Source organism: Poecile atricapillus, chromosome 13 (genome assembly GCF_030490865.1).
Source record: "Poecile atricapillus isolate bPoeAtr1 chromosome 13, bPoeAtr1.hap1, whole genome shotgun sequence".
Lineage (NCBI taxonomy): Eukaryota > Metazoa > Chordata > Aves > Passeriformes > Paridae > Poecile > Poecile atricapillus.
Genome location: NC_081261.1, coordinates 15,403,540 through 15,544,931, shown reverse-complemented (window position 1 = coordinate 15,544,931; position 141,392 = coordinate 15,403,540). Strand labels below are relative to the sequence as shown.

General features: G+C 49.8%; 2 protein-coding genes across 6 annotated transcripts; both read left to right on the top strand.

Annotated features, from left to right (window-relative positions):
• The first annotated feature begins 36,663 nt into the window (after window positions 1-36,663).
• On the top strand, window positions 36,664-139,204 carry NRG2 (neuregulin 2). 5 transcript variants are annotated; one of them, XM_058848813.1, is made up of 11 exons: window positions 36,664-36,746; window positions 82,882-83,053; window positions 95,085-95,203; window positions 98,235-98,300; window positions 108,008-108,128; window positions 117,283-117,359; window positions 130,082-130,184; window positions 131,067-131,190; window positions 132,490-132,617; window positions 135,116-135,340; window positions 136,730-139,204. In XM_058848813.1, exons 1-11 carry the CDS (start codon window positions 36,695-36,697, stop codon window positions 137,385-137,387), a joined length of 1,845 nt encoding a protein of 614 aa, XP_058704796.1. In that variant the 5' UTR covers window positions 36,664-36,694; the 3' UTR covers window positions 137,388-139,204. The 5 variants fall into 5 exon arrangements, with proteins under 5 accessions (XP_058704796.1, XP_058704795.1, XP_058704798.1 ...); XM_058848812.1 differs by lacking the exons at window positions 36,664-36,746; window positions 117,283-117,359 and adding exons at window positions 55,527-55,635; window positions 117,610-117,668; XM_058848811.1 differs by lacking the exon at window positions 36,664-36,746 and adding an exon at window positions 55,528-55,635.
• LOC131584060 (uncharacterized) lies at window positions 137,996-139,204 on the top strand. The gene has a single exon (XM_058848816.1). It carries the CDS (start codon window positions 137,996-137,998, stop codon window positions 138,743-138,745), a length of 750 nt encoding a protein of 249 aa, XP_058704799.1. The 3' UTR covers window positions 138,746-139,204.
• Window positions 139,205-141,392: the final 2,188 nt, after the last annotated feature.

Genomic DNA, 141,392 nt, shown 5'->3' with positions numbered 1-141,392 from the left:
GATGCCCAGTCCCACCTGGCATGTGGAGGAAAGGGAGCAGAAGCCTCAGTTTGGGTCTGAGCACTGCAGAACGCCCTTGTCTCTGGCAGTCTCCCGACAGACACACTTAGCCTGAGGTCCTCTGCTCTGCTTCACTCTTGCTGACCCCCTGGCAGTCCTCCCAGGCTTCCCCACGTCCTGGTGCACCCCAGGGGAGCTTCAGCCCAGACATGGGTGTGTTATGCAGGGCTGCATCCCAAGGGCTGTGTTCTTCCAGAGTCATACATCCCTGTGAGGACCTGGCAGGGAAAACCACGGCCAGAGTGTGCAGAGGGTGGGACCTCGGAGCTCTGACCTTGGGCTTTGCTCCATGGCTTGGTGCTGTCACCTGAAGGAGGGTCCAGCCCAGCAGGCTGTCCCAGGGTTTTGTGGAATTGTGCTTGCCAGGGCTGTGCCACGGGGCTCTGCAAGTGTGGCAGGATGGAGGGTCTCAAACCTGAATTCACCGTGCCCATGATGGTTTTGAGGGTCGAGGTTGGAGCTGACTTGTTTGCAGCCCCCGCTCAGCAGCACCAGTGCTTGCTGCCTTGCTCACCCTCGTGCTGCCCACCACACCTACACAGGGGGCTGCTGATGGCTCTGCAGCCCAGAAGGGGAACAAACCCCTCCTCATATCCTTCACATGACCATGCTGGAACTGTTTTGTGCCTGTGTGCCAGACTGACAGGCCAAGGGGGATATGCTCTCTCCCGTCTCCAGCTGCCTCCTGAGCTCCTCCCCACTTTTATCTGACTGCTGTGAGGTGAAATCCAGAATACATTGGGTGCTTTTTGAGAAATGCCCTAGTGAAGAAGCAGCTTTCCAGGAACCTTTCCAGGGGGGTGCTGTGCTGATGGTCTGCCAGCCTGTCCCACTCCAGTCCTTCCCTGCCCTGTCTCTTCCCCTGGAGTTGGGGTACAGGGTGTATGCCGCTCCTAAGGGGAGGTGTCCGGGTGACTGGACCACAAACCCCATGGCTAAGGGGTGGCTTGCCAGCTCCTGACAGTCCTCATTGTGTTTTCATGAATTTCAACTCTTACCAGCACTGAAAAGGGAGGTTATCCAGGGTTCTGAAGAACACTTCATCCCAGCCTCTCCAGCCTCACCTTGTACATGAGGTTAGCCCCTACATGCTCAACACTTTAACCCCTTGCAAGGAAGCAAAGAGTTTAAAGGAATTTTCAAGCCTCGGATCTGGGGAGCTTCAGGTTTCAGTTGCAGCCAGGACTGATATTCCAGCACTGGCATCATAAAGTGGGGAGAGTCTGAGGGAATTCCTTTCCCCATGTTCCTTCCTGTGGATTTCCATCTCTCCCTGCTTCTTTCATCTGCAGTTTCCATCTGAAGGAGTGACAAAGGAAATCTCAGTTGTTTTGTTTCTCTGGACAAGGGTTTGCAGCCACATCACTTTCCCATATTTTTGGTGCAAGGGAGGTGGGACTAATTTCAAAGTCCGTGTGCTGCAGTTGGGAAAGCCCTGGCTGGTGGGACTGGTGGTTACCCCTGGTTCACAGCATGAGGGGGTGAAGTCCCAGCTACAGCCTCTGTGTAACAACCGGGGGGCTCTGGACAGAGCTGTAGGTGGATGCAGTTATCCCTCTCTCCCTCTCCCTCTCCCTCTCCCTCTCCCTCTCCCTCTCCCTCTCCCTCTCCCTCTCCCTCTCCCTCTCCCTCTCTCTCTCTCTCTCCCTGTCCCTCTCCCTCTCCTTTCCTCTTCCCCCACATCTGTGTTCCCATCTGGGACCTGCCTCGGGGACGCATCGCGCTGCAGTAGAAGCTGCAGCATGAGCTGATGCGGGGGCGGCCCTGGGATGCTCCTCTCTTGGAGCAGGGGCCTCAGGGAAGTGTGTGTGTGTGAGTGTGTGTCCCTGTGCTTGTGCCAGAGGCTCCCTTTGGAGCCAGAAATGATCAATGGGAGGAATCCCAGCATCTTCCTACCCAGTAGCCAGCAAACAGGCTCTTGGGATTGGCCGTTGCTAGGCAGAGGGATGGCCAATGAGTGCACAGTGGTCCAGGCACGGCCGGGACATCCTGCCTGCGACTGCCGCCTGTGTCCCGAGAGGACAAACCGTGGTGAGGGACAGCAGTGCACGGGAGGGAGCATTTGGCATGTGGAGTGAGTCCAGGCCGAGCAGAGCCGCGGGGTTTTGTGCCTTGGTTTCTTGCCCTTCAGCCACGCCCCTCCCTGCTGCCCTTCTGGCTCCTTTTAATCCCAATTCCTCCGTCACTACCCCGTGTATCCTGAGCCCTTGGGAAGCTGAGTGCCCTCCCTGCCCCTCTGTCCTGCCCCAGAGAGAGCTGACAGTGAGGCGGTTCTCAGCTGGAAAAGCCCAGCAACAACTTTCTCAATAAACCAGCCCTGAATAAGGCAGAATAAAGAAAGTATCTAGTGAGAAAATCAAACATCCCTCCAGATGCTGGGCACCCACCTTTGTGCAGCATCAGACAGACTCTGGGCAGATTTCTCCCACGTCTCAGAACCGATCCAAGCCAGGGAGGGAAGCTCTCCCTCCTGGTCATTCATTATGGAATTTCCTTCCAAGAAAACAACTCTCAAAGATGTTCTCACAAGGACTCCTTGCTGCACTGTTAGAAACAGGCAAAGCCACACAGATGGTTCATCTGCTGTGCTTGGGGGGGAGCTGCCACGGGCTGCAGTATCCTGCTGAAATTTTCCCATGGGCAAGGGATGTGTGTGGCACAGCCCAGCCTGGAATGTGCTCAGTACATCCAGCACAGCCCAGCACAGCCAGGCATGGCTGTACTCAGCTCGTAGGTTCATCATAACTCCTCAAGGCACAGTGGTCTCCTGCTCAGGATCAACACACTCTGAAGCACTCCTGAAATGTGGGATACCTTCTGACAAATGCTGGGGAGGAACCTTGGATAAGGGCATGGAGTGGCAGGACAAAGGGGGATGGCAACTGGGATGGGATAGAAGACAAGCAAAGGATGGGAAAACAGCTGATAACTTTGGGAGAGAGCAGCCTCTGTGGCAGCCCCAATCCCAGCTTGTGATGGGTTTGGATTAGCTGTGGAATCAGGGCAGGGGATGTGGGGAGACGCCTGTGCACAGGCAGGGCAGCCAGACCTGCTCTGCCTTCGCTCTGTCACTGTCCCTGCTCTGTGGGGCTGCACTAATCCCCACCAGGAAATGCAGGGAGGGAGCTGCGCTTTGATGGAGACAAGGAACGGTTTAGAGGGAATTAGAAGGGATTTATGTTGGTGGAAGAAAACACAGTAAGCGTGGCTGGCCTGGCCTGGGTCAGGGCACTGGGCTGTGCAGGGGGCTGGTCCTCCTGGGCAGGGCCCTGAGGAGCTGCTGTGATGCCAAGGAGGCTGCTCACCAGAGTTTTCCTTAAAGCCACTCTTCCCAGAGGTGCAGGACTGCACATGAATCTTAATTATCTTGTAGAAGTTTTATCGTGACTGGAAGAAGCCTGAGAGAATGAACAAACAAAGCTCATCCCATCTGGAGATGAATGAAAATGTCCCAGCATTTATTTAGTGTCTTTTCTGTGTGCTTGAAATTCATCTCCCAGCTTTAGGTTGTTCATCTCTCAGCTCTGCACTGTTTTGAGCTAGCTACAAGAAGAACCTAAAAATGTCTGTTTGCAGGTCTCACAGAAGGTTTCTCCCAGTTAAAGCTTGGTTCCAGTTAGAGCATGGAATGGTTGCTTTGGGTACCAGCATTGCCATTGGCAGCTCACAATCTGTTGTCCCAAGGCTCCCCCATGCAGCATTGTCCCTCCTGGCTGGCAGCTGGCTCTGCTGCATGTGACAAGGCAGGATGTGGGATGGACAGGCTGCAATCCACCATCCTGGGAGCCTCCAGGGGCTCCCAGACATCGTCTGTTCCTCTTGACTTGCCTGGACAGGCGGCAGAGGTGGTGCTGATCCCGACCGCTCCGGTTGCTAATGGTTATGGAAAACATCCTGCTGGCCCGGCAGGTCCTGGCTGTCATCCCCAGCTGTGTCTCTGCACCAGCAGCTGGGGAGAGTTGTTGGAGCAGTTTTGCTTCACAGCTCTGAGAATGCCAGGACGTGGCAGTGTCTGGAAAAACACAGGCAGGCTTCTCCAAAGGATCCAGGGACCTGGCGGGTGGGAGGGAGGCTGAGAGCATCTCAGCTGCCCTCAGCCTGCTGCAGAGACCACTGCCACCTTCCAGGGCAGAGATCTCCCAGCCTGTCAGGGAGATGTGTCTGAGCTCCCTGTGGTGCCTGGCAGGACTCCCTCACTCAGAAATCACAGGTTGGTCCTGGCAGGCAGGGATTTGGGATGCAGCCAGACTCTCCTTGGGGCTTGTACCTCCGTTTTGTGGTGCAGGGGCAGAGCCTGGGGGGGTTCCCCATGTTCCAGATGCTGGACAGTGCTGCACTGCATAGTTTTCCTTGTGCACTGCAAGGGATAGAGAGGGGAAGGGCAGGAACCTGCCATGGGGACAAAATCTGCTGTCCCCAGGGGCATCTGCAGTGAAAGCTCTGACAAGGTACTCAGAGGTGGCCCTGTGCTCTGCTCTGAGCACAGGGAATGTCCCTGCTCTGCTTTCTGCTGCTCTTCATCTCTTTGGGAAGAGATGGCAGGTCAGGAAGGAGGAGAATAAGGGGCAGCACATGTGAGGAAGGAGCAGAGAGAGGGGTGCAGGAAAGCTGGTGGAGATGTGGTGGGGGAAGGCATGGGAACCCAATGATCATTTTGGTCATGAAAATGATTTCCCCTGATTCCACAGAAGGCTCAGCCAGGCAGTCGGAATCCCAGTGTGGCTCTCCTCAAGGTCATGAAGCCAAGGCTCCTTTGGAGCAGTCCTGGGATGCTGCTGGACATAATATTTAGCTGAGCTGAATACTTCCCTGTGCAGCCTCCTCCAAACACTCATGTCCAGCAGAGCCTCTGACAGAGCTCCAAGGTGACAGAGCGATTTGTCAGTGGCCCTGTCAGATGCTGAGGCCTCGTTCCACTGAGAAAGGATTTTAGGCTGTGACATGCACTCACATACCCATTTAGCTGCCAGCTCCAGCTGGCTGTTGTTTTCCTGCTGTTGGAGAATAGGGTGAGGGATGGACTGACCTGTGTTTTATTGGATCTACCTAATTTTTTAATGATTTACTTGCTGGAGAGAAAACAAACTGGGGCAGGAATTAGGCTGCTCAGACAGACACTTCTCATTTTTATTGCAGACTGCGCCTGCTGGGGTTCCCCTTGCTTCAGGATGATGGAGAAAACTTGTCTCTCCTGTCCCACTGGGTGCTGGATATGTCTTGCTGCGGCTTTTCTCAAAATCCCTCATCTGCATTGCTGTGGGATTGCTCTCTGGCACTGACACCAACACACAGGTGTGGATCAGAACCACTAAAACAGTGCAGAGAAGGGTTCTTAGTCCTGTCAGCTCTTGAACTGTGACCAGGTATTTTTTCAGCCCAGATAAAACAGTGTCAAGGCATCTGCAACACTGTGAGAGTGCAGATGCTCTTATTCCATGCAGTTTAATTTACTGGTGTTGCTGTGTCTTAGTGTCTGGCTCTCAAGAGATCACAGCTAAGAGCAGCAGCACTGCCCTGGGAGATGATGGGCACTGGGAAGGAGCAACAGCCTCTCCCAACATGGTCTTCTGGGCTTCCCTTCTGTGGGAAGGCTGTGGAAACCCCAAACTGGGTCTTCTCTCTGCCCTCATGCCACAGGGCTGCAGGGGAGTGGGAAACTGTGGCAGATCAAGGTGCATGGAAGGTTTTTCAAGGAATGGTTTCTCTTTGGTGAGGACTTCAGGGTCCTTCTCTTCCACAGGGTCTGATGGAGGCAAAGCATCCCTGGGAGGGACCAAATTCTGCCAACAGGCTCCACAGGAGGGGTTTGCTGTGGCCAAGACAGAGCAGGAGCCTAAAGCTGACTTTGGGGGTGCTCCAAGCTGTGCCCAAGGAGAAGCTGGATCTCCACCACACTCGACACACTCTGAGGAGCTCACAGCTGGAACACACTGTCCTAGAAAACAGCTCACGTTAGTCCCACAGTCTCCAAGGCTTCACTCCTGTGGAGTGACATCCAGTCACAGTAAAGTGGGACAGGAGAGACCTGGTGACAGCTCTGACGTGGTGCCAGCTCGGCTGGGAGGAAATGACGGGTCTGCCAGCTCCTGTTTGCCTGCTGGGCTGAGCCTGATGTGGGTTTTCCCCACGGACTTGGAAATACATGGAGGGGAAACCAAGGTAGAGAGAATGAAGGCCAGGCTCTCAAGCTCGGCCAAATGGTTTATTTTTCTGTGCTTAACAATTTTTCAGATCCCAATTAAGGACCAATCGAATGATTAGTGTCACTGTGTCTTAATTAAAGTTAAATAGGCTGTGACTGTTGCTAATGGTGGGCCAAAATGGTTTTTCTAAAGTGACCTGTATCACCTCTAACCTGCTTGGGGTGGAGCTACAATGCTGTGGAGGAATAATCTGCCTGAGACAGGATGTTCAGCTGTCACACAACTGCCACTTGGTGTGGGAGGGGACTCTTGGATTAAAAACATACCTGGCAATAATGACAGGTTGCTTTGCACTTGGTTGGAGCAGCTCAGGGGTTGTGGTGGAGACAGGGGCACTTGTCCTTGTTCTTATCCCACCTTGTGGTGCTCCCTGCTCCCTTGGGAATAAATCTCCCAGGCTTGCTCTCCTCCTACATGTCCTGCTCTTGTTCTGCAAACCAAAACTGCCAGGATGCCTTTCAGCTGGGGTAAAACTATACATCCCTAACACTTTTTAGCATTAAAGGACTGTTTGAGTTTTATGAATATGTGGGAAATTGAAGCAGCCCTTCTGTGATTTCGACAGGAGCTCATGCACAGCACTGTTCATTCCATCACTTTTAGCCCAGCTCTGTTTTGGCAGTGTTGATACTGAGAATCCAAAGCTGGATTTTTGGTTTGCCACAAGGAAAGGGCTGGACACAGGACACACAGCTGCCTGCTCTGTGGTCATGCCAGTGCAGAACCCATAGATCTACATATTTTAATTATCACAAACAATGCCTTCAGGGAACGCTGCTGACACTTTTCCTTCTAAAACTACATATTCTGCTCTTTGTGAGGTTCCAAGGAATTTCCCATGAGATTGTTTTCCAGGGGAGAGAAAGCCAATGATGGGCAACTAAAGTGTTGTCAAGAGCTCACTGCAATGTCCAGCTGATTCCCCACTCCCCTGCTGTACAAAGTGGCCTTTGCTTGTCTTCATCTTCAGAGATATCCCATGCAGGGATGTTGATGAGTGTCTTGGTAAAAGACAGTGCTCAAATAAGTTGTAACAGAGTGTCTGGAGGCCTGAGAGGGCCCTGCTGCAGCAGAGCGGTGCTGCAGCCCTCCTGATCCCCACTTTCACCCGGATACAGGGAGGCTCCTTGGGCCTTAAGCTGATACAAGATGAGGAGCCCAGCACAAAGCCAGCTGTATCCTCTTACACAAACACCAGTGCTGGGAATTGCAAGGGATCATGGAGGATTGAGAGTGGCCAAGTGAGGGAAGCAATGAGCTGGGACAGGGACATGCAGGCACAAGGGGCTGGAGGGACCTGGAAAGGCAGCCTCTGTTGCAAGGGACCTCCCTGGATGCAGTCCTGGGAGAGTGCTGGGAGATTTTGGATGGAATTCAAGAACAGCATGCGTGGAAGTGTTGAAAAGGCATGTGGATGTGGCACATGGTTTAGTGGTGGTCAGCAGCTGGACTTGATGATCTTAGAGATCTTTTCCAACCTTAATGATTCTAGGATTCTATCCCCTAGCAGGCAAGACATCTCCTAAATTCAAGTTCAGTGGGGAAATAATCTGAAAAATAGGTGTCAAAAAGGATCTGAAGGGCTCCTATCCAGCCTCCCATCCATAGGTGCCTGGTGCAAGGTGAAGCATCAGCTGTATCTCAGGAGAAATTAATGTGAAAACATTCACATTGCCAGCCACAGCTTGTGCAAAGCCAATTTTACAGCCTGAGGATCTGGTCTGATAAATCAGGAGAGACTTTGGGCATGGAGTAACAGCAAGATCTGACCTGGGGGAAGCATTTTCCTGGGCTCTGGGATCAGGTGGAAGCTGCCAGGTAGGCTGGAAATGACTTGAGGTGTGGGGTGGTGATGGTGCTGTTGCCTCAGACACCCCTCTCTTCTGTGCTGGGGTGGAAGAAGGTTTGGAGATAGGGCTGTCTGGGGCCCAAATCCCCAGAAATCACAAATGTGATTTCTGCACATCACAGCAGCTTTAACACCCCAGCTGGGGCAAGGCTGCAGGACCCCATGCACAGTCCATGTGGGGAGGCAAAGTGCTTAGCACCCTGTCAGGAGGTAAATCCAGAGCCTTAGCAGAATGACACCCTTGGGAGGCACAATCCCCCACTAGTGCCGAGTCTTTCAGAGGTCTTGAAGAGGTTGGATGGGAAGATCTCAGCTCTCTGGAACTGCTCAGACTGATCCTGGTGCCGTGTTCCAGCTGTGTCCTGGTGGATGGGCTCCATCCCCGGGCCAGCGTTCCCCTGCTCAGGCTGGACGTGGCTGCCAGCCCTGCCCTTTGCCTGCCTGGAGTTGCCAGACACGGAGCAGATGGTTCCACCCGCACCCAGACGAGGCTCTGCGTCCGGGGCTGACATGGGAGGCAGGAGGGATGTGTGAGCATCTCCACTGTGCTGCCTGCCTTCCCACTGCTGTGCTTCTGAGGGATAAACCTGTGGGGTGGCTGAGCAAACAGAGCCCTTGGGCCCTGTGCAGGCCTGGCAGGAGCAGGGAGAGGAGGATTCAGGGGTTGTGTTTTGCAGGGACTCTGTTTGCAGGGGTTGCTGGTCACACACTGACCGCGCTGCTCGCCAGCTCCCGAGGGAGGGAGCAATCTGTGTCATCTCGCAGCGGGCTCCCTTAAATCTCGGCCTGATTAAGCAATGGCAATATGGGCCTGATATGAAAGAGCCTTCCCTGCAAAGGGCCGATTGTGTGGGCAGAAATAGCCTGCTTAATTGTTCGCAGGGCCCTGCAGCCGGAGGGACACGAAACCACCGGATCCTGCCTTCAATTGAGCAGGAATCTGGAGATGAATAGTGTCCATCAGTGGCTGGTGCTGTTTTGGGTACAGACCGACCCTGCTGGCCATTCACCTGAGAAAGCTGTGTTTGAACACTCAGGGTTTTGTTTTCAACCTCAAGATGTCTGAGGGATTTGGGGAATATCCGTTCAGCTTTTGACCTTTTGTTTGTCCTTGAAAAAGCAGTGTGTGGCTTTCCGGGGGGGGCTATCCACTAAAACATCTGTGGAGCACAGGGGGGTGCTGGGCCTGGCAGGGTGGCACTGCTGCAGGAAGAGGAGGTGGTGTTGATAGGTCTTGGGAACAGTTCCTCCTGGATTCCTGTGCTAGATTTTAGACCCACTTGTGAATGTGGCCAGTGGTTTTCCATCGACACATTTGCCGGGAGCTGTGTCAGAGCAGGTCTGGAAAGAGTTTGATACTGAGACATCTGATGAAAAACTGCTGTGTGTAGTTACGTCAGAGTTATTTATTCATTGCATAGAGATAAAAGCTTTTTTGATGGAGTGCAGTCATCTTAGCTTGTGGCTGTTGTTTTTCTTAGTTTCTTGTGTATTTTAGGAATCTAATTAATTATAGGGAGTGATTGATGCTTAGAAAAAATACACTTCAAGCTGAGCTGCAGTTTTCTTCATGATTTCTTTGACTTGATGCTCAGAAAGCAGTGAGCCAGGACCTACCTTGGCAGCAAGTCTTCAGCATTCAACAGGCAAGAATAAAACATTGCTAATTGCAACTAGAGCAAGAGAAGGACCAAAGCTGTTGGGCAGTGCAGGCATATCCAGAGGGAGCTCAGCAATGCCTCAGGACATGTCAGAGGGGGCTGTTTGAGCCCCTCTTAGCTTATACTCTTGTCTCCCTGAGGAGCATTGCCCTGGACTGCTTGGGCATGCAGGTCTGAGGTGCCCTCAGTGTCCATGCAGGGGTCTAGTTTGAGATCCCAAACTTATTTTGATGCAGGGAAAAGGATTCACTGTCCAGCAGGGGGGAAGCACCTTCCTCCTTTTGAGTTATGTAGGGCTCACCTGCTTCATTCCCCAAGAGCTTCAAAGCCTCTCAAGAGCCAGATGGACAATTTTGATAGCTTTTTAGGGATTTAGATGATGTGCCATGCTGAGGGACTCTGCATTCCATGCAGATGCCAGCTGTCATATTCAGGCATGGTGGCCCAGCCCTCTGGGCTTTTGCCAAGGGCTGCAGGCCTTGCTGAGCTTGCAGCACTGGAGGCCAGCTGGGCTACCTGGCCTGGAGGTCCTGCAAAGCTTCACTCTGGCCTCACATATTTCTCTTGATTCTCTCTGCCCTGGAGACAGGCTGTGCACCAGCAGGGCTTGATTGCTGTGACCATTTGGGCTGCTCAGAATCTGGTGGGTCTCACTATCCCTTTCTAGGACCTGATAATTGCACCCTAAACACACCTTTCTGACAGTGTAAACCCTGTTATGGTCACATCTTCCCAGTCTCCTCTGTTCTTCCCCTCATGTCCTGACCATCCCTGCCGGCACTGAGCCTACCTGCCCTCGCTGCCTGCCCAAATCTCTCTGCAGCTCATCACCACCAGCATCTCCTGACAGATTGCCAAGATCTGCAAAATGAACATATCTTCTACCATATTTTTCAATTTTGCCACCAAATTTTGACAGAGCCAAGTGCCTGGAGCTGTTTTTGCTGCCCTGTGTGTGCTTGGTGACCTGGAGGGGACCCAGCCAAGTGTCTCCTTGGCAGTTCCCAGCTGCTCATTCTCTCGTGTAAGTGTTCTTACAAAAATGACCTGGTCCTGAGCAGCTGGAGGAGTTCAGCTGTGAGACTGATGTCTGCCCCCATCTCTTTCCTTTCTTTCAAACTGTGCTGCTCTGGGAGGAGAGGGCAGCTCTTGGAGGACACTAGTGCTAGGGAAGCCTGTTGGATAACCACAGCTCATTGGACAGCCCCAATCCCAAATCCTCCTGTTTTTAAAATAGGCAGTAGGCTGGCAGCTGGGATGTGTGAGAGGGAGCAGGTGAGTTCATGGGAGGAGGACAGCTAACATCTCAAGGACCTGGGAACCAGCTGGTGTTTCCATGGGACCCTGTGGGGTTTTGCTGTAGGAGAGAAGGAGCTGCCCCAAGGAGCAGGGGCTCAGGAGACTGTGACCCCATAAATCTGTGGCATTGTCATTTGCCTTTCTGGACTATACCTGAGCTGCTCATCTGGTGTCTCAGCTCTGCACTGGGTTTATGTTTGGAGAGATCTACCCAACCTCTTCATTTTCCCAGCCCCTGGACTGTACCAATAGCCTTAATGGCAGGAGATTTTTGTTTGCCCCTTCCTCCCTGTTTCTCTAAACTCACTTTGTGCGTTTATTTCCTCTCCCCATTTCTTGACTTGTCTCATGTATGACAGCCTAGCTGAGATCACCACCATGATGAGCCTCTGCCTTGATTTCAGGGTGGATAATAGAGCATCCAGCATCTGATTTAATTTTTGCAGGGATTTGAGTTCCCTGGGAAAACTCCCTGGAGAGATGCTCAGCTTAATCATGATTAAGGCCAACAAAAATCTGGTGGCTGATCCTCTGAGAAAAGATTGATCAATAGGTGAACCTGGGGCATCTGCTGGAAACTGATAGGTTTTGGGGGCTTTACTTGATCTGCTTTCACCACCTGGGCTGTCCTACACTGGGAGACCTGCTGGAAACACTGGTGCTCATGAGGGTGCTTCGATCTGCAGAAGGCTCCATCTACTCCACAAGGTGTCATGGTTTTCTCTTTAATATCCTAGGGATTGTTTTCAGGCTGGGGATGTGTGTGGAAGGAAGAGCCCGAGGATGCAGATGGAATGGAAGAAAATCTAAGTGATTAAACGGCTGTAGATGAGTGGAGATATGGCTTAAGAGATTGATGGCCGCCCGCTGGGTGGAGAGATGGAAGGAAAGATTGGACTCATGTGCAGCAGGATTGCAAATCTGCCCCCCCTTCCCATGTTAAATTGCATTTGTTACTGGTTTTTAGCCTTCCCTTGGGTAAACTTCCGCGGGGCTCTGTACCACACCTTTATGGCCACATCTGCTATTTCCACCTCCCAGACTCTCTGCTCTGTTCTGGGGGAAAAGGCCTATAAAATAAACGTAGTGCAGCCACACAAGCTGTTTGCTGTGCCGCTGTTTTCTTTGGCTGATGTGAGTGCAATGCGCTCTGGAATGTGCATGGCTGCCTGTGTCAGTTAATGCACACAGAGGAGGGAAAGTTGCAGGTGAAAAAACGCATTGAGCATTGGAGTGCACCCCAGCAGATGCAACACTTTTGACTTTCTTACAAGAGTGGCCTCAGTGGTTTCTGGAGGCTGCAGCTCACGGCAGAGCTGCAGCTCTCTGACCAGCCCTCTGCTCACCCTGTGCAGGGTGAACACCCAGTGACTCGGCAGGACTGGACTTGATGTGATTAACGAGCTGTACCTGGAGTAAATTCCTCTGTCCCTGCCTTGGTGGTGCTTTACACAATCTCCAGGGATGAGCGAGCGTGGGAGGGGAGCTGGCAGGACGTGCCGGGCTGCTGGAGGGATCTGTGGGGATGGGGGCTGCCGGAGGCAGGGCGGTGGTGGGGAAGGTCTGTGCCCCCGCAGCACCCGGGGCCGGGGGACCAGTGACCCCCGAGCGCTTGTTGTCCCCCACTAGGTGGCACTGGGAGCCTGCGATGGTGTCCCTGTCCCCCAGCACAGCCTGGCCTGCCCCACTCCAGGGGCAGAGCACAGAGGGACCCGCGCACGGCTCTCCATCCCATCCCATCCCATCCCATCCCATCCCATCCCATCCCATCCCATCCCATCCCATCCCATCCCATCCCATCCCATCCCATCCCATCCCATCCCATCCCATCCCATCCCATCCCATCCCATCCCATCCCATCCCATCCCATCCCATTATCCCATCCCATCCCATCCCATCCCATCCCATCCCATCCCATCCCATCTCATCCCATCCCATCCCATCCCATCCCATCCCATCCCATCCGGAGCTGAGTGGTATCTGGGAGCTGCGGTGACACTGTTCCTGTCACCCCAGGAACGAGTGATTGCCACGTGTCCTGTGCTCCACATGCTGACCTGGCTGCTCCAGGAGTCATTGCAGGGTGAGTGTCTCCTGTGGAACTGGTGCTCTGAAAATCCTGGTGGGAGTCAGAGCCTGGCACGTGTGAGAGTCAGGGCATCACCGGTAGCTGGTGAGTGCCACACGGGGAGCCACAGCACTGCTCATCTCCTGCTGGGTGTCACTGCACCCCCAGGGTCCTGCTGGGGTTTGGGATGTCCTGTGTCCTGCACTGGGAGCCTCTGCACCCCCAGGGTCCTGCTGGGAGCTGGTCTGTTCTTCTGGGACACCACACACCCTCTGCTTTGCCTTGCTGGGCTCAGTGCCTTTTGCACATCTTCTGCTGGCATGTGGGACATCACACACCACTTCTGCTCCTGCTAGGAGTCCCACCTGTGTCCTGCTGGGAGCTGGAGTGTCAGTGAGGGTCTTGGCACTGCGTGTATCCTGCTGGGAATCAGTTGATCCCTTGTGTTTTACTGGGAGCAGGTGCATGTTATGGAGCTCAGCCCCTCTGGGACCTGGGCTCAGTTCATCACATCATCCCGAGGCATCAGCTGGGAGCTGGTCCATGCCACATCAGCCCTGTCTGGCTGGGAGTCAGCATGTCACATGCTGGCCATGTCACATTGTCCCTCCTCTCTCTGCCAGGCTGTCACACAGAGCCCATTCCCCCAGTCTGGCCTTCTCCCAGCAGCCCAGCAGAGCTCCTGCTCCCAGGATAAGGATCAGGGACACCCAGCTTGCTCTGCTGAAGATCCCTGTCTGCAGCTGGCACCAGGATATTGTGGCACTGTGATTATTTAAATTAATTTATTTTAAATATCTGTAGTGCTGAGAATGAAATGGCATTAAATGAACACATCCCACATCCCCACCATCCTCTGCCACAGCTCCCAGGAGCAGCAGCAGGATTACAGATCTCTCCATGCCTGTCCCAGTGTGTGCCACTCTCTCCACCCACCCAGCATGTCCCATCTCTGGATCCTGCCCTGACAGCTCTGCTGGCTCGGCACTGGGGCTGCATCCCGCAGTGCCTGAGGCTTCCCCAGCCCTGGGGATCCTCTTTGTGTCTCTCTGGGCCCAGCACTCCCCGCAGGGTGAGTGGGAAGGACGAGGGGTGTGTTACTGCTCCTCACACAGGGAGAGCTGAGTGCTTCAGGTTGGTGTTGGCAAGGATGTGACCTGGGGCCGATGAGAGCGGCTGGCAGGATGAGCAGGCAGCTCAGGGAGGAGCACGTGTGTGCTCCAGACACCTCTGGAAGGGGCTGCCAGGCCCTTCCACACATGGCTGAGCCCCTGGGCCAGCAGAGTCTGGTACCTTGGCAGGTTATTTGTTTGCAGTGGGAGGGACAGGTAAAGCTGAGTCCTCAGTACTGACAACTCCCCACAGTGGAATGGGGGGAGAATTGAAGGTAAAAGTGTGATAACTCAAGGGCTGAGATAAAGGTTGTAGTAATCAAAGCAAAAGCCACACATGCCAGCAAGGCAAAGTAAGGAATTAATTCCCTGCTTCCCATTGCTGGCAGGTGTTCAGCCATCCCCAGGAGAGCAGGGCTCCATCACACCTAACGGTGGCTTAGGAAAACAAATGCTGTAACTGTGAACATCACTCTATTCCTTCTTCTTCACCCTGCTTCATATGCTGAGTGTGCTGCTCTATGGTCTGGGATATCCCTTGTGCCAGCTGGGACTGCCTGTCTTGGCTGTGTCCTGTCCCAAACTCCTGTGCACCCTCAGCCTGCTCATCTCACTGGATGAGAAACGCCTCCACACTGTGCCAGCACAGCTCAGCAGTACCCAAAACAGCCCAGCACAGAGCTGTTTCCAGCACAAACCCAAAGCACAGCCCTATACAAGCTACTGTGAAGAAAATTAACGCTACCCCAGCCAAAAGTGGGGAATATCGAGAAATAAATGACCTCCCTCTTCCTCAGCTGTCTTCTTATGTTTCTTCCTCATTGGCAAACAGTCATGAAGCCCTGTGCAGAGCTGTGATGCACCAGGCTCTGTAAGATGTGAGGTGGTTGGAGTCTCTCTGTTCAGCTGGAGCCCTGGGTAACCTGTGCCACTTGACGGTTTAGACTGAAGAGAAAAGTGATGGTTATTCTAACTTCAACCTTCCTGTTGTTGTTTGCCCAGTTAATTTGCTTTTTTCCCCATGAAGCTGTACTATCCCTTTTTGTTTCTAGCTAATGCTGACTAGACCTGAGTATAACAATCTTCTGCCATCCCTGGAAAGAATGCAGGAGCTGGAACGCTGGTTTAAGCCCCGTTTTCTTTTGCATAGCTGTTTTCAATTCTCCAATGTGCTTTTATTTGCTAAAGGAGCACCAATTGCAGAGTGGCCACGTGATGACCTCGCTCAGGTGACCGCAGCTGCCCGGTGCTTTCACCTTGAGGTCACTCTCAGCTCAGACTAGATTTTCAGTGGTGACTGGAGAAGCTCTGCAGATCCTATTAGCAGCCTCCTGGGCTTGGAGAGACCTGTGTGCAGAGCAGCAGCCTCTGAGAGAGCAGCTCAGGTAGGTTCTGATGTTCCTCAGGCATGAGAGGAAGACTAAGGTGACAGAGAGTGGGCCCTCTGTAAAAATGCAGCCTGTTGTGCCAAAAACCAGCTCTTGGAGGGATGTTTCAGGTCAGGGCCAGGCTGCTTAAACGTGCTCAGGTTGTCACTAGAGGGAGCAGCATGTGATTTTATTTTATTTTCCCCCCTCTAAATCTTGAAAAAATGACAGGATGCAGAGAATCAGCTGGTAGAGAGGTTTGGAAGGAGGGATGTAGGAGAGATGCTGCAGTACCTTTGGCTTAACAAACATATGTTTCTGTCATGCAAGGGGATCTCCTGTGCCACTCAGCCAGCGGGGTCTGGGGGGAGAGGCACTTCAGAAAAGGCAGTTTGCTAAGTGGGAATGACTTCTTGACTCTCCTTTTGGCTCCTGGAAGTGCCAAGTTTTGAAGGTGGACAGGGGCCTGCCAAGTGCAGGCACTGTGTGCCCTGCAGGGGAGAGGGCTGGAGTGGCAGGGATGTGGGATTTAGTTGGCTTTGCTGCTCCTGTGAATTAACTGGCTTTGCTGTGTCTGCGAGGGGCCTGGTCTGACGCAAGCAGCTGCTGGAGATCTCCTTCCCGAGCTCTCAGTTCCCAGATCCTGGTACCACTGCACGGCTGAGCAGGGATAAGCTGTGTCTGTGCCCAGCAGAGGTACCCCCCAGGCCCAGGGTCTAAATACAAGATGAGGAGCAAGGGATTAAAAGACAAAGCAAGGAAACAAAGAGCCCATAGTGGTATCCTGCCTTGCCTTGAATTGGACAATTCCCCTATGGCTAGTTGGTGGGCAGTGGATTACTCAGTGGGTGGAAAGGGGTCTGGAGTCAGTCCTGTGGACTTCATTCCCTCATTTGTAAAATGATGTTGTGAACATCTGGCTCACACATGGAGCGTGACACTTGGCTCACAGAGGCATATAAATGTTTTCAGATCCTTGAATGGCTGTTGCTGAAATGCGAAGGATCATCGTTAATGAAGTCTGCAATAACACTGACGGAGCGTTTGTGTTTGCTGCAATTTGTAACCATGTTCTAACACTTGTTAACGAATGCTATTGTGGGCTGCAATGTGACCGAGGAACACTTGAGGATAAACAGGACCCAGTGGTTGTTCCTGGTTTGTGCTACTATTTATCACTGCAGGTGTTGAAACATGTCATGTTGTACAGCAGGGCTTTAAATGGGTGAGCAGGGTAAGAGGGGAGGCTCAGCTACCGTGAGTGACTTCCTTTGTGGGTTTTCCATCTGCTCCAGTCACACAGGCACATGCCCCCATTGCCTGGTGTAAGTAGAGTGGTGAGGAGCTGAATATCCACACGACATCAGGAAAATCCAGCTGGTGGACTGGAGGTTTGTTTTAGACAGCACGGCTTGGAGTAGTGACACTCTCAGACACGTGCTGTGATTGTTGGGGTTGTCCTGTGCAGGATCAGGAGCTGAACTTGATGAAAATCCCTCCCAATGCAGGATTTCCATGACTCTGTGAATGCAGATAATCTCCATCAAGAGAACTCACCTAGGTGAGGACATGAAGAAGCAGCAAATGTGTAAAGTCAAAGGCATAGAACTGAGATTAATCAAAAGCCTGCGTGGATGAGCAGTTTGTAGCTGAACTAGACATATAAAGGAAGCAGACAAGAGGAGGAAGCAGAGGCAGATGAGGAGCACAGAGCTGCTGTCTGATTTTGCAGGGGTAAGATGACCTGGAGTTGAATCTGCTGAGGAGTGTGAAGGGTGACAGAAATGATTCTGCCAGTACCTAAACAGCAAAGGGCAGAGTAGGCTCAGTGTGGGTCTGCTGCTGAACAATGCCAAGGACCTGGTAACAACAGATGTGGAAAAGCTGAGGTACTCACTGCCTTCTTTGCTTTTGTTAAGATCAGATTTCAGCAATCACAAACCCCTGAGTCCAGGGGAAATGTCTGGAGCTCAGTGTTTAGGTTGAAGCACCTCTCTTATGGGCAAAACCTGAGCAGCTGGGACTGTTCAGCTTGGAGGAGAGAAGGCTCAGGGGCACCTTATCCATGTTACAAATACCTGATGGGAGGTACTGAGAGGAAGGGGCTGGACTCTTCTCAGCAGTGTCAGTGACTGGACCAGAGGCAATGAGCACACAGGAGGTTCCATATGAACTGAATGAGAGCCTTTTCTGTTGTGAGAGTGGTCAAACTCTGGCACAGCTTCCCCAGAGAGGATGTGGATCTCCACCTCTGGAGTTATTTAAAACCCAGGGGGACTCCTGCCCCTCCTCCCCTGTGTCCATCAATGGACATGGATCCTGTGCAAGCTGTGACCCACAATTCCTTCTAGACCCTTCTTTGTCCCTCCTCTGCCCATGGGGATGACTGCCCTGACTCACTTGTTCCTTATTTCTTATTTTTTTTTCCTGGCTGCATCTCCCAAGTCCTTGAGATTGGTCTGAATCCAACACCTGTCCTGTGATATTCTGGCATCTTCTTCTGTGCTGGCATCATCCATGTGGTGAATCAACCTGCCTCCTTGTCTGTTATCTGGCTGTGAGACCAGTGTGGATTGACCCAAACTTCATCCTGGGATGTCTCACTTGATTCATCTTCCATCCAACACCAAGCCATTTTTATCTGCTCTTTGAACATATCTTTTCTGGATGTCTTCCCATCATACAGACACTGAAGCTCCCTTAGCTACCCTAGGAGACTATCACCAAACAAATGTCACAAGTCTTACTAACACTGAGAAGTGATAACCACTGTTTTTTCCTTGTCTACAAAGTTCTTTTGCCTGGCTATCCAGAAAGTTGGGTTGTCTGAAGGAGCTGTGTTTGTTCCTGCACCCTTCCTTGCTTGCATGCTTATGATAACAAAAGCTAATCTAATGGATCTGTATAGGCCCAAATTTTATTTCCTTTCATTTTCTTTCTATTTTCCACTTCATTTGCTCTCTCTGTGACATTCTAAGCCTACTGGGTGTGTCTGGAGCCCAAACTCCAAAATCCTGCATCAGTGCCTTGAGGGAGGCTTGTCATGCACATCTCATTGGAAAGCCTTCCCACAGAAGAGTACCCCTTACTCTTCTCTTGCTGTGTCTGAGGGTGAAATCTTGTCTTCTTGTAGACACTAATAAATAGCTGTGCTGCACCAGCTGCTGCTGTTGTCTCACAGTGGTCTTTGTGACCTTCTCCATGTATCCAAGACAGCTAATCTGAGCTTTCCAGCTCTGAGAGCTGTCATGTCATGTTTCTATCTCTCAACTCATGGACTAAGAACAGCTTTCCACCCTCACTGTTCCTCCAGAGCTCAGTGTCTCACCCTTTCAGTTTTGTCCTGTTGTGCTGGTGAGATTGTTTTTAGCTGTTGGTGGTTGTAATCCAGCCTGGTGTTGATTCCCCCTTCTGCACTCCACAAGGATCTCATAGTTCAGCTTATTGGTCCCTTCCTTTTCCTCCTGCCTTGTCCTGGCAGCCTGAGAGCTTGCCCAAGACTGTTCTTCACCAAACTAGCAGATCTGGTGCTGCTTTTTGTTCCTGTAGTTCAGCCTTCCAAGACATTCATAACAAAGCTCATGGCTTATGGTTGTTTGTCTTTCTGAAATCAGCATTTTAATCTTTCTGTTGCCCCTCTGAAAGCTCCCCAATCATTTTGGCTCAGTCACCCCCACCCATGTTGCTTTTCATGTTTGTGTTCTCCCCAGTCCTCCACACTGAGTCACTGCTGAGCGTGGGTCTGCAGTGTTCCTGTCCCAGCAGATCCTCCCCAGTGTGCTCCAGATTGTGCTTTTGTCCCCAGAGCTGCTTCTCTGCACTGCTGGGACTTCCTGCAGGTCTGAGCTTTCTGTTCTCCCTGCAGCCCATGCCTGTGTCCTCACAGCACACAAACAGCATCCCTCATTCTTCCAGAACAGGCTGATACTTTTCTGGGTTCACTGTGAGTTCTCCCAGACAATCTGTTGCCCCTAGTAAATCATAATTCTGATCACTTATAAGGCTCTCCTGTTTATTTTTAGCTGGCATCTCCAGGGCATTTGGCAAAGTGATGCAAGGTTCCTTCTGCTCCTTCTGTGGCATGTGGGACTCCTCCATCAGCCTTTTCCTGTTGTCTGGACCTGTTGTACTACTGCTACAGCTACCTGTGCAAAATTCCTTTTCTTGCTAAAAGGCTGATTTTTATCAAGAAAGCACTTCAAATCTTTTTTCTTTTCTTTTCTTTTCTTTTCTTTTCTTTTCTTTTCTTTTCTTTTCTTTTCTTTTCTTTTCTTTTCTTTTCTTTTCTTTTCTTTTCTTTTCTTTTCTTTTCTTTTCTTTTCTTTTCTTTTCTCTTCTCTTCTCTTCTCTTCTCTTCTCTTCTCTTCTCTTCTCTTCTCTTCTCTTCTCTTCTCTTCTCTTCTCTTCTCTTCTCTTCTCTTCTCTTCTCTTCTCTTCTCTTCTCTTCTCTTCTCTTCTCTTCTCTTCTCTTCTCTTCTCTTCTCTTCTCTTCTCTTCTCTTCTCTTCTCTTCTCTTCTCTTCTTCTCATTTTTTAATTTTTTAATTTTTTGTGGTTTTTTAAATTTGTTTTTTATTTATTATTTTTTTTAATCCTATTATCCTTTGTGTGAAGAATACTAGAAAGTTCTCCCCTCCCTGGTTTACCCTGTGGAATGCAGTGGCTGCTGTACAGCTGACACACATCACCCCACCAAACCATGCTCCTTCCACTGTGCTGAGCAGATGACCTGCAGGATATTTGGGCTCCTTGTATTCATCTTCTCAGTGCTCAAGAGGATGCTGACATCAGGCTTGTGGCACTGAGAACTGCTCAAGGTCCCTCTAAGAGAGCTGGGGGATTGCAGGACACTTGACATGAAGATGTCTGCATCATGTGGCACAGTTGTGGACTCTGGCTGGCATGGGAGGGCTGTGGTGAAACCCTTTATCCAAAAAATCCATACAGAGAAAACTGGTTTGTTTTTTTTTCTTGCATTGGTGCTCCTGTTTTTAATTCAGTGTGGTGGATATGAGGCTGGAATGAAGGGATGTTCAGCTCTGTGGGATTAGCAAAGACATGAGCTGCTGTGCTGGTGTTAGTGGATCAGAAAAGCTGTTTTATTGTGTGTGGAGGGAGCAGAGATAATAAAAATCCATCTCTTTTTCCTCTCTGTACTTTTTCTTTGACAACCTGCTGGGCCAGGCTGGGATACACTGTGAGAGGATATCCAGACCAGTATCCCAGAGAGTGGTGATTGCAGGATATCTCATCATGTGCATCTTGGATATGGTGGGGACTGCAATATTGGTGGGGATCCTTGTGCTACCAGGATCCTTCTATGTGCAATTCTTGTGTGCCACAGCTGGATTTAGAAATCAAATCTGTGTCACCATAGCAAAAGACTCACAGGAGATGGAGGTGTCTGTCCCAGGGATGTCCACCTTCTGCTTTTGCCAGAAGGATTTCCTTCCTTTGAAGTCATTCATCCCTTGAAGCAGAACTTGTCTATTTGCTTTGAGTTTCCTCTTATTTCATGAGCACTTAATACACTCTCCTTCCAGGATGCCAAGCAAATTTAAGGTATTCCCATTTAGCTTGCTAGGATGACTCAATGCAATAGATTTTCTCTTATTCCATTAGACCATTTCACCCCCCGCCCTTTTCCTTTTCCTTGATTGAAAGCTTCTGAACCCTTCTTGCAGTTTTCAGTCCATCACTTTCTTTGTCTCTGTGTGATCCTGTTCTCTGTGAAGGTGCTAGGCACCAGGAATTCCATCCCTCAGATCCACTGACTCCAGGCTGGTGAATCTGACCCCAACCTGACTCAGAAAGAGAATTTCTGCCCTTTTATTGGTTGCTCTCCCTCTAAGGGACCCAATTGCTTTCAGTGCCCCTTTGGCTGCATACATCACTGGGTATGAGATCATCTAATAATGACAATAAATGTGTAAAAGAGGACTGATATTTTAGTGTAGGTATTTTAGTGTTCCAGCACAAGCCATGGAAGTCTAGAGAAACCACTGCCCAGGGCCAGGGAGGAGGATGAAGATGCAGAGGAGATTCTATGATGAAAAAAAGACCACTGGGCTGTAACTCCCAGGCTGGGATAGTGATAGAACAGGCCCTTCCCAGCATCTCCACAGCTCCTCACCGCACACTGCAGGGCTGATGCTCTTTGCAGTGTGAGCTGGAGGGGTTAACACGATACCCTGAGCTGCTCCAAAGCAGGCTGAGTGATAATGCAGTTCTCCTGACATCCTTAACCATAGACCTGAGATCAGGGCACCTTCCCTTCAGTCAGACCTAGGGATTGCTGGTACCAGCCACAGGTTATAAACTAATTCTGGCAGTTGGCCATAAAACTGCTCCTTCCCGTGAGACACGGAGGCGTCTGGTGTCAGCCTGACACAAACCATTTGACCAGGGAAAGGCCTCTCTCCTGGTGGGATTGCAGAAGGGCTGGTGCTCTTAGTGAAGCTAGAAGTGTAGAGAGAGGGGCTCATAACACTGTGCTAATAAATATTAAATGCCTGTTATCAGGCCTGGCATTTGCTTTGTGGCTCCAGCTTTTTGCTGCTTTGGAGGTTATCCACTGAAGGCAACAGATTTATCAGCAAGTTCAAGCATGTTTGGACTGCAAGGTCTCTCCTGGTGTCTGGCACGTGAAATTATCCTAATCTGCCTTTAATATCCCAGCCTGGGTGCCATGACACACAATCTGTGTCCCACACCTCTGGTTTGGGTTAGTGCTGCTCACAGAGGGTTTTACTGCTCTCTCCATCTCTGTAAACACTTCAGTGAGCTCAGTGTCCCCACCAGTGCAGGGTGTCCGAGCTGGGGGGCTCATGAGGCAGCAGAGAGTGGGGGGCTGTCCTGGGGGCAGTGGGGGCTGTGCTTTCAGGGGGAATGGCAGCACAGAAATGAACAGGGTGAGGTTTCATCCCTGTGCTGCCCAAGCTGCCCCCGTGCTGGTGGCAGAGACCTGTGGAGTTGTGTCCTTGCAGCCTGAAGGCTCCTTCCCCAGGGGGGTGGGATGGAGGGCAGCAAGGGCATGCGGGGGATCTCCATCACAGGGGTGCAGGAGGTGCAGCAAGGCTGCTGCAACGTGAGGAATCTGAAATTCAATGAGCAGTTGTTGTAGAATCCTCTCTGGAACGCCTCTCCTGGGCCCTGAATCACCATGTGCTTGTGGATAACAACAGGAGTTTTGCCAGAATAGAAAATGAAGGATCAACCTCCTTCTGACCTCTTGGCTCTGAGATGTTGTGCAGCACCCTGCCCAGGCAGTTCATTTACCTGTCTGCTCCCAGGAAATGCAGCTTCACTCCTCATCTCCAAACCAGGGACTCACACCAGTGTGGTGGTGGCTGCTCGCCCCCTCATTTCAGCAGCTTTAAAAAAGGAAGCCAGGGGGGAAAGATCATATTTTTGATAAGGTTTTGTTATTTGGGTTTAGGGTTTTTTTTCCCCTGGCTTACTGGCACAAGAAGACAAAACAAACCAGTCTGGAGAGTGGCAAGGTGACTTTTTAAAACCCAAACAATGTCCCAGAACCCCACCAAGGCTAACAGGTCGCTAGTGCAGCTTCCTGTCTGAACGGGACTGTGCTTGTCTGTGGCAGGGCACCTGGAAAGGATTTTCATTGTTTTCCCTTCTATCTGCTGTCAAGGAAGATGGTATTCTCGTTTCTCTCCACCTCAGGGTGTGAAGCTCTAGGAATGCTTGGGAGAGCTCTCCCCTCACAGCCAAGGCAGCAGTGGTGGCTCCCATCTCAGCCCAGAGCTGCTGAATGTGCTCTGTCGAGGGCATCGGTGGCTCCTGGGACACCTCTCCAGGAGAAAATGCTCCCAAACAGGGCCAGTGGCCCACTGGGAACAGACAGAGCCACTTCAGAAATGACTCTGTGCTCTGCCAGGAGAGTTCAGTTGGGATAATTGCACCAGATCATTAGAGAACAATAGGAGTGGTAAGCACAGATTAAACCACCACTGTTTCTACTGTGTATGTTATGCACAGAAGGGAGATAACAGTGTCAGAGGGACTCTGACTTTTCAGACTGGCTGAGGGCAGCAGAATATTCGGGCAGAAGTGCTCAGAGATCCAGACAAGGGCCTGTTTGGAGCTGCTGGGTCGGGGCTTCACCCTTTTCTCCCAGGACTGACACTTTACTGTGAGGTGAACATCTGAAACTTGAGTTGTTAAAGCACTCAAGATGTGGTTTCTTGTTTCTTTGCTAGACATCCCCTCCCCACCTGGTAGAGCAGAGTGGGATGTCTCCAGCTGGTTGTCAAGGTGCTCTCAGTATTTGCTTTAGTCCCTTCCCATGAGCTCCTCCTCCCCAGCACGGCTGGGGACCTACACTGTGGGTGTGAGGATGTGAGGAAGGATTTTGTGTCTCTTCTTTAGGGAAGAACCTGAACTGTGTGGAACAAAGGAGGATCTGCTTGTCTCAACAGAAAATGGCAGGGCCTGCATTAAGCACTTTACTATCCTGCAAGGAAGCCTGGGTTTATCTCAAGCTAAAGCACAGCTCAGCCATTCAATTACATACCAGAAACAGAGTCAAAGGCCTGAAGAACATCTTTATATGTGCTTTGGTTGGAGGGGCATGGCACTGGTGCTCAGGCACGTAGGGTGACGTCTGTGTTTCACCCCTACCAGCTCACCCTGTGCAGGACACGTGCACCTGCAATGGGGAAAAATACCATACAAAATACTTTGATTTTCCTTAGTCCCCATTTCCAGACCTGTCCTCTGCTCCTGGCTTCTCCTCATATCCCAGGTGCAGCAGTTCAGGGGGGAACACTTATCTGCTTGCCTGGTGTGCTGCCTCCAGGAGAGCTTGGGTTCCTGCCTGCCTTGGGCCTCCTGCAACATTCACATGCCCAGCCACCACCTTCTTGCAATGCCTCTTTAGCCCTGTCTGCTGCCCAGGGCTTCCTGAGCCTGTGCTGGCATTTCCTGGGGCCACTGCTGGCAGACCACAGTGCTCAGGCTGCCCCTTCCCATCAGATTTCCTGGGCATTCTGCAGGCAGCTGTGCAGAGGACGAGCCTCAGTTCATTCTCAGAGATATAAAGAAAAGCCTGTGCGTGTCCTGCCGAGCTGGGAGATGTCTCGGGGCTCTGTCTGCTGCCTCGGATGCTGAGCTGTGTCTGCTCATTGGGTACCACATGAGGTGCAGTGCAAGGAAGACAGTGATAAATTTTACTGCAGGATGTGTCCCTTCAAGCCACTCCAAAGGGCACAAAGAGTTCCAGAAATTCCCAGGGCATCACAGTGGGGGAGAATCTGTACTCCTGAGGGCTGGATAAATGATTTCTGCTTAAGCTCAGCTCAGGAATCTTTTGCTCATACCATAAGAAGATGTGTCCCATACAAACAGGCCTTGATCAATCTCTTATTTCAAGGCAAAGCAGGAGTCAGCTGTGAAGAGGGAGCATCTGGTGATCTGGAATTCAGTATGGCATGGACCACTGAGGCCTGGCTAGCCAGGAAGGAGCAGCACAGGGAAAACTAACCCCAGCTTTTCAGGGCCAAATTCAATGGAATGACAGCGTGACAGCAGAGAGAACACAAACTCTTCCCTGTAGACTCCTTGGTCCATGTGGTCCTGAGACTTTTAGCTACGTTCAGTTGGCCTATGAGCACAAAAATTATGTCATGGTAAAGGAATTGCTAGACCAGAACTGCCGCCTCATGTGAAGTTATTTAAGCGTATCTTATGATATATTTTTATGCACTGGTAATTATCATCCATACCCAGATTGCCCTACTTATGCTTTCCTCTTGTGTCGTTACTTGTTCATGCAGGAGTGTTTTCCCCGGGGGGTGTCATCAAATACATTATAAAAGTAGAAAACACTGAACTGTGTTATAGAGAACATTTTGCATTTTTTTTATAACTCGCTTGTATGCAATTAACTTAAAGTACTTTATAATCAGAGGTTTCCTGGTGGAAGAGATCAAGTGGATTTGAGCAGTCCCACTGTCCCAGGCAGAAGTTCCACCAGGGAAGATCACACCAAACAGCCCCATTCTGCACAAACCTGGCATGACACAAGTGCCTGGCTCTGGAAAGTGCTCCCTGAACTGGCCAGAAGAGGCAGAAGAGATGCTCCCATTGAGAATGGAGCAGAGAGAAGCAGAAGACACCACGGGGGAGGAGATGGTCTGCTCTGGGGACTGCAGGTCCCTGAGGATTGAGGAGAGGCCATTACCTGTCTGCAGCCCCACAAAGGCTCTCAGCAGACTGATGTGGTTTGTACAGAAATGCTGTTATTCTGTAGGTGTCAGGATGCAGGAAAGCCATTCCCCAGGCTCCAGCTTGGCTGGAGAGGGTAATGGAGTGTGTGGGGGCTCTGCAGAGGCAAACAACACAACTGGGAGCTGTCCTGAGGAGTGGCAGAGCTGACAATCTCATTTTGTTGCACTTCTGGCCTGACAGGGTTGTCAGCACATTAATATCTCTGTCATCCAGCTGTGAGTCCAATCCAGCATCTCCATGGCATTGTCTCTGTTCCTGGCCTCAGCATCCCTCTCCCCATGTCTGCAGGTCTGTCTCATGGGAGAGAGACTTTCCACAAGTCTTGGAGTGACAGGACAAAGGGGAATGGTTTGACAATGACAGAGGGCTGGTTTGGATTAGGGATTAGGAAGAATTTTTTCCCTGTGAAGGTGGGGAGGACCTGGCACGGGTTTCCCAGAGCAGCTGTGGCTGCCCCATCCCTGGCAGTGTCCAAGGCCAGGTTGGACAGTGGGGCTTGGAGCAACCTGGGACAGTGGAAGATGTCCCTGCCATGGCAGGGTCATTTAAGGTCTCTTCCAGTCCAAACCGTTCTGGGATTGTGTGACCTCCCAGGTCATTGCACAGGCCTGCAGTGGGTACACCAGCAGCTGAGGGACTGAGACATTGTTCTGTAGGTTTGGGCACAAGTCCCTCTTTCAGTGGCTCTGTTGACTTTGGTGTGTTGTCTGGGAAGAAAGTCACCTAGAAATTTGTCCTAGAAGAAACTGCCAATGAGCACTGGGGCCAGTGGAGCCTGGCTTGCTTCAGGAAGGTTTCATGTGGGATGAGCACTGCAACTGGCCCTCAAGAAAGTTTCCCCATTGGGTAGAGAGTTGTTATTGTCTTTCCTAGACAGTGGTGTCATGGTGAACAGCTGCAGCACCTTCTATCTGCCCTCCCTTGGTCCTCTCCAGAATGCTCTCTATAAGCTCCTTCTGCATGAGGGAATTCCATGGACTGGGTGCAGGTTTTTTTGGCTGAACAGGTGTCAAGAACCCAGAGATGAGAATGGATGAGGGTGTGTCCCCTCATCACTGACAGCAGACTGTGCTGGTTTGGCACACGCAGCCTTTGCCTTCACAGCCTGCAGTAAACACCAGGCCACTGGATGAGTTGGAAAGTCTCCTCTGATTGTTTTTTCTTAGTCCAGTTCAGGTGCCAGCTATGAGCCTGTGCAAACCCCCAGAAATGGGAGGGGGATGTTCACCACTGGCTCTCCTGTAATGGTTTTTTTGCTCATAAAAGGTGTGTCTGATCCACTTTGGGAGTTCTCACCTGTGGGAGGTACAGAGGGAAGAGAACAGCACTCCTTGGCTTCCTGCACCAGCTTAGGAGGAAAAGGCTGGCAGGAAGGCACTTGCCCAGGTTTCTGACTGGGTGGGATCACACAAGTTGTCCTAACCCATGTGGGCTGGTGACATGCCAGATCCCCACCCCACGGCACTGGGACCATGTGGGAGAACATGTGAAGAACTGCAGTGGGTGGTGGGACCACAGGCTGCTCCTCTGAATGGGAATGGCTTGTTAGACACCCCCATGGTGACCTCTGAGGGCCCTTAGAAAGGGGAAGACACAAGTGGAAAAGACAGGAGAGGTGCCAGAAGAGATTCTGGAGTAAATTGTCTGGCACAGAGGGAAGATCATGATGTGTAGAAAGGGATGTGACTGCACTTTTCTCGGGTTTCTGGACAGTAAATGGAGTGAAGTGAAGGGGCAAGCTTAAAGCTTGACTGCACAGTGTGAAGAGAAATCAAAGTCCTGGGTGGAGAAGGGGCCTGGGAAGAGCCTTCTAGGAGGAGGGGAGAAACTTTCCATGGTAAGTTGTGTAGTGGATGAAAGCCAAGGTTTTGAGGAGATGTTTAACTTGTTTCCCATTTGATAATTCAGAATATTGTTTTCCAAATTTAGAATTTTAGATAGTTCACATTTAAGTGTCCAAGCCTTGGATAATCTCATTCTTTAGTTTCTGCAAGCACTGAGGCCTGTGTTGTTTTCATCAAATCTTCCTTTCAGGCCACCACCTAGAAACTTTGCTTCCCAAATCCCTTGCTGGAGATTCCCAGTCGAGTCTAGAACACCTCCAGAGATTCTAAATGTGTAACCTTGGCTCTCCTCAGAGCAGACCCACATCCTGGGGCACTGGGACCTCAGCCAAGGTGGGTTTTGGAGCCACATTTAAGGATGCTGTTGTACCAAGCAGAGCTGAGATCTGATGCAGAACTGGCTCATTCCCTGTCTGGGGCACCACATGAACCTCAGGGTCACAGTGGCACGAGGTGTCATCCTGCCATGCTTTCTGCAGGAGCAGGACCTCGTCCCTGCAGGTGCTGACCTGGAGGAAAAGGATTGGCTGGTGCCTCCAGTTAGCACTGACAAGGCTTTTTAAGGCACCTGTTAAAGAGGGTCTCCAATGCTTCATGAATTCCTTTAGTTCATAAATCTCCCCCAAAAGAACCCATTAAAAAGGGGGAAAAACTACAAACAAGTACTTACTGCTGAGGAGAGAGCTGTAAAACAGGGAAAAATCTAAGCTAAAGGGCATGTTCTCTCCTTACCCTAACAGAATTCTGTGCCACCAACCTCTACATGTCTAGAACAAGATTCCCAAACTTCTGCAGGAGCACCTTAATGGAATAGTACACAGGAATGCATTGAGGTATTTTTATTGTTTGAAGCCATTTGAGGGCTAGGAAAGGATCTTGCTTCTATGGTCTGTGTGCAGGTAACTGGGAAGGAAGCAGTGGGACAAAATCCAGAGGGAAGCTGGCAGAGGAAGGAGAGGTCTCAGCATGTCAGTGGCCAATGGGTGCATCACAGTGCTAATGGTTGTGTCTAATGTCTCTGCACACCTGGACCACGTTCAGCAGAGTATTTGGAGAGCAGAAAATGTATCCTGGCAACTTGCTTTATTTAGCTGCAGTGTGCAAACGTGAGGCTGTTCCTGCCTTTCACTCCTCATATGTCAGTGTGACTTTGAAGTGACAGATCTCTCCAAGATATGGAAGTGTCAGCATGCCACGAGCAGCAGCCCAGAGCTCAGATGAAGCTGTGGGCGGTGATTTTTCTCAGCATGGATTTTTCTCACTGCAGAGAAACATTTCTTACCGTGTTCAACACATGCTTTTGAAACAAGAGGCTGAGCACGATGTTTTGGGAAATCCCCTCGCAGACCTTTCCTATGCAGGTAATATTTTCCTCTCCTTTGTTTTTAAATCTCCTGTGCCAGAGGTTTTTTCTGTCTTCCAGTGTCTCCTAACAGTGCTGGCTGCAGTTATGATCACTCAGCTTTGCTACTCCAAGCTTACAAATTCTGTGCTTGGGGGTCCTTGCTAATGGAGACAAAGAGGTTTTCAGCCTCGCTGCTTTGGCCAGAGGTGGCAAAGAGCCAGACCTCCCCGAGGTGCAGCTTTTGGGAGGTTTCTCCTCCCAGGGCAGGAGCTGATGTTCACCCATCACTTGGGCTCTGCTGGTGTGTGTGGGAGCCCCAGGCGCGCTCCTCTCGCAAGGCAGGCTGGACGGGACATGCGCTTCCAGGCACAAGCTCCTGCTTGCTTCAAGGCACGGGAATGTTGCTCTGCGTGGAAATGGCCCTTCTTTGATTTCCTAGCCCTCCCCTGCCGCTGTCACGCTGGTTGCCAGCTCGTCCCGGCCGGGCTGCTCGGAGGAGGCAGCCTGGGCAGCCTGGCACCGCAGCAGCAGGGCTGGCACTCGCTGTGCCAAGGGCTTTTGTCTCCATGGCTTGGGGAGGTGGTGTGATTTGTGCTCTCGGTCACTGACAGGTCTCAGCTGACAGCTCCCTCCTCCTTTTGTAAAAATTACTTGCAGAGCAGCTAGTTGAGACATGACAAAGTTTTGAAAGAGGGAATTTCGTTTCCCATAGGGTTTCATGGGAAAGGTCACTGTTCCACCCCCGGTGCCACTCTGGGTGAGCTAAACACACACAGCTGTGCTGGCTGCACAGGGAGGGAGCCTGGCACAGGGCAGGGGACACAGGACAGGGGGCGCAGAGCAGGGATGGGATTGGGCTGGCACCAGGGGCTGTGGAGGGCAACAGGGCTGATGCTGCTGCACGTCAGTGTGGGCCTTGCATGGCAGCCCTGGGCAGGACTGCAGCTCCTCATCAGCCCTGCAGGGCACTGTGCACCTCTGGAAAGGCTCTGGACTGAATGGCACTAGATCCATGTGGTGCCTTGGCTGTGTGCAATGAAGACTTTACCTGTGCAGTGTCTGAGTATAAACAAAGAGCTTTGAAGCTTCTCTCAGCTGGCTCAGCATCTCTGTAAAAGTCCAGCTGTTTTGAATGGTTGTAACCAAAGAGGGGAAATGGTCTCTGATGGTGTTTGTCCCCTTTACCTGGCTTGTTTCCTGAGTCTTTTCCTAAGCAGAAGTCTGTCAGTGTAAATCACAAAATGATTCACACTTAGAAATGGCTCCACTTGTGGGGCAGCTGCTCCTGCTCTGCCCCACCGTGACCCACAGGGAGCAGATCCTTGCCTTTCCTGGCTGAACTGGCTCCCAGAGATGGATTGGACATGAACAGCTGTCAGTCACAACCACTCAGTGTGGCACAGAGTGAGAGATGGCTGCAGCCCTGGGCTCAGCTGGGAGGATTCCCCTTCTCCTACAGAGGTGGTTCCAGCAGGTATCCATGACACATCCCTGGATGCAGCAAGGGCATCCACCCAAGGCAGCAGAGAGGCTTTGAGGTGCTTTCTGCCCAGAAGGCCATTGCTTGAAACCCTGCTTGAGCAGGGAGGTTGCACCTGCTGGCCCACTGTGGCCCATTGCAACCTTCTCCATTCTGTGATGGCAGAATGTGTGATTGTGTCACCCTTGGGTCTGGGGAGGGCCTGCTTGCTTTGCTACCCTGTTTAGGGGAGGAGGGGTTTTTTTTGTAGTTGCTGCCTCTGTGGCAAACCTACAGTGGCCAGAGTGCTTTGTGCTGGTTCTGAACTTGCTGCTTTTTCTGGTGATGGCACCAAGAAAACCACATTATCTCCAAAATGTGTCTGTCTGCCAAGTCCCATCCTCTAATACTCTGCTGCAAGCCCATGGTCTCTGGGATGGTTTGGTTTGGGGCTCATGCTGCTTCCATGTTCATTGTCCTCAGAAGCCTTTAGATTCTGTTTGGCTGGAACATGGAGGGTAACATCACAGACTCTGCTTGCAATTTTGGTTCAAATGGTTCTCAGATGCTCGTGTGCTCACCACTGCTGGCTGCCTCTTGCTTCCTGTTGCTTTAGTGGCCTAAAAAGGCAGCAGAAAATCCTCTGTGCTTTCCCAAAGGCACATTTTCCAGGTAAGGTGTGACCAGAGAGCAATTAGCCTTCTGTCAATGAAAGCAAAGGGACCTGCTCCAATAGGAAGCAGATGTTCTGGGAAGTCACATCGATTCAAGGGAGGCTGATCTGAGACCCAGTCCCTGATGTGTTTGTGCATGTGTTTGCACTTTCCATGGCTCACTCTGCTGTCAAGGAGCAGGAGCTGAGATGAGCACCAAGGCTTCAACACAAGTGAGCGTTGGTTGTGTTCCACAGCTCAATGTGATGAGAAATCTCCTTGTCTCGTGTGCCTTGACGATGCAGAGGCAAATGAAAACACCTCTGTCTCGTTGGCTGATCCCAACCCAGGTTAGCCAAGGTGATTTCTGCCTTTTGGTGTGGAGCAGCTCAGCTTTCCTTCTGGGGGAGCTCTGGAAAGGAGGTGAAAAGTGACCAGAGTGTGGCTTGGCTCCTCCAGCAGGACTGGAGCAAAGGGATCGCAGCGCTTGGAGAGTCAGCGAGTGCAAAGGGGATGTGGGTGAATCAGAGGGCTCTGCCCCGGATGTCAGGATTAGAAGTGACTTTTACGCAAAGGAGGGGATGACTCAGGTATATTTGAATTATCAGTTAAAAATTGTTTTTTTCTTCCTTATCAAGTACTGGTGTTAAAACATAGCAGGGTTTTAATGCTGTCCCTCCTTTGTGGGCTGTATAAATATGCAACCCATACTTTGTCATCCTTCCCACTGGAAAAACCTCTCAGTTTAGGTGTTCTTAGGACCCAGGGTTGTTAGAACTCAAAAGAATCCAGATCTGAGACTGACATTGGCTTTCTCCAGGAGAAAAAGGCTGTGTTACGACTTCTGAGCCAGAGTGGTGCAACTGTGGTATCCCGGTTTGGAGAGACAACTCCCAGTGTGGAGAGGCTGCCCAGCAGCTCTTCTGGGCATCCTGGACTGTGAAACTTCTCTTGTCATTGTTAGGTCTGGACAAATGAGATCAAAAGCTGGGTATGTGACTCCATGCATCCTTCTTTCTCACTGAAACGTAGCACAGTTGAATAAAGCAAATACCCTCAGGAAGGGTGTCTGATTTGGACAGTGGAAGAGAGATAGAACCATAGAATCATAGAGTCATATAATCACAGCTTGGGTTGGGAGAGACCTTAAAGCTCATCTCATTCCAATCCTCCTGCCATGGCAGGGACACCTTCTACTAGTCCTGGCTGGCCCTGAATATTTCCAGGATGGGGCAGCCACAGCTTTTCTGGGCAACCTGTGCCAGAGCCTCTGCACCTTTACAGGGAAGAATTCTTCTCGATATTTAATCCAGATGCCCTTGGAATGACCCAGCTGAGCTCTGCAGTTCAGGGGGGATCTGGAGGAATGATGCCCATTGGAATGGAGCAGGGCTTGGTGCTCTGAGCTGCTTGGCCCCTGTCACACCTTCCCATACAAACCTGGGAGCAGAGGCAATGGTGCATTGTCCACTGCCAGCCAAGTGGGAGCAGGATGGGAGGTGGCTGAGCAGAGCTGTGGGCATTGTCACTCAGGTGAAACGTTGCAAGAATTGTGTGGGCATCCTCACATCCCGCTGGGCATGTTTAGGCAGATGGCAAATTCAACCAAAGACAAATGGAATTCCAAAAGAACATGTAAATTGCAGCACAATCCTCATAAAATGAGCTCAGCAGCACTCATCAGAAATGCCCCAAACCCAGCTGCACATGGCTGGTTATGTGTGGGTTTTGTGTTGGGAGCACTGCAGAAGATGTTGTCTTGAGGGAATCAGTGATTTTGAACGTGCCATGTATGCTCTACTGCGCCTCGTCCTTGGGGCTTGGGAAACCTGTATGTTATTAACATAATCTGTAACTTATCCTTCCTTTGGCCAGGAAAACTGCCTGTGGATCAGGGGGTGAATGCAGTGATCCTGATCGGGAGCCACTGTGCGTGGAGAGTCAGTGATCCACGACAGAGTGACCCGTGCTGGGCGGTGTGGGGTGGCCAGCATGGCCCTGGGCTGGGCTGTGCCACAGATCCCACGGCTGCAGGACAGGCACAGCCAGCTCCTGGTGACAGCTCCCACGGGGAACCTGTGATCACACTGCCTGTGTGGCAGTGAACATCCCTCCTGTTTGGTAATACATGTGGGGAATGGTTTTCTTGCAAGAAAATGTAGCTCAGATGACCGAAAAGGAGATTTCCTCCAGGGACAGGAGCTGTGCAGCCTTGTAGGAACATCCATCTGGGCTCTGTTGGGTGATGCAGAAATGCAGGGGTCCCAACATCTGAAGGGATGTCACATTTACTCACTATCAATATTTCTCTTTAATTCTATCTTATTAAAGCAGCTGTTTAATTAAAGGATTTACTGTTGGACTTTTCTTACTGAGCTTAGGACTCACACTTACGCTGTGTGAGCTCTCCATCTCTCACTGCACCTGGTGCAGAGGAGGTTTTATAAACCCCAAACATAGCTTTGCTGTCGAGCCTAGATGGTCAGCATGCACTGAGGGCTTGGGGGTGGCTCAGTTCTGACTCTGCAAAGTAAGTATTTCAGAGGATTTGGTCATGCAAAAAGTGGAGAGGAAAATGAGACAATTTTGGGTGAACTCAGGCCTGGCTTTGTACTTTGTATAAAGTGAAGGTCATCTGGCTGGAGAAGACATAGGACCAGGAGTGTTTGGCAGCCCAGGTGAGAGAGGACAGCCAAGTTATGATTCCCTGTAGAAGGGAGAAGAAATGCTCTCCTGCTTGTCTGCTGAACTGAGTGGGAGTTTCCAAACCTGATGGGAGGACAGATGGGACCCTTGCTAGCTTTAGGAAGTCCTCACTGGCACAAGGAAGGTCCTTGGAAAGGAGCTGTTCTCAGGATCTGCTCACTGCTTGTAACCCATGTCTGGGCCATGCAGCCTGCCCACCCTCGTGTCTGCAAATCCCTTGGGCCCCTTGTGGTGGTCAGCAATTCCTCTGACCCTTCAGCAGTGCCCTGCTTCTGCGAGCTGGGGCTCCACTCTCAGTTATTGAAACAGCTGAGAGCTTGGAACCAGCAGAGAGATGGAGTGAGAGCTCTGGTCACCAGACTGTCTGCAGCCACTCCCTCCCCTCTGTGTGCCTGGGGAAGTGCCACAGATGCAGAGAAGCAATTTAAAACAACCCCATGGCAACCAACCAAGTCCTGCGTGCCCCAGACTTGTGATGGTCACACCTGCAGCTCACAACATGAATGAGTGGTTGGTACAGGCACCCAGTTCCTTTCAGGCTCTAGAGAAATCAGCCTGCAGAACCACTGCAGAGCCAACTCAGCCCATACTTAGCTGGGGAAACATGAACTTCTGCTGGAGAAAGGCTTTGGTCATACCCCAGTTGTCTGGGTGACGTGCTTTGGGTGTTGAGCTGCGGCTGAAAACGTCCTGGGGCTCCTGGTGTGAGCCTCCATCCGCTGCTGCTGCTTGTTAATTAGGATTTGACCAGCTGGTTGCTCGCAGAGTGACTCTCCTGTTTGTTAGTAATTCCTTCTCTGTGCTGGTTGAGCTTCTTTTTGGTGTTTGTGGCCTGCCCTACAGAGAGAAGATGCTGGCAGCACCACAGGTCAAGCTTGAGGTGATTTACAAAAAGTTCCATGTTGGATCTGTATCTGATGAGGATTGAAAACAGATTGTTCTTCTGTCCTGTGCTGAACTTAGTCCCTCTCAGCCAGACTTTGTAACTCTTCCTTTGACTGCCCTTGGACTGTGTCTGCCTGCACCACTGGGTGCACTGTGTGCTCTCGGTGTGGGATGTGGACACGACTCCCAGCAGGTCCTCAGAGCCCCTGTGCTGTCAGGCCAGCACACCCTGCTTCCCTTCCTGCCCTCCAGAGCACAGGCTGAGCTCTTCATAGCATCCCAGAGAGGTCTGGATTGTGATGGACTTCGGAGCTCACCTCATTCCACCCCCCTGCCATGGCAGGGACACCTTCCACTGTCCCAGGCTGCTCCAGGCCCTGTCCAACCTTGCCTGGAGCACTTCCAGGGATGGGGCAGCCACAGCTTCCCTGGGCTCCCTGTACCAGGGCCTCACCACCCTCACAGGGAAGAATTTCCAATCTAAAAGTCCTTCTTTTATCTGCCTTATCTGTGTGTGCTATAAACACACTGGATCTGCACAGCCCCACTTGAAATCAGAGCTCCCTTGGAGCTCTTATCTATTCCCAGAATAAACCTGTACCCTGGGAACAGTACATTTCTCCCCAGAAATTATTGCTGTTTCTCCAAGCTCTTTCCAGCAGGTGCATCTCCAACCCCAGTAACTGACTGATTTAGAGCTTTTTCTTAAGTCCAGGTTCTGAAGTCATCTTGTGCTGTAGTCAGACAGAAGTCCAGGAGAGTCCATCACTTCTTCCTGCGATGCTCTGGGGTTTGTGCAGCTCTGAGACCCACAGAGGTGATGAATTAGTGTGTGAATAGACCTAGGGCAGATAAAAGGGATTTTCTCTGTTGTGCTCTGGGTGGATGCAGCTCTCAAAATCTTATCCTCTGCCATGTCCTCTACCTGAATACATTATTAGCATTAATCCTGGCAGTTGCTTTACCCAGTACCATAACACAGGTTTGATAAGGGGGAGCTTTGCAATGACTTGTAGGATCTGAGATTCACTAGAAAATCTCACTTTTTTGGGTAACGAAGTAACTTTGATAGTAAAGTGCTTCAGAGGAGACAAATTCCTTAAGATTTCTGAGCATCATAGATTCCTTCATTCCCAGGGTTTCCAGAGAGCTGCAAAACCCTGTAGGACAAAGTGAGGAACTGGCAAATTCCCAGTGCCACTCAAAAATCAGCTGTTCAAATATTCCTCCTGCCCTTTGCCTGCTGGTGCTGAGCAATCCAGGGGTTCTGCAGCCCTTGGCTTCGTAGAGGGTGGTGGGAGGGTGGCAGAAAGTCTCTCCCTTTTTAGTTAGCACTTATTTAATAAACTCAAGTGTGTTTCCCACCCTTTGCCCAAGTAAGCTCATTCTCAGAGAACAAATGTGTAAGTGCATAACCTCTAGGAAGATGCTTTGGAAGACTTCATCTCCTGTAGGGTTGGCCTGCACTGGGGAGCAATTAGATGTATTCTTTATTGGTCTTTATTTCATAACCTCCCCTGATGTCTGGCTCTTCAGTCTTGTTCTTTTTGCATCCCCCAGTTGCTGTTGCAGCAAAGACTTGTGGTGTGACTGGCAAGTAGCACTTTTTCTCATGTTTTTTCCCTGCTCCTGGGGTTGATGAGTTTGTGGAAAGATTGAGCTTAGATCCTCATCCCTAGTGAATTCCCAGAGTGCTGGTTGAAAGGTGAAACCAAGTTGCATGAATTTTCCTGGCAGAAACCTGGGTAGAGTTTGTTCCTAACCTTGGTCAGAGCTGATCTTTGGCTTTGTAGGCTCAAAGCAGGAACTTGGCTTTCCAAAAGTGCTTTTAAAGTACAAAATGAGTCCCCCTGGGCTTTGCCCTCCACCAGCCTTCCAGAATTACCTCTGCTTCCTCATAGGGATTAATGGAGATGATTCAGTGATACTGTCAGTAATGGTTCCAGCAGGACAATCTGGCTTAGCACCATCTGTGAAGAGGCAAAGAAGTAAGTTTCTGAATGCTTTTGCTAAAAGACAAATAAATCAGCCTCTTGAAGCCACCATATGCACTTGCTGTCTTGGTTTTGTAATGCTCTGTGCTTCTTTCTGTCCCCTGTTTGCTGTCACCAAGAGTCTAACTCAGCCTTTCAGCTTGGAAAACTGTCTTGTTCTCTTTCCCAGTGACTAAACACAGAATGTTTGTTGTCAATATTTTAAAATATTTATCTACGTAAATTGAAGTGGCCTGGCTGCTGAAGGCTGTGAATGCTGGTTGCAGCTACTGTAGCTCAACACCTTTGGGATCTGGGTTGTGTTGACATGTGTTGAAGTGACACTGGCTTTGGGTGCTCGGACTGATGGACACCAAAACCCAAGATGCTTGACCAGTGCAAAGTTTTTTTGGGAAGGTCTGGCAGAGCTGGGAGGTGAGTGCAAGCCCTGTGGCTCTCCTCTCCCTGAGACTCTGCTGTGCACTGCAGCACCGGGGACAGGAGGCAATGTTTACCCATGTTTATATCTGCAGAACCCGTACAATTTTACGTAAGAATAAAATAAATATTGTTTGTTTGAACAAGGCAGAATGCCTGTTATTCAGGGAATTCGGGGGGGTGGGCTGGGCAGTGAAGAGTGCTGTGGTCAGTTTAAGTGGCTGGAGCTGTGTCTGGTCTATTTATTGTTGGATTGAATCATCCTGTGCATATCTGGACACATCTTGGGATTATTTGTTTACCTGAGTGAATTCCTGTAATTTGATTGTACTTTCTGATAGGGGCAGATTTGTAGGTCTTCATCCTATCAGACCCTGTGGAGTGTTTTAGTGCTGGGCTGCTCATCTTCGCCTTATCTCAGCCTCTGGCCAGATGAAAGCCTTGAGAAAGCAGCTGATCAGTTCATCCTCTGAGATCCATTTGTCACTGTTTCCCTTTGTTTTGTGTGAGGGGGAATTTCCAATACATTTTCCTCATAAAAGAAGATGAGGGAGATATAAACCAGCAATGATCAAAATCTTCCCCATAAAATGAAACAACAAGGAAAGCCAAATTGGCTGGGAGAAAATATGAAGTAGCTGGGCTGTGCAAGAGTCAAGACACAACGAGCAATTTTCACTGTGCCACTCAATGTGGCATTTTCTCAAGTCCAGGTTTTCTTGCTGGGACTCTTTTGGGATTCATGCTGTTCATTGGAAATGGGTTTGGGTTTGTGACCATTACTGGTTTTGCAAAGGTTTCTAAGGTAATATACAATAACAAAGGAATCAAAAAGTGACTAGTGGGGCTTGGGTTGTCTTTCTCCTGCTTCAAGAGGAATCCAATTTCCATATGTTGGTGGGGCTGGAGCAGATCTCCCAGAGCAGAGTGGTAGGATGATGCATCTCTTTGGACACCCCAGCTCCAACACAGAGCATAGCCAAGGATGTCACTTGGACAAACACCTCCGCTTCTCATCTTGGAACTGGCAGAAGTGCTTGGGATGATGAGAAAACATCCCTCACCCGTCTGGTGGACGATCTCTGCCAACACATCGTCTGCAGTGGATCTCATCCCACAGAGAGAAGAGCTGCTCAGCAAGGGGCTGAGGGATGCACTGCGTGGAAAGGACAGAGGAGGAGATGCCTCTGTGCACCCAGGGCAGCACTCTGGGCTCAAAGGCAGGGATAAAGTGTGGGCAGAGAGGCACAGAAAGGTGATGGCTCTGGTTTTGGTCAGATCTCACTGCAGGGGAAGGGAACCAGCAGTGCTTAGACAGACAAGAGCGTCAGTTCTCCATGGAGCCACTGGGGAGACCAGCAGTGCTGGGAGGCCAGAGACAAGTGCTTTGCACAGCACATAGATCTGTAGAGCTCCTGTTGTGTGGGTAGCTCTGAGGAGCAATCAAGAGACAGTATCTGGTCATCAACATTTTGTTTTGTCTCCATGGGTTCTTCCTTTGCAGATCATGGTTTAGTGCCCCATAGGGTAAACACATCATTTCATGCTGCTAAAAGACTTTCTACCACCACAAATGGCTCCCCAGCCCAAACTCTTCTCCTTGCTCTTCTGCTGCTGCAGCACCATGAAATGACAGCTATTAGGGAAAAGTGTTTTACAGAAAGGGTGATAAAGTACTGGGATGGTCTGCCTGGGGAGGTGGTGGAGTCACCATCCCTGGATGTGTTTAAAAAAAGGCTGGATGTGGCACTCACTGCCATGGTCTGGTTGAGATGTCAGGGCATGGGCTGGACTCGATGATTCTGAAGGTCTCTTCCAAGCCTGTGACTGTGTGAATTCTGTGATTTCCTGGGTTACAGAGAGGAAGGCAGTGCCCAGGGTTACACACAGAGTACCTCCATCCTAGTGTTCATCTCTTCCCAAGGCAACGCTGTCATGCTCTGCCACAGCTGCAAGCAATGGCAGAAGAAAGAGAAAGGGCCAGGTGCATTTGTGGAGGAGTGGGGCAAGAAATAGAACTGCTTCAGTCGAGAGACCAGACCAGAAGGCAGAACTTTAACTGACAGGCCTACTGAAAAAAGATGTGAGCCCAGTCTTTCAATTCAGGCATGGCTGGATTGGGAATTCAGATATGTGGAGGAGCAAAAGAGCTCTAAACCCAAGAGATGAGAGCCATTGCAGAGATGCCAACAAAGATCCAAGCCTTGTCTTGGTGTAAACTTGAGTGAATGCTAATTGAGTTAGGGAGTAAATTTGATTTAGAGGCTGGGATAGTGGGATGGAAAGGGGCCCACTCATCTCAGGAAAGACAGTTTTTATGCAGACACCAGCTTTTTCCTTCAGTGTCCTCCCACACATTTAAGGACTGGGTGTCCTGCAGAGCTTGGTGCAGCAGCAGGGTGGGAGGGTGCTGGCCAGGAGGGCACTCGGGCATAGGAAATGCCCATTTTGCCTCAGGGACGGGGCTGTTTACAAGCTGTCGGTGCTGGTGGATTGTTTCTTTAGGTCATGGCGTGCCAAGTATTGTTTAGTTTAATAGCCCTGTTAATAGGATTATATTTGCCTGCACTATTACGTGAAGGAAAATGATTCCTACTTTGAAAGGAAAAGACACTTCAGTAGCGATGTTGCAAGACACACATCTGTCGTCAGATGCTGCTACTGAGCTCAGATGTCTCTGGGCTATAGCCGAGGCTCCTTCTCATGCTGCAGTGCCTGGGCTGGGGTGGGACACACACGCTGGCAGCTCTGCACACAGAGCTGGAGGTCTGGGCTCCCCGTGGAGATGTCCTGCAGCAGGGGATGCCAGCTGCCACAACAGGGCTGTGCTCAGCAGCTCCCACAGCTGGGGTGGCACTGGTTGCCCAGGTAAAGCTGAGCCACTCCATGCTGGTGGCTCTGTGGTTTGTGCACTCTGAGCTCCTCCAGGGCACGAATTTCCTGGTTGTTCTGGGACGGTCCATGGAGCAGAGCTGGGACCTCGGTGTAGCTCGCTTGCCTGAAGGCTGCCAGTCCTGTGTTCTCTGCCCGTGTCTGCCAAGAACATCTCTGCTCATTTAAACGCCTGGCTCCGTGTTTCTTCTCCTTTACTCCTGCCACCACCCAAGCAGGGTCAGGCAGCTGCTGGCAAGTGAGAACTGTGACAAGTTGACATATGGGGTAGAGAGTGCAGTGAGCAGAATAAGAGCCCGGGAGAAGTGGTTTTCATTTGTGGAGCTCTAGAAATGTTTTCCCAGTAGACTCTTGAGCAGCTCAGCTGCTCACTGATGAATTCTGGCTTTCTGGGCTATCTGCAACAGGAATCAAACATGGACAATTCCCCAGCAAGCAGCTGGAGGAACAGTGCATCCTGGGATTTAGTCACTGATTTATGTCTAACCTTTGGAGCCGGGGAATGTGCAGAAGTCATTACCAGGTCTTCAGCAGAGGTGAGCCACTGACAAATGTATCTTCTCAGCATGAGGTTGACCTGTTTTTGTCCAGGAAGGCAAGAATGCCAGCTAGGAGGTATAAAAACCCCCCAACCAACAAATCCCACTGTGTGTTGCACTATCCAGCCTTACTCCATACAAAGGAACTAAGAAGCGGCAGCCTGAGGGCTGGCAAGCAGCTGGTATTTCTAGATGGGTGAGGGTCTGCCAGCTCCCAGAGAAGGGTAGGGCATGCAATTGAAGAGTGAAAAAAAATATCCAAGTCCCTTTTTTCAAAGGGCTTTTCTTCCTGGGAGCTGGAGAAGGGCAACAGGCAGAGATGCTTTTAAACCCAAGCCCCTTTATCCTTCACAGTTACCCTGAACAGCCTCAGATGGGATCTCCACTGGGGCAAGTGGTCAAACACAGCAGTGGTGGAAGGGCAGCAGCTGCCTGGGTGTGGGCACTCAGAACTGGCTTCCACTTTTGAAAGTAGTGAAACTGGGCTGTGGGCAAATTCAGATCTGTGCAATGCATAAATCTTCCATCTAGGCTAATGTGTGTGATTTTAATCTCTTTCCCACTGTCTCCCACCCAATACCCGAGTTTTTCCAGCCCAAAAGTTGTTCCTTCTGTCCTTTCCAGTTATTCTGCTTGAGCCAGGAATCATAAGTGCTAGGTGGCTTGTGTTTCTTGTGCTTTTCAAGGAGTTCTCCTGTCCTTCCTGGCCCTTCACCTGCTGGAATTTGTGTAGGAGTACATCATCTTTGTCATTTTTCTCCTGCTGTTGCCTTATTTCCCTTTCCCTGGACTGTGAAATGGATTTGATAAAAAGCTTTTGATGAAAAGCTGGGCAAGCACTGCCTGCAATGTGTCACGAGCGGAGAACCCAGCCTGTCACCCTCCTTGTGTCACAGAGACCGTGGCTGGGCACTTTGTTTGGCTGTGTCCTGGAGAAAGGGACGAGTGTGTTAATCTGAAGAGGTTTCACTTGCCCTTAGGTGTGTCCAGCATGGACTTTGCATCACCTTGGCCATGTGGAATGACTTGGAGCTCATGTGTCCCGAGGACACCCATCATCCTTTGACTTCCCTACTGGTTCCAGCTGCCAGGCTGTGTCCAATGGCTTTACGTGGCACTGGCTGCCGTGACTCAAGGTGGAGAGTGACTGCTACACCAGACATCCCGTGAGGAGAATTCAGTCAGGAAGTCCTGGGTGTGGGAGATGTTGTGAGAGGGCTCTGAGGTCTCTGCTTGGTGGCCCAGCCACTCTGTCCCAGGTGCTGGGACAAGGACATGAGAGGCAGGAAGGGCTGGTGACAGGAGGGAGATGGACTGGAGGAACACCAAAGGGCTGGGAGGTGCAGGGAGCAGGGAATGGTCTGTCTGGCTCCATCTCTCTGCCCTGTTCCATTTGACTGAAAGAGCCAGGAGGGACAGAGACTGCTCTGAGCTGTGTCCTGTCACCCCGTGCCTCTGAGCTGTGGGAATCTCGCTCATGGACTGGGACACTGAGGGGACACATGGCAGTCTGTGTTCCTCTGTGCTACGTGTGATGTCTCAGAGCAGGATGAGCCCTTGGGTTATTTACTTTTCCAGCTTGGTCATCTGCACTGAATTTGCCTTTAAAACTGCCAGTGTGCCTTTGGGGAGCTCAGAGGACAGGGCTGGGTGGTGGGATCACTCCAAGTTTTATGCCTTAGCCAAGAAGAGAAGCAAAACATCTTGGCTATGCTCTAAACAGAGGCAGATGGGACAGGCATCTCCACTGCTCATGGACCAAATTGTTCAGGGTCAAATGATGGCCAGAGAAGGTCGTTGCCGTTTTGTTATGGCACAAGAGGCAGAAAAACCACTCCATTGTGTCAGACCAAAGAATTGCAGAGTCCTAAAACAGAGACTCTGACTGAGAATGGTGGAAAGGGGAAAGCAAAGAATTTTCTCCCCACAAATGGGGGAAGTATGGGATCAAATCTGTCATTTTTCCAGAAATTCTGCCATTTGTGCTTGTGTGCTTTGTAGAGGAAAGTACTAATTTCTGTGTACACTCACCTGAGTTAACAGAAATATCTGAGATGAAGCAGAGCCTCTTTCATCAGGATAGTGGGTATTTGACACCTTAGAAAGGTGCAAACACTGCCCTGAACCCTCTGAATCCCTAGTGTGCCAGTCTATTTCATCACTACTCCTTTTGCAACATTTTTCTGCTACATGAGCACTTGAATCATGTATTTGGTGCATCATAGGCTTTCACTTGAGACCCTGGTCCTCTCCCTAGGGTTCCCTCCTGCTTCCTCCAATTTTATTTATGCTCAAGGAGGTGTCCTGCAAAGGGCTGCATCATGAAACTTCCCTTGTGGCTGACTGAGGCCACTGGAGATGGGACAGACTTGTTAACCAGCCTATTTTTCGTCAGTGCTATCAAAGCCAGCTTGTCAGCAAGGGCTGAACAAGGTTGGCCAGGCTTTTTGGTGCCTCCTACAATTTCAAATTTTGCCTTTGCCAGATTTGTAGGCCATCATTAATGGGGCTGTTTGGTGGTTAGGGAACTGCTGGGACTTGTGACCTTGCCTTGCCCAGCACCCGGGCATCTGGAGCAGGAGGGATGCCAAAGCGCTCCATTATACAATGCGAGTTTATATCTATATAAAAATGATAGCTGCAGGGAGCCAGAGCGAGTCTCCTGGTGGGAATGCAAAAGCAGACACATCATCTGTGCTCAGGTTTGTCTCTCTTCAGCAGTGCCCTCACCTGTGCTGCTCAGAGCCAGGCCCACAGCCACGTGTGCGTGACCGTGGCCGTCACATCTGGGACTGCCGTGTGGACAGAATGAGGATCATAACGCATGACCTGCGTCAGAGCCTGACCTTTCCTCCTGTAAACTATTCAGCAGATGTTTATAAATGTATTTGCAATCTTTAGCTGGTAAGATCAGCTAAGGAAAATTTTACAAACAGGAAGGAATATCCAGTTCTTCAGTGGATTTATTTGCGCTGCTTGATTTGTCCAGGTGTATCTGTCAATGGGCTCCTGGCCTGAGAACCCCAAGATAGGTCTGCCTTCAGATGAGTCCTAAGAAGTTAATTGACACAGCATTCCAGAAGAAAGCTCCTTTCTTTTTGTGGTTTGCTATGAGAAGGATTTTTCTCAGCTTTAATATCTGCAGGGGGTAGTTACGAAAGCAGCTGTTCTGTCGTTAAAGGAGGATGAAGGAGTCCTGTCCGACTGAGCAGCACATTCATTCTCCTCCATTAACTCTCTGCTGAGATCTACAGCTGAGCTGACCAAATGGTGTCAAAGTGGGGTGTTCTTGGGTGTATTCTCCTCTTCTCATTTTGTAAAGTCTTATCAACTCTTGGCTTCCAATGAAGAAGACAGAATACTGAAAGAAGAGACTGCTTTATGAAATGTCTAGACTTAATGAAAGCAGAGAGCACCAGGCCTCTCGTGGGAGAACCCCCTTCAGAAATATCTAGAGAAAGATGGTTAGAATTAAATTTTATGGGGACATTTAAATTCTCATGTGGAATACCACGCCAGAGATAAACCCATGTGAAGCTAAATAACACATTTGGTCTATTACCGTGATCAGCAGTTGTAACAGCTCTTATTGCACTGTGGCCCAAGTCAAACCAGCCAAAAACTGTACTGGAAATTCAAAATGGAAATTAAGCCTGACATAAGCTTCCTCTGGATATCACCATTAGTCAGGCTGCCCATAGCATCCAGCTTTGCAGTAAACTCCAATGTATTCCTGCAGGCCTTTGGGGATCTCAGGGCTTCCTTTGAGGGATGAGGTATTTTAGGGATATGCTGGCACAAAGTGCTGCTGCTCAGCAGTGCTGTTTCTAGTCCCATCCAGAAAACAGCTGCTGGGTCTGGGGCTCTCCCCCCTTGCCGTGGTGGTACGGACACAAAGCAAGGCTCTGAATTCTTAAGCAGTCATATGGTGGCTGCCCTGGTGTCCCTCTAATTGCTCCTGTCTGCAGAGAGGGAAATTCCCTGAAATACCACTTCTCAGACCAGGGAGATCTCCTGACGTGTGCCTCGGGCAAAGCTCCTCCAGCCCTGTTGCTGACTCACACCAGACTGGTCTGGCCTTCCACAGCCATCTCCTTCCTCCCTCCAGCTCAGCCCTAGAGGAGCCACCATCCCAGGGACATTTGTGGTGGGTCCAGAACCTCCCCAGCCTGACCCAAATGCCATGTCCTCACTCTGCAGTGGCTCATCTCAACTGTGCCACCTTGAATCATCTGGTCAGAAAGATGTCCAGCCAAATTTGTGGCCCATTAGCCTTTCTCTGGCTCAGAAGGTCCTGGAGAGGACCTGGGGAGTCCTGGAGGTCCTGGAGACTGGGGAGGTCTGGTGTTGACCCTGGTCACTGTAAGGAAGATATTAAACTCTTGGAAAGTGTCCAAAGGAGGGCAGTGAAGATGGTGAAGGGTTTGGAGATGTTTGAGAGGCAGCTGAAGAGGACATTTGACCTGTTCAGCCTGGAAAGGAGGAGACTGAGGGGACACCTCGTTACAGTCTTCAACTTCCTTGTGACGGGAAGAGGAGAAACAGACACTGATCTCTCTGCTCTGGTGACCAGTGGCAGGACCTGAGGCTGGAGCTGTGCCAGGAGAGTTTCATGCTGGATATCAGGAAAGGTTCTTCCCCAGAGGCTGGTCGGGCACTGAACAGGCTCCCCAGGGCCATGGCCACAGCCCCAAGCCTGCCAGATAGCACTCCCAGGCACAGGGTGGGATTGTTGAGGAGTCCTGTGCAGGGCCAGGAGTTGGATTTATTGATCCTCGTGGGTCCCTTCCAACCCAGGATTTCCATGGCTCTGTGGTTCCCTGCGTGTCGCTGCCCACGCCAGGCAGGGGAGGGTGGGGGCACCCATGGCATGGGCTCCTTCTCTCCGGAGGGGGCTGCTCTGAGCCCAGACCCATGGCATGCCTGTGGCAGGAAGCTGAGCCCGAAGCACAGGCTTCAGCTGGTGTGTAATTGCTCAGACAGCTGAGGCTGGCACCCGGCAGAGATCCGGGATGAGCACAGAGCCCGCCTGTCTCCTTGCGGGGTGGGCTGAGCAGCGCAGAGCCAGCGGAGGGTGAGGTGTGTGACCCCAGCCTGGGACAGCTCCCTGCCCTCTGCTCCGCTCCTGGGGTCCCCACAGCCTGGGGATGGGCTCAGAGCAGGGACAGGCTCCACAGCAAAGGCACCTTCGCTGACCTGAGCCAGCCTGGAGACAGAGCTCGGTCTGCTCCTGGCCAGAAAGGAGGGAGCAGTTGAGAAAATGAATACAGTATTTGCAAGGACTTCAGGAATTGTTCCCTTGTTAATAGAACTGCAATTTGTGGAAATATGATGGAGGGTGAAGGTCTGCAAATACTTAGAGGAATAATGAGCATTGTAAGCAACAAGCACCACAGGGGAGTATGAGAAATAGATTGTACCAGACAGGCCATTTCTGCATAATTACACAATTAGTGGACTGGGGAAGACAGTGGATAACCCTTCGCAGTGTGCTGTGGTGCGGTGCAGACCGTGCTGAAGACTGGAGCATCAATTAGCCAGAATAGCTCAAAATGTGGGAAGGCTTGATGGAGGGAGGAGCACTGGTCTGGCGTGGGAGAGAGGGGACACCAGGCAGAGTGGTCACTCCCCTCAGTGTGTAACGTGCTGGTGATAACAGGGGGACAGGCGTGGAAAACCCCCACGCTGGGCTCTCAAAAAGCACAATGCAAATGAGGGGAGAGAGCAGGGAATAAATGTCTGCAAGGGAGGGTTTTGACAGTGAGCAGAAAAGGATGATTTTGGTAATAGTCTGCAAAAAACACAGCTCATACCTTTGGGCAACAACAATTATAGGCAGAATTATGTAATGAGAAGGCGCTGTTTGGGAAGCAGTAATTTGGAGAGAGCCCTGGCTGCGTGAGCAGACCTCAGGAGCTCAGTGAGGTCTCTGCTCCAGGCACCTGTGGGCAGAGGTGGCAGTCGGTGGCATCTCCCTGGGCCAGCTGTGGCCTGGGCTGTGCCACAGTGAACAAGGCAGAGATGAACTGGCAGCAGCCCAAAAAGACAATGGTGAAGGGTGAGAGGCCTTCCTTCAGCCTGAAGGAGCCAAATACATGGAGTGGCTGTGAGAAGAGAGAGGGAATGGAAGTTTGGAGACAGCTCCTCTTGTGCTCTGTGCCCTCACACCTGCACAAGAGGCAGCATGTTGGGGAGGACAAAAATAATAACGCAGATTTGCTGCTGCTTCTTCCCTGCTGCAAAATCAAAATAATTCCCCCAGGCTCTTCTGTCTCTGGATTAGAGGAGTTCTGCAAAGAAAGTGCTCTCTGCATTGCCCTGATCCTAAAGCAGCCCGGAGCAAGGCACAGATTTGCACTCCCCCACTCCTGGTGGGGCAGAGGGCAGCCTGCAATCCATGCGGGCTGATCTCACCTGCCTGAGTAGCTGCTGCTGTCAATTCAGGCTTTTTTTCATACTGAATTATTTCTGGGAATCACCAGGAACTCCCCTCTCCTTCCCCACACATCCTGGAGGAATCCCCTCTGCAGCTTGTTTTCTGTGCTGGTTCCTACCCAGAGAGAGAATGTCGCTGTTCTCCAGGCCACCCAAGCTCTTCCATCCCTTCTCCCATGGGCAGAGACAACAGCAGATGCTTTTCCCTGCCCATCTCTCTCCCTGGAGCATGAGGAGCAGGGCTGGCAGCTGTGGCCCTGCTCTCTTCTGTCCCCTGGCCACCCAAAGCACCTCAACAGGGCCTTGGATGTCTCACGGTCAGGGCCTGGAAAGGATTAAGTTAATTTTCTTCACGGTGGCTCACAGTTGCCATGTTCCAGCTTTTTTTGATCAAATCAACACAAATAAATCACTGAGATTCTAGCTTTGGTTAGAGTACATTTGGGGCCATGCAATAGTTTGGGAGGGACACAGGCAGGCAGATGATCTGACCACAGAGATACTCCACAGCACTCAACATCATGCTTGGCAGTCAATGGGTTAAACCATCTGCCTGGGAGCTGGCTGGGCATGGAGTACTCATGGAAGGGGATGAGTGATTGCCTTTGCATCACATTTTTGTTTTGTTTTCTTCTCTACTCATCCTCCACTTCTAAAATAGTTGTTATTATTGTTATTTTTACCCTGACCTCCAAATTTTCTTGCTTTTATTCTTCCTTTTCTCTTACCTCATCCCACTGGGGGTGGGAAGGAGTGAGCCAGCATCTCTGTGATGCTTAGCTGCCCACTGGGGTTAACCCACAGCATCCCCTCCATGGATTCAAATGTAGCACATCCAATTACTCTGCTGCTTCAGGCACATTTTCACCAGGCAAATACAACACAGAACAACACGTGCCCTGCATAATGTACTTGTCCATTTGATCGTGCTCTACCCCCACAACATTGCAGTGAGTGATGCTGTATCTGCTCTTCTTGGTCCTTTAAGGTCCTGGAAGAGGTTTCTGGGAAAGAACCTTCATTTGGGTGGAGACACAATCTCTAATTTTCTTTTTTTTAAGCATTTCTCTAAGTCAGAGCCCAGGTGTTCTGGTCCATATCCTTGCAGAGGCTTTCCAAGATGCTGGTGTGTCGCTGGTAGGACCTTGCAGCTGCACTCTCTGGGGCTTGCACAGAAGCAAGCTGGACCATGATGAGGTGAGTCCTTCCTTTATGGACCCTCATGAGCTCTTACACATCTGAGATCTCCTGCATGCAGCCTCTCACCCAATTCAGATCTCTGGAAACTCCAAGAGCAGCTTCTGATCATTTTTGCTCCACGTGGTCTCAGTTCCTCCTGCCCAACCTTTATCCTGTCCAAATTCTCTTCTGAATGGGGGAGCTAACACAAAAGATGTGCTTTTTCTGTCCTTGGCCGTGTGGCTGTGGTTTTGGATGCATTTTGTCTTGCAGACATCCCGTGGGTCTGGGCAGCAGCCTGTGGGTGTAGGTGTGAGGAACTGATGGATGTGTGGGACAGGGAGGGGTGCTGCTGCCTCAGAGTGGTTGCAGGGAAGCAGAACCTCCTACAGATCTCTGCAGGCTGTGCACGGGTCTGGCACAGTGCTCAGCCAAGGATCACTTTTGATCCACTCAGACAAGCAGCTGAGGTGTCAGAGTGCCCCTTGCACGGGCTCTGCCTCCACTCCCACTCCTCCAGCTCCAGACTGACCCTGCGAGCAGGCAAAGGCCTGAGCTGGAGAGGCTTCATGATATCCCTTAAATATAAACATTCCTAAAAGCAACTTTCCCATTTCTTTGTGGGAGGCTATAACCTGCTGGGGTCTTCAGCACTTTAGCAGAGATGCCTCCAGAGAAAAAGAGACCATAAGAATTCATGGAATTTTCCACAAAACTTCCTAGCCTTTTCTGGCCAGACCTAGTTGAGAGGCTTAGGATGGAGGTGTGAATGGAGGATGCCCTGTTCATTGATTTCATGTGGAAATTGCTGTTGTTTGCTGGGGCAGGAGGAGGAAATTAAGAGGAATTGCTGAAGGAAATGGCAGATGATAAATATCCAGGAGGATTTCAGAGGTGGAGGGGTCAGCAAGGATCTGAATTCTGCTTTTAAGGTGTCTGGGCTGGCTCATGGGCACAGACACAGTAACTTAACTGGAGCTGTCCCTGAGTGATGAGTGAGTTTGTGCCACTTCACAGCAGGGCTGCTCTGAGCAGCCTCAGAAGCCCAGTTTGAGAGATGGAAAGGGCATCTGTGATTTAAATCTTTCAATCTGTGATTTAAAGCCCATCATGAAGCCCATCAGCTGAGCCTGCTCACACACAAGCCCTCGGCGCTGCCCTTCCAAAGCAAGGATGGAGCCAAGCTCAGCATGGGCTGTGTGTCACTGCTGTGATGGGCCAGGAGTCACCAGAGTGCCTGACCTGGCAGCTCTGGGAGGACACCCAGACATCAAAGGGCACCCACAGAGACACCCCACAGTGCCCATCTTCTCCAGCAGTGGAGCCTGGTGTAGCCCCACTTCTCACTCACATGGAGCAGCTGCAAAGGAGGGCTGGGATTTCTCCAAGCTGGCTGACCCCACTGACATCAGGGTGAAAGGGATGGGCTTGCTGAATGTGTCAGCAGTGGGTTGAGGACACCTTCAGGAGGTGCTTCCCTGTCTTTCTGCCTGCTGTCAGAATTAAATTTGTAAGATTTGGTAAAACATGATCACTTTTGTGAGCAAAATCCTGTATGGTTGTAAGACATAACTGCTATGTGATAAATCCTATCAGGATGAGGGTTTGATTCCTTAAGGATGAAAAGGAAAGGGAGATGCCATGTGAAATATCCTACTTGGGCTGCCTGTGCCAGGTCTCTATCAAGCATCCACAAGACTCGTCCCCTTTCAGAGTTGTGTGTGCATGTGCAGTGGGTGTGAGGCTGGATTTGGGAAAATGCAGATGGGAAACTGAGAATGGTAAAAATGCCATTTGTGCAACACAGGGATACCAGGCAATGCTGGAGTGGAGCTTAGCTGTCCTTATTGGACAGAGAAATAGCTGTACTTGCTGAGTGGTTTTTCTCTTTTCCTTTATGGCAACAAAAGATATGGCAGAAAAAGCTGCAAAAAGGATGGTATTTTTAGATTAAAAATACCTTTCCCAGCTTGTCAGCACCAGCAGAAAAACCTCCTGCACAGCTTGTGCTGAGCTGGTGGTCCAGCAAGTGCCAGTGTCTTGTTTTCTGCCAGGAGATACTTGTGAGGGGATAACCCCGAGGGTCTCAAGCAGTGGCACGAGGGCTTTGCAGTGGGTTTTCTTCAGAAAACTGCAGGTGGGACTCTGCTTGTCAGGAGCCTCAGCTTTGCTGCTTCCACGATGCTGTAGCTCTTTTTGCCAAGTCTGCTGTGCCTTGTAGGAACAGAGTCATAGAGAAATGGTGTCCAGCAGATTGCATTGATAAACCAAAGGGATGCTGACAGGTACAGTCCTGCTGTGCCTTCCTTTATTCCACATCTCCAGAAATAATGTGCATTTCTGGCTGCCACCAATTTTGGGTTGACCCCACCGTTAAGCAGGAGCTGGCAGTTCCAGGACAGCCCGTGCAATGTGACACAGAGGTTCCCCAGAAGCTGATGGCCACCTCCTGGTGATGCCAGTGAAGGCAGAGTTAAGCCAACAGTGGAAGAGTGTGAGAAAGCCACGATTTAAAATGGGTCATTGTGCTCCCAAGACTGCTGCTGTAAATGCAGCCACAGACGCGTGTGGAGCGTGCGCGCCTGACTTCGCTCCTGAAATTCGGAGGCTGCAGGAGCTGGAACGGGCTTGCCGTCTGCGTTTCAGCTAATATCAGGGAGCAGTGATGGCTCAGAGCTTTTTATGAATCCCCATCAGGCCAGGAGGTGTTGTATTAATTTCTTTCCAGATGCAAAGCTGGCTGTTTTTCCCTGGAGAGCACACTGCTGCTCCACACGGGAGCAGTGCCTTCTGTCCTCCCAGAAAAGAAGCCAGAGTGCAGAGCAGCAGCGTCGCTCTTCTCCGCCAACTCCGTTCTCCACCGAGCTGATCTTTGTTTGAAGAAGCAATTCCACAGCATCTGATGGCAATGGATACTATGTAGGGGATGAGGTAGGGAGGTTCTCTTTTGCCTGATCTCTGTTCTGGTTTCCAGGGGATTATAAAGGATCCAAACTTGTTGGGTTTACATATAGGCAAATCCTAATGAGGGTAAAGATTCTGTGCCTGGCAAACTCGCCCTGCTGCTCAGAATGCTGGATTCCATGCAAGAATTATCTGTGCTTAAGGTACAGCTCAGCCTCTTATATAATTACATCCCTCCTCTCCTTCAAGCCTAAAGCTGTAGAGGAATTGTAAAGACTGAAAAACCCATGTGTTGATGGTGGTTTAGGTTATAACTCTCCACAAGGCTGTTTAAAGCCATAAACATTAAAAGCTGTTTTAGAATGAAATATTAAGTGACTTGTGAGAGCACAGCTGTTAAAATATGTGCTGACCACCAGATGAGGCACCTGGGACACCAAAGGATCAGCTTGCCATGGGAGGTTTAATTGTATCAGTGCAGCCACAGCAGGACTGAAGTCGCGTGCTGAATGCGTGCTGGGTGTCGGGATTGTTCAGGAGACAGCGTATTCCATATGATCCATGATAAAGCTGGATCTGGAGGGGCAGGTCCCTGCCTGGGATGGGGGCCAGCCCGTTGGATAAGGTATCCAGATGTACAAGATGTACACCTGCCAAGGTAAAAATTAATCTGCATGTAATATTCCTCACCTGTCACAGGTGAGACTGGGATTGAGCCAAGGTACAAAAATAGCCACATTGGGTGTTGCTGGTGCTGTTCCTTCCCATCACAAATCCCAGGCTGCTCAGGATGGTGGGGCAAAGCCACACACTGCCACTTCTCCTTTGACTTAGATTGTAATTTCCTGGTGCTAAAGCTGAGCTGTGCAAAGCTTCACCCTCTGAGCGCGGTTCAGCAGCAGGGAATCTTGGATTATTCTTTCATTTGGAAAAAGTGTGGGGGAAGAAAGGGTATGGCATCATCTTAGCTGCACTTGTTACCTTTAAAAACCTCTGCTAAATGCAAGGACTTTGGAAAGGTGATCCCAAGAACACACAGACTTCGTGTCTTTAACAGGAATGGAGGCAAGTTTGCTGGAGTGGAGGAAGAGCTATAGTTTATCTTCAGAGATGGTGGGGAGGAGCTTAAAAATACTGTCCTCATGGGAAGAAATTAGTGGGAATAACTATTTCAGGATGAAAATATAATTGCAAAAGAAAAGAAAGGAGGGAGGAAAATGTGTTTTTTATGAGACACATCCATTTGGGACACACTTGCCTTGCTGCTGGCAAGGCAGATAGCCCTAGGAGTAAAACATCCAAGTACCTCAAAACTCGGCAGATTTAACACCAAAAACCAAGAGTATTGGGTTTGGGCCTCATTATGCCTGGTAAATGCTGTTTTATGGATTTAGGGGCTGTGTTAATCCCTCGAGGTTGGACAGTGCCCATGGTGGGTTTCCATTCATACAAGATACGAGATGGGAGCTCTAATCATACATAGGAGTACATAAATATCATATTACATATGATACATATATATCATTTGTAATCAGGTATAAAACACTCCTGGGGATTCAAAGGAACTGTTTTCCCAAGGCTGAGGAAAACTGGGTGAAATTGGTTGGGTGTTAAAACGTTCTCAAGAAAATGAGTAGAACTGGGAGCTCTTTGAGCAGAGGCCAAGAAAACAGAGATTCCAGAGTCAGGAATGTGGGCAAGGTTTAGCCCATAGATGTCCTGTCTTGGTAGCTTTGAAAGGCACAGCTGGAAGCAATAAGAAGATTGACAAATCTAGTAAAGAGAAAAATAGGTAGCAGTCCAGGTACATCTGGAATTACGATGTGTAGACAACAAGCTTAAAGACATCTGGAGGAAAATTGCCTATCAAGTTGAGCTCAAGTACAAAATTACAGGACTTTACAAACATATTAGCTAAGAGAAATATGGTAATGAGCCAAAGAGTGGAATAACCATGTGGGAATCATCATTCATAATGACCCAGAAGACACTAACTGGTCAGTAACCACTATTACTTGCTTTTGGAAAAGAATCAGTAGGATGGACTACTGCTGTCCTGTGACAGGGAAACAGGGAGGGTCTGGAGAAGAGGAGGCTTTAGGGAGACCTTATAGCAGCCTTCAGGTACCGAGAGGAGCTTACAGGAGAGCTGGAAAGGGACTTTTCACAAGGGCATAGGGTGAGAGGATAAGGGAAATGGCCGTAAGCTGAAACAGGGTAGGTTTCAATTAGATATTAGGAAGAAATTCTTCCCTGTGAAGGTGGGCAGGCCCTGGCACAGGTTTCCCAGAGAAGCTGTGGCTGTCCCACCCCTGGAAGTGTTCAAGGCCAGGCTGGACAGGTTTTGAAGCAACCTAGTCTAGTGGAAGTTGTCCCTGCCCATGGCAGGTGTGGAATAACATGAGCTTTAAGGACCTTTCTAACCACAACCATTCTATGGTTCTAGGTTAAAACAACGTATGTTAGACTCCAAATCAGCCAACTTTGGAGCTTTTACGTCATAGTTCAGAGCAGGTTTGCTCAGGTGCTGTCTGGTGTTCACATCTGAGCTGATCCTCAGGCTGTGCCCCAGTGCTCAGTGTGATGATGTGCTCTGCTCTAACTGCGAGGGCAGTGTTGGGAGGTCTCCTTTGCCCCTCACATACGAGTGAAGGAGCTCTTGACTAACACCAGAAGGCCAGTGCTGGCAGGAGGTCACTGCTCCATGAGGTGTTTCTGTGAGATCATCGTCACCAGAAACCTGGAGGTGAAAATGCTCATAAAATCAGCAAGAGAGACAGAGACTGTGAGGAGAAAGAAGCTAGAGAGGGTACTCGGTGTGGCTTGGCACACTGGCCCCTTGGAAACAAAATGAAGCTTCACCACAGAGACCAGGGCTGTGAGAGAGCAAAATAATTCCTCTTGGTGACTCCGTTTGGCAGAGCAGGGACTTGCTGGGAGCTGCAGTAGAAACACAGAGGGACAGATTTTCCATGTGAAGCCCAGTGCCTGAATGTAGCACTTGGGAGTTAAAAGGCTGGGAATGGGTGGCAGTAGGGATTTCGCCTCTGTATTTTCCTCTGTCCACAAGAGACAATGGAATAGCGCCTGGTTTTTGTGTTCTTAGCTTAAGTAGGATATTGCAAAATGGGATAGCCACAGATATGATCCTGAGCTGGAGAAAATGCCATACAGCAAGGAATGGAAAAAAACCAAACTTGATCTGTTTAGCTTATCAAAAAAGAAAATTGAGGGATAACTTGATTACAGAGTGTAAGTACTTCCATGGGAGAAAATACCAGTTGCTGAAGGGCTTTTTAATCTAGACAAGAAAACAAGAGTAAGAAACAATGGCTGGACAGTGAAGCCAGATATTTCACTTCAGAGCAGGCAGACATTGTTAACAATGAGGGTGATTAACCACTGGGAGAGGATCCCAAGGGGGCTGATACCTCGTTCATTTCTTGATGTCCACACACCAGGCGGGAGCGCATCTCTGAGGACACGCTTTGCTCACCAGTGCGGAACTGGGTTTGATTCATGGATAACTGGATCAAATGTGCTACCCAGTGCCCTACAACTCCTGGCCCCTTTGGGCCTTTGAAGCCCTTAGCTGCTTCTAGGAGTGATTTGGCAAGGTCTCTGGGGCTTTCCAGCTGGGGATCCTGACGGACTTTTGAGGCGATGTCAGCATGGGCAGCCCTGCAGAAGGGGACCGAGCTGAGTCGCTCATCACGTGTTGGACTGTGGGAAGGGCCTGATTAACCCCCAAGCAGGTGAGATGTGGGCTTAACCAACCACCTAGAGCTCCCAGAGATGGAGGACAGAGAGAAGAAGTGAAGGTAAGGGCTCTCCAGCTATTCCTAACTTCTGGAAAGACTTCCTGGGACAGCAAAGAGCTGGGTGCAAGGGCAGGTGAAGTCACTCTGATTTATGGTGGGAACAACAATAGGAAGAGAAAGGCCAACTTAAACCCTCTGCAGGATCAAAGCAAAATGAAAATGGTTGGCAAATCTCTGCCCTTTTCTTTAGACTCCACTGCCTCTCTCATATGACTGTGTGAACCTCAGCAACTCCCCAGAACACTCATTTCTGTGATGCTCCAGAAGCTGTCCAGAACTTACTTTCAGTCAGAGACAGAATCAGCAAGTGGAAAACCACCTCTGGACTTCATGTGTCCAGGACACTCCCGGGTGAGCTTCTCCTGTCCCGTAGCCCTGTTTTCCTCACCCTCCCACTGCAACCCAGGGCATCTCCTCAGCCAACTGGGAGCAGTGAGCAAACGGTTAAAGTTTTGCTTCTCCACCCAGTGGTGGGTGTTGTCTGTGTCAGAAACAATATAAGAACAGTCGGAAGTTGCAGCTGGCAAGTAACATTTGGAGTAGCAGTCGTGGGGCATATAGATCTGGTGTGGACTGTCTTTTCCTGAGACTGTAAACACTTGTGCAGAATGTCCGAGAACAAGAAAAAAGGGAAAGGAAAGAGCAAAAAGAACAAAGAAGGGAAAAAAGGGGAAAGAGAACCTGACCCAGGAAAAGGTACTTCCCATTTTTAACAAATTTTACTTAAAGGAAGAAGAGATAAGCCAGCAGGAAAATACTTGTGGGTTGCATGAGGGTGCAAATGCCAAGGACTGTTTGCCAGGCGAGTGTGCAAATCTCTGCATCTCATTCATATTTCATGCTGTTATAGGTCTGCTTTTGTTACAGGTCTGCTTTCTTCTTCATCTTCTCTCTTTTTTTCCTTCCTTCTTTCTTTTCTTTTTTTTTTTTTTTTTTCTATGTTTAAATACCCAAAGCCCCAAGACTATTCAGGGTAATCTGCTCTTTCATGATCAGCAGTACTCAGCTCCTGTCATGGTGATATGGGAATTGAGGGGGTTTGTGCTGATTCTCTGGGGGTTCTGCTGTGTGGTGATTTGCTGTTTAGTTGGTTGTTTTCTTGCTTCTTCCTGAGGTAAATATCAAAAGCCATAATTTTGGAGGGTCACAGGTACTGTTCCTTGAGCCAGACCAACTCTCAGAGATCAGATTTGAGTTATAGCCTCAGTTTTTGAGGTAACTGCAATGACCTGTAGTGAAAGACACATGGGCTCTTTGCTGATAATGCTGATATTCCTGAAATCAGGCTGTTCTTCAGAGACCTGACTGCTCCTTGCTGACTGAGTAAGGCAATATTTATGATATTGCCAGGATTAAACGTTTTAACGGATACAGTTCGATTCCTGAGTACACGGGTAGTGCAAAAACTGTCTTGGAAAGATACAGGAGATTTGGTGGTAATGCAGCCCAGTGTAATTCCTTTCTCTCTTATGGCATCAGGGAGGGATTATCCTGGGCTGTTTCTTATCTGTAGTTTATCTGGCAATGCATTTGGAGAGAGCAGCAACTGTGTCAGGCTTTGTGTTTTATCAGTGTTAAAAGAGGCTCCAAGCTGGACCGGCTCCTGTCCTGAGCCTGTCAGCTCAGCTGCTCACTTGCCTGGCTGCAGTTCTGCTCTTGGTCCTGCTGCAGTGACATGAGTGACCGCTCTTGACCTGAGCAGGTTTGTTCTGGCTTCACTGGCATCACAGCTGGCAGGATTTGCCCCTTCCCTTTTTCATCCCTTTACCCTGAGCATGGAGACCCTGCTGTGCCCAGAGCAGGGGCTCCTCCAGCAGCTCTGCCCCGAGCTGCTGGGGTGGCAGTGGGTGCTGATGCCGTGGCAGGCTGGTGACATCAGAACAGAGCTGATGTTGCTGTGGGATCTGGGAGGAGGCTTTTGGGAAAGCTTCAAGACAGAGAGTTTGGAATCACCAGGCAGAAGAAACAGCCTCTTGAAGATGACGGGCTCTGCCCTGGGGGCTCAGGAGGGTGCAGGGGTTGGGGGCTGTCTCAAGCCATCACCAGCATTCCCCTGCCTCTGAAATGTGCAGAGGGCACAGGGCAGTGTCTGCAGCGTGGGCATCTCCTTTGCTGGGAGCAGGAGGGGCTGGTGCACTGGGAGGCACTGGCTGGGACACAGTGGGGACATGGGGCACACTGGGACTGCCCAAGGAGCAGCCACCTGCTTTGGGAAGGGCCAGCTGTGAGCTGAGGCTCAGTTTTGTACTGCCACATCAAAGCCCTGCAGTAGTTCACTGCCCTGGAGAGAAAAAGACCCTTTATCTGTCTTTACTCCCTCTGACAACCAAGTCTTCTGCTGAGATGCATTGCCAGGCTGTTTTATCACCTACAAATCCCACAACCTTGGCTGAAGTGCAAACTCCCTTTCTCCCTACTAATGGATCCAGGGTAGAACTGGGGATGATTGCATTGGCCAGGTGGTGGAGTCACCATCCCTGGAGGTGTTCAAGATGTGGCACTCAGTGCTCTGGTCTGCTTGAAAAGGTGTTGATTGGTCAAAGGTTGGACTTGTTGATCTTAGAGGTCTTTTCCAACCTAAATGATTCCATGAGTCTATGATTCCATCATCCTATCTGCACCTCAGCCAGAGAACTGAAAGGTTCTATATTTGGCTTGCATGGCATCCTTTTATTTGCATTCCTTGTTAACTGGATTGTTTAGATCCAGGTCGCTCGTTTGCCCTGCATTGCTACAGAGGTTGCCCTCTCTTTGCTCTGTCCATTAGAAGAAGACACTTGGTTGTCTGTGATGTCCATGAATCAAAACCCACTTTGGGTTGGGCTGGTTGGGTCCAATGGAACCTGAGATCACCTTTTCACATCATGGGTCACCTTTGCTATGTGGTCTAAGGGACACCATAGCAACAGTTCCCCAAAAGAGCCTTTAGAAGTGAGGAGTTCTTCCTCCAACCACTTCTGAGTGGGTGCCCCAGTGCAGGCACACAGACCCTCACTCTGGGCAGCAGATCATCCTGTGGACCATTTCTTCAGCTTGAGGCTGGACCTCAGACTGCTCTCCAGCATGCCCAGGCTGATGCAAAAACCCAGCCCTGGCACACATCAGGCCACTGTCTGAGCACTGTTGTGGGGATTTGTGTTCTCTGTTTTCCCTGGCTGTAGAATTTCCCTGCAGATGGGATGTGCTGATCCCCCTGAAACCAGGAGGCAGAAGAGGAATCTACAAAAATTCCTCCTCCTGCAGAGAGTCCTGTGGTCTCTGTGGATATCAGGACAGGAACAATCATTAGATTGTCTGCACAGGGGAAAGTAAGGGAATGATGGCAATGTGCAAAGCCTTCATCCTTCACACTGCACCCCTGAGCAGCCTCTGCTGAGGGACAAACTTTGATCCCTATGACATTCTGGCAGGCTTGATGTACCCTTGTGCTCCTGGATGTCTGCATGGAAAGTTACACTCAGACACCCCTTTGGGGTGTGCTCTGTAGAGCCCCAGGACAGCTCTGGCATGGCCAGGGCTCACCTGGACTTCCAGAGGTGATGTCCCAGCCCTGCCAGCTGCTCCAGGGGAATTGCCCCAGGTAGAGCTCTTCACTGCCAGTGAACCAGAGCAGCAGAAAAACCTCTGGAAGGAAGAGAGGGCTGAAACAGTAGTTTGAGGAAAGAGCATCCATGTGCCATGGCCTGTGCTGGATTTCCCCTGAGGTCTCTAAAACTCAGGGGAGGAGAGGATTTGTCTTCCACTGCAGCTTTTAACACAATTGTTTTGGCTTCTGTGAATGTGTAAAAGAGGATTGCTGATCTCATGTGAAGTGCTAGCTTTGTTCTGAGGACAAGGACTGTCTTTAACCTAAACTCACTTTTTCCTGCCTCCAGTGATGCAGCTGTCCTAAAGTGAGTGCCTTGGCTACAGCTTTAGCCAGTGGAAGAGCCTGTGAAGGCCTCCAGAGGGAGATGGTGTCCACCTATGAAAACAAACCATCAGGATCCCTCTTCTAGACGTTTGTGACATGCATTGAAAAACAGATGGCCTGTGTCGCACCCAGCACACGTGGAAGGCACACCCTGCAGGGGTTACGTGAGCTGTGGGGTGTAGGAACAGACCCACAAATTAATGTGAAATGCTCCCACAAAGTTCAGGTCTGGGAGAGAACATCCTCGCTGCAAGGGAAGATGTATTTTATCAACTACTGTGCGTGGCATGGGGCAGTCAAAGTCATGACACTGGGACAAGTCTGTGAGTGTAAAAGCAGCTGCCCTGGCACATTCTGAAAGATTTGGGGTAGACTTTGGGGAAGTGAGACAAAGGGACCAGGACCAACACCAATGTTCACAGCAGGGCTGAGCAGAGGCAGAGCTGTGGCAGGGGATTGGGATGAGAAGAAAAAAGGGCTGGAGGAAGCCTTGCTAAGTGAGATAGGCAAGGAGCAAGTTGAAAAGGGTCTGCATTTCATCTGTGCTTTTGTGAGGTCGCTTGGGGAGAAAAGACCAGAGAAATGTAAAGCATTTGGTTAGTTAAATTCCCCAGCAATTCCAGGCATTCCCTCTTATTTTTATTTGGTGTTCAGGAAAAACATTGCGTGTGCTTCAGCTTTTTGTTGTTTGTCAGTGCTAACAAGCTGGCAGCGCAGGCACTGTGCTTTCTCTTGAACTGCCCATGGCAATTGCTAATGCTGGAAAACTACTCAGAGAGCAGGTGAAGAGTCTCTGCAGAGAGTATCTCATGTTTCAGTAGGAACTGGCTTGACCTCAGCTCCCAGATGAGTCAGGAATTGGTTGAAAGGTTGTGCAGAAGGGTATTGCAATTGAAACTCCCAAAGCTTGAAGGGGAAGGTGCCCCTGGGCAGGAGCCAGCAGTGGGACTGTAGCAGGAGCAGGTGCACATTGCCCAGGTCTGTGAGCCTGGGCTGCTTCAGGGTGCTGCCACGTTACCACAGAGTCTGGGGACAGATGTGGAAGCCCCTTGCAGATGCTGAGTGCAGCCTTTGTGGTGAAAGCTCGTGGCCTCAGAGATACTCAACAGCAGCACAACTCACTGCCAGCCAAGGCACCTCCGTGTGGGCTGTGTGAACATGCTCCTGATTTGTTCTCAGTTTTCTGCTCCAGTTCTAAGGAGCTCGTGGAAATATTAGCCAAAAAGAAGGTTTGTTTACAAGAAGAATAACCCACAGCGGATATCCTACAGTAGCAGCTCTGTTTTCTATAAACACCCAGGCACACAAGGTACCAGATGTCAGCTGTGCTCCAGGATCTGTCCACATGCGTGTTTCCACTGGCTCAGTCCATGGGCTGGTGTTCCATGTGGCTGGAAGCACACATGGGGACAGTTACCATGCACCGGGGAACGTGCAGGGACTTGCTCAGCTTTGGGAATGGAGGGGGTCTGACTCACAAGCTCCAGTGATTCACGCTGGGGTAAAGGAAGAGATAAATCCCAGCTCCTTTCTGGTCTTCAGTGGAGCCCTGCTGAAGGAGGGATTGAACAGAGCATGCCATGCAGCTCTGCTCCTCCACTGTCCATGGCTCACAGTGTCAGGTGTTAATGCAAGCAGGAGTTAGGGGAGAGGGACCCAGCAGGGTTGAGGAACAGCCACTCAGGCAGACTACAGGGCTAGGAATGCCTGGCAGAGGGGCAGGATGCAGCAGAACAGTACATTAGTAAGTAATCCCACTATAGATCCAAAAGCTGGTGAGTCAGAGCTCTGGGCATTCCATTTCCAATCCCTTTTTGGAGGTGTGAGTAACCTGGGAAAGGCAGTCTCTGGAAAGAGGAGGAACATCTGGAGAGGGGCTGAGCACAGCCTGGCTGCCGACCTTGGGGGTCATGTGCTCAGCTCATTCTCCTGCCTCATTAACGTGATGGGCTCCAGCTGCAGCCTGGCTGAAGGAAAGCTGTGCTGCCACAGCTGCCTGGCTTTGACATCCTTCCCTCTGCCCCTGAACTGCCTGAGTCCTGCTCTGAGCGCTGCCCTGAGCCTGAGCCTCGGCTCAGAGCTGAGCTCCAATGGAACTGCAGCCAAAAACTGCCAGGAGAAGGTGGGATGAGACATGGGCAGGTTGTCCTGTGGCATAACTCCTGAGGGAGATGAGCCTCCCGTTCCTCTGACCCCTTCTCCTTTTCCCTCAGATTCCAATGAGTGCTTTCAGGTGCACGAGGGGGGATGTTCAGCCTAGGGAATGTATGACCCTGTGCCTCTTCCAGTGCCTGAGAGCTCTGTTACAGCTCTCAGGATATGGAAGGAGTGGAGCTTTGGGTAACACACCTCCTGCTTGGGTGTGCTTGTTTTCTTCTGGCAGCAAAGCTCCATAAAAACCACAGTGTCTCTTGAAGAAATCAAGTTCAAGAGGAGCTTGAGAGATGCAACTCATGCCTAGGATCCTAAATCCAGGCCGTTTCCTTTGGCTGAGGAGTCACAAGACTGTGAAATCCCAGTAAAGCCTGGATGTCTGTGCTAGAAGGAGTGCTCAGAGCAGAGGCTGTGGATAACCTGGAGCTTTCCTTTGGGAAAGCTGCACCTGTGTGGCTGAGGGTGAGGCTGGAGGCTGTGGAAAGCTGGGTAGGAGCCTCCCAGCACTCCTGGCTCCCCCAGGTCCCTGGGTGCTGTGTGGAGCTCCTTGCCCTGGCTCCTGGCAGCGTGTGCGGTCCTGGGGCTGCTCAGGGACGTGCTGGCAGGGAGGGCACTTTGGGAGGGCGAAGGGCTCTCCAGCAGGGCTGGACATGCATCACCTGCTGTGCTGACCTCCTGTCTGGGGCAGGACAACAAAATCACATGACTGGGGAAGGGACTCTGCACAAGGGGGAAGCTCTCACTGGACCCACAGGGGACTGTCTGGGGCAAAACTGCCCAGTGCCTCCACATCCCATGGGAGTGTCCAGAGCAGGGAGAGGTGTGCCTGGCCTCCAGGCTGAGTCCTGGTCCTGGCTCTGGTGCTGTGGCCAGGTGACAAACGGTGTTTGAAGCAACGTGACCTGGGATGGTCTCCTCTCCAACAAGGGCAGCGCCCCGTTGTTGCATTTTTGAGATGTTATTGTAACAACAAATACAAGAGATAATGGTAAAAATTAAACATTTTAGGTAATTAATAACTCTGGTAATTAGGCTTGGCAGACTCAGCCATCAGTTCTTATAATGGATTTTAGTTCAGGCGTGTCTGGAAGGCAAGATCTCCTCAATACGAGGCAGAGGGGATCAATAAGCCACACAAGGCTGTCTCCATGCAGCAATGGTGTGATCAAACTTCTGTGGAGTCTGGTGGTCCTGCAGCTCTTCTACGGTGTGCTTCATTCCTACTATCCCCTGAGATTTTGGACTACAAATCGAAGTCAGAGCCCAGTTTTTCTTGCTAAATTTTCGTCTGTGGTGAGGATGAGGAGGGGAAGGGAACCACATTTACACTCCAAGTCTGATATTTGGTAGCAGATCAGAAAAAGTGTTCTTTAGGCAAGCAGTGAAACTTTAATTTACCCTAAGACTGCACTAAAGTCAGGTGCTTTACTGTTCAGTCGGTTTATTTTTAAAAAAAGACACCCCAAAAATTGGAACCAGATTTCCTACATCATTGACCAGTGTTTGGAAGCCCTTCAGAGAAGCTTCTTTTTTGGTGTCAGAATTTGCACATTTGGTTAATTTGAGGGTAAAATCAGGTTGAAATCCATCCAGCAGGTTCTCAGCAGATGTTTCTCTGACCTATCTCCTCTGGCTTTGTTGGTGGATGTGTGATATGTACCAGCTGAGCATCCAACCCTCTGGCTTTCAACAGGTTTTGATTTGAAGGCTGGGACTTTATTCCCCTCCAAAACTCAGTGTGTGTGTGTACATATGTTTGTGCTCACATGAGTTTTTTTCTTCCACTTTGAAGCCCATAGGGCTTTGCAAGAATTCCCTGGTTCCTGATGTGCTCCAGCTCTCTGGGAGTGTGGAGATGCAATTTTGGCTCACACAGGGCTCTGGCAGAGCCTGTACTGACCCTGATGCTCCTTCTCCTGTACATCTCTTCCTCCAGTCAGACCACTGACAAAACTCCCATGCTCAGCATCTCCATCTCTGGTTCAAAGCACACCGAAAGAGCTCTTCGTGTCCCAGCTCTTTCCCACCTCCTTGGCTTGACCCAAGTGCTCCTGAGAGAAATCTCCTTGTTCTGGGGGCAGGCTGGTCTTCTTCCAGCAGCAGTGCAGATGTGGGTTTGTGGAGTCTCCTCAGAGCTCCTGGTGTTGGCCACATTCCTGATGTGAGAAGGAGGATCAGCCAAGGAGCTCGGGTGCCAGCAGGGAATGGGGAATGGATGCTCCCGGGAGATACCGGGCCAGGGAATGGAGGCAAAGGTGCTCCCCAGCACGGCCTGGCTGCTCTGGTGCCTGTCTCCTGTGGCCATTCCCCAGCTCAGGGGAGTGGGGCAGGGCTGGCAGAGAGGGATGTGGAGTTTGGGCTGAAGGGAGGAAGGGAAGGAGGATCTTCCAGCTGCTAGCACAGTCCTTGTGCACACAGGGTAACCAGCTTCAGCTGTGCCCATGCAAACCTGCTGCTCGCTGCAGGAGAGAAATCTCAGCTGCACTGGAAAGCAAAAAAAAACCCCAACCCACCTGTCTGAGCTCCATTGCAGAGCTTGGAGGCAAGAGGAATTGGTGGTACAGGGCTTCCTCAGCCTGCCCTGCCCTGTGATGCCATCATGGATGGGCACAGCAGCCCCAGCTCCACATCTCAGCAGATCCCAGCGCTGGGCTCCAGCTTTGCCACCAGCAGAATGAGCTGAGGCTCTTGTGCCGTGAATCTGATGCCTGGAAAGGGCTGAGTGTTCAAGTGATTCAGATCCAGAGAGCTTTGCTAACAGGTCCCTTGCTCACAGGATCCAGGGGTGGAGGTGCTGGAGCAGGGCAGGATGTCTTTCAAAGGCCAGGAGTCTCCCTGATCACTGCCCCAGGCACAGTTCGTTTCCCTTGCAGAGATCTTTCATCTGCTTATTCAGGCTTTTGCCTGAAGGGCAAGGACAAAGAATGCAATGAACTCCTTGGCATGGAAGTATATTTTGCTTCACATTTGTCAATAAATGAGATTAGGTTTCTGTATTTGTGCTGAGAGGCTGCGTGAGAGGCACGTTTAATGAATGCTAAAATAAACTCTCTGAATAGCTGTGGGGTAACAAACACAGCTGAAACTTGCATCTCAGGAGAGATCCTGACATTGCAGAGATGCCAGTTATATGACCAAGCAAAAACGAGTCAGCCCAAACCTAAAATTACCCTGGATCTTTCATGAAACGATGACACAAAAGCAGTGTGTGCATGATAATGACCACGCTGCTCCTCTGCTTGAAAGAACATTTCCAACTCAGTCCTGGGTTACCTCTCCCAGTTCTTCCAGCTTTGAACACTCTTTGTCCAGACTCTGAACCTTTCATCCCAAAAAAGATGGGAGGCAGCATGTACTGCCAATTCCTGTCTCTCCTTCCCACTGCCCACCCTGCTGAGTCCTGACTCCCCCCTTTTCTGTCCAGCAGGGCCAGTGAGACCACGCAGGAATAAGGAGATCTCTCTGCTGTTAGAAGCAGACATGTGGCTCAAGAGAGAGTCCTGGGTATCAAGGTCTAATATCCATGAAGAAACAAGGATGGATTTCAGGAGGGTCACCTTGAATCATAAAATCACAAACCAGTTTGGGTTGGAAAGGGCCTTAAAGCTCACCTCATTCCACCCCTGCCATGGGCAGGGACTTCCACTGTCCCAGGCTGCTCCAAGCCCCATCCAACCTGACCTTGGACACTTGCAGAGATGAGGCAGCCACAGCTTCTCTAGGAAACCTGTGCCAAGGCCTCCCCACCCTCACAGGGATGATTTTCTTCCTAACATCCAATCTAAACCTACTTTCTTTCAGTTTAAATCCATTTTCCCTAGTCCTATCAAATATCTTGGCAAATATGGTGGTAGCTGGGGGGAGGAAATGCTAAAAGTCTGGAGGAATGGTTTCAGATGATGGCTAAATGAGCACTGGGGTTTTCTGTGGGAGGCTGGGGGTGGGAGGGCAGTGCCCACCCCCCCTGACACTCAGCAGCACTGCATCAGCCAGATCCTGACCACTGAGGCTCTGACTCAGCTTTCCTGATTCACAGTTGTGCACTTTCAGGCACAAGGGTGAAAAGGTTTGTTGGTAACCCAAGGAAAGCTGTCAAGTGAAAAATGTCGTGGGCAGAGGTTCCTGGCTCTCTGCTGTGGGAAGCAGGGGAAGGGGCACTGCCACAGGGACGTGTCCTGAGGAGATTCTGCTGTTGGATACCACTGGCAGAGCAGCAGTAAAGGCACAGTAAAACCTGGGGCTGTGCAGCCCCAGCACAGAGCCCTTCTGGCAAGATTTTGGCTCTCCAGGGCTCCTCTCTCAGCTCATTTGTTGAGGAGGGGGCAGCGCTGCTGCTCTGCCCTGCTGCTGATGCTGCAGGTGCTGCAGACCCTGCCCATGCCAAGTGACCCTGGCTCCCACAGACCTCCCAAGCTTTAATTCTCAATAATACTTCTGGCTCTTCTCCTGGCACACTCCCAGACTGCCCTCCTGAATCTGCAGACAACAAGCTGTGATGCTGCTCTTGTTGTTCGGGACTACACTAAGCTGCAATTCAGGGAATTTCTCCTTTTTGTGGTTATCCATCCTACCTGCAGCTGCAGGACAGAAGAGAAAGCAGGAATGGCAAAATTTGCAGTGCAATGGAAATATGCTGATAACAGCTTTCAAAACCCTCTCTGTCCACGTAGCATGTATTTTGTTGGGTTTTTTTTTCATTATTAAGACTTTCGGAGAGGTTTCCTTGTCTATCCTATATTTAGAAAATGTGGGCAGGCCATGCAATTTTAAGAAGCAGCCTTGTGTTGGCAGGGCCATTGCTCATTTCATGTGTTGTAACATTTTTGTGTTGGTACTGTTTTGAGTCGCTGTTTGAGGGAGATTCTGTGAGTCACAGCTCTGGTTTTCTTGTGGGGTTAGGTAGGTGTCTTGTTCATTTTGGGGGCTTAGAAGGGAAGAAAGAAGAAGTTGTAATCTGAAGCTCTGCTGGCAGTTTTGGTTTTATTGCCAGAGCTGTGATAATCTGGTATTTCCCGTAAAGCCCCAGGTGCTGTACTTGCTTTATTTTCTGTGACTCTCCAATTTTTCTTACCCTTTGTCATGGCAGGACAGAGCCAGTCAGCATCTCCTATCTGGGCCTTAAACATTCACAGCATCAAAGATAATAGCAAGCCCCAAACACATCTCTAGGTGGAAATCTCCTTCTGTTCAGTTCAGCGTCACCATTTTCAAGAAGAAGAGGCCAAGTTCATGATTTCCAAATAAGCAGAGCCACTTGTGTGGTATCTATCTGTCCCCTCCTCTCCTCCTTTCCCCTTCTTTTCTTCCTGGTCTTTTTTTGCAGGTCAGAAGAGACACAGAGTGTCTTCTCTGGTGATGGAGAGCCCATTTCTCTGTGCCTGTCCATCTCTTCTGCCACATGCAGGCACAGCAGCCGCCTCAGAAGGCTTTGGGTGCTTCCCCCAGCAGCAGTGTTTTTCTGCACTGGAGCCTCAGGGCTTGTCTGCACAGGGAGGCTCTTACAAAACATGCTTGGCCTAGGGTGTGAATTTAAAGAGAAAGGACTGTTCTGCACCAGAGTCCTGCCTTCAACCCTCTTATCCTGCAGAACAACACTGGTGTTTTAACTGGCTGGGTTTGGTGGAGCAGCTGCACTCCACCTGGGCAGCCAAGGGCTCTTGTGGCAGCTCTGCTCTGAGCTGGCCTTGGCTTAGCAGTGCATGGGAGGTGAGGCTGTTCTCTGTGCACCCAGAAAAGGGGCAGCACCTCAGAGCAGAGCCTGCCCAAGGCTTCTGGTACCGCCTGGAGATGCTGCACGGAGCAGAGGCCATGCAGAGCAGGACAGTCATCCTCCCTCAGCCCTGGGCTTGGATTAGCTGCTTGAACCCAACCTGCCAGAGCAGCCTGCGGCTCAGCTCGATGCGCTGCCCTGAATCAGGAGCCCTTCAGAGTGCTGGAGGTGCCTCTGCAGGGTGTTCTGCTTTGCTCAGAGCTGTTGGACTGGTCACCCAGCTGTCATCTGTGTCCCAGCCATGCCAGAGCACGAAGCTTCCTGAAGCTTTCTCCTCAGATCCAGCACTGGCTCAGTTCCACTATGCCAAACCTGGGAAATGATGCTCTGGGGAGCTGAAGGTGATCTGTGGGTAGACTGTGCCTGCTGAGCTAAGGTCTCACATCCCTACTTCTGGCTGTGAATTCAAATCCTTTGCCTTTGGGAGAGCAGGAAGGGGCCCTGAAACACCTTGCACCCCCAGGATTGAAACCTGAGGTCTCTGAAAGAAGGCACACCATGACAGTACAGAGAGTGGTGTAAATGTAGCATTGCCTATATCATACGAGGCCAAAGGTGGGAGCCCAGACATCCCTGGCTGCTCCTGGCCGGTTTTATTCTCATCCTCTGGAAGTTGTTGTCACTGCAGTCACTGAAGGCAAGAGCAGAGCAGGGCTGGCAGAAATGCAGACATTTACATGAGGCACAGGCATGCTGTCATCTGGATAAACTGGGGAAAAATGCAGGCAGGGGTTTTGTGCCTCTGGGCATCAGGGCAGGAAACCAGCCCTGTCCATGAGAGAATGCAGAAGACTTCCCCACTGGGAAGTATTCAGAAGCACTAAGTGATACTTGCTGCATTAAGTGGGGCTCTTGTCTAGCAAGGAGCATGGTCAGACCCATCATCTCAGCCTCCCTCAGCCTGGTGGTCCTCCCTGGCTGCTTTCTGTGCCTGTCACGAGTCCCCATGTGTCACTGAAGCCTCCCCCTGTTCCTCACGGCTGGAGTTGCCCTGCTAACAGATTTGGCTGCTTGAGGACTCATCAGGGCTGAAATGATTTATTTCTCAGCCATTTATTGCAAATGAACCATTGGAAGGCTTTCAAAAGCCATCTTCTCTTGACCTAAGTTCAGCTGAATGTTTTAGCAGCATCAGCTTTACATAACACGCCAGTAGAGGGGAATTCTGGGGAGATAAAGTTTATGTTGATAAACAGTCCTTGCTGACCAGGATCTCCCTCTCAAAGTTGTGTGGTTATGCAGAGGATCACTGAGGGAGCTGGGAATTACAAGCCAGCTGCCCCAGAAAAATGTGATGACTTGCGTGTTTACCCTGGGTGTCTGATAAAATCCCAAAATATCTTATGACAGCAGGTAATTCTTTGCCAACACTGAGATTTCAGTGAAATGTCTTGATAGAGCCCTAGCACCCCAAATTAATTCCAGTTGGTGAGGACAGGAGAGCATCACATGGGCTGAGAACTGGGTGGGGAGGACCATGAACAATGGATTAGGATAAACAGCAGTGTGTCAAATTGTCAGGGGAGTGAAGGAGAGCGCAGCCTTGGGAGCTAAAGCCGTGCCAGTTGCTGCCCTCCATGGTGACTGCACAGAGTTAACCTCTGAAAGGTCTCCTTGGGAGCCTGCAGCAAATCCAGGGAGTCCCTGAAGGCTCTTATTTAGTGGGATCTATCCATTGTGAGTTACCTGGGAATGTTTTTTCAGAATATCCTTCACGGGGCAGGGCTGCCGTGTAATCCTGTCTGAGGTGTCCATTCAGCTTTTGTTCGTGTTCACAAAGACGCTCCCAGTTAATTAGGGTGATATTTTGTCCAGGCATTTATTTACCACCAAATTACAAAGGGAGGGGCACAAGTTGAAAAATGAGGTGAGAAGCATAATAGGGTAGGCTGTGCTCGACTGTGATGTTCCATCTTCATGATCCCCTGGCTTAGGGTGAGACCTGGGTAATTGCTGGTGTGGGTCCTTGCTGAGAAGCACCATGAGAAAAGCAGATCTGGGATGGATCCTTCCTCTATGTGTGCAGGGATCCTGTAACTACAAAATCTGGGATGAATTCTTCCTCTGTGCATGTACAGGGGTTCTGCAGCTACAAACAGCCTTGTCTAGGTGAGCAGAAAGGCTTTCTTCTCATGGTGCTTCAGGCCTGACCCTTAGGCAGAGGGGCTGCCACTGCAGGGACTGGCAGTGGCCTTTCATGGGGTGGGAGTGGAAGCTCAGCTTCTACATCCCACAGCCAGCAGGAAAGTGTGACCCCACGGCCTCAAAGCAGCACTGAAGCATCTCTGAGCTGTGTGGGACAGTGGAGCTCCTGATGCTCCTTCCCAAATAGGCAGAAAATCAGAAAAGCAGTGCCAGTATCCAGGTGTTTGCCTGAGAGGGTGGTTCAGGCCCTCTGGATTTCATGGAGACAAGGCTGCTGGGAGCTCTTCAGTGAGATGTGGGAGGTAGTCAGCATCTCCAGAAATGAAAGGAGGATGAGATTTGGCTTGTGATATTCAAGGTTTTCAAGATCATGGATTTTGCAAAGGAAAAAAACCCAAACCAAAACCATCAAGCTCACAGCCAAGACTGAGACAGGAAGAAATGATTTTGATTATTTCTGGTTGGTGGCAGCTGGCATGGGCAAGGAGAAGGGACCAGCAAGAAGGGGTAAAGGACAGGACAAAAGGAGAGATGGATTACATCTTTGGAATGATGGAACATCTCTTTTGGGGATCAGAAGAGCCTCGCAGGTCTCAGTAGCTGCCAGTGTGACTGGGGTCCCCATCACCTGCTGTATGGACAGCCTTGCTGCCAGGGACCCTGGGCCAGCTTCCAGAGGGAATCCACTGCTGTGAGACTGTGAGGTTGGGATCAGCTGTATCCCAGAAGCCACCCAGGTGCTGGGGCACCCTGTGGGATGCACTGTGGATGTGCACAGCTTGGCCGTGTGGCTGGATCCTGGTGAGCTGGATGGATGTTGCAGATCCCCCCTTGGGGCAGGGATGTGATCTGCTCAATTTCTGAGTGGTTCTTCCAAGTTTATTCTTGTGATCCTGTGATTTGTTGTCCCCCTGAACCCCATCTTTGGACCTTTCCAGGCTCTGTAGAGCCAAAAGTCTATCCAGGCTTTTCCAGGGCAGCTCCTCAGCACCACTATACCTTCTACAGATTCATCAGAAACAAAGTCACATGCATGGGGTATTTAGACTGAGGATTTCCTACAAAAATGTTCTCCAGAAGAGGGGACCCCATCTTCCCATCAGGTTTTCATAGTGTTCTGAGGATCTTGTAAATCCCTTTTTGGGTTCTAGGTGGCTGCATTCCTCTGCATGGAGCTGCTCAAGGGTGCCTTGGGGAGATGGTGGAGGCAGGGCAGGAGAAGTGCAGTAGTGAAGGAGCAGGAATTTTGTCGGGATCTCCCCACAAGAGACCCCAGGGCTTGCATTAGAGACTTGTTTGTTCTCTATAATGTTATATTAGAAAGATTAAAAGTTTTGCTGTTGGCTGAAGAAAGGCAAAGGGTCTGAGTGGAGACCCTTCTCACCTCTCTCCACTGCCTCCTTACTTTTCCTTGTCACTCCTGCATGGAGATGAGGACCAGCCACGCTTACAACACAGGACGAAACCTGCATTGTGAGTGCATTGGAGTTTTCCTTCCTAATTTGCCCTAAACTAGGACACCCTGTCTTTTCCCAGGTCTTCCTTGGATCCCAAACTCCTTCCGCTTGTTGTCACTGCCACTTAAAATTGGCATTTGTGGTGGCATCCAGAGGTCCTGGCTGCAGCATTGTTCCCCTTGTGCTATTCACAGCACAGAGTCATAACAAGAGCCAGTCCCTGCCCCAAATATATTAAGTGGGATCTTTGAGAGAGGAAATGGAAGCACAGAGAAGGGATGTGAATTGTCCCACTTTACGCAACATTTCTGGGATAAAACCCAGCACTATTAATAGCTTTTTGCTCAACAACCATCTTTTGTTCAGAACTCTGGTTTTCACCTTAAGTTGTTTGTGTTGTGCAGGATCTGCTGCCCAGTTTGGTGAAATTTCCCGTTTTGTGACCTAAAGCTAGATGTGAAGCAGGTCAATAAACCCATGTCCAGTTTGAACTCAGAATAATTTCCCTGCCTGGGCCATCAGCACCGTGCCTGTTGTCTCCTCTTTGCCCACATTTTGCTGCTGCATGGTTGGTCTTTGTTTTCAGTCACTTGTGTTCTGCAATAGATCCTAGAAGATTACACCTTCCTGTGCTGCTCTTCCCTAAATCCCTCCGTGAAGTAGCTGGACAGCCAGCAAGGGCTGGCTCTCATCACAAAGTCAAATTTGCTTTACCTTCCTTCTCATCTGTTGCCTATGAATATTCTATAAAGTGATTTTTCTGCCAGAGAAATGTTTGTGGAAACAGAAACTGTTGATTAAATTTTAACGAAGAGACACAGGAAGCAAATTTTAAAATTGCAACTGTATGTTTGTGATAATAAGAGCTCTGTCATTGCTGTCAGGGACTAGAATTGATGCAGGCCACAAAATCTCTTCATCCAACCAAAATGAGCCAGAGTTTCTTGATTTCTGTTTTTTTGTTTTTTTTTTAAACACAAGCCACAAACTACTCATGAGCAATTTACAAGCCAAAAATTAGCCAGGATGGCTTTCCAGAGAATAGTTCTGAAGAATATCGCAATAAGCAATATTCAAATATAAAATGAGGGAAAATAAGGATAAAAAAATTAATCAGGAAGAGCTGACATCCTGGAGACTCCTGGCAGCTGTAAATCAGCTTGGTTGGGGGACATTTCAGTGGAAGCCACCCATCGCTGTGCTCCAGTGGGGGTCCGGAGCTGCTCAGAACAATGCTGGGAAGCCGCACTCTGGACAAGGCAGGAGACACGCTGTGTTAGTGTCTCCACTGGGCAGTGCCCAGAGTCCCAGGCGGAATTTACAGCTCCATTTGCTGCTTCCCTGCAGCCCACGGACGAGGGTGGCCCTTCTCCCTCGCTGCCTCGGCCGGGCTGGGCTCTGTCCTGCACAGGGTGCTGGACTCTGTCCTGCGCAGGGTGCTGGGCTCTGTCCTGTGCAGGGTGCTGGGCTCTGTCCTGCACAGGGTGCTGGGCTCTGTCCTGTGCAGGGTGCTGGGCTCTGTCCTGCACAGGGTGCTGGGCTCTGTCCTTCACAGGGTGCTGGGCTCTGTCCTTCACAGGGTGCTGGGCTCTGTCCTGCGCAGGGTGCTGGGCTCTGTCCTGCGCAGGGTGCTGGGCTCTGTCCTGCACAGGGTGCTGGGCTCTGTCCTGCGCAGGGTGCTGGGCTCTGTCCTGCGCAGGGTGCTGGGCTCTGTCCTGTGCAGGGTGCTGGGCTCTGTCCTGCGCAGGGTGCTGGGCTCTGTCCTGTGCAGGGTGCTGGGCTCTGTCCTGCGCAGGGTGCTGGGCTCTGTCCTGCGCAGGGTGCTGGGCTCTGTCCTGTGCAGGGTGCTGGGCTCTGTCCTGCACAGGGTGCTGGGCTCCACGGCAGGCTCAGCCTCTGGGGAGGGATCAGATGCTGCTCCCAGCGCTCCAGCAGCAGCACAGACCCAGCTGAACGGGCACTGGGACAGCGTTCCAGCACGGGCTGGTAATTCCATCCACGCTCGGTGGGCTTTGGGCTCGTGGAAAAGCTGTCTTGGGGATGATCTTCAGTTTCTTTCCTGTGTTTGGATGAAAACCAGACCTGCGGTCACTTCTGGTACCAGTGCTTTAAAGCCTTTCTTCAACCAACAGCAAAACTTTTAATCTTTCTAATATAACATTACAGAGAACAAACAAGTCTCTAATGCAAGCCCTGGGGTCTCTTGTGGGGAGATCCCGATAAAAACAGGGCTTTCTGTTTTGGAAATACCCTCTGGTGGATTTGTCTCTCACCAGAGACAATGGTGAACTTTCAAAGTAGGCAGAGACATGGGAAAAAAATATTGTCATTAAGACTGCAAGTGGTTGGGTTTTGTCACGGAATGCTAGAGAATATTATTTTATAGGTTAAAAATTAAACATCTCTACCTCAGCATCAGAGGCTTCTCACTGAATTTATTTATCCAGATATTAAAGTGCTTTTTTCTGTGAATCCCTGCTTTGTGTGGTGTTTTACCTGGTTGTGTGTGAAACATCAGGATGTTCTCTGGCCCAGAATTTCCTGGGAAGTTGAAACAGCAAAAAAAAAATTTTGCCAGCTGGGCTGTCACATCTGACCCTCACTTGACCTCTGCCTGCCCTGGATTAACATCTTGTAACTGATCCCAAGTTTCTCTTATTTTTCCCTGCTTGCTGGAGTTAAGCACATTTAAAAGCACTCATTAAAGCTGCCTCTCACAGAGGTGGGATGGGATGGGATGGGATGGGATGGGATGGGATGGGATGGGATGGGATGGGATGGGATGGGATGGGATGGGATGGGATGGGATGGGATGGGATGGGATGGGATGGGATGGGATGGGGCTGGTGTGGGCTGGGGTGAGCAGTTCCTCTGCAGTGAGGTGCTCTGTGGTTCCTGCTGACCTCAGATCTCAGCTCATCAGTTTCCCCCCCTGGGCTCCTCATCCCATTTGAGCACAATGTGCTGAGAGAGGAGGAAAAAGAAGTTCACAAGTGCTGGGCTGAGTGCAGCCCTGCTCCTTCATGATGAGCACAGGGCTGGGCAGGAGGGACAGGCTTGTGTGGCAGACCTGGCACCTCACTCAGGGACCGGGTGACGTTCACCTGTTTGCAGCGGCGCACGTCCCGATTTACCTGAAGGACTCGCTGTGTGTGTTCAGGGCTGTGCTGGACACACACCTTGCAGTGGCTCCTGGTTTTGCAGGTTTTCCTGAGTCATAGAATCAGGATCCCAGAATGGTTTGGGTTGGGAGGGACCTTGGAGACCATCTCATTCCAACCCCTTTCACCATCCCAGGCTGCTCCAAGCCCCATCCAACCTGGCCTGGGATACTTCCAGGGATGAGACAGCCACAGCTTCTCTGGACAACGTGTGCCAGAGCCTCACCAGCCTCACAGGGAGGAATTTCTCCCTGCAATGCTCCCACCAGTCCATGAAGGTCTGTCTGCTGTTCTCCCATCCTTGGGAGAGCCCAGGTGGCACAGGTAGTCCCTGTTAGAGGAATTTCAGCTCCCCTCTAACTGAGCTGTTCTCCCCTGTGTTTTAAAGCAACAGTCCTGTGATTCATAAAGCTGTAAAACATCCAGTAGGGTTTTTTTCATCCCTTTCTAGAACCAATGACATTCCACTAATGGTCATTTGCATCTGCAAATCTTTCCCTGTAATCTGAAAGCTTTTAGCCTTTAGCTTTGCCATGATGTAAGGGGTCTATATATGGTTTCATGTACAGATTTCATAATAAACATTTAATGAAATGAGGGTTTTTTCTGCTAACCTAGATTGTTTTGTCTCCTGGGGTGAGTTTTTCAATCACTTTCCTTTGGTGATTGAAAGATGATGGATGCCACCCGGGTCTCTACCAGGGTTCTAGGGCAAGTAATTTGTGCTTAGTGTTCAGTGACTGGAACAAAGGATTAATGTATTTTAAAGTTTTGGATGCTTGGGGTAATTTCTTTGTTGGCTGGGTCTGGACTGGCAGTCCACAGAGCATGGGTGGGCAATATTTCTAGCTGATTGTGAAGATAGAGATAAAGCTATATTTTATGAATTGCTGTTTCCAAGGTCATCTGGAAATTGAGCTGTTCATAAAATATATCTTTGTTCAAAGATATATTTGATTATATAAAATATGATCCCAGAATCAATTGGGCACAAACAAGATGTTGCCTTTAGGGTTGAAAACACATTGTTAGAGGCATGAAGAGCAGAAATTGTCGCTGCTGTCTTTGTGTGGCTATTGTTTTTGGTCTTAATAGGAACAGAATGAATGACATTTTTCCACCAGACCACTTATGCTCAACTATACCTCCAGGACAACTTCCTGGCCAAAAATATTCAAAACAAACAAACACAATAGCAATTCTACTCCAATTACATTGTTTGCAAACCGGCTAGTGTTCATAGAGTACTAGGTTTGGCAAATCCAAGCACTTCAGCCCCTGGATTTTAATACTGGATATTTGCATGTGCATTACCTGGAGCTGTTGAGCTCTTCAGGTGAGTGTTTGTGTAGCCACATGCATGGGCACCTCCAGCATCATGGCAAAAGCCCAGCCCAGTTGTTTTAGCAATCTGAGTATTGGGAAGACAGCCTTGCCCAGAGATGCTCATTGATTTCAATGGAGCTGAGATTTCAGCCTCAGGCTCTGGACCAAATCATACACCAATTTCAAAACTTTCACTGGAAAGAAGAATAACTGGATTTTTAAGTGTGGGAAAGACAGAGGAGGAGGAATTTACCAGTTGCTCTTAAATATAAGTGGAGCCAGGATTTATAAGAGGAGGGTGAAATTTCTGGCTTTGTGGCACTTTTTCATAGAATCATAGAATCATTAAGGTTGGAAAAGACCTCTAAGATTCCATTGAGTTGCCAGAGGGATCCTATGGGGAGCAAACCTAAATCAACAAACCTGCTTATAACTTTCCAGTCAATTTTCTTTGGTGATGGGAATGGTCATGAAAACAGAGATTGTTGTGACTCACAATTTAAATAATTTTTTTTTTTTTAATTTAATAGTGCTGTAGACTGGTGTTGTAGTCACTTCTTCTCCCTGAGACAGAAGGCTACAAGAACTTAGTTAAAGGAGCTTGTGTGCTAGGGCACCGAGGGAGGAATAATGCATTTGTCCTGGCTTCAGCAAAGTGCTTTCCATGCTTTTCCAACCCCAAATCCACAGATCTCAGACTTTTCAGCAGCTTCACACTTCCACTCATCTGTGTCCTCTCCACCAGTGTCTGTTGTGTGAGTCAGCAGGGTGGGTGTCCTCAGCAGACCCTCCAGGACCTGGAGGAGCAGCTCCTGCCATCCCACCTGTCCCCAGGGCACAGAGATGAGCCTCTGACTCCTGCTGGTGTAACTCTGTGGGAGAGGCAGGGCACAAGGACACCTCCCATGTCCTTGGAGAGCTTTGGGTTATTAACCCTTGCTGTTCTCTGCAGTTACCACATGGGTAGACCCTCGGATGGTGGAGGTGAGGTGTAAATGTCCCAAATGAGCCACGTGGTCTAGTGCTGCCTCCTACATTGGAGTCCCTGTCCTCTGAGGGTGGTCAGGTCCTGGCACAGGGTGCCCAGAGAAGCTGTGGCTGCCTCATCCCTGGAAGTGTCCAAGGTCAGGTTGATTGGGGCTTGGAGCAGCCTGGGATAGGGGAAGGTGCCCCTGACCCCATGTCAGGGGTTGGAATGAAATGAGCTTTAAGGTCCCTCCCAACCCAAACCATTCTATGGTTCCATGACTCCATGATCACAGCCCATGGAGGAACATGGCTATTTGTTAGTTACAAGGTCAAACAGTGGTTGCAGCAAAATGCTGCCCCTTGGAAATTTAAATTTGTCATTATTGTTTACCTATCACGTACCCCTGCTCAGCACACCAGGATCTGAGACAGTGGCTACAGAGACTGCCATGAGAATGTCTGAGCATCCTTTGGCATTAACTGAAACACGAGTTGCCTGAAGCATGAAGCATATTGCAGATATTATATTATGTTTAATACTCTGGGTTTGGAGCCTGTAGTTACCCACGGGGGTAGAGGCTGGTATGGGGCCATGTGTCAGTGTCACACCAAGGTTCTCTCCCGCAGGCTCTGGGCTGTGTGTGGTCTGTGGATGTTGTGTCCACCCATGCAATAAAGCCAGGGTTGTTGTACAGCTCCACTCCAGTCCAGCCCTGTTACCTCCAGGGGTGTTGGAGGGTCACAGACTCTGAGGAGTCCTTCTGACACTGCCACCAAGGAGTGACTCCCCTCGGAGCTCAGACACAGCTACAGCCTGCCTGGGTGCACAGCAGGGACTGCCTTCTGCCCCCTCCATAAAACCCAGAGAACAGGAGGACAAACACCGAGCGTGTCATGAGGCTTTTTTCCAAGCAGATCCCATGTTTCCATTCCTTCTGGCAGGAGGGAGCTTTCCCCAGAGTAGGTTCCTTCTTGGACAGGTTGGCATTTGCAGCCAGTATCGAAACAAAGTCCAGGGGATCAGGAGCTGCTGTTGCTGCCGCTGCTGCTGAGCCTCAGGTTTTTCTCCTTGTCAAATAAAGGCCAAATTAAACCAAGGGCAAAGGAGCATCACCTCTGATTAAAACAGTGGAACCTGAGTGACGGCATCAGGCAAGAAATGAGATGTATCACAGTGGAGAGTGTGCTGACCCCCAAGATGTGTCTGGTGTCCCAACCTGCATGGTGGTGTGCCAGGAACACGTCATTACTTTGCAGGAGAGATGACAGAAACGCGAAAAATTCCTTTCAGTTAGGAGTTGCCATTTTAGCAAATGTTTGTCATTGAATTTGGAGCAAGTTGAGGCTGAAAAACAATTCCTATGGAAAGATGAGTTCTGTAATTTTCCATGTTAGGGAATGTTGAAATACTCCCATCTGAAGCACCCTATAGAAATGGGATGGGATTTTGAACAGCAGAACGGTGGGGACTGTCCAGAAGGGGCTTAGGGAACAGCAGCCTTTGAGACCTGGTTTGGGTGGGTATCATGCCTCCAGATCTTGTCCTTCAGTGAGGCCTGGAAGGCTCAAGGACTGTGCCTGGAGCATCCTTTGAGTGTCTGTGTTCCTCTGGGGACAGCTGGGAGCTCAGACCCACAGAGACACCGCTGGATCTGCAGCTTCTCCACCCCAGCACAACGGCCCAGTGGAAGCCCTGGAACCAGTGTGGAAGGAAGGGCTGTCCTGAGAGCAGTGGCTTGGGCAGGCTGAGAAACACAGCTCCTTTCCAAGAGATCCCCTGTGCACCTTCCTTCCCTCCCTGCTCTGGCACAGGAGGGGTGTCCTGGCCTGAGGACATTCGGGTGGGAGCTTTGTGTGGAAAGCCATCACTTGGATACAGGCGTGTCAAGGATCACCTGTGAGTTTGTAGGTCTTAACTTGCCTTGCATCTCTTCCATTCCTGTGAGAAAGCATTTTTCAGCTTCCCTTTTCCATGCCCAAGGGAATTGGAGCTCAGTTGCCTTCCTCCTCAGCTGTTCAGGGAGACGCAGAAGGATCCTGTCCTCCCAGGTCTCCAGATCCACCTACCTAAACACTTTGCCAGCCTCCACGTGCCAGGCAGTGTGGGGGAGCCTCCAGTGGCTCACACTGCAGCCCTTGGAAGAGGCCAGGATGAGAAATCCCATCTCCTCATGACGTCAGCTCTCCAGAGATCCCAGATGTGTCTGTGTGGAGCATCCCCACGGCTCAGGGAGCAGCGTCTGTGGCTGTCCCAGAGCTCATGGAGCACCTTTCCCAGGATGAGTGCTCCTGCTTTTTGCTGCAGAGGGGTTGTTTATGTAGGATGCTCGGTGGGTGGGATGTGGTTTTGTCACCAGTCCATTGTTGGACTCTGTTTGGGCACTCTGCCCGAGGATGATTAATGATGTTTTGAGTTGAGGCTCTGAGGTGCTTGCAGGCGTACTGCAGGTACCAGAAGTAAAAGAGGTGTTGTTATCATCAAAGGTACTTCAGTGTTATATCAAGTGTAATCAGAAGTGAATTAATTAAAGCAGTGTGTACATCTAAGTCCTTTTATGGTGGATGTTCAAACAACCCATTTCGTGTAGTTTAGAGCTCATTGTTTCAGACTTTTGTAACCCTCTCCTCTCTGTGAGAAGGCAGCAGATGCCAGGACTGATATCAGAGGACAAACCTCTCCTGCAAAGGTCTTTTTGTCAAACATGGCTCTTAAAACAAGTTAGGAAATTGTGTGCATTTATCTCCGGCATGTTTCAGGGTTAATTTGTACAGCTCTCACAACTAGTGTAGGATGGGATCCAATGGTTGCTTGGGTTTCATCTGACCTTGGAGTGAGCAAAAATCTGTAGAAAATGTGTATTTATTGTTGGTCTCAGCTCTACCAGGATTAAACTTCATTTTTGCAGCACAACATACCCTTGACGTGGTTGCTGCTTAGAAAAATTGCCTGGAAATACATCTGGCTCTTCTGTGCAACACCTCAGGCATTGTGAGGCTGGTGATGCTTCACCCCACGGAGAGGAGACACAAATTTGGATGGAGGTGGGGGAGGTTGACAGAATTGCAAGGTGACCAGGGATACAGATCCTAAGCTGCAGCTTCAGTCTGACAGCAGAGCCAAAACCCTTTTTGGTGAGCTTGGCAGCAGTGGGGGCTGAGCTGAGGGTGTTGCCAGTCCAGCTGTGGAGGAGATCACAGCTGGCAGGGCTGTTCCATGGGTGAGGAGCTGAAACTGCAGCTTCAGCTCAGCCTGCTCAGGGTGATGGGTGACTTGGGTGACCTGGGCCCGTGTTTTGGCTCTCTACTGGCCCCACCTGTGTGGAGGAAGCTGGAGAGATGGGAATTGATGGAAACAATGAATTAGACCTGGACCCTGCTTGGTGCACATCTGAAGCTGTTTGCCCAGCATACTGTGCTATTTTGATATGTGTGAAGCTAGTGACTTTGTTTTTCCAGCATGCTGGAAAAAGTATCAAACAAGGAGGAGATTAAAATGACCCCAAATGCTCAGAGAACTACAAAAGGGGGCACTTAAAATCATTCCTCTGATATTTTTGAACTAAACTCATGATTTTCTGAGCTGCAACTCTGTGATTTGGACAGGGCAGAGATGGGAAATGGGTCAACAGCTGAATATGTACCTAAATGTAAAACTTTGACATACTCCAGTATTAGCACTCCATGTGCTGCTCTGGTCTCTCAAGCTACTTTAGTTTACTGCTGGAGAAGGTTGAAAGGTGATTGAGTCATAGTTTACAAGTACCTAAAAAGGGAAGGGGTTTCTGGTTGCTAGATGGGATTCAAATTTACCAGAGAAAGGCAGAGATCTCCTGGCTGGAAGCCAAAGTTAGAGAAGTTCAGACTATGAATAAGAGCTGCAGTTTAAACTTTTTACGAGTAAAAACCAGAGGAAAGTCTTTGTCTGGAATTAAGCAGAGTCATCAGCAGTGAATGGCTGTAAATGAAGATTTCTGTGTTTTTCTGAAAGCTGCAGGAATTATGAAGTGAGGCTTTCCAGCCCAGAGCAGCCCTTCCCAGAGACCAAGGCCAGGCTTCCCTTTTGCCCAGAGCAAGGCTGTGGATGCTGTTTCCCAGGCTTGGGGCTCTGCCTGCTCTTCCCACGCTGCTGTCCAAGCACAAGCCCTGCTGCAGTGCAGCAGAAAGGGCACAGATGTGTCAGGGAGCACAGCTCTGCCTCTTGGTGCCCAGCCCTTTTCCCAGACACAGTCCAGAATATTTTGGGATTGGATTCCCCTTTCACTGCTCAGTCTGATTCAGCTGGGGAGCTGCAGTCCATGGAGTCCATGAAGTGTGGCCTGGAGCTGAATACACTGTTTCTTTCCCTCCTGTAGTGAGACACCAAAAACAGGTAGACTGGGGTGGAAAGATGTTCTCCTCCTTTTTTCTGGGCAGGAATCTCTGCTGGAGGGGTGAGATGCCGTGTGTGTGTGTCAACTCTTTGGTTTTTTTGGATCTGCCCACTTAGGAATGTCCTGTAATCATCACTCTGCATGTGCAGAGTTTTAGGTGAGACGTGATTCATGTTGGTGGGGAGATGATGGAAAATTCCTTGCTCGTTCTTGGCCCTCTTCTTCCACAGGCTTCAGGTTTCTGGGGTTTGCTCTGCTCTTGCCAGAATTTCGGTGGAGAGGGGCAGGGCTGACGTCCCTTTCTCCCAGCAGTTTGCAGTTTCTCTCACATAGAACTAAGGGAAGCAGTCCCATAGAAGGGAGATGAGAAGAGAATATTCTTTCACCCCCAAGACTCAGTTATATCAGTTTTAACATCAGTAGAACTTCTTTACATTTTACTACTGGTTCTGATATTATAAAATATCAGAATTCTTCACACCTGTGGCTTCTCTGAAATGGGACAAGAGTTGTCCCTTCAGTGACTGGTATCTCAGTCCAAATTAGCCCAGATTATGTCCATATGCTGCCTGCTTTTTAATTCTGCAGACCACCAGGCTGGAAATAAAATGAGGCAGATGCAGCCATGCCAAGGTCAGGACCTTCCCTGTATTTAAGGTGTATGGATAATGCTGGCATGGGACAGGGTGACCTCGGGGTACAATAGGAGCTAACTGACACACACATTCAGGCAGAATAAATATTTGAGAGTCTATTTCTCTATTCCCCAAAATGACCCCTATAAAAGCAAGGTCCTGTTTACCTTCCTGGCCCTCTGTGCACTGTTCTGAGAAGAGACCAGCTCTCTTCTCCCTTCACTGCCTTCCAGCTCTTCTGGGCAACCCATTTCCAGGCAAGGATCAGGGGTATGGGCTTCACAAAACCCATGGCATGTGCATTGCAGCACGACATTTGGACTTTCACAGAAAATTTGATGAAAGCTGAGATAATTTCTGGTCAGAAATCTCTGTTTGTGCCAAAGCACAGTGACCTGGGAAGCAGTGAGAGATGTCAGTGCACAGCCTTCAACAACTGCCTGCAGCTGACCCCATGTTTCCATGCTGTCCCTATCCCATTAGAATCATGGAATGGTTTGGGTTGAATAAACCTTAAAAAAGCCTTAAAACTCATTCCAACCCCCTTCCACTATCCCAGGTTGCTCCAAGCCCTGTCAACCTGGCCTTGGACACTTCCAGGGATCCAGGGGCAGCAGCCTCAAGGTCTGAAGTGCCTGGGACCAGCCCTGGGCCTGCCTTTCAGTCACTGAGCTTTGGCTAATTCCTGTTGCCCTGAACTGTTCCATTTCTATCCATGTTGGGATCCTTTTGATTAAGGACAGTTTAGCTTCTCACTCCCATGAGGAATGTGAGAGTCCTGAGAGCTTCCTACCACAGGAGCACATTCCTGATGATCGCTGTGCTTTTTATTATTTAATGTAAAATCCCTTCTGGTGAGAGCAGTCTTTAAATACTATCAACCTACACTAACTTAGCTTGGCATGAAGAACTAGAGGAGACATACAAAGGTCTGTAAAACAGTGATTGCTCTGATGAAACCCATCCAGTCCCCCTGCCTTTGAGTGCTCTGCCATTTCACAAGATCAGAATGCACAAAGCAATTAGAAGGTGGTTTGTGCATATTAGAAAGAGGAAATTCTCTATCTGTAACACATCTCAGACGAGGGGAAGCCATTGGCACCAGTATTCTTAAGGCAAAATCAGCCAGTTGCTGTTTCCTTTTTTAAGGTTAAGGCTGAGAAAGAAAAAGGGAGCTAGAAGAGTGCAGAGCTGTCAGTTGAAAGAAAAATTGCGAGCCTGCTAATCCTTTCTTGTCAGGTTTAATATAAAGCCTGGCAGAGATTGATAAGAAGTGTCTCCCTCTCTGTCTGATGTTCCAGGTGCATGGTAAAAATCACCTCTCTGAAACAGCCACATGCAGAGCCAGGCTCCAGGCTGGAAAGGCTGCTGGCCAGCCTGACACTGCTGGCATAAAACCATTTAAAATACCTATTCTTTCATTTTTCTTCTTGCAGCCTGAAGAATGGCTGTCCCTCCCCTTCTCACCCCTCACACATGCAGGCTCTTCTTGCAGCCCCTCTCAGTGCTCTGCTGATGTGCTAAACAAGGTCTTTGCAGCAGAGACAGAGCATCTGGGGCACAGGGCCCTGCTCCCTGTGACCTGCCTCTGCTCCATCTGCAGTAAAACATCCTGGCTGGGGCTGTGGGACTGGCAGCACGCCCGTGGAAGCCACAGAGGTCGTGTAGGTGTTGGTAATCTGCAGCAGCAATGGCAAGGAGCAGGGGACAAATAATCTCTGAAGAGCTTGAGCTTGCGCGAGGTGGGAGCTCAGCAAACCTCTGCAGGGACAGGAGACACAGAGCTGAGAGGGTAGGGCTGCTGTGGAACCACAAACCTGGTCATGTGGGGCCTCCAGAGCTGGGGGCTCCCTCTGTTCCCCATGTGGGTGTTTCTGACTCCGTGCTCCTTCCCTGTGTGCTGGTTTCCCTGGACAGCCCCTCTCCCTCATCCCAGGGCAGGGATTTGGAGCTTTGCCCAGGGGAGGGGGCTCAGGGGGCTGCTGTGGGTGCACAGCTCTGAGAGGGGCAGCTTTCACAGTGTCCCCTTTCTCTTTCCATAGCTGTTCCTCCCAAACTGAAGAAACTGAAAAGCCCAAACGTTCATGTGGGTGAGAAGATCTCCCTGAAATGTGAGGCGACTGCTGGAAACCCTCAGCCATCCTACAAATGGTTTAAAGATGGGAAAGAGCTGAAGAAGAGCAAAGACATCCGGATCAAGTATGGGAATGGGAAGTAAGTATGACACAGGGCTGCTCTGCCTCTGCTCACTCAGGGTCTGGGGCCATCTGGCTGGAGGTGCTGCTCTGCTCCCCAAATCACTGCTGAGCAGCACTGAGGGGCTCCCTCAGAGCCACAGGACCGGGCTCAGCCCCGGTACCACACCTGGGAGAGCGAGCAAGATCCCCAGGGTCCTCAGAGAGCAGTGGGGAGAGGAGCAGGGCATGCACAGGGAAGATGCTGGGTTTGTAGAGGGGCTGTCCTGGGGTCAGGGAGGCACTGGATACCTGAGACAGGTGTCCTGGGATGTGGGCAGACAGGGTTTCCCTGGTAGCTGAGGGCAGCTCAGGTTGCCTGGGGTGGCTCCTGCTCTGTGTTTAAGGGTTGGATGCAGAAGGTACCCAAACCTGGCTGTCACCCCAGTGCTCAGCAACAGGGCTGTAGGAGGAATTGGTTTGTTCCCTCTTGAGTTTAGATGGACACAGAAGCATCTAAGGCCACTGAAAAAAATCACAGTATGACCAATTAGGGCTGGGAGGGACCTCTGGAGATCATCCAGTCCACCCCCCCCTGCCAAGGCAGGGTCACCTGGAACAGGTGACACAGGAAAGTGTCTGGGTGGCATTGGAATATCTCCAGAGAGGGAGACTCCACACCCTCCCTGTACAGCTGTTGCAGTGTTCTGCCATCCTCAGTGTAAAGAAGCTCTTCCTCATATTGAGATGGAACTTTTCATGGTTTACTTTGTGGCCTTTGCTCCTGGTCCTGTCACTGGGCACCACTGAAAAGAGTCTGACACCACCCTTTGACATCCCTTGGAGATATTTACATGCATTAATGAGATCCCAAATCCATCTTCTCTCCTCCACATTGAGCAGGGCTGAGATGCAAGAGTACCTCACAACACTGATCAGGGGTCATGGTCACCTGCAGAGACCTTGTCTTGTGCAAATCCTTTCATCTGTCCACCCAGGGCAAAAAATCTGCCCCAAGGTCCCCACCCAGCAAAGCTCTCAGGTGGCTCTCAGGTCACCCTCAGGTGCTGAAACACCTGGAGAAAGAGGCCCCAGTGACCAAACTCAGGCATTCTCACTGGGAATGGGTTTAAATGAATCCATGTTGGTATTTCTCAAGGCCCAATATTTACAATAGGATGTATCTTAAAATTATTCCATAGTCACGACAGTGCTTGCATTCATACATCCCAACCTAGCCAGCAACAGTCAGCTTGCAACTGCCTGACCCCTTGGAAAATTTGATCCTAATTCTTTGCTAACTTATGTTCTGGGTGTGTGAATAAAAGCTCATTATGGACTAGATAAAGTAGTAATTTTAAAATTTAAAAGTCACTACAAGTCAGTTAGAAAAATCAGTCAGTGCTTGAACGGGGCGTTGCCAATAGCTCTAATTTAATTTCAGTCCTGTTGGGTTTGGTTTCAGAGTCACACCCCAGATGATTGACCTCCTTTGTAATAATTCTAGGACTTGTGGCTGTTTTGGGATGAGGCAGAGAGGTGGGCAGTGGATGCAGGATAACTGGGTGCTGTCTGCTCAGGAAGGGCTCTCTGGGCAGAGCTGTGCCTGCCTCACTCTGCTGCCCTCGTTGTTTTTTGTGGTCCTGGTCACTCGTGTGGCCTTGGTTGTTCAGCAGTGGCTTCTGGGGTTGGGGTGCCCTGGGGAAATGCCTGCAGCACGCTCTGCAGCCAGGCGTGGGAATCCTGCCTGTCCAGCCCCTGCCCAGACACCCAGCTGGGTGGAGGGATCCTCCCACAGCGCTCCCCAGTCCTTCCTCACCTCCTGGCAGCCTGTGTCCAGCATGAAGTGACAGGATGGCATCCCACCCCCAGTGATGCAGGGCGGACACGCAGTCTCCGGGCCAGGGACAGAAGCAAATGGAAGACAGGTGGTCCCCTTTCCTCAGGACACTGCTGTCAAGTCACAATTTTCCATTTACCAGTTTCCATGGCAACAGGAGTTTGCATCTCCAGTGAGAGGCCAAAGATGTGTGGTGCTGGAAGGGCTTCCTGCTGGCAAAATAAGCCCAAGGATAAACATTTTAAGGAAAGCTGCCTCCTCCAGTGTCTGAGACTCCCTCAGCAGCAAAGGTGTGAGCCCAAAGCATCCCCAAAATCACTTCCCATCCCAGCTTCTGCTCCCTGCTGCTATTAAAATGTGCCTTTCTTGTGCTGGGACCAGGCTATGGGGACTGGACTCAAGCAGCTGCTGAGCCAGAACAAAAGGAAATGGCCTCAAGCTGTGCCAAGGAGGGTTTGGATATTAGGGAAAACATCTTCACTGAAATAGTGGTCAGGCATCGGGACAGGCTGCCCAGGGAAGTGGTGGAAGCATTCAAAAAACGTGTAGATGTGTCACTTAGGGACACTTGGGGACACATCTCGTTTGTGGCCTTGGTTTATTGGTGGCCTTGGCAGTGCTGGAGGAATGGTTGGACTCGGAGATCTCAGAAGGCGTCTCCAACCAAAATGATTCTGTCATTCTGTGGGACAGTTGTGAGATAATTACCCCTCAGGGAGCATTTGCCCCTTGTTTAGCAGTGCAGGAACAGTTCCTGAGAGGATCTGGATGGGTCTGTGCACACCCACCCTGGCATTCCCATCTCTGTCCCCTGCACCGGGTTTGCTGGGCCCCAGAGCTGAAAACCTTGAGGCAGAGTGTCCACTGGCATTGGACCTGCCTCCCTCTGGTCTCGACTGCATGGAACAAACACCAAAAACTGCTCAGAGCAAGCTGAGGGTTGAGGGAGCCCTCATGACTTTGATGTCTTCATTATGCAGCTGGTGGGGCCAAGTTGAGTGGAGGGACATGCGATATGGGTGTAGGCCATCACTGCCAGCGTGTTGGGAGGGCACTCCAGGGAAGGATAAGCATCCCAAACTGTAAATCTCTGAAAGGAGATCCTATTCTATAATGATTATTTTAACAATAATGGGATTTATACATCTGGCTCCACTTAGAGATAACACTGGTCTCCAGATAATCCTCTGCGCTTCCTTTCAGCTCCAAGTGGAGCTTTCAGAGGGCCAGAAATGGAGCTCTGGGGAGGGACCTTCACAGGGAAACTACACAAGGCAAGACCTCCTCAGGCTGTGCAGGACCTGGCCAGGTGCACAGGATCATTCCTTTAGAAGTATAATCCAAAGACCTGAGAGAGTTTTCTGCTGGAGCCAGGCAAAAGGAGCCCTCCAGCAAAGTGATGTCCACAGTGTTCCCCTTGGCCCCGTGAGGCCCTGGTAGGGCTGGGCACAGCTGAAATCTGTCTCCAGCTCTGAGATCTTTAGCATGCAGAGGGTTAGGATGGGTGAAAGAACATGGTTGCCCTCTGTGATTCATTCCTGGCTTTCCTCCCCGTGTGTTTAAAGAGCCTTGAGGTTTCTAACTAGAAAGTATGACTGAAGCACTTTTTTTTTGTGATCAGGTTTTCCTCTGATCTCTAGAACAGATCCCTTATCCCTTTCAAGATAAGGGATGTATATATTGTAAGGAGGAGAGAGCACTTAGCTGCATGTCAGCTCTTCAGCTTTTCTATCAATCATTTTCCCTCTTCTTTTTAAACTTATCGGCAAAACTTCTGGTGCCATCAGGCAAAGGAGTCAGGTTTTTTTCAATGGATATTTGCTGGAGGGAGGGGAACAATTCTGATTCCTCCTTTCTGAACTTCATGTTCCATCTGTAATTAGTGGCAAGCTGGGGCAAGCCTGGCTTGCACGAAGGGGAAAGATCTTTAAGGTGGAAGAAATTATTGGCTGGAATTTTATCTCTGTCTCCATTTAAATAAAACACAGTTGATAGGGAACCCAGAGAAATTACCCAGAAAGAATTGCCTGTGGTAGAGGAAGTACACCTAGTGAATGGCTCTCCCCACAAGCTGCCAAAGCGATGCCATTTTTGTCTGAGTGTGTCTGAGGCTGGTGGCTCCCAAGAAGTTCAGACTGGGTTTTGACTTTCTGACTATCCTGGCAAATGGTCAAATGCCAGCTGTGGAGGAAGCAGAGGGAATTTTTGGTTGTGGAGGTGTAGAGAACCTTCCCCTCTTGAAGTCATGCTCGAGGCTCAGCCTGGGACATGCAGATGTTCAGCTGGAGCCCAGGAGCCTGGTAGTCCCCGAGCTGTGCCTGTCCTTACAGCCCTTTCCCTTTGTGTGCTCTTCTACCAAGGGACACTGCTGGGGTGATGAAGTAGGAGGCGTATCATTAGATTGGAGAGGGCTGGCAGTTCAGTTTGGGACAGGCTGACCATATGACATCCCTTGGGAGTAGTGTCCTACTTTCAGTATCACCAGGAATCCCTATTGTTAGCCTGTAAGTGGAGCCAAGGGATGCCCTCCTCTCCTGTTTCTGTACAGTAGTCCCTCAGGCGATGCCACTTGAGCAGATTCATTGCTGGGGTCTTCCTTGTAGGGCTCCCAGTTGTAGATTATTCCCCACCCACAATGAATGGGGCTGTGGTCTTCCCTGTACAGCTCACTGCACTGGAATGAAGGCAAAAAAAAAAAACCCAGTAATGCCAAAGCAGCAGGGGAAAGAGAGTGCCAATAAAGATAAATGATTTCCTAATTAAGCCTGGAGACAAGGAGGGGCAAAGAGGACTGTTGAAGCCTTGTGGGAGCCAGAGTGAACCCAAGCAGGCTATACCACCACTCTGGCAGGGGTCTTTGGGCTGACATTTTTAAACAAAGGAAAAAGCTCATTTGACAATGGATCTTGCAAGAGCAATTCCAGATGCCTTGAAGCGAAGACTCTTCTCAAGCACCGGTGTTGTTATAATCACCAGGGGAGCTGCTGCCTTGCTAACTCTCACGATGTCATTATAAGTCTTCGATATTTGGGATTTGGTTTTAGCTGCTGAAGGCGCTTTATTGGAGGGGGGTGTGAAGGAGAGCATCTCCTTTGTTTGTTTGCTTGTTGTTTTAGAGGAGATGATGGACATCATCTTGGCCAATGCACCTGGGACTGAACCAGGGAATTTGAGAACTGAAAGGAGAAGCAGTTGGGTCTTGAGCTCAAACAATCCACAAACTTTGCAAGCTGGGGCTCCTGAGAGAGTCAGGGAATGGACATTTAATCAAACTTGACTGCATGATAGCTGCTAACAAGTCACGGTCAGTCGCTGTGCTGCTTCAGCTGATGGGCCTTGCAAACTTAGAGGTGGAAGGAGCTTCATGTGCCTGAAATTTTATGTGTTTTTTCCAGCCATGTTGGCTGCTTACAAAAACAAAATGAAAATCTCTCTCTACAGACCTTCGCCCACTGTGGTTGCAAAATGTCACAGATTAGGTCGAGGCCCTCACTGAGACATGAGCTGAAATCCCATTCATCCTGGTTAAGTTAAAATGTTTTACCTTCAGGGAGGAGGGCTGGGGTGAGGGCTGAGGCTGCTGGCAGTTCACCCAGCACAGCACAGACCTGCAGGCATGAATTTGCCACGGAGCAGACACTGCTGAGGATCTATGACATGTACCAGCTGCAGAAAAATGGCCTGGGGAGAAAAGAATGACATGAGGAGACCCAAAATGTTATCTAGATCTCTTGCACACCCTGTGTACGACCACAGTGGTGTTTCACAGAGGTTTTGAGCAATACTTCCCTGCCCATGTGAAGGTGCCATCCCTTTCCCATGATCTCTGCTCCCCAAAATGCTTTCTCCTGGTAGCAGTATTTGCAGCCTGGCTCTGCTCATCTCCATTGCTGAGCTCTGTCCCCATGACAGCTGCTCGTGGTGTGCCACCTCCCTCTCCTTCTTGATTCTTTAGAACTAATGTGCTTTGCATTAAAGGTCCCCTCAGGCCTTTCTCCCCACTCCTGGCAGTCCCTGAAGTTTTGGTCCTGCCTCTGATTTGCCCAGCAGATCAACCTCCACCTAATACACAATACTCTTCCAAACTAGGACCTCTGTGGCTTCTCCTCAGCAGCACTGGCCCTCTTCTCCCTCCCTGCCACAGGAGCAGCTCATGGTTTGGTCACTGAGGTAGTGAGACCTGGGCACCCCGAGGGGCCTTGTCTCTGTATTGAGGTCACACTCTTCAGGATCGTGAGGAATCTGTTCCACATTTGGTGCTGGGAAGTCCCTGGCTCTTGAGACACTGCTCCTGTGTGAGATCACAGGAAGCAGGGAAAGAACCTGCTGGGAGCTGGCCTCAGAGTACTGCTCCAGGACCTACATTTTCTCAAAGAAATTAAAATCCTGGCATTGGGGTTGGAGGAAACATTCACAGGATGGATCAGTTGCCTTGAATTCCAGAAGTAATACACAGGACCCTGAGATGACATTGGGTCTGTGCATCAGCCAGAGCCCAAAACTCAGCTTTTACTCATTTATTGACGTCACACCCTGGCAGGTGCCACAGCCTGGCCTGGCACAGAGAGCAGCAGCAGCACACAGGCATTTGCTTCTCAACACAGCAGCCACAAAGTCCACTCCGGGCACTGGTGTGCTTGTGTGTCACTGCCTCTGCTGCCCCACACCTCTTCCCATTACCAGAACACCCCTGGCTGCATTTGAGCCTGGAGGGGGTTGCACAAGTGACCCTGCTCTTTGGAGTGTACTTATTGATCTTCTCCCCTCTTGTTGACACTGTCCAACCCAGAAGTAACTCGCCCTTGCTCTGAGTCCAGTGTCAGTGTCAGCTCTGCAGAGTGAGGACTGGGCGAGTCTTCCTCTTAAAATCAGCCTGTCCCAAGCCTGGGCACAGAAAGACCACAGCACTGCTGAGCAGAGAAGGGGCAAATCTACTTTTCAGGTTAGAACAGCACTTTAATGTTGGGGAACAGGGGTAGGAGAGAGCAGGTAGAGTGGGTCAGGGGATGGCTGGTGCTGTCCTGGGCGCTGCAAGGACATTACCTGTCTTCCTCCATCCCAGCAGACCAAGCACAGAGCGGGTCAGATGATGGTGCGAGGGGAGGAAGGGAGATAGAGAAGGGATGATGGCCAAGCTGAAAGCTCCAAACCTTGCTGTCCTTAGCCCTCCTATTTGATTGCTTTGCTTGAGGGCATTTCTGTCCCCTTTCCCATTTGTTCTTTCTGTAGCTGATAGTGAGCTGGCCAGATGATGCTCTGGAGCGCAGAGCAGCCAGAACAGGACACTTGTTTTTCTCAAGCACTGAGAGCACAGCCTTCCTGCCCAGCTCTGCTGTGCTCTGCTAAGCACAGCTGGAAGGCAGGGAAGAGATCAGGGGGGCTGTGCAAAGGAGAGGATGCTCCTGGCTGCTCCCACCCTGCCAAAGGGGCTTTGCCATGGCCATCCCCACCCTTCCCCTGCGCTGCAGTGATTCCCTCTGCCTGAATTTATCCCACTGAGTGCTGGGGACGATGAATGTGTCCCCCCAGAGCCGCTGCCCCAGCCAGTGAGGCTGCCCAGTGTTTGGTGGCTGCTGGACAACGCTTGTGGTTTGTAAGCTGGGCGTCCTGAATCATCTTGCCAATCATTAACCTGCTCTTTCAGGGCAAATGCAGCTCGGTGAGAGTGCCAGGGCAGCACGTAGGCACCAATTAAATCTCTGGCAGGATGCAAGCAGCGCACGTTACAGCAATTGCTGGCACTGCTGCTCTCGGCAATGCCAGCGCGCTTCCTGCTGCCGGCTCTCCGTGCAAACAGAGGGGAATGGAGTTAATGGGTGACCACAGCAGGGCATCCAGTGTGTCCTTTGCAAGGGTCATGTTTGGGAATTTCCTTTGCCTAGGGTTTCAGGTGCATTTACTGTGTGCAGAGCTCTTCATTGACAATTTTGGGGCTGCGTACGGGGTCGTCTCCAAGTTCTCTTCATCAGCTTATTCCTTGACTTCTTCGTTACTTACATGGTAGTTACCCTATTTTTAGAAGACTAATAAAATACTGCAACAGTAGTAATCCTAGAGCTATTCTTGCCCAGAACGATGCAGAAGTGGCAGAACTCATGCAGGGAACACGGAGTCCTCAGTGTAGGTGTCTCAGGGACAGCTCGTGGCACCTCCTCTCCTGATCCCATCCACATGAATGGCTCGGTGAGGAGATGACCTGGGAAGATGGCCCCATTTCCACTTGGCAGTAGGTAAGAGGGGAAAAATGATTCAAGCTTGACCAAAGTGCTGGTGGGAACATGACTGCTGTCATGAGAAGTTCCTTCTTGGCTCAGATGCAGGGCCTGTTTCTTCTCCTCTCACTGCACTGGAGGCCTCAGGGCCTGAGCTCACATTTAGATGTCTAAATTACAGCCGATGAGGACACCCTTCCCAGCCAGAATTTGCCAGGATCTTTGTGTAGGTCCTGGCCAAGGGCTGATCTCCCTGTTTCCCATTGTAGTCTGGAGATTGGCACTGAAGAGGGTGATTTACTCATCCCTCCAAACTGCCCTCTGGGGGACTCTTTTCTCTTGGCCAGAAAGGTATTTTGGGGGATCTTCTTTTGGCCAGGCTGAAGGTCTCCTTGTGAATCCTATCCCTCAGAGCCTGCAGACAGCATATTCCCCATGGCTTATCCCTCCACTGGCACTACAGGAGATAATTAGTGCGTGGCTAAGTCATATGTGCTGAGGGTCAGGGAAGACAATGAGGCAGATTTTCCCCCGGAGTAAGGAGATGTCAACAGAGTTGCACTGCAGCGAAATGATGGGATCTGTCAGTGACCCTGGCCCTTTCACTGAGCAAACAGCCCGGGGCAGCGCCTTCCTCCAGAAGAATGGCATCGTCTGGCAGCCAGGCACCCTTGTGAATGCACATGTAGGGCTCTCCCAGGGCCTGCTGTCCCCAGGAGACACTGCCCAGGAGCCTTCATCCCAAACTCCTGTGCCCAGTGGAACTCCTTGGATTCCACTCTTTGGTGTGTCTGTAAGATCAGCCCTCAGGAGAACAAAGTACCTGCCCTTGGGGACAGCAGGGGAAGGAGGACAGCTTTGAAAAGCAGATTTCCAAAGGAGTTTTGTGATATTTCAGGAGCACTTGGAGATAGCAAAATAGAACAAAACCAGGCTGGTCACCTTTGGCACACACTCGTCCCTTTGGCATCCTTCAGCTCAGTCCTTCCAGTGCACAGGCATTATCCATGTTAATTAAAAGGCCCAGGGTTAATGCTGTGAAGCAAGGTATCTCTCTGGCTGTTTCAGTGCTTCTTGGAATAGGGAAATTCTCTTCACATTTTTGCTCCACATGAAAGCTGATCCATATCTCCAACCTTCATCTCCTTTCCTCTGAGTCTGTCACCAGACATTGTACAGCACTGTGTGGAGACCAAGAGGGGCCACACCATTGGCCTGGGCTATGAGAAGCAAGAAAAAGCTCTTGATTTTTCAAGGGGATCTTACAGCCCAGGATAATTTCAACAAATTGTGATGGCAAAAATAAGCTGTTTTGACAGTACAAGTTTTGTGCATTAAAACAAAGTAATCCCCTATGCTCCAAATGCCAGCATCACTCTTTATTCTGCTCACATTCCTCTCCAGTTCCAGGTAAAAGACCAAATGTCTCTCACCCAGTTGTTGGAGCTGAGCCTGTCAAGTGTGGCCCCTTTTGTGCCAATAATAACTCCCTAATTCATTTCTTTGGGACTTACACCCCCTAATCTGTAGATCACATACCTAGATGATATTCTAATGCAGCAGTGGATTTTTCCAGTTGCTCCACCTGGTGAAATGTGCTGTGGATTGAGATTGTCACTCAGCCAATTATCATTAGAACATCTGTGCTCTGGCAGCTGAAGGCTGCGTGTCCATTGATGCTCTCAGCCCTGCCCTGGCAGAGAGCCCCAGCATGCTGATGTGCCAGGGTGGTGTTTTCTATGGACCCTGAGTTAGAACCTCACTCTTCCAAGCTGCTTTCAGCATGTGCTGCCTGCATTGCAGCCTGTCCGAGAGCTGGTTTGTAAAACAAATGGTCTGTTCTGGCAGAGAGGGTTGAGACAGCTGGGAGAAAGTAATGGCTGGGCTGTGAGCAGTCTTGGAGTTGCATTCTGGAGCCATCTCATCCTTTTGATGAGCATTTCCACACCTTCCTCTAGGAGGGAGTGGGGAACATGCTCCTGAGCAAGGTGCTGCAGGCCAGCAGAGCCCACCCCTCCCAGCAAGGTGCAGGAACCAACAGCCACAGGGCAGCAATGGGCACCGGATACCCTAAATTTCCTTAAATGTCCTGAAATGCCTCTCTCTTGTGCCTTACCTGACTCCTGTGTGAGGCAGCACAGCAGCAAGGGCCACGATGGCCAGGGCTGTCACAGGCTGTGCTGAGAGACTTGAGAACATTCAGAGGAGTCAAGGCAGAATCAGGCCTCTTGTTTAGGCTCCCGTGGTGGGATGTGCTGGCCCAAGTCACTGCACAAATGGATCAGGGGAGACCTGCAGTTAGAGGGATTGAAGAGGTCTTTGCATACTGTCAACATTCATTTAAAAATTGCTCCACATGTGGCCCCAGCTCATGCAATTGAACACTTGACCGCATCCTGTAAAACAGGGCAGCGCCTGTTTCCTGGGAGCTCTACCAAGTCATCTCCAAGTGCTTTTAATTTACTAATATAACTAGTGAGATGTTCCTGCTGTGTCCTTGCGCCGTGCCTCCCAGGAGAACAGCTTGTCAGGGTGTTAAAAAGATGCTTCTGTGAAGGGCTTCCTATGGACAATGATTTGCACAGCCCAAAGAAAAGTCCTTCTCGGATGACACGTGTAACATTGCAACCATGTCCAAGGCTAATGATTATTTTCCACATAAATGGAATTATATTTGCCTTCAGCAACATCAGCCACTGGGACCTCTTTCTAAAGCTGGCAGCACTTCCAAGTCTCTAAATAAAGTGACACAGACCTGAGGTAAAAGCTTGGGGTAGAAAGCAGATGGAGATGCGTTCATGAGAAGAGCAAACAGTGTGGGTTTTGAGAAGATGGCTAAAATGGAAGAAAATGTAGTAAACCAGAGGGTCTCATGTGGGAGTCCCACTGCAGCCTCATGAGTGGCACTCAGTGTGTGTTGAAGGCTCCTGGAGATCCCTGTTAAACTGGGCAACAAAAGGTTTTGCCTGTTAGTCAGAGCCATCCCAGAGAATGAGTCATAGGCAGTGGGAAAGGCGATGCTCCTTCCCGCAGCGCCGCAGAGCTCTGCCGCAGAGCTGCTCCCTCTCCCATGGAGGAGCAGCACGGGATGGGAGGTGGCTGAGAGGTGGCACAGGCTGGGGGGTGGCACAGGATGGGGGGTGGCACAGGCTAAGAGGTGGCACAGGCCAGGAGGTGGCACAGGCTGAGGGGTGGCACAGGCTAAGAGGTGGCGCAGGCTGGGAGATGGCACAGGCTGGGGGGTGGCACAGGATGGGAGGTGGCACAGGATGGGAGGTGGCGCAGGCTGGGAGATGGCACAGGCTGGGAGGTGGCACAGGCTGGGAGGTGGCACAGGCTGGGAGGTGACATGGGCAGTTGTCACACCCACCATCTCCTGCTCTTTCGAGGCACGTCTGGCTGGTGAGATGAGTGTGTGCAGCTCAGCCACAGGTCTGCAGTCCATTGGAGCGTGTATTTGGGGGACACGAGGTGCTTGCCCTTTTTCTAGGTCCAGATGAAGTGGCCAGTGATATGTCCAGGGCAAATCCCGGGGATTGGATGTGCAGGCTGGAGAGGGGCAAGTCCCCTGGGCACTGTGGGTGTTTGTGCTGAGCTGGTGGAGCACTGACTGCTCAGCATTCCTGCTGAGGAAGGTGCAGAACAGGCTTCTCCTTTCCACATCTGGCAGGCAGATCCCACTGTCCATCAGTAAAGTGGCTTTTTTCCAGTGTGGAAAGCTTGTGCTGGGGTGCTGGGACTCTTGGCCTCAACCCCTCACGAGACTTTGTGTGTGAATGAGAGCAGGTGTCAGACCAAAGCACACAACACACTCAGAGCAGTGGGCTCAGAGGAGGATGTTCACCTAGCAAATCCTAGCAAAGGACTTATCCAAACCCTATCCAGACTCAAGAGCCCATTCAGCCCATCCTGTTAAGTGGGGGTGACCCTCCAGGCAGCATCCCAGGGCCAGGAATGGTTGTCACTTCATGAGGTTGGTCAGCAATCGAGTAAGAAATGTCTGCTGTACTTTTCAACAGAAAGATTTCCAGACTGCAGTTCAACAAGGTGAAGCTTGAAGATGCTGGGGAGTACAGCTGCGAAGCGGAGAACGTTTTAGGGAAAGACACCGCAAAAGGCAGCCTGAATGTGAAAAGTGGTAAGTGAAGAAGCCAGCAAATGTCTCGAGCTGTCTGCCATTCCACAGAAAGGTTCTGCACATGGTCTGTCCTGTATTTTGTTTCATGCTTTCAGGATATCGAGTAAAACAATCTTGGGAGATAAGAAAAATGCAGCTTAGCATAAATGTTTATCTTTGTTATCTGTCACTGGCAATGTGGTTAATTTACATTTTAAATAAACTTACAGTCTATGTATTTTTTTGAAAAGGGGTAAGAAGGAAAGAAAGCTGGTGGGCTTGATGTTTTCATTTTTTAAAGAATTTCTGAGAAGCAAAACTCACCAGAAGACAAGTAATTAGACCATAGCTTTGTGATGAGTGAAGTTGCTTCTGGTTTTCATCCTAGAATGTGTGCTCCATCTCTTAGAGCTCAGCGGATGGAGTCTGAGGTTAGGTGGTTTTATTATTATCTTGGTCATAATAATTATATTGCTTAACACGATGGTTTGGATGCACCCTCCGGCTCAGAAAGTCCCTGCAGTGGCTGCCAGAAGCTGGGAGGGCACAGCTGGGGAGGGGGTGACTGCATTTCCTAAGCTCTTCCTCCTGCCATTCACAACGGGCACTGGGGCTGTGAGCACTGGGCTCTGCCCTTTGCTGGGATCCAGTTTTTTATTCTCTCACCAGCCTTACCCCAGTGTGAGGGAAGGTCCCTTTCTCCTGCTGTTTTCTGGCAGCATTTTCTCTCTTAACCTCAGCGTGTTTGCCATCCTGAATCTTTTGTTCCGTGAAGCTGCAGCATCACGCAGCCTCCTCCTCAGTTATCCTGCCTGGTCAATCCCAGTGCTGGCAGAGTCTGGGGGAAGGCCACCCATGCTCACACCTCCCTGCCTTCATCCTCCAAGTCTGTGAACTCAGCCCTGTTGCTCTGCTGGGTTTATTTCTGATTGTGATAGGAAAGGTGTCCCGAGTAAGGAACAGAGGCAGTGCTCTCTTTTTTCCCTTTTCCTGGCTCACACTCTGGCTGTCCCACGCCACATAAACAGCTCCTGTTTGATGGGAGCTGCATGTGCAACCTCCCTTCCCCGTGTGCAGCCAGCAGAGCCAGTCTGCCTCCTCTGCTGCCCCTTCCCCACCAGCAGCACCCCTCTCACAGGAGGAGGAGTGTGCTGGAGCTCTCTCCTGCCCACCAGGTAAGTGCACATCTGGCCACTGCAGCCTCCAGGCAGGGAAGGCAGGCTCTCAGGGGCTGGCTCTCCCCCCACAGGAGGTCACACTGTGTGACAAGGACCCTCACAGCAGGGATGGGATCACACCTGAGCTGCCCAGAAATGTGTGAAGACCTGAAAAACCATCAAAGACACACAAAGGTCTTTCCCTGAATCTGGGGGATTCCCTGCCTGGATGAATCCATGTACAAATCCATGTTCTCAGCTGCCTTGCCACTCTGCCCCTGGCTTGCTGCTCAGCTGCAGGCACACCTTGCTGCTGTTCACAGATCACCTGCCAGGACAGCAGGGCCCTGCAAAGGCAGCCAAGCTGATGACAATCCCTGCAGGCTTTTGTGGCCCTGTCGCCCCTCTGAGCTCTTTTTTCCTCTTTTCCCTGGAGCTACCCAGAGTTAAGCAGCCTTCCCCAGTATGCAGGCATGAGCTGTCCTGGAGTATTCCTCTCCCCTTGCTGCTGGACCTTCCTGGGGTCTCGACAGCTTTCCTCACTTCTGCAAACTCCCTTCTTCTGTGGTGGTTTTCAGCAGAAAACCCCTCAGGGCATCTGAATCCACATGTGTGTTGTCCCCTGTTTCTTCTTCCCCAGGTTCCTTAGCACTGATCCAGTTGTGGATCCCATTGCAGAATGCTCTTTATTCCAATACTCCTTTTCAGTTTCAGAAAAGCAGCTTTTCAGCCATACAGATCTGTTGCAAGTCACCAAAACCACCACATCTTTAAGGAGAGAGAGAGTGGCTGCAGAGCAGAGACCCCTTGGCACTTAGAAAATGTCCATCAGCCAAACCCTCACCTCATCCCTCCTCTACAATTCCAGTATTTCCACAAAACTCCCAGCTCAGAAATAAATGCTTTTGCATTGAGAAACTTTGTGAGGGTGTTAATTTCTGAGGAAATGCTTCTGGACTTAGTCAAAATATCCTGTGCTTTGGTTGTATTGCAGATTTTTATGACTTTGGAGTAAATTAGATGCTTTCTTAGAAAAATGTCCCATTTACCAGTTCTCATTATTGAACAGTCTAATGTTGATATTTCATGGCCATGAGGGCACAGGTGTTTCAGATTCTTTTTTTCCTCAGAAAATTTCTAGGCATCTCCTCAGCTGCCCTGCCCCCTATTAAGCACTGTAGAAAATAAATCAAATTGCACAAAAAATTCTTTCTGCTCCTAGCTTTTTTGTGGTGGTCCCACCCCTGTCTCTGGCAGGCACTGCACCCCCAGCCCAGGCTCCTGGGGCTTTCTCCTTTCCAGAGGATGTGAAGGACTTCTCCAAAGGTTTTGGTGCTGCCAGTGGGGTTGAGTAGAGCTGTGGGCATTGGGGTTCCCAGTATCCTGGTTAAAAAAGAAGAAATCACTACCTGTGCTTGTCCCACTATTGCCTGGGCCTTCATCTGTTTCATGTTCCTCCACCTCTTGTACAAGCGTTAATTTGTGCTGCAGGACTTCACATACCTGTGGGATGGAGGCTCTTCAGAAAATGCCCTTTCCTTAAACTCTGCATTTTCCCCACTATCACCTCCCACCATCCCATCTTTGCACTCTTGTGGCGATCAGGGCTAAAGAAACCTCCCACATTTTCGCTCATCTCCTGCCAGGTGAACCCTGAGCCATTTCTGCCTCTTGATCATGACACGAGGCCCTTCACAGCGAGGGGACATCGTGCCCTGTGCCATCTCCTGCAGGGACATTCCTTGTCTCTGTCACCCCAATCCCCTGCCCTAAACCTCAACAGCCCCCAGCCTGTGCCCCCCTGCAGCACCTGCCCCTCTGCTCCTCCCCACAGTAGCCCTGCTCTGCTCAAAAGAGATATTTTGTTCACTACTTTCTTACCTTAATTTCCCCAGGAACAACGAAAACACCACAAGTCTTACCAGCCTCAGAAACTAAAATAGTTGTTATGGAAGAAGAGTGTAAGTACCTCTCCCCCACTCCCCCCATACAGCTGCTTCCCCCTAATTTGTTTGTTATTATGAGACATTTTGCATAAATGCTTTATTGCCTCCTGGAATCTTCTTTAATCACTCCTTCTGTCTGATTTTTCCCAAAGCCACTGATCTTTCTTTCCCTAGATCTTTAAAAAAATCTGATTTATATTGCTGGTGTCTATCTTGGAGAGAGAGAATTTGGTAATGATTGCAATGGCAGCTTGAAGAACATGCTACTTAAAATTGCAACTGAAGTTTGCATTCTGAGCTCTTTCAGTACATGGAGTTATTGATACTTGCAAGATGTGCTTGTTATGGCCTTTGATTTAACAGGGCCTTTTTTATTGCTTTGTTTTTGGGGTTGGGTTTGGGATTTTTTTGAGGATAGTTGATCAAACCAAAACAGGCTGTAGGAAGTACAAGAGAAAAGCCATGAGTCTCCTAATCATAGGAAATAAGAACGTTGCAGAAAATCCATCTATGCCCTGCCATCCCATTTTTTCTGAGTCTCCAGAAAGCAAGAATGGATTTCCCCAAATGCTTAATTTGATTTAATGTGGCTGAAATGGTTTTTAGCATTCCCTCCTACTCAGCTGTCCCAAAAGCAGTAGAAAATGGGCACAGAGCAATAAAAATCAAGGAAGGGGTACAAGTGTTGATTAGAATCCCGGTGCCTGGATGTTGGCTCAGCAATTTCTGGTGGAGGGTGCTATGGCTGTGTCAGGGGGTCTCTCCCCAGTGGGAGCCCACCAGGATCCTGGCAAAAACCCTGGGAAGGCAGGGCCAGGCAGGGATTTGAGATCTGTGCTGTGATGCCCAGAGCTGAGAGCACAGCTGGCTCTGCCTCACTGTTGGCAATTCCGCTCTGCAGATTTTATGGGGATGTTTCCTCCTTTGAAAGCTCAGTCTTTTATGACTTTAAAAGAAATCTGATTGCAGCCACAGCAGGCACTGGCCAGGTATTCTTTAAAAGCTTTTCTGATTAGAAAACTGCACTTAAAATGTGCTCTTGTGTAGTGCTTAGCCTTGCACTGCTCTAGAGACACCAAGCTGAGATACAGCATCATTAATGCCATGGCCACACTTTCTTTCCCCAGGATTTTTCCTTTGTTTTCACCAGAAGAGACCCATGCTACTTATTTGCATCATATTAGATAAATGCTATTTTCTTAAAAGCCAAATCTCAGGAAGGAAACACAGAAATTTCCCCTTTTGGAAAACTTCTTTCCTCTGTGGGTGCATCATCATTGTCTGGTTTGGTTTTTTTTTCTAATGATGGAAAGAATCTCCAGAGTTAAAGTTGGAACTCCCTTTTTCCTTCACATTCCTTTTTTGCAGTATCTCCCAAGTGCTATCTGAATTACCCAGAGCCTCTCTGATTTTTTGTGGTGATTGATGTTGTATCACAGAATTGCACGTGTGTACAGCATATGGGGAGGTGCTGAAGATGTTGTGAGCTGGGAAGATCTGGAGAGCAGACAAGCATCTCATCCTTGTAAAAGTCTTGCATTTCTTTTTAATATCTGTATTCAGAGTCACCTGCAGGTTGTCCCTACTCTGGTTGTTTCTCTAAAATCTTGTATTTTTAGAATCCTTGCTGGATTTTAAACACTGATACCCCCAGTACCTGGCATGTGAATAGCATGAGGTTCCACTCAGCTTCATTCGTGAAGCAGTGGCCTCATTCATGGTGAAAACATGTTAAATAAAACACTTTGTTTTGTGCTTGCCACGGGCTAAAGTTGTGCAGCTGGGTGGTCACAGTGGCTCAGCTCACAGGCAAGAACTTGCAGGGATGTGGTAACTTGATGGTGAGCCCTGGTGGAGAGAGGAAGGTCCTTCACGCTCATTTCAACATCCAGAGAACTCAGAGTGGTGCCGTGATCCTGCCAGGGTGCAGTGAGGCAGCTAAACAAGGCTCAGGAGTCTGTTGGGTAAACAGGAACCAGTGTGGGCATTTAGGAGCATTCTGATGGAGGCAGAAATGGAAGAAGGGTCAGAGAAATCTGGAGAGCATTCTGAGATGGAAGGTTTATGCAGGACAGAGATAGTAAAACCCTCTCAAAGTTTAATTTTAAAAAGGTAAGATAGTGTTTGAAGTCTCTGAGAAGGTCAGGGAATCCCTTGTGCTTGTTTTCTGCTGTTGAGTTCTCCTCTAGTTCCTTCCCTTGACTTCAACCAGCAGGTGAAGGCCTGAAGGTAAGGAGAGAGCACAGGCCAGGAGGAGGAGGAAGCGTGGTTTGGATACTGTCAGAATACAGGAGGATGTGCCAGTGGTGGGCAGGTGCTCTAAACCAACATGTGGATCATTGCAGCTGCTCACCCGGACTCTGCTCGTGCTCTTTGCTCACTCTGTAGCTGGGTGAGTGCCTGAGAGCTTTATCAGCCTCTGGGGGCTGTCAGTGCCCTTGGCTGAGGCTGCTCTGCAGCAGAGAGAGGCTCGGGGTCACAGCAGAAGGTGAAACAGGGAGAAAGAGCAGGACAGGCAGTGCTGAGGGGAGCAAGAGGATTGGAGGGTAATATAAAGCAGCTGAATGAAAGCTGGGCTCTCAGGGTTTAGTTTTGGGGCCTTTATTTCATCTGCTGGGCATCACAAGCCCTCCCTGGAGTCCTTCTAGAGACCCCTGTGGGAAGGGTAGCTGAAACAGTCCTTTGTTCTCCAATTAAGTCTAACTCTCCACACACCAGTTTGGGTCCACAGATTTCACAGCTGTCATCCTGGTGATGCCATTGGACTGTTTGCAGCCTCACTGGTGCAGACTCATCGAGGCAATCCCTCTCCAGTTTCATCCCTCCCTGATGCCTAGCGTGGCTGGGTGCTGGGAGTGTTCTCCTCACTTTGTCCCTGCCAGGTGAGCTCAGCCTGCTGGATTTGCACGATTGCAGTGGCTGTGCTGTGGTTTGTGAGTTACACACCCCACAGGAACATGTGCCACGTGCTTATGGTTCAACCAACCCCCCAAACCTGCTCTCAAATCCAGTCTGGAGTGCCCTTTACTGGGTGGCCATGGCAGACCTGCCTGTGTCCCTGGTCAGTCCCTGGCCCCTCCAGCCTGAGGCCACAGAGCTCTCCTGGAGCTCCAGTGCTGCAGAGGGGTGTCCAGCCAGCCTAGAGCACAGGCAGAGCAGACACAAGTCTGGCCATGTGAACAGAGCAGCTTTCAATATTAGACTAAAAATAAGTCCTGGCGTGGTCTTTGCTCAGATAATTTAAAGCCCATTGCTGGAGGTGTGGTTGTAATTGAGCGGAACCTGCAGGCACGGAACCTTGAGGTGAATGTGGTGATCTCACTGCCAGTCTGCAGAGAGCTGTGTGGTGCCTGGCAGCTGCCAGATCCTGCTCCTTGCTCATTTTTCACTGTGTGTTTTTCAAGTAGTCACACAGCTGCCACTCGAGGTGTGGTGTAAAGGCAGGCAGTGGCTCTAAAGGCAAAGAGGGGCAGGATGAAGTGTGGGATGGGAGCTGATGTCCCCTGGCAGCACTGAGGCTGAGCCCAGCCTTCAGAACTGGGCTCTGGACCAGGGGATCTGCTCTTCTGGCTCCATCCTGGGACCCTGGTGTGTTGCTTTACTTCTTGGGCTTCGGCTGCCCCGCCTGCGAAGCTTTCACGCTGGCATTGGCTCTGTGAAAGGATTTTTAGGTTGCTGAACAAATCCCCTCATTGAAGTATCGTGTTGCTGCTATTACAATTGATGATGGGGATTTGGGAAAACGAAATGCTGCACTGCTGTCATGTGCATTTTCAGACCCCTGTGGCAGACAAGAGCATAGGAAGGGCTCCCTCATAAAGCTGCAGAGATCATTCCAGAGGAGCAGCTAGAAGCTCAACAATAACACAGGACTTTGCCCCTTCAATTACTGCCTGTCCCATGGAAACAGGCAGCCCCTGAGTGCTCAGAAACCTTTAAACTTGTTTCTTAGTGAAACCCCTGAGCAGTGCAGATGGGAGAGGTGGGAAATGCAACCTGTGCTGTTTTGATCAGCAGCATCTGATGCTCCAAGATGAGTGCCTTGCAGCCTGGTATGTGTATCTTGGGATGAACTCCTAGTCTGCAGCTATTGATCCTAATGATCCCCTCGAGAACTGGAAACACGATTCCAGCAGGATCTATTTCAATAAAATGCAGGGGTAAATATTTGGTCATTTCCAAATGAATAAACACACAGGAGGAGAATTTTTATGAGCTCCAGAGTCCCCAGTCCGCTGTCAGGCAAGCCCCAGTGTGCACAGGCCCTTCTGATTTTATGTACAGATAACAGCAGGGAGCATCCAGACTCTGCTCAGGTTTATTGTGAGAGGAGGTGTCATATCAGACACACAGAAATCTGCCACAGAGGGAATGGTGAGGATCACCAGCCCCTCCATGTATTAATCAGTGTAAATCATGGATTTAGCGTGGCTCATGCCAGGATTACGGCGCTACAAGCAAGGAATATCTTGGCCAGACACCTTCTCATCCATGTTCTTCTAAGAAGCAGTTGGATGAACTCTGTTGAGAGCAACCTCAGCCATTCTGTGTTTTATCAGTAAGTACATGAGGCATATACAGAGCAGGCAATCTGTATACACTCCCCAACCAGCTGAGTTCATCTGTCTAACTGAATGTCTAAATATTGAGAGAATAAAGTGTCTGTACTCTATGAACCCACCAGCCAAAGTTATTTATAAGGAAGAAAAGGAGCGGCGAAACCATCGCTGTCTCCCCGCTCTCCTCGACAGTAGCTGTAGTTTGTGAAAAATTAACTATAATTTATAGTCCAAGCTGCATTAATTAACTCTTTGCAGGGGGAGTATTTCACCAGACTTCTGAGAACAGGCTGGTGAGCTGCCTGCAAAGGGTAAATGACGTGCATGGCAGGAATTGTGTAAGAATCCCTGCACAATCATTAATGGCCTTTCTGCGTAGATGGGTTCTGTGGAGGGAGGTCCACCTGGCAGAGTCCCTGCCCCTGGCTCTCCTCTCTGTTGCCCTGTCATTGATGATAGTCCAGAGTAACTGAGGCGTGTGGTGGAAAACAGACTCTCTGAATGACTCCAGTGCTCTGAACCTCCCGTGTTTATGCTGCTCTGTCCTCACTGGCTGGGGCAGCAACAATAAAACGTGGCTGCAGATCATTCACCAACACATCATCAGGAGGCAGCCCTCTTTTCCCTGTCCTCACCTCCTTACCCCCCTCTTCTCTTCACCTCCTTATCCCCCTCTCTTCATTGTCCTCACCCCCTCCCTCCCTCCTGCTTTGTTCTCAGTCCTGGGACAGCTGGAGGTCTGACCTGCTGGTGGATGAGCTGTTCCAGCCCTTCTCTCACCCTGCAGGGGCTTTCTGACCAGTTTGCCTCTGTGTGTCTCAGGGCACCTCAGCTATTCCCTCTGGTCAAAAGGAAATGTCACCACCTGCTTGCTTCATGCACACTCCTGTTTTCTGCTCTTAATTTGTTGAAGTACCTGGGGAGGTTCTTGGTACATGACTGGTGTTACAATCCCCTCATCATGTCCCACTGCCTTCCTGAGTCCCATTCCACCCTGCCATCACCCAAAACTGCTCCCTTGCTTATTCAGGTCTCCACTCCTCTCAGCAATTTTACAACTTTCCAAGTCATTTGGGATAGATGGAGCTGTGTTGGAAGCTGAATGAAAGATTTATTCTGCCACACCAGCCAATGGGGGGTAAAATCTGCCTGGTGTTGTATGGCAGTTCATGTGAAATTGCTGTGGGAAGTAATTTCTGGATCACCAGGCACAGCTGTGTAGTGTTTGGCACAGAGGTGAAAGTACCTGCACAGCTGTAAATAAACTGTGTGTGAGGTTCACTTTACCAACATCCAACATCCCAGATGACTCTGGACCAGGCACACAGTTGTTAAAGTATTTCCAGTGATGGAGAATAGATCCAATCACAAAGTAACTTGTGGATCTGGGAATTATCCCCCTAGTGTGGTGGAAACCCACTGAAATCTCCCTTGGCTTCATGCTTTGAGGTGCTTGTGTGTGATCTGGGCCACCCTTCAGCCCAGGCACAATGAACATTTTCCAAGTGAGACATTTTGCTTCCCTTTGTTCTCGCACTAGAGCTTGGCAGGTCTCTCCATCCTTTTTCCCTAAATAGTTGCTCTCATGAATGTGAAGCCCCAGCTGCACATCCCAGGGTGATCAGGCACCTTGGAAGACTCTAGACTGTGTCACCACCCAGCAATGAAATTTCAGGTTAGAAGAGAGAAAGACCTGTATTCAGTGCATCAAACCTCAAAAAAAAAAAAAAAAAAATTTAGGAATTCCTGTGACTGGAATAAATATCCCATAAATACCATGTGTGTAGTATCATTTCACTATTTCCAAAGAGAAAAACAGAACAAGGGATGACCCAGAAAAGAATAGAGATCATTGCTTCCCAGCCAGGGAAGGAGATGCTGGCTGTGTCTGCAATGCCACAGGTAGCACAGGGGAAACAAGTGGGGATAATGACTAGTTTTTTCTAATACAAAAGCCAGAAAAGGGCAGGTTAAAAGAATTAAATGGAGTTGTGGCCTTACACGCTGCGTGCGTAGCACTGGAACTCTGGAGTCAAATATTGTGGGTGCTGCAAGAATAGATTTGTTCACACAGCAACAAAACATATTGGTGGAAGAATCCAGCAAAGGCCACTAAATGTGGCCACAAAATGTGACTAAATGTGACAGCACTGTGGCTGCCTTGGGCTGTCTCTGAGCTGCCCATCCTGGGTAAGGAAGATTATCACTCTGTGCTTGTGCTGATCTTCTTTTTTAAGCTTTGCCACTGTTGGGGCCAAGGCAGGGCTTTGGCTTGACCAGTCTTATAGTCTAAAATGGCCTCATTTCCTGGTGCTCTCTTCTCAACAGGGAACTGCTTCTCTCTGTGGCCTTTGCCACATCTCTGTGCTGACAAATGGACTGTAGTAATATGATTCCATGATTCAGTTTGAGAACAATTTATGCTTCTTTGGGATAAAAGGCAAGCTACTTGCAGGTTTAAAGGATAATGACATGAGCAAGATGCTTCTAGTAGAGGTGACCAACCATGCATTTTCCTGACAGGCACAGCTCTACTGACAGCTCTCCCCAGAAGTACCCAACATACCCAAGCCTCAATCACGTCAGGCTCTTTTTTACCCGTTTAAAAGGGACAAAACTGTTTCTATGGGATGAAGATGCCATGAAATCTCTGGCTGATGAGCTGTGATCCTCCCTGGTGTCACATCACACAGCAATGCATCTTCCCATCCACTTTTCTTGGTGGGTTGGGTATCTTCTTATCTGGGGTGTTTCCTACGGGGAGGTTCCCAGGCTCTGTTTTCAGTTCCCCTCTCTGCCCCTCTCTTTCTGTGGCAAGGCTTGCTCCAAAGTCCTTCCCTGTAGGGTTTATGATGTGAGGCTTTGCCAGATGGATTGTTTTGCTTGCTACCAAGTGGTGTATTTGGTGGCTGCAGGGCTGACAGCTCTCTGTAGCCTGTTCTTCACCCTTTCAATTTGCACCACCTCTTTGGCTGATGAAGTTTCAGTGCTCCCTGATCCCATGGTACACTTGCAGAGACCCACACTTATCAGAGACCCACAGCTCTCCTCTCCTGAGTAGAAATGTGCTACTATCTTGTAAAGGTATAAATTATAAAGTCTTGTCTGTATAATGAGTCTGCATTCCCCAGATAAATTACACAGACTCTTAATGGCTTTGGCTTTTAGTTACCATTAATCTTAACTGGGAGGGAGTGCTGAATTTCCTGCAGAAGTGTAGGATTCAGATTTTTGAAAGAGTTTCACTGGAGGCTTGGTCAAGCCATCCTCTGCTCCAACACTCCACTGCTGCCCACATTTGGCTCCCAGCTGGCTGGCAGGATGTGCCCTCAGGGAGCAGCTGCTGTCCCAGGGCTGTGAGCATTTTGGGTCTCTGCTGGAGTGTTTTCCATGTCTCATTAGCAGAGCACTTTGGGACAACTTGCTGTGCCCTGGATAAGTGTGAAAAGACAGAGCCAGAGGCGATGGTTATTCAAGGCAAAGGATGGAAATAGCTCGGCTCCGAGCACAACCCCGGCCTGTCGGTCAGCGGGAGGCATCCACTTCCTTCTGGGAATGGAAGACAATGGATGGGACAGCACATGGCTTCAAGCAGGCTGAGCAGTGAGCTTGGCCCTGCCCTGAGCCATGCACAGGTGACAGCGTGGGCTGCTCCAGCCCGGTGGGAATCTCCTCCTGCAGAAATGCACGGACCCCGTGCGTGCAGAGAGACCCAAAAGCGTGACAGACACAATAAACTCACCTTGGTTGCATCAGCCACACGTGAGAGGCTCCACAAGGTGCTGGGAGCAGCCAGATGTTCCCAGCTGGAGCTGGGAATGCAGCCCTTGGCTCTGGCATGGGGGCTGCAGGCAGGGGCAGGTGGGATGAGCACAGGGGCTGCCCCAGGAATGGGGAGCAGCCCTGGCTCCCTCCAGGACAGGCCATGGCTTGCCCTGCTGCTCCTCCTGTGGCTCTGACTGGCTCCTGCCTGGCTCTGCTTCAAGATTTCTTCCTCAAATCTCGTGTCAGTGAGGAGTTCAGTCTCAGTGATGGTGTCACTAGCCTCTCCACGAGGCTTGTTCATGCTTTGGGAAACAAGATGGAAGAGAAATCTCCTCAGAAGCCTTGACTACAGCATAAAAGATGCTTCACAGGCAGTAGCCACATTGCTGCAGGTGTAACTGTGATTGGGTCTGAGCAAGGTGGGTAGTCCAGGAAAAGGAACTATTTTTTATGAGGTTAAGCATTCAGTTGTAAAAAATCCATGCTTTTTAGTACCCAGCACTTCTTAGACTTATGTGAAGATGGGTCTGCATTCCCCAGAGCTGCTCACCTTCTGTAACCTGTATAAGTGCTCTAACAACTGTTTTTTTCCTTCCTAGACACCTTTGTTTTACCTTTGGAGGCTCTGCTTTTGTCAGCTTGTCAGAATCTCTCAGAGGCAGGAATTACAGGGAAATTCTGCAGACTGCATTCAGGTTTTCTTGTAGCTTACAGGAGTGTAAAGCTTTTCTCTAGGAAGAAGTTTAGGTTTGGGAAATCACCTGTATCCCAGGAAACTTGAGTCATGCTGCCTTCCTCATAGCATGAGCTGGGGCTGGCTGACTTCTGCTGCGTCTGCTGGGGCAGCCCAGTTGTGGTAGGAGAGAGAAATGCTCAGGAAAGGGGAGGGACAGATGAAGCTGTTCTTGCTTGTGCCAGACCTGCTCCTGGCTCTGAAAACTCAGCTGACAGAGGTGTGGAGCAATGCAAAGTCCCCTGCAGCCCCTCTGGGTCTGTACTCGGGTCTCAGCAGCACATCACCGTGACTCTGTGACTCTGCAGCTCCTCTTCTCCCTCACCTCCCGCTGGCCTGCTGGCACAGCATTCCCAGCATGAGGGAGGGGAAAGGGGCACTTCCCTACAGCTTGCCAAAAAAATGATCTTGTGCTACATGCTGGCTGCTTAGAGGAAGATGAGCCTTCAACTCCTCACTCACTTGGCCCCTCTTGCTGAGACAGGAAGGGTCAGATTGCAGCCCCAGGACCTGAGGTGGGTCTGAAGGCACAGGCTAAGGTTTGTAGCTCTGGGGTTTTTACTTTGGCAAATGAACTCGTAGAAAATCATCTAAGGAAGCAGAATTGCCCAACAAAGGAAATAACAACATATCTTTTTTGTGTGTGTTTTTGTGTTCCCCTGCAGTAACCACAACTCTCTCCTCCTGGTCCGGGCATGCCAGAAAATGCAACGAAACAGCCAAGTCCTATTGTGTCAATGGAGGGGTGTGCTACTACATCGAGGGGATTAATCAGCTGTCGTGCAAGTAAGTGAGTGGAGTTCTTGTGTCAATATGGAAATTTCTTGGCTGAGGGAGAGGAGACCTTTGTGCAACTGCCAGAGTTGGGGGGAGCTCTGAAATTCTCCTGGCAAATGCAGTTTGAGCTGTGCAGGTTCAGAAAGGGGCACTAGAGGGGCAGGGTGGGGGGAGTGGGGGCAAGGATTCGTGTTTTCCTTTTCTGTGTGCGTGTCAGTGTTCACTTTTCCTGGCTTTTCTCCCTCTAAGAATATGTTTGTCCTGGCTGTTTCTTTTCCCTTTCTCCCCTTTCTCCTCTGCAGCTTCAGGGAAATTTGGGTCGCTTTTGCTCTCCCTGAGCTGACATGTCCTTTCCTTCTATCAGGGGGACCTTGCCAGGGCAGAGCCTCCTTCCTCTCCCTTGACTGGAGGTCACTGAGACCTGCCCCAACCTCTCCTGTATCTCATGGGCCCAGAGTTAACCCCCAGCTGTTCCCCACTCTGTGCAGCTTTGTGGCCACTGTGAGATGTTTGTTTCCCCCTTCAAACCTGCAAGAAAAACCAGAGACACGTACTAAGTTATCCTTAAAATGAGCTTTGAAGAGTTGGAAGTGGGGCTGCACAGCCTGAGGGATGTGGAATGGGATGTGAGACATTTTCACCCCTGGTTCAGAGCCCGAAAGCCCAATAGCATCACACAGCTCACCCCCCAAGCCTACCAGTGCCTGTGGATAAGCTGTGCAGTCTGATTGCTGGAGATGCAGGTACCCAGAGCTCACCTGAACCTGCCCCTGGGCTCCTGCACAGTGAGGTGGTGCCCTGGGCATGCATTCACTGAGCAAGTGGAATCCTCTCCTGAGCCCACCTGGTGACCCAGGCAACACTGCCCAACTTGGAGAAGCCCAGAGCTGACAATTTTCTCCCTTTGGAACCCAGAGACGTCTCAATGGAGACACGCAGCCAAAGGTGTTCACATCTGTGGATCCCAGCAGCACGGCAGGATGTGATGCTCACCAGGCACCTCAGCTCCTCAGGCCTGGGAGGATGCACCTGATCACAGCCCTAACCCCTCGTGGAAAGCCCTGGGCTGGATCACACTCAGCACAGCTCCTCCCTTCTCCCAGAACTCCTTTGTTTTGGAAGGGAGCAGCAGAAAAGGCCACGTGGACACATATCCTGCTGAGCTCCTGTGCTCACTTTCCAGTGCAGGGTCAGCTGTGGTGGAAGGAGCATTCCCAGTTCTCCCAGACTTGCCCCTTAGACACAGAAAGAGCTGGGTAGGACAGGAACCAGAGGCTGTGGCTCCCACGTTTCCCATGTGTGTGGAGTGGGAGCAGCCCTCATCCACCACAGCCCTGGGCTTCAGTGTAGTTGTCACTGCCAGTGGCTTCCTGGTGGCACCGTGGGCTCATCTTGTCAGTGTTCCCCATAGGAAACATGGGGGAAGCCCCATATGATGGGTAAAGTCACATCCACCATTTGGGGGTAGCTGTAGCCCAGGAAGCCCCAGAAATTCCAATCTTTCCATTTTGGGAAGGGCTGAACCCTTGAAGTCTGGAGGTGGGTCTGAATCAGCATCTCTACCTGTGAGCAATGTGGTCATGGCAGATTTCAAGGCTATTCCTTTTGGGAAGAACTTAAATCCAGATCAAGATTCAAATGGGATCAATTCCTTATTACAATGAGAGTTACCTAAATTCCTAGCATACATAAGAATCACATTTTCCTAATGAAGGATATTCTGGTACTTGTCAAATGTCTTCAGCAGACTGATTGTTTTAACCAAAGTGATTCCAGCCTCATGAAGAAACAGCCTACCCTCCAACCAGGCTGCTCTGACAGCTGATGACCAGAGGGAACGCTCAGTGATGGATTCCATTAAGATTTTATGTGCCACACCAAACAGACCTAATTATTTCATATCATTTGAAAGCCTGAATTCCTCACTTTGCAGATGGTAAAATGATATTCTTTTCTGCTGAGTTCCAAGGTACCAGCCATGAAAACCAGATGGGAACCGAGCAGGTGCGTGTGGAAGGGCAGGGAAGTGTTATCCAGGAGGTCTGGGAAGGGCTGCACTGTCACTGCTCATCTGCTCCATGTTTGCAGAAACCTGGGGGCCCTCCACACGGCACAGTCACTTCTGATCTTACTGCTTGAGGAGATCTCTGGATGTTCATTTTCCTTGGGTTTATTTAATTATCATTAAACCTCAGACTGAAGATAAGGAAACCTGGCTTTTGAAGTGGTGTGATTTTAGAGTTTCTGGATTCTGGAGGATAATAGTTATTGAGGAATGCAGAAGCATTTGAACTGAAGAGTGTTTCCCATAAAATGGCTGTCCCAATGACAAGGGTGATTTTTGGGGAAGATGCTGATGAATAAAGAGACTTCACCTTTGCCTGCAAACAAGGATCTGATATGCTTCACGGTTTCTTCGTTGCACCAAGACAGGAGATCTGCTGTGGTTTGTGAAAGGAGGAGGAGAAAGGAGAGGAGGTGAAGATACAAGCTTCAAAGTTCACTCCTGATCTCTGCAACAGCAGCCTTGGCCCTCCAGCCTCACTGTACCTCTGAGCCAGGAGCATGGAGGAGATCAGTAGGTTCTGCTCATAACCTCTTGAAATGCTTTGGAGATCAACAAGAGCCATGTGAGCAGCTCCAGCCAGGAACAACACATGTCCATGTGCTGCTTCCATGTCACACTTCCAGTCAGAGTCACCAGGGCCCTGGGGGGATCACCTGGCCCCCTGTGCCAGCTCGCAGCCCTCCCTCACTGAATGCTCAGGGGATTCTGTACCCCCCATGTGATGTTACCAGGCTTTCCAGAATCCAGGTACCAGAATTTTGGAGTGTTCTTGTTCACCATCCCACAGTCAGCTTCCTAGAGTGGGTTCCATTCCCACAGCTGTCCAGAAGCACAGGAAATCCTTCCTGTAGATGTTGCCCCTGGCAGTCTGGACCAAAAACAGCAGATGAGTTCTCAAATAATTTCTTCTCCTGATGCGGTTCATGCTTGATTTGCAACAAATATCGTCTAAATTGGCAGCTGGCCTTTTATTATTATTTTATAACAGGCTTCCCAGAAACATGTTCCTCCTAGTCTTTTAAATCCTGAGGAACAAAGTATTTGCTTGTAATCCCACTTCCTCCCTCCCTTTTTAATACACTTCAGATAGACCTTGGACAAAGCATTTTTTTCACTGAGGAAGAGCCCAGAATGGACTTGGATCTGTTGCAGAAATTGTGTCTTTCTAGATTGTGTTCTTCCATAATTTTGTCCTTAATTTGAAGTAAATTCAAGGCATGCTGGTGTCAAAGGAAACCTGAACATAAAGCGATCCGTGCTGTTATCCTGACTCTGCAAACAGAACACCTGGAAGTTAGATGGGAGAAGTGGGACCTGCCTCAAATATTCTGAAACCTGGGAAATGACAGAGCTACAGACAGACAGAACCAACTCAACTGCCCTAGTAAATTAAAAAGCCCCAAGCTCTTCACAGGAGGAATTTCTCAACTGTTCTCCAGATCATTTTGCTCAGAGAGGCCTTGGGAGCTGGACTCCAGGGCAGTGACAAGTCTGAGTAGAGCACAATGAGGTGCCACAGAGGGGATGCACACAAGCACCCAAGTGGGACACACAATGGAGGTGCCTGGTTTGTTGTGTCCAAACAGAGTGTTGGGGTGACTGGCAGCCTCTGCTCTTGGATCTGCCTCCATCCTGGAGCCCAGTGAGTCCTTGGCACAACTTTGAGCACTTGGAGGCTGCTCCAGTGCTGGGTGCCCCACAGGGTTGTGCTATCCAAAGAGAAGAAATGCTCTTTTTCCCAGTTAGGTCTTGGCACACATTAAGTACAGTTGGGGTCTTCCCAGGCAAACAAAGTCATGTCTCATCTCTCAGAGCCTGCTCTGCCCACTAAAATGCTCTTCACATCTCTTTTGTGTGGTCAGTGGAATCCAACTGATCTGCCCTGGGCCAGGATCTTGTGTGGGATCAGAAGAATTAAAGAGTATTACCGAGCACCCCACATGATGTTGGACCAGTTGTGCTCACAAGAATCAGGCTGGAGGGTTTGCAAATGCTGGCAGATGAACAGACTCTCTGGGTTTGGGATGACAGCTCTGCCTCATGTGAGTGAGGGAGGTCAGAGGCCTGGAGCACATCAGGCAAAGGTGGAAGTCAAGGAGAGAATAAAAAACAAAATAAAGCAAAAGAAGAACAGATCAGATCATTTTAAAAGTAATCAATGAATCCAAGTCCCCAGTTTTCGAAATTACATCCCTCAAGTGCATTGTTTCCTGCAGATTTTTCCAGGAAAGAGAAAGATCATTCTGAAGGTTTGGCCACACTGCCAGCTCCCCTGTGCTTTCCCAGAGCACCATCCAAAGGTGTGACTATCGCAGAGATCCTGTAGAGCCGTGGTCCTCCAGGCAGCACTGTTTGCACAGCTGCCCTGTGGCATCTGGAGCTGTTCCATCCCTCCCAGCGGCGTTTGGTCAGCACCAGCTGCTCATTGCACAGCCACAAGGACGTCACTGTGCCACGGATGTACGAGCAGTGCTGTGGGGAGGTGTCGCAATGTCCTTGGAAATGAAGAGCTAGGGGTGAAAATCTCCACATCCTGTTCCAAATCCCCCGAACCAGCCAGGACTCGCTCCTTGTGTTTTGCGTGCTGTTTATCTTGGGTGACGAGATCAGGTACCTTTTCAGGTTCAGGTGGCCCATCTGTGCCTCCTGCTCAATGCACTGTGGCTGTATCAGACCCTTGAGGCCCATCAGAGTGTGGAAGCTGATCCTGCAACAGCAAAGGCTCAGTGGAGGCAACGACGCAGATCCTGCGGCCGGAGCCGCGCCGCTGTCGTCACTGAGCCCAGCAGTGGATGTCCCTGAGGTTTGGACTCCACTCTGCAGCAAACATGCCTTGATTAGCTGCTCTGGAGAAGGCCTTTGCGTTTATTCTGGTTGCTTTCTCTTCTTCCCATCAGTGATTTTGTGGAGTCCAGCCTTTTGCGGCTCTCCAGAGCCTGATCATCTGCGACTGGTCAGGGGACAATGACAGAACTGTCTTCTTTTTCAGCCCTTCCCACAAAAAAACAACGTGCTTGAAACTTTTTTTTTTTTTCCATTAGCTTACTTCAGTGCATTGTGTCCATCTGCTACAGTTTGTCTTTATCGTGTTCTTTTGAAGCACCTGCTCATTCACATTCTTCTGTAGCATGGATTGATTTATGAGAGCTACTGAATTTGGCATCTTTCAATTAAGATCTGGGGGTGCAAAGGAAATGTGCCTACCCTTGCAAGATTTAGAGCAATAGCTGGACAGAAAAAGTTTTGCTTCCAGCAGGAAGAATATGATAATGAATTTAAAGTAGCAAATAATAATTAACAATAATTATTGCCCTGCCCTGATACAGGGCAAAATGTCAAAGTTCCTCAGTTTTCAGAAATAAGTGCCCAGCAAACATCATAAAAATGAATCATTCAAACTATTTTGGTTTGTACTTTTTGAGATGCTTTATTTGACTGATCATCTTACTGCATTTTTGTTACCCTGTAAATATCTCACTGCAATTCATCCTGAACCCAAGAGCAGAATTTTGCATATGTTTTCAAAATGAGGTTATAAAGAAAAAAAAAAGGTCTTAAGGTCAAAACTAAAAGAATGGGATTTTTTTCCAGCAATAATAGAAAACAGAATCTGGACAGAAAAATCCCTGACCAGTTTTATCAATGGCATTTACAAGTAATTTTCAGGGGTAGCAATTAGACACAGAGAGATTGTTAAGCAAGGGGAGTTTTGGGAGTCTCCACTCAGGCTAGAGAGGGGACAGGGTGGGGTCTGCAAGAAGCTGGTGCAGCCTTGTCCTTCCCCAGGACCCTTGTCCACTTGGCCTTTGGGGAGAGACCCACTGTCTGCCTCTGTGAGTGCACCAAAAAGTCCAAAGGTGATATTTTCAGGAAAGTCCACCATCTGTGAAGTCCCTGCAAGAGTTTTGCAAAGAAAGAGGGACTTGGTTTTGCTAGGGCAGCCAGCCAGAACCTCTTGAGTCGAGCATGCAGGAGGAAGGATGCCATGATTAAAGAGCAGCTCACAGCTCTCAGCTTCAGTGAGCCTTAACTTCCAGGTGTATCCCTCACTGCAGAAGAGCTGCCCTCACCACAGGCAGCAGATTTCAACACAGAAGGGATGATCTCCACTGCTCTTCCTGTCCACACTGGGAGACCCATGTATCAAGCACGCTGGAAATTTCTTTCCTTGAAATCACATCTGGGGCCACAGCAATAAATAGTAAATCATCTTCAGTGGCCTACAGGTTAGAGACACAGATTGAAAAAAAAAAGGAACCAAAAGCACTGCATGCTCTCAAAGGTCTTCTGGTCACTGCTTCTGCCTGCAGCCTTGCTTTTGAGAAGCCAGAACCCAGGTGTGCAGGGGTGGCACATTGTGTCATGACAGCTTGTACACAAGCTTGAGAGGTGACAGAAGATTCTCTTGTTCAGGGGGGCTTTTTTTCTGTCACTTCTCCCTGTGCTGAATCACTGAGTAACTAAAGATGAGAAACCTGAGCTGTCCTAGACACAGAGAAGACAGTTGTCTACTGCCTTCTGTCTTGAGAGCTCCTCTCCCCACCCACGCTTGGCTGACTGCAGGGATCTGGAGATGGGCTATATGGTAGCTGTCATGGCATCAAAGCTTCTTTGACACCTTTTTGTTTTGCTTTTTCACTTCTTACTGGTTCTTTCTTCTGGGCTTTTATTTCCTTCCGCCAGTTTTCCCATAATTTTTAGTCTTTCCTTAATGGAATGCAGCCCCAGTCACACTGGAGTTCCAGCCTTGGCTGACCTCTTGCAGATGTGCACCTGAGATAGTTTTAGCTCCTTTCTGACAAAACACCCCTTTTTGGGCTGGGTGGGATGATTGCTTCATTCAGCAGCACCCTTGAGCACCCTTTGTGTGCTCACAACATCCAGGAATTCTCAGATCCCAGACAGATGGGAAGCACGTTGCAAGCAAAACTGGATTCCCTTGAAGACTCTGTGAATAAGTTCCTCACTCTACCAGAGGTGATGAATAAACTTCAGAAAGGATTGGGAAGATACCTTCTCTTTTGGATTCCTTGCTCAAACCCCAGTGCAATCTCTGAAGGGTTCCTTTGGTCCTGCTTCCCTGGGGCTGTCTTTGTGAGTCTGTGCCACCCAGTGCCACAGGTTTGTGCTTTTTCACTGACAATGGGGCGTTTTCTTCCCTTCCCAGCACCAGCTTCCTGTGCTTCATGGCAGGGGAGGTCAACAGGCCCCATGTCTGATGGTCACCCTTGGGCTGAGCTTTCCCTGGGATCTGACCCGATATGGCTGCTCCATCTCCCTTCCCTGTGCCCCAAGATGAACCCCATTTCCAATGAATGTCCAAGAATGAGATAAAAGCACCAATTTTTCAAAGATATTGGCCTGTCCAGGGAGTTCAGTTTTCAGTTTCAGCAGTGACTTGGATACCGAGAAACTGAAGTGTATGACAGGAGGGCTCAGTGCATCCTCATGCAGAGCCATGCCCTGAAGTTCTCCATGAGTAATTTGGGGTGCACAAATATCCCAGCATACTCCCACTTAGAGGTGTGAGCACAGGTCCCAAAACCACAGATGCTGGCCCACATCTGGTTATGGGCAGTGAGGGTGCAGCAGGGTTTTTTTTGCTCAGCTTGGGCCTACCCAAACTGCAGTGAAATCCAGCAAGAGATCAAGTGCCAAAGCCAGGTCAGTGTATGTCCATGATGAAGCACAACTACCAAAAATCAAGGTTTTCTGCATGGAGCCTGGACCTGGACCTGGACCTGGACCTGGACCTGGACCTGGACCTGGACCTGGACCTGAACCTGGACCTGGACCTGCCCCACCCCACCAGATGCACAGGCTGGGAGCAGTCACCTGATGCTGCTCCAACCTCTTGCTGTCCTTTGCAGTGGCCTGGCCAGCAGCTGAGCCACTGACATCAGACTTGGTCTCCGACTCATCAGTGTTTTACTGAGGTGTCTTTCAGTCCCTTCCTTGTCTTCCACTTGCAGATCACTGTGGGACAGAGAGATCTTGTGGGTGGCATCTGAGAGCAAGGAAGGCCTGACGTGTATCAGGTGTAGAGATTGCAGCTCCTCTCACAAGAAGTTGAAAAAACAGATGTTAAAATGCTATAAAATAAAGCCCACTTAAGCTCAGAGGAAAGAGAGGTCTGTTGAGAAGGTAGGGAGTTGTGGGACAGCAAGGTGAGAGCTGGGGCTTCAAGAAAACTAGGGACACTGTGCAGGTCTATCCAAGGAGTATCCAGAAGAAAAGATGTGAAGTGAGGGAGGTGTTTGACCAAGCCAGCCTGGGCTCCCATCACTTCCCAGGCTCACCTGCAGCTGCAGTGGGTGGCAGAGCAGAGGGTGCAGGTGCTGCTCGCCCTGGGTGGTCCTGCAGCTCCTGCTGCACCCCTGCCCATGTCCCTGTGCTCCCCAAACCAGCTGGGGAGTGCTCTGGGGAGCTACTCATGGGCTGGTGCCAATGCCAGGTGGCCCTTGACTGCAGGGCACCTTCCCTGGCACCCGAGCATCACGGGAACGTGCAGCTGGTGCCCATGAGCTGACACAGCCCATCCTGTGACCTAGGCCAGGACAGCCTGAGAGAGCCTTGCATTTGGACAGCATCTGAGAGCCCTTCAGCTCAGCTTTCTTCTCTTCTCTGTCCCTTCCTCTCTGTTAACACAGAGACTCTGCACGTGCTTTCTCTCTAACCACCCCGTGGGTACTTCTGGGCTTATAATGGATGGTGCTTTCCACACCCAATGCTCGCTGTCGCCTGAGCAGCTGCTCACTGCTTTTGGTGCCTCTTGCCAGTCTACAGAGCAGCTCCATGCAGTCTCTGAAAGTAGCATCCAGCCCATCTCAGTCTTCCTGCCAGCTTCTAGCAGGTGAGAAGGAAGGAGGCAGGCAGAGCAGGACAGAGCAGGAGGGGTTTGGCTGCCTGCTTGAAGACCCAGGCCTTAACCAGAGCTGGAACGCTGATGTTGCAGGTGCCTGGTTAAAGCAAAGAGTAAATACGCATGTAAAACCTTTATTTTTTCCATTCATCGCAATGCACTTTTTATTTCTGACCTTAGCCTCAAGAACTGTGCCAGACATGTTCTGTGATTTCTCCCCTTTTCCCCTCCAGATGTCCAAATGGATTCTTCGGACAGAGATGTTTGGAGAAACTGCCTTTGCGATTGTACATGCCAGATCCTAAGCAAAGTATGTTTGAAGACAAAAAATGCACCACACTACTTAAAACCTCCCGGGCACAGCGGTGGATGTAGAGTGGTCTAGTCAGGGACGGCTCTTGGTGTCAGCTTTGGGTAGGGCTTAGGGCTGCAGGTAAGGGTGAAGGCTGAAAGCAGGAGATAGGAGCCCTGGAAGGGATCAGAAGGGGCCTCAGTTCAGCCTGTTTGGGTGTCATTTTGCTATCTTGTTTCTCTCTTTCTGGTTTTCTCTCTTCCGGTAGGTGTCCGATCGAATTCACAGGAGACCGGTGTCAGCATTTCGCAATGGTCAGCTTCTCCAGTATGTCTCTTTCTACTTCTCTCTCTCCTTGTTGTTGTAGCTCTGTGTCATGTCCTTAAAGCAGGTTCTTCTGTTCTCCAAGAGCCCTCTTCCTTTCCTGTTCGCTCCCAGCTCTGCTCGGTCCTAAGAGGAGCTGTGGTCGCGTCCAAGAGGAGAACCGGGGCTCATTATCTCCCCATTTGTTAAAGTGGGCTCTGCTTTTATTTCTGATTGAACTGAATGCTGCTTGCTCTTTTCAGGCAAAATGCAAACAAGGCCCGAGTTTATGTGGTGGGTGTGCTGTGTGAGATGAGCCTGTGCTGTGTGTGGAGCTGGGCCTGCCAGCATTGCTGTCCCAAAATGGACTGTGCTGTGCAGGGCAGGATTTGGGTATTTCCCTGTGCTGTGCAGGGCAGAATTTGGGTATTTCCCTGTGCTGTGCAGGACAGGATTTGGGCATTTCCCTGTGCTGTGCAGGACAGGATTGGGGTATTTTCCCTGTTATGTACAGGACAGGATTTGGGTATTTTCCCTGTTATATGCAGGGCAGGATTGGGTATTTTCCCTGTGCTGTCCAGGACAGGATTTGGGCATCTTCCACCCCTCCTGTGAGGGGAGTATGAGTCTCCTTGAACCAAAGGAGGAAGTCACAGTGAGGGTGTGACTGTAATGAAATCACTTTACAGTCTGTGGCACAGAGGTCACACTGGTGGCTGTCACTGCCTCAGGGCTTCCCAGCCTCACTGCCAGGCAGGATGCAGGATAAACCTGCCAAATGGGAATCAGACTATGTCCCTCCTGGGCACAGGGGTGTTCCTGTCCCTCCTAGGACAGCCTTGCAAATGGGATTGAGCCTAACTGCAGTGACAGGTCATTTAATGCATTCAGTGGGTGTACATACCCTAAAGCCTTTGCACTTGGTGCTTCCCAATTTCCACTTCCTACAGGTCTCACTTACAGCCATATCTAGCTCATTGTGGTCAAGGTGGGTAACTTTTCTGGGTCCCTATTCAGTGTCTGAGCATCAGTGGGATCCTGGTCTGGGTAAGGACTGAGCTGAAAGGAGATGCAGGAAACCTGTGACCCTCCTGTGACTGTCCCCAAAACCCATCCTGCCCCCAGCCTGGCTGCTTGGACCCGCCACAAATGGTGGGTTTGAAAAGAGGCTTTTTAAAAAGAGCCAAGGAAGAGGCTTTAATTAGTGGTACCAGAGGAGAAACGCCTCTTCAGGACGGCTCCTTGATTGCCAGAACCCCTCTCCCACTGCTCTGTGAGGAATCCTGCCGTCCTCATCCTGGACTGGCAATTGCAGGAGTCTCATTAGCACGTGCTAATAGCTGGCAAGTGCTGGAATTAGGCTCCCTTGCATGGAGCATACAGACAAGATGCAAATGGGTTTTGTGGGGCCCTTGGGACAGCTCAGTGTTTCTGCATTTCCTTTTGTTCCAAATTGGCTTCCGAAGTTGAAACCTCCATTGATTTATCCTCCCAGACTCCAATACCCAAGCAAGTTCTTTTTAAAATGACAACCCAGAATGTTCTCTTTTGATCTTTCACCTGATGCCAAAGGGTTTCCTTCCCTCCTGGGTGTCAGGGTCCTGGCTGCAGCCAGCAGTGGGATGCTCACCCCATGGAGCTGATTTCTAGCACGTTTCACGAGGTGGTGTCCAACAGGCTTAAACATTATTGCTGCCACGTTGCAAAACCAAAACAGGGGTGAAAATGAGTTTTATGTCAGGAAAATGCCTTTTGAAAGCATTAATGGCAGGAGTAAACAGCATGTGGTTTTCTTCCCCAGCTTGTAGAATCCAGTTTTTTATGGGACTGAGATTTGTTTTAATTTTATTCTCGTGTTAGAGAAACAATGCCAGCTTTAAACTGACACATGTACATTTCCTTACCTCAAGTCTGCTTTAACCACAGCGCAGTAAGGTAAAACCAGCTTAACAATCCAGGCTACCTGTCTGAACTTGGATAAAATTCATATAAGAAGATGATTCATGCATGTTTATAGCTGTTTTCACTTTCAGGTCACAGTTGGGTAATATAGATAGCAGCAGCACTGAAGAAAAACTTGCACTGAACTTGCTGTTTTTCTGAGTGGGAAAAACATTTCACTCAAGTGTGGACCCTGCAAATGCTTACCTTCTACTTTGATCAATAATTAGGGCACAGTAGAAGTTGCTGATGCTCCATAATTCACTCAGTGTTTCATCCCATATGGGTTCTGACAGGTCAGAAGCTGATACAGATTAAATGAGGTTCAGGCATTTCCACTGGAAATAAAATAGCTCTGTCCTGATTCATGTTTTGAGAACACTGCCAGCATTTGACAGATACTTAAATAAGGACACCTATATTGGTGTTGTTTTAAATGTATTTGGGGTATTTCAGGTTTTCAGGCCTAGATTGGATCCTCCAGATTCTTTAATATGAATATTAAATATGACAATGACTTTTAGTAGGTATATCCCAGGGCTGAGTGAGAGTCTCTGCAGAGTGAGCTAAATTGAAGGTGTTTTTTTGCTGAATTTGGGCCACAGATGGAGATGGTGCAGCATCCCAACATTGTGCCAGATGTTGTGTGTCCTCCTTTTGGGAGCAGCTTCCTATCTCTCTGGTTTAAACCCTTATTCACATTTTGCTCAGGTAAAACTCCCCATGTTCTCCAGGAGTTCAGGCTGGTTTTGTCTTTTTGACAGGTAGCTCTGGAGGTTTATTTTTCTCTGATTGCCCAAAACACCTGCTAGATCACTGCAGTCATTAAGATGAAAATTAGATGTATTTAGATAGGTTTTCTCACATGTGGTGTTTCTTTATGTTGCTGTTCCAACCATATGAGCAGGTGCCTACTGCCAGCCCCTCTGGATAGATACATCACTGCTTGAAAATGAAGAGAAAATGTTAAAGATTTTTTTTTTTTTCAATGCCACTCTCACATTGTTGCTATTTTCTACCAGACTGGTGCAGACAAACTCACTAGGAACTGTATTAGTGGGGTAGCTCAGAGAACCCCCAGTCTGTCCCAACTCTGTTCACACATAAGGCTGACGGATCATGGTTAGGAGACCATTTTGTTTAGGCTTTAACTAACCTGTGAGAAGAAAACCTTAGAGAGGGACATTAAAGCAACATTTAAATCAGTTGAAATTCAAACCGCAGAGAATTAATGGCAGTGAACAGAGGGGACAGCGATGATCTGCAATTGCTGCATGAAACTGAGGAATGCCCTGGCAGATGACTACAGAGGGAGTTAATTCCATGGCTGATGAGTCATTAAATCCCCTTACTAAAACCTTTTTCACATCAAGGTCCTCATGACCCTATGTTTCCACAGACAAAGTCATGTTTCAGTAGCTGTCAGGTGCTGCTGTGGCACAGGTACCTGCAGAGCCACAGGTGTCTCTGTCCCTGCAGCACTGAGAATAAAACACCTCAAACTCTTGCTCCACAGCCAGAATGAATCCACAGCAATGGCACCATTTACCCTCTGCAGGCAGATTTTCCTCTCTGCTGGCTGAAGAGTGCAGCAATATCCAAAAGGGTCAGGAATTTTTTCTGAGAGCTTCTGCTGGGTGCTGGAGGCTCACCCAGTGCAGAGCTGCCTCCTGGTCCAGCTCCACGGGCACAGCTACGGCTTGCAGCTCTCCCCAGAAAGCAGAACCATGTCCAAAATCATCCTTCCTTTTAAGAAACTCTTTTTTCAAAGCTCTGCTGGTACCTGTATTTCATAGCTGCCCATTCTACACCAGACCAAGATCCACCTCTGTCTTCTCTCTTCTACAAGAAACTTTTCAGGTATTTGTGAAATCTTCCTGGAAGTTTGCTAATAACTTGCCAGGCTTTGGGCTGGCTGGTTGTAAAGGTTTTGTAAAACATGTTGGCAGCTATTTCAGTCCTAGTGCAGCTGAGATCCTGAAGGTTAAACGTGGTCAACAGGAACATTTATGTTTCCTAAGTCTGCACATTTGGATTCTTTCCACTTGTGATTTATGGAACAATTTAGAAAATTGGGATAGAGTTTTATATTTATGCTTCTTTCTTGCCTGTGGAAACTGAAACTTCATCTTAACTTTGCTGTTTATTCATCTCCACAAATAATCATCGCCAATCTGGAGGACAAATGTCATACCATTCATCTTGGTTAGTGAAACATTTTCATTTTCTACTTTGTGATCCAATTAAAATTGCAGGCTGTAGCCTGCCTGTAAACACCCTAGAACAGAGCTGACATTCATATGCAATGTCATCTAGTATATTCTCCATTTGTGCCCCATATTTAATTCTTGGTTTCTTTACAAATTGAAGTTTAATTCACAGTTGGAGCCTTCCTACTGCTCTGCTTGGAAACACAGAGCAAGATTTTCAGGTATTCCTTGGGAGAGCAGCTTTGCCTTCAGCCTGTTCCCACTGGAGCACAGGAACTGGCTGCAGTGCTGCTGGCCAAGCCATCCTGGAGCAGTGTGGGTTCTTTATTTTCTGGAGGATGGTTCCTTTCCCCCAGCACTCACCAGGCTGTGCCCAGGGGTGTGTTGGTCACCACCCTGACAGGTTGAAGTGACCCTTCTGATGGATGGCCTCTGGAACCTGGCTCTTCGTGCTGAGCTGAAGTGTCCTCATGAGCAGAGGGATAAATGTACCACTTCAAACTCTTCTGGGGAGCTCTAGATCTGAATTTTAGCTTCTCTGTTCACCTCACTTATTCAGCAGTGGCTTCCTACCTGCTGTGACTGCAATACAAAAATTATAAGCAAAGGATTGCTTTTTTTTTACCTAAATTTCTGCTTCCTCCTCCACCTCTCACTCATCTGACCCCCCCAACCAATATTTAGCAGCATTTTAAATTCCTCAGGCATTCTGCAGCTTCCATTCAGTGAGATGGTAACTGCTGACCACTGAATTGCAGGATGATGGATGTGCTTTGGTGTGGCTGGGTAATTACAGGGTTATCCCTCTCCCAGGACACAGCACAGGTTACCCTTGGGATCTCCTAAAGTTCATTGCACCCTCATCCACAGCAGATTTTGAATACTCTGCTGTTGTGTGTTTGGACTCTTGACGCTGACCAAATTAATTTTATTGCTGCAGTACTGGAGAAGGTGAATGGCTGTGGAGTTTGTGGAACATTTACAGACTTTCTGTTCTTGGAAAGAACACTTCCCACGTGTCACCCAGCTCTTAACACAGGCACAGTGTCCTCTGTCCCCATCGTGACCCCTTGTCCTGTAAGCCCTGGAAAAACCTGAATCAGAGTCCTGCAAGTGCCATTCTTGTCAATACAATTGATTAGCAACGAAATTATCATCAATTTATTATCTTGCTGGTCCTCAGATGTCAGTTCTCCACTTTGTTTCTTGCCTTGGAGCACGCTCTGTGTCCCAGAGAGCGCATTTCAAGGGAATAATGTGCAGTAACTAAACATCTTATTGACGTTCTTGGGCAATCTGAAGACCAAGTGAGCACAGCCACAGTTTTCACAGCTCTTTGCTAAGGCTTTTATCCTTTTTAATCACCCTATAAATCTACAGTTCAGCGAGAGTCATCTTGCTTGAGGTGTTACTCCTACAGGAATACTTTACATTAAATGTTTTTGTCTGTTCATCTTTTAAAATAACTACAATACATCATAGTCACAAAGTCACTGCAGATGAAGTAAATGCAGGATTTTGTCTTTTTGCCTGATGCTGAGAAAATGCATTTTCAGAAAGATTCAGGAGGAACATCTGGAATGAGATTTTCCAAAAAAACCTGAGTTTGTGACCTCGGTGTCCCCAGTTCAGGTAGCCTGGGGAGTGCCACAGCAGTTCAGGGTGCTCAGCTGTAGCCCCTCGCCCTGACCAGGGGGGATGTGTGGAGGGCAGACAGAAGGATGATGATGATGATGATGAAGGTTATGAGAGAAATGCTGTGCCAATTTCCTCAACCTACATCTGCCATCTCAGGGCTGTCTCACTCTAGTTTATTTGCATGGTAGCCTCTGGATAAATTGCTTCCAATGGAGTTTGTCCAGTTGAAGCTGGAGAGGACAAGAAATACGGAGATTTAGAGGGCTTGGAGTGACAGAACAAGGGGGAACGGCTTCAAACTGACAGAGAGCAGGTTTAGGTTGGATATTAGCAAGGAATTCTTCCCTGTGATGGTAATGAGACACTGGCACAGGTTTCCCAGCCAGCTGGCTGTTTCTGCTCCCTGAGGCCAAAAGAAATAGTTCTGACATGAGAGGGACGGTGGGAAGGCGCAAGCTCCTCAGGTCCTACCCACCGCCTCTGCTCTCACAGGCGTTCCTGAGTTTGCAGAAAATCATGAAAAGGTTTTGAATTGCATCCATTTGTAGCTGCAGATGTTGCAGAAGATCCTGGCATGGGGAGAAATGTGTGTGTGCAGATGGACCAACAGCTTAAGATTCATGGATGAAATTTGAGGTATCTCTACATGCGGTTTTCAGTGTCAGGGAAAACGGGTGTGTGCAATGGTAGGAAGATTTAGGATTAGGTCAGAGCTGGGTATGATAACCAAGTAGTTTAGGATGAATATATTCTGTCCAGCTCTCTGCTGCCCACCACGTTATGTCCATGTCACTGCCACATGTACGAAATGACTGTGAAATGCTCTGTAGAGCTTCCCATTCCTGTTACACAAATGTGAGATATAAAGCAGAGAGCAGCCAGGTTTTGTGGCCTTTAAATTATACAAAATCTTAAAGAACCCTGACTTCTCCCTACAAAAGCCCCCTCAAACATCAGCATAGGTTTGAAGAGAAGAACCTGCTTTAGAACACGTGTTTACATGTTCCCTAACAATTAGTGCTAATTCCCCCCCCCCCCCCGCCTAAATTTTGAACAGCACTGCAAAACAAAGCCAGTATTTCTGTGCAGCAAAAAGCAGTTCCTATGGAAAATATAGTAAATAAATCTGGACATCTCCAAGCTGCAAATAATCTTGTGTGTATGGTGATTGGGAGCAGCAGAGCTCACTTTTGTGTACGGTGGTAAGTATGGAGAACTTCGATGTTTATGTAAGAAAAGCTGTCTTTAGGTGAGGTCTGTACCAGGAAAATTACTGAAATTCAGGATACACTGTTGATTCATTGGGTAAACTCCTGTGCTTAGCACTGTCTCTGCAAGATGAACTGCAATCTTACTTGTGCTGAATATGAATCTGAAAGCACATGCTCCGATTTGGGCTTTTTGCAGCACACCAAAACAACGCAGAGCCACGGCAGGAGTGCAGTTTGGAAGGCCACAGGCTCGAGGCAAGCTTTGAGTGCGATTTGCACTTTTAGATCCATTGCCTTGCCCGGGCACCTCATCCCTCGCAGTGTCCGTGGGTCGTGGCAGGGCTGGCAGGGCAGGGGCATGGGGGGCTTGTGCTGCCAGGGCTGCTGCACCCCTGGGCTGGGGCTGCTGTTCCCCTGGGCCTGGGCTGATGGTGCTGGGGAGCCCCAAGCCCCAGCAGGAGCTCTCACAGCCCTGGGCCAGTGCTGATGGTGCTGGGGAGCCCCAAGCCCCAGCAGGAGCTCTCACAGCCCTGGGCCAGTGCTGAAGGTGCTGGGGAGCCCCAAGCCCCAGCAGGAGCTCTCACAGCCCTGGGCCAGTGCTGAAGGTGCTGGGGAGCCCCAGGCCCCAGCAGGAGCTCTCACAGCCCTGGGCCAGTGCTGAAGGTGCTGGGGAGCCCCAGGCCCCAGCAGGAGCTCTCACAGCCCTGGGCCAGTGCTGAAGGTGCTGGGGAGCCCCAGGCCCCAGCAGGAGCTCTCACAGCCCAGTGCCCAGCTCTCCTCTCCAGAGCACAGCCCCCGGGCACACCAGGGCGTGGGAGACCAGCCAGGGCAGATTTGCCCTGTGGAAAGGGAATGAATGGTTTTTACCAGGCTCATGCAGTCTCTATGTGTTTTGACCTGTCAGGAGTTGTTTTAGAATAAGTGTACCTTTCCTATTTTTTTTTTTTTATTATTTTTTTTTCCCCTGCCTAAACAGTGAATTCCATATCAGGTACTAACAAACATGGCTCATCTCAAAAGAATTCATAATTAACTGAAAGAATTCATAATTAACTTCCACTGCAATTTGTTCGGGTCTTTCTTTGCATAACATGTGAGTTGTGGTGGGGGTTTGAAATGCTCTGAAGTGTACAGTGTCTCTGTGTGAGTGCTGCTGAGCCTACCAAAAGCTAACCTGCTGTAACTGCACAGTGTGTGTGTTTGTATTTTAGAGTTCTCTGACAGACCTGTTTTTCTTTTTCTCTTTCTCTTCCTTGTCTTCTTTCTGCATTGGCAGAGCATCTTGGATTTGAATTAAAGGGTATGGAACAACCATTCATTTATTAATCAGAAGCCATTAAGAGCTTCCAACATTATATTTATGGCTTTAATGGGATGATTAAAAAATCAGCTGTTCTGTTCTCTTCCCTGGCACCAAGATAGATGTTTGGATTGAAAAAAACAACAAAATAACAATCAAAAGCAAAACAAAGCAAATCACAAATTCTAAATGCAAACCTATGAAAATGCACGTGTATTTTTAGCAGCACTTTTTTCTTTGTTCCAAGCAGCAGCGTGGTGTGTGTGGCATGACTGGGATGTTGCAATTGCCATACATCTCCATTCAACATGCTTTTGTGTATTTAACTGAAAACCTGGAGTCTCATGTCCATCCAAAAGGTTGCCAGCAGGCACTGCTTGGGAACGGGCAGGAATTCCAGGAGTGGGAAGACAAGTTCTAGAATTATCAGGGCTGTTATAGAAGCTGCCATCCCAGACACACTAACCTCCACCAGATCCTGCAAAGGGTCAGGATGAGCTTTTCCATTCCTCCTCCCAAAATTTAGCAGCTTGTTTTGGTTCTTGGGCAGGATGAAATTGTTCCAAGAAAGATGGCATGAGTCAAGTTAGTCTAGGAAACCGTCCCAGGGAAGTCAGTAGTTTCCCATGAGAGTGGAGGGTGTAAAGCTGAGCACCCCAGTGGCAAGCTTGGGAAAACACTGCAGTAAGTTAAATGCTTTTAAAAATATCCCTTTGGGCATTTACCTGCTCCTGCCCAGCTGCACATACTCATATGATTTTCTTTCCATTCTCCTCAGTCTGGTTTTAGATATATATCAAATATATATATATGTATATATCAATATATTATTCCCTTGAATAAGCAGCTGGGAAATCAAATCCTTGAGGCAAGTTTTCCCTGGAGTGTACAAGGCAAGAGCAGGGAGGGCTGGTCAGGAGGGAGCAGAGAGATTGAGCAGCCTGGGATAGTGAAAGGTGCCTCTGCCCATGGCAGCAGGGTTGGAACAAGTTAAGTTTTAAGGTCCCTTCCAACCCAAACCATTCAAGGATTCTGTGATGATTCTATGATTGACCACTTAAAAACATTGTGTCAGCCAGAGCAGATCTTCACATGAAAATTCTTCAATTCCCTTTGCTAGAGGTATGGGGACACCAGTCTTTCAGTTGTGGATCCTAAATTTCCTTCTGAGGTCCCTCCTGAGGTGGAGGGGCATTCACTAACTGAAGAAATGTATCTCCTCTAGTTTTTGCATGCCTGATCCCCCAGGACTGGCATGCATCCCCCTGGTGCAGGAAACATGTGAATTTTATAGTCAGGGTGCTTCAGAGAAAGTGGTGCTGCTAATGCTAATACACTTGAACAAACTTTAAAATTGAGGATTTTTGACATCCCTTTTTTGTTGACCTTTTGTCCTTTTCCTCATCCATTCTCAATGTCATCACAGAACCGCACACATCCTGTTCCCAGTCTGCAGTCGTCTCTCCTCTGTCATTTGTCTGTCCCTGTCATGCGTTGCTGTGACACCATGGCTGGACTGTGGCTGTGTCAGCACTGTGTGGCACCACATGGTTTGTTCATGGTGTTTGCTGCTGTCAAAGTGACGATGCTGCTGATGAAGACGTGGTGTTTGTAGAGCCTAGAGACACAAATGGACCAGTCCTGCTCTGGGATCTTTCCGGCTCAAAGTCGCAGTGTGCACTCTATTTCCTTTCCATTGTTGTTGAGATGGTTTTGTGCAACGTGAAGATTGAGCATCAGCTTTAATGAGATGTTGGGAGCCAAGCTAAATTACTATCAGCAGATCATTCAATTTTTAGTTTGCAGCAGTGATGCACAGCCTCACACTTCACTGCTTCATGTAGCAGAGCTGTCAGCTCGAGACAGAGAGGCCAAATCTGCATTTCTGATGAACTGAAACATGAACCTGTGAGATTCAGGTGAAGGTTCAGGACAGGCAGACACACAGGAGTCAGGATCCCATACTGACATGATCACCAGAACAAAGGCTGGGATTTGAGCCTTGGCCAAAGAATTTTGTCCTGTTATAGGTGAAAAAAAAACCCAGCCAAATAAACAAACAAAAAACCACCAAACAAACAACAACAAAAAAAGCAAACAAAAAGAACCCCCCTAGTTTTAATGTCTTTGCTCTTTCTTCCTCCTCCATGATTCAAAGGGAATGATTTATGCTTAGGGAAGGAAAGTCTTTGTAGCAAAAAGCATTGCTATTGAAAAATTTTTGTAAAAATTGTCTTGATGGATGAGTCCATGCCAAAAACCGACCTCCCTCCCAGCTTTTTTTTTTTTTTAAGTAGTTTTTGCTGGGTAGTAGCAAAATTCTTGCACAGTGCCATCCATAACCAAGATGTGATCCTAGCTGGTTTTCCTAATTTGTATAATATCTCTGAAATTCCTGTCTGAAGGAGAGAACTGTACAACTGCATTCCAGGTCCCAAAGATGTGCAAGAGCAAGAAAAAAGTGTCTGCCATGGTTGCTGATGCCTGGAATAAGGCACCCATGCAAAAGAAACATGTCATTGAAGGAGGACTTTCACCCCAAAGTGGGTTCTTCCCCCATTCCAGCTCCACCTGGTTCTTTGTAGGGAAAAAAAAAACCCACCAGAAAACTTTTTTTTGTTGTATTATGCATCTTCATGCCAGGGTTGTCTTTCTTGCCAGCCCTCATTTACCAAACCTTTCTTCATTCCCATTTTGAGAGTTAGAAAGAGGTAACCATTTTTCCTAGCACCTTTTTTTTTCCTCCAAAAATGTTTTTTTCAACCTAGAATGGCATGAAATTATTCTAAATATCCAGTTGTCTGGAATGTTTCATTGCTTCCCACTCACTTTTTTTTTGCTGAAGTCTAGTCCCAGGGATTTCTGGGACCTCCTTCTCTTCTGGTTTTGTATTTGAGTGTTTGGTGGCACAGGGGCTATCACATGGTCTCTTCAAGGTATTTTGAGTGGTGTGGTGAAGCACACTGAGCACATCAACCATGGCATGACTTTTATTGCCTAATCTAGATGGAAAAAAAAAATAATCAATGAATATTAAAGAGGGCACAAACCCCAATAACTTTAACATGTAGTGTGAGGGCACAAGGACTTTGTTCACAGCTGCTGAACTGAAACACTCATGGCAGTTCTGCACTGAATCCTTCTCTCAAGTCATCCAGCTGGAGAATCAAATTGCCTCCTCTGCTCTCAGTGGAGGCTGCTGGATGTCACATCTGCCCTGGTGTAGCCATGGAGGAAGAGGTGTCCTTGCCATGGTGTTGCTGCCTAGGTGCAGTGCAAACGAGATCCAAGCATTTCCTGGGAGCTTTGGTTGATGGGAATGATTCACCTCACTTCCAGCATGGTCTGGGTTTTGATGCAAGTGACTGCCTCTTCTAGTTTGAAAGTTAGCCCGTGACACTTGGTGGTATTTGAGAGAGGCAGCAGCAAGCTGCTTACATTTTGTGTGTGCCTCTGATGCAATGGTGTGAATCGCCTCCTAGGGATTCATTAAAAATCCATAACTGATTCCTGTACTTTAATCACTCCACTCCCTTTTCTTTGCCTGACACACTATCACTTTTCCATCCTCATGCTGCTTTTTGACTGTTCCAGGATGTCCCTTTCAGCACCTACATGCTTTGGGGCCTGTTGCTCGGTGGTCCTCTCAACACCACCCTGCTCCAGGACATGCAGCTGCTGCAAGGCAGAGCCATCCTGAGCCGGGCAGAGCAGAGCCTGTGATCAGGGATCACAGGGTGAGTGCTCGTGGGGAGTGGGGCATGCTCCAGGGCTTCTCTGCTAGGTGATCCAGGCACTGGAAAGGGGGGAATCTGCTGGAAGGGAGAAGAGAGTCATGGGGCTTTTTGAGATTAGTGACTGTGGGAAAAGAAGGGAAAGTGAGAAATGTGAGTGCAGAAGGGGTGAGCTACAGAGTGAGAGAGGATAAAGGAGCAGGGAGACAAAAAGAGTCTTTTGAGGGGTGAGGAAGGTTGGGCTCAGGTCTGGGGCAGCCATTAGATGGGCAGTGGATTGGCAGGAGGTCTGTCTGAGCGCTGTCCTCCGTCTCACCCCCACGCAGTGCTGGTTCCTGTGCAGCCAGACGCAGCCCTGCTGCCGGAGCCCATCGGTAACTGCTTCCTTTCTCTCCATTTGCAGAAGCAGAGGAGCTCTACCAGAAGAGGGTTTTAACCATCACGGGAATCTGTGTTGCCTTGCTTGTGGTGGGCATCGTCTGTGTGGTAGCTTACTGTAAAACCAAGTGAGTATGGGGGGCTGGCAGGCAAGAACTGGCCACAGGTTAGTGAGTGGCAGTGTTCATGTTCCACGCTCCCATGCTTTTCACCCAGATGCTGTTTTTAGGAGATGATGTGCTGTGGTACTCCCAGGAAGGTCTCGTGCAGGTGGCCAGTGAAGCTGTCTACCACACTGTGTCTGAATAAGATGTTTTCCTGGCACCATTTGCTTGTCCCCTGGAACAGCATCATTTTGCCCAGCCAGGTGGTGCTGTGTTACAGGGAAAAGCTGGCCCCCAAGCCAGCAGCTCAGCTTCTGCCAACAGAAGCACACTGGGCCATTGTGCTGGAGCTGTGGGCTCAGCTAGGTACCTTGCAGGGACTTCCAGAGCAATCCTAATGGAACAGGTGACTTGGGAACCTCTTTTATGGTCAGCCTTCCCTGCCTGGACAGCACTTTTCTCCCTGTTCAGCCTGCACCTCAGTTCAGAGTGCCCCTGTAACTCAGTGGGTCTTGTGGAGCAGATGTCCCACCATGGGCATGGGTAGACTTTGTCACTTTGTCCTTCAGGCAGGACAGGTCAAGTGCTCTGTCACCAAGGCCAAGTCAGGACTCGCTTCCCCTTTTCCTTCTCCCCCCTTTTCTCCTCCACTGCCAGCTGGCTCTGCTACATTGTGCTGGACCCTGGGCCCAGCTTCCCAAATTGTCCATGAGAAGAAAAGTTGACCTTTTGTTTGGAAAAGCAGTAGGAGGTGTTAAGTGTTGAGTGCCTTGTTTCTTGTTGTTTGCAACTTCCTCCAAATGCCATTGGAACATTCACATGTCCAAGACTTGCCTTCTCTTTCATTTCTGGGGGCAGAGAGCCCCGTGACAGAAATGTTCCTAATAGATTTCTTCTGTTCTAAAGGAAACAAAGAAAACAAATGCATAACCACTTGCGGCAGAACATGTGTCCTGCTCATCAAAACCGGAGCCTTGCGAACGGGCCAAGCCATCCACGTTTGGATCCTGAGGAAATCCAAATGGCTGATGTAAGACCCTTTGCCTCCATCTCCCTGCATGCTACTGAGGGGCTGTTTTCTGCCAGGGGTTTGACGTGGATGTGTATCCTTGCACACCTGTGTGCCTGTCCGTGACAAGCAAAGAGCAAACAAACTTAAGCAAAAGGAAAGATTCTGCGTAGAAACGTTTCCAAAACCAACATCTGAAGGGAAATGTGATTTTGCTTTGAAGTACAGGATGAGATTCGGGCTTTTGGGATAGGCTTGTTTTGATTAATCAAGTGTGACCCTGATTTCCACTAGGAGAGATGTTCCCAATGTTTCCTGTTTATTTTGCTATCCTGTCAAGTCCCACTTTGTGGGATGACAAATGGGATCACTGCAGCAGTGACCGGAGCCACCATGGTGAAACACGTCATGGTGATGTGGTCAGCTGTCCATCAGCCCACCTGCCCATGCCAAGCGTTCTGTCCTGGGCAAGGTGGCAAGTCCTGGTGGGATACCACTGCCACACAAATGAGAACAATCTGAAGTCTCTTTAGGACAGGATGCAGAGGGCTCAGGGCTCAGGGCTCAGCTCTCTTGTGACTTCAGTCGTGCAAGATTCCCATCAAATCCCATGAGCTCCATAGGGCCATCCAGGGGTTTAAGTGCCTTGCTGGACCAAGGCCTTGAATGGGGTCAGAAAAAGGTAAGGGGGAGACAGAGCCAAACAAGAAATACTGCTAGAAGTGAGTCCAGTGAATCAGCTGCAAGCTCTGTTGGGTCAGCCTTAGGATATTAAAATTTAGCTGGGTTGAATCCCAACCATGAAAAAAGGGGGGAAAGGGAATTCTAAGAACCACAGCCCCCACCCCATAGCAGTGGCTCTCTCAGAGAGCATAGTGCCCCTGTGAGAAGCAGGGCTGGTTGTTAGATGAAGGAATATTTCAGCATAAATATTTGGGTAACATCTGGTGTTTCTGTAGGACTCACAGCTCTGAGAGATTTCACCTTGTTCTCTTTTTGCTGGCACTCGGTCGGGTGTAACCAGCTGTGGGCAGAGATGTGCCTCTGCTCAGTAGCTACACATGGTACCACTGTCCTCTGGGGAATCCCTTGGCTCTCCAAACTCTTCTGCAATCCCTGTGCCACAGCCCTTTCCCAGTGTTCAAAGTGAAGGGCCAGAGAAAAGCCTCCACCCTCCTTGCCCCTTCCTGTGGGCTGCGGAACTTCTGGGTTCACTCAGTCCTCACCTGATTTTGCCAGAAATAATCAGGCCAGTTAAATTTTTCTTTGGCAGCATTCACAGGCTGGTGACTGATCTGGGTGATCTTTCCTATTTTGCAGTATATTTCTAAGAATGTTTCTGCCACTGAGCACGTGATCCGAAGGGAAACAGAGACAACCTTTTCGGGAAGTCACTCCTGCTCCCCATCTCATCACTGCTCCACAGCCACTCCAACGTCCAGCCAGAGGTGATGTATACTGTTTTCTCTGAACCTTCCTCCTGCTATTTGCTGTAGGATGCTGTGAGATTCTAAGATTTTCCTTTCAGCTCCCTTTCTGTTTTCACTTGATCTTTGGCTCTGTAGTGACATACAGGCCATGTCTACACTGCAGGACTTTGCAGGCACAGCTGCCTAGTGAGAGGTATGGAACAGTGTGCTCCTTGACCTGCAGGGAGGTGCCAGCAGGATCCTGCAGCACTGACACAGCTGGAAAGCAGGAGGAAATGAACCTGTGCTTCCATGCTTTGCACAGTCCCAGATGGGAGGATGTGTGTAGGAAAGGTTTTGCAGGTTGTGTTTGCAGCCACACTGGACATCTGAAATACTTCATTAAGCACACACTGGTCATGTGTTTCACATTTAGAATCTATTTGCCTTGTGGGAGACAAAGTACACAAAATATCACCAAATGTTTTGATCGGTTCCTTAGAGTCAAGGTCTGACTTGGAAGTCACAGGTTTTGACCAGAAAGAAAATGCTCCTGTGAAATTTATCAACGTCCACCTCGGGTGGTGGCGCCTCTTTCACTGGAAGTCATTCTGAAGATTTTTGGAAAACTTGGTCTAGCAGGAAAGTACCAATAATTCTTTGTGACAAAGGATGAAACATTATTTTTTGCTTTCATTTCAAAATAACCATTGGGGGAAGAACACCATGGCTTGGAACCTGAATCTTCTCAAGGTTTTTTGAGAACATTTAAGTTAAAGATGGACTTCCCTATTTTTCTGATGTCCAGAAAAGTCCCTCAAATGCTCTAAAGAAAGTCCTGTGCTGTTTTGAGTTTGGGAGTTCCAGTTCCTCTTAGACAGCTCTTGTGCTTACTCCAGTAAGTGACTGGGGTTTTCCTTGGAGATCACTTGCCTTTGATATGTGTCTGGCTCATGTCCTTCATTGGCCTGATGGGGTTCTCTCCATTCATCCAGGAATGCAGGAATTCTTTCAGCTAAAGCTCACAGATGGCTCCAGGCAGGTTTCCTTAGGGTCCAGGCATTCCTCAGGGTTGAGCAAGTACTCTCAATTACAACGGGCAAGATCAACTTCAGATGTTGAACTTGGATTTTCAGGTGAATTCCTCCCCAGATTCCTCTGACTATACCTCCAGCAAGTGGAGAGGAAGCCAGGAATGACTTGACCAGCTGGGAATGATTCTTTTTTTCCAGGGAAATCCCACTGCTCATGAGCTAGACTATGCGTTTTCCAGGTTTTTTTGCGTTCGTACTCTTCAGCCCAGCCCTGGCTAGGTGTGTGCAGGCTTGAGCCAAGTACACAGAGGCTCCTGTGCCTGCAGAGGCACACCTTGCTGGCCTTCCATGCTCACTTCAAAGGCTTGGGCCATCCCCGGGCACCTTCTGAAGACGCAAAGGTGTGTCTGGAGGGCAGCATTAGCTCATGACAGCTGTAGGGAGGAACCTACCTTGGGTAGCCTCTGGTCCTGGCTACCTGCCACCTCATTTTCCTGAGTCAAGTGCAGCAAGCAGGTGCTTCTTGAAGTCATGCCAGAGGCAAACTACCAGCATAATCAGGCTCCATTTTACTCCATCAGCACCTCTAATGAGGATGCTGTTTGAAGTTATAAATGAGCATGTGCCTGGAGCCATCAATAATTAACAAGTTCTTGGGAAATCTTAATGAGGGCTGCTCTCCTCTGTAAACCCCCATCCAAAATCCTCCACCCACATAGCTTCATCTGGTGCATTTTGGGAGTTCAGGGGGGTTGCTCTCATGGATCATGTATTTCTGCAATGGTGGGGGTCAGCGTGGTGGCCAAGGCACTGCTGGGACCCCAATGTGCAGGTGGCCTTGGCATCCCTGGTGAGTCCTTGTGGGATGTCCCCCTTGCACCAAGACTGGGGGTGGTGGGGCTCTGGCTGCTCAGCACATCATGGTCTTTGTCTAGCACCTTGAACGTGTTTGGATGCCAAAATCTTGAGTAGACTGTGCTCTGCTAATTTTGAATGGCTTCTCCTGGCTCCTCTCTGGTAGCAGTTCCAAAGGGGCTGTCACTTGGCAGTGCAGGTGGCACATTTGAAGGAACTTGGCTGACTTGCTTTGGCATAGCCAAGGTGTTTTTCCACACCCAGAACACTTCGCAAGCACAAAGCAGAATTACCCTGGCCTTCCTCCAGAGGCTGTCCCATCCTGCTCCCATTTATTCTGTGGTGGGATAAATACCTGCTATTGCACTGGTTTACTTTCTTTGTCCTCTAAAGGCATCTTCAAGAAGGAGCAAAGAAAGGCAAATCAAAGGTAGGGTTGGGAATCTGGGCATCCCTGACCAGATATATGCTAATGAGAGAGAGAGAGAGACAGAGAAGGGGGACACCAGTGCAGAGCTGCAGAGCTGCAGAGCTGCAGAGCTGCAGAGCTGCAGAGCTGCAGAGCTGAGTGTGAGCAGTGCCTGTGTCTTTGGAGAAGAGCTGGGTGGGGATTCCTTGCTCACTGTCCACATGGGCTTTGCTCCACAGACATGAAAGCCACACCTGGAGCTTGGAGCGAACAGAGAGCCTGACTTCAGATTCCCAGTCTGGGATAATGCTGTCCTCAGTGGGAACCAGTAAATGCAACAGCCCTGCGTGCGTGGAGGCACGGGCTCGCCGCGGGGCCACCTTCTGCATCGAGGACCAGCGGAGGCCCACGACGCAGTACCGCGACTCGGTGGATTCCCTGCGGGACTCGCCCCACAGCGAGAGGTCAGACCCCACTGCGTGTTGCCACCACAGCACAGCAGAGACAAGCCATGCCTCTGTGCCAAACCCCAAAATGTTTGCCTTTGCCAGCCCTAGAGCAGTGGTGCCATGGTAGAATTGGGGAAACTCCAGCCCTGGTTCTACCAGAGGAAGCCAATTCCCCAGGAGGCCCCTCTGATCGGGGCAGCAGCCAGTTCTGCAGCCTGGTGGCAATGGAGGTTTGGAGCACAGGGATGACAGGAGCGGATTATGCCTGGCTGCAGTCAGCAACAGGCAGAGAAAAACTGGCTGGGAGAACACCCTGGGCAGCTTGGTGGGCTGCCAAGCAGGGTCTGGCCCTCAGGTGCTTGGGGAAAAGGTGTCTGTTCTCAGCACGGTCCTGGATGGCCAGGTGACAGGGTGCTGCATGTGGGCACAGCCTTGGGACAGGACTTGGCGTGACCCAGCCTTCAAGGAACACAACTGCAGAGCTCAGACACCAGCAGCAGCAGTAACACTCGTCTTCTTCCCCGTCTGGTTCCTCATGGAGCACGTCTCCACCCTTGCTCCAGCCCTTTGCTGGTAGCCATGAGTGACTCTTGGTGGCCACGTGGCCCCTCTTGGGCAGTTACCCTTTGAGGCAGTGGAACTTTTCCATGGGGCAGAGGAGAAAGGCAGCATCTCCTGCTCTCCTTCCTGCCCCTGGTCCATTCAGGCAGACTGACCCAGCTCCTATGGAGATCTCATACATTACAAAACACATGGGTGAAAAGGCTTTGGATGAGTGAGAGAGCCTGGGCAGAGACACCTCTGGCAATATGAAGAGAAAATAAGATCTGCTCCTTAGAAAGAGGTGGTGCTGAAAGAAGGGGTGTTTGGAGAGGGGCTAGACCAGACCTGAGTGACCACACTGATGTTGTCACTAGAGCTGGTGGAAGTGGTAGATGGATTTTTGAGACATGAGACTTTTGCTAAGTCAGAGAAAGCAATGCCCAGGGTTTCCCCATCTGTGGCCTGAGCAGGGAGAGGGAATTCCAAGGACCTTCCTCAGAGACACGCCTGGCAGCTCCAGAGGGAACAGAAAGCAGCTGTCAGGCAGATGAGAGGCAGTGAAGCCGTGACTCAGCTTGCTGGGAGATGCTGCAGGGTTTGCAGCAATGCAGAGTGAGAACTGTGCACCGAGTCCCTTGGGAGAAGCAGTCTGGGGGATGCTCAGCACATGCTGCCCATTGAAGCCAGCAGCTCACCCTCCCTTGGTGCAGCAGTGCAAGGTCCCTCCACCTGATCCCCAGGAGAACCTCCACGAGCAGGTTCACCGGAGGCCTCACGGGTCCCTGGTGTTCAGCAAAGCGTGGGCTCAGCTGGTGGTTTTCGGGCTCGTTCCGTGTCCAAACAGAGCTGTTGCTTTTCCAGGTACGTGTCGGCCCTGACCACACCAGCACGCCTGTCGCCTGTTGACTTCCACTACTCGATGACCACGCAGGTGCCCACCTTCGAGATCACCTCCCCCAACTCGGCGCACGCCGTGTCCCTGCCGCCGGCGGCCCCCATCAGCTTCCGCGTGGAGGAGCAGCAGCCCCTCCTGCGGCGCTACCAGCTCCCCTTCCAGGACACGCAGAGGTACGACAGCTACTACCAAAGGAAGACCTACCTAAACGACAGCATGGGGAGCCTGCCCTCCAGCCCCTTCCGCATCACAGAGGACGACGAGTACGAGACGACGCAGGAGTACGTCACAGCGCTAGAGCAGCCAAAGAAAACAGCCAGCAGCAACAGGCGGTGGAAAAAATCCAAACTGAACGGGCACATCCCTCACAGAGCCAGAGCCGTCCGGGACTCCTTCTCCTTGAGCAGCGCCTCTTACAGCGAGTCTGACGAGGAGCTGGTGGCCGAGAGCACCCCGTTCCTAAGCACTCAGAACAATGAGGCGGCGCACACAGAGTCGCCGCCGCTGCACCGGCCGGGCGACAGCCGGACTCACTACTCGTGCCGCGGGCACAGCGCGCACGGCGATGGCGGCCGCGGCAGCCTGGGCCACGTGGCGCCCAAAGCGGACCCCGACCCTCTCTAGGCGCCTCCCGCGCTCCTGCGCGCGCAGCCGTGACCCGCATGGAGGAGGCCGAGAGGAGGGAGGCCGAGGCGAGACAAAAACCACACAAAACAAAACAAAAAAACAAAACAAAACAAAAGAAAACAAAAAAATAAATATTTTTATTTTATATAAAAGAGGGAAAAACAAAAAATATAACAAATAAAAATGTTTTATTTTCATTTTAGCAAAGTTGTCTTATAATAGCTAACGACAATGACTTTTTTATAGGGAATCTCTATTTATATGTAATGTCTTGATTTACAGCTTCCGAGAAAAAAAAAGTAAAAAAAAAAAAAAAAAGAAGAAAAGAAAACAAACAATAAAGTTAAAAAAAAAGTGGGCCAATTTTTGACTACTTAAAAATAGAAAACAAAACTATCGTGGTGCCTTTTGCTGTATGCTAGTGCTGGGATTCATGCCGAGGATTCTGTTTCAGTAGCATTTTTAAGGTCATAGATTTTTGTTTGGGAGACAACCTGTCACAAGGGCGCTTTTCTGTTGGAAGAAAACAGCCTTGCCACTTTGCCCCGTACCCTGCTATTAATGATCTTATTCTTTAAAGTATTGTTTAAACACACATTAAGGACATGAGTGGGAGCATTTCCATTATCATGTCTAACGAGGATCTGTCTTGCCCTGTAAACTACTTGTATTTCCGCTTAAATCAGGAGAAAAAGAAACCCAACAGCACTGTGCTGAAATGCAGAAATAACGTTTCTTTTGCCACACAGGTAGGAAGAGAAAATGAAATCGCGCAGCAGCAGCAGCAGCCCTTACAATATAGCTCTCAACCTTTGGCCATCTCACCGGTGGGTCTGGAGTGGGGTTGGCACAGGTTTGTAGTGAAGCCAGGCAGACACCCCTGTGACCATGGTGGATCACACCTGTCACGTACCCTTGAATCCGGGTCGCTGAGCCAGCCCTGGCAGCTGGCCCTGCACGGGGGTCCCGGTGGGCGGCTCCGTTCAGCCGCGGCGCCCGTGGCCACGTGGCCGCCCCACCGCCATGCTGGCCGCGGCGTCCCCTCGGCTGAGCGTTGGCCATGGCGCGTGGGGCCACGGAGCTGTGGTGACACCCTTGGCCGGGGTGCTGGGGGACACCCACAAGGCGGTCCCGTGGCACTGACGGCCGCGTGTCACCCTGGGCACGGAGCCAGGCGGTCACCACCCACGCTGCCCCAAGGGTCAGTAGGACCCCGAGTGCTTTGGGCTCCGCTTGTGGCCCCTGGCTCGGCCGGGCAGGGCCCTGCGTGGGGCAGCCCAGCGAGCGGATTCTCCCGTACGGCCGTGCCACGTATTGTAAAGACAGTTGTTACCGTCACGTCCTGCCATCGATGACGGACGTCGCGTTCCCAAACTCGGAGCAGCTCTGGCCATCGGCTCTGTGGCGCAAAGAGACAGTCCTGCGTGTCCAGGCGGCAGAGCATCCCCCGTGGAAGTGCCCCCCTCTCCTCAGTTCTCTGCAGCAAACCTGTTTACATTGTAGCCTGACTTTTTTCTTTTTATATTTTTACTTCTGCATGTCCTTTGCATTTCAGATACTGTAGATTGGATGCATGGTGAAGCTGTGACTGAGAAGATAATACAACAATTGACAGTGTATTATTTCATTTAACTTTTAGCAATAAAGTAACTAAACCCTCTATTCCTCACCCATGATGGGGTCAGATAGAAAACTCTGCTAATTTGTCATAAGATGATTGTCAAAGTTTGCTCTGGATTGTCTGAATGTCAGAACTCTTGACTGTTTAACACTTGAACATTTTTTATATTATAAATAAAATAAGAAATAACAAGTTGTGGGCTGCATTAATCTCAGGCCCTTTGGAGGGCAAATGGGGAGCTGTGACAGGCACCATACACAGAATCACAGACTGGTTAAGGCTGGAAGAGGCTTCTTCCACATTTCCTGCTCCACCAGCTCACCCAGAGTCAGCTGCCCAGGCCTGTGCCCAGTCAGGGTTTGAGTATCTTCGGGGATGGCAGTACCACAACTACTTTGGGTCACCTCTGCCAGTGTTTGGTCCCTCTCAAAGCAAAAATTTATCTTCTTGTATTTGGACCGGATTTATTAATTTTTAATTTGGGCCCTTTGCCTCATTCTCTATTTTAGGCCCATTGCCTCGTGTCCTGAACACTGCTGAGAAGAGTCCAGCTCCCTCTTTTTCACTGCCATCCACTGGGTGCTTATACACATGGATAAAGCCCCCCTGAGCCTTCTCCTCTCCAGGCTGGACAGTTCCAGCTCCCTCATATGAGAGATGCTCTGGCTCAGTAAAGATCTTTATGCCCATAAAGACCCATGGGTGGGTGTTTCTCTAGCTGGCATGGACATTTGACCATCCCTGCAGGGCTCAGGAGTGGAGGCTCATTGAGGTGAGTGAATGCTACCCACACATCTCCCAGGGGAACCCCACTCCTTCTCCCACTGCAGGTCAGGAGATCCCCCTTCACTTGAGCCATGGAAGTTTCCAGTTGTGCCAAGAGAGGTCAGGATGTGCTATGACCTGGCACCTATTTCAGTGACTTCAACAGAGTGGAGATGTGTTGGGTCCAACCCTGCTGGCACCGTGGTGCCGTGCAGCACTGACCCACCCACAAAACAGGTCCTTTCTTCAGCTCCTCCCCTGGAAATCTGTGTCTCTGGCTATCCCCATGTGGGGGACTCACTGACAGTGAGGTGTGGCCACAGGAGCACAGTCCCTGAGGTGGAACCCATGGTTCCATCGAGATCAGAACCCACTCCCCTGTTCCTGCTCAGTGACATGAACAGGTACCCAAAAGTCCCAGCTGCACTCGCTTAACAGGAGAGGGATCTGTTACGGTGAGCTGACCCTACTGAAATGGATAGGCTGGAACTAACTGATCTGCTTGGAACTAGATGATTTTATAATGTCCCTTCCAACCCAAATTATTCTATGAATGCCCAGAGCTGTGAGAGAACTCCCCAGCCCTCACAGTACTGCCTATGCTGGAGGCCAGACTAAGCCCACCCACAGCCTGGGCTTCTGCTCCAACCCCCCTGGATGCCCATTGCCCTGGAGCTGACCCAGCTGGGTCACAGGCCACCCCAAACATTCATTGCAGGTCCTGTGGGGCCTCCAGACAGACCAGAGAGCTCAGCACTCCACCCAGAATGAAGACAACACTGATTTCCCAGAAGGTTAAAGGCTGAAGGATCCTGCCCTCCCGCCATGGGGCCCATGTCACCCAACAGCACATGCAAGGGAGGTGTTAGGTGGCTGGACCTGGGGCTAAAGGTGGTAGGGCCAAGTCCTGATTTGGGTGACATTTGCCTTTGTGCACCACTTCTGTGCAGCCCCAAGCCTTGCTGGATGAAGGCAGCCATGCAGCTCTCCACTCTCCTGTTCCTCTTGGGGAATGCCCCAGCTCCCTGTCACCTTTGATCCATCTTAGCTCTTCCAGTGGCTCCCAGAGCAAGGTGAGATGGGACAAAACAGGCAGAGAACACCTGACCCCTTGGAAGGGACATGTGTGGATTATCACCAAGGCTGATCCCTGGGGAAAGCAGGCACATGGAAGAGAGGGATCAGGCGTCTTTGGCTTCCCAAAGCAGCCCCATCTCCTTGCCTGACTCCCCTCAGCATCTCCGAGCTCCACTCATGGAGAAGTGCCCCCAAGGCTGGCACAGCAGCACCTGCATTACAAGAAGGTACAGCCCTTGTGTGTCCCTGGCATGCAGAACAACCATGTGGCCACATCACAGGGTGTGCTCAATGCAGCTGATCCCCACCAGGAATCTCTCTGGGTCCCTTGGAGAGGAGCTGTGGGTTTGCCCTGCACAGGGGGATGTTTCCCTGCTCCATGATTTGCAGGGATCTGTGATGTTCTGCATCCACTGAGACACCACTAGCTCTGAGCCATGGCAGCCTCAGGATTCTTTGTGGTGATTTTTTTGCTAAACGTGCCCCTTGATTCCCATAATTGTGTTCTATATTTAGAGGCAGTTACGCTACTTCAATTT

Bases quoted from the DNA above. Each gene is read 5' to 3' on its own strand.
- NRG2 (XM_058848811.1), top strand. From the start codon at position 55,548: ATGTCCGAGAACAAGAAAAAAGGGAAAGGAAAGAGCAAAAAGAACAAA. The intron at 55,636-82,881 runs GTACTTCCCATT...CTCTTTCCATAG, and splicing joins AGAACCTGACCCAGGAAAAG to CTGTTCCTCCCAAACTGAAG. The intron at 108,129-117,282 runs GTAAGTGAGTGG...TTTCCCCTCCAG, and splicing joins ATTAATCAGCTGTCGTGCAA to ATGTCCAAATGGATTCTTCG.
- LOC131584060 (XM_058848816.1), top strand. From the start codon at position 137,996: ATGAGTGGGAGCATTTCCATTATCATGTCTAACGAGGATCTGTCTTGC.